The sequence below is a fragment of the Muscardinus avellanarius genome (genome assembly GCF_963383645.1).
Source record: "Muscardinus avellanarius genome assembly, chromosome: 1".
Classification (NCBI taxonomy): Eukaryota; Metazoa; Chordata; class Mammalia; order Rodentia; family Gliridae; genus Muscardinus; species Muscardinus avellanarius.
This window is the reverse complement of record NC_137786.1, coordinates 165,827,940-165,972,118: the sequence shown is the minus strand read 5'-3', so window position 1 is coordinate 165,972,118 and position 144,179 is coordinate 165,827,940. Positions and strand designations below refer to the sequence as shown.

The 144,179-nt window shown below is 39.8% G+C and overlaps 4 protein-coding genes across 4 annotated transcripts; 1 reads left to right on the top strand and 3 right to left on the bottom strand.

The window, feature by feature from the left end:
• Positions 1–6,042: 6,042 nt before the first annotated feature.
• On the top strand, positions 6,043–10,624 carry TMEM126A (transmembrane protein 126A; the record flags this gene model as incomplete). Its single annotated transcript, XM_080698616.1, has 4 exons — positions 6,043–6,128; positions 8,105–8,298; positions 9,694–9,808; positions 10,432–10,624. The coding sequence occupies 4 exons, from the start codon at positions 6,043–6,045 to the stop codon at positions 10,622–10,624; spliced, it is 588 nt and encodes a 195-aa protein (XP_080554742.1).
• Positions 10,625–17,568: 6,944 nt separating this feature from the next.
• CREBZF (CREB/ATF bZIP transcription factor) lies at positions 17,569–18,633 on the bottom strand (the record flags this gene model as incomplete). The annotated part of the gene is made up of 1 exon (XM_080696934.1): positions 17,569–18,633. One exon carries the CDS (start codon positions 18,631–18,633, stop codon positions 17,569–17,571), a length of 1,065 nt encoding a protein of 354 aa, XP_080553060.1.
• Positions 18,634–29,618: 10,985 nt separating this feature from the next.
• Positions 29,619–30,731, bottom strand: CCDC89 (coiled-coil domain containing 89; the record flags this gene model as incomplete). The annotated part of the gene is made up of 1 exon (XM_080703983.1): positions 29,619–30,731. The coding sequence occupies one exon, from the start codon at positions 30,729–30,731 to the stop codon at positions 29,619–29,621; it is 1,113 nt and encodes a 370-aa protein (XP_080560109.1).
• Positions 30,732–39,167: 8,436 nt separating this feature from the next.
• On the bottom strand, positions 39,168–106,326 carry SYTL2 (synaptotagmin like 2; the record flags this gene model as incomplete). The annotated part of the gene is made up of 19 exons (XM_080689221.1): positions 39,168–39,313; positions 39,989–40,194; positions 42,208–42,307; positions 45,928–46,006; positions 47,916–48,086; positions 50,815–50,917; positions 52,771–52,940; positions 54,469–54,588; positions 57,692–57,786; positions 61,287–61,334; positions 62,556–62,609; positions 64,972–65,073; positions 68,194–71,937; positions 76,344–77,150; positions 78,855–78,969; positions 80,380–80,461; positions 95,094–95,229; positions 96,933–97,084; positions 106,226–106,326. The coding sequence occupies 19 exons, from the start codon at positions 106,324–106,326 to the stop codon at positions 39,168–39,170; spliced, it is 6,531 nt and encodes a 2,176-aa protein (XP_080545347.1).
• Positions 106,327–144,179: the final 37,853 nt, after the last annotated feature.

The window sequence follows — 144,179 nt, the reverse complement described above, 5'->3', positions numbered from 1 at the left end:
AAGAAATCAAATAACAACATATGTTGGCGAGGATGTGGGGAAAGAGGAACTCTTTTACACTGTTGGTGGGAATGCAAACTATTTCAGCCACTATGGAGATCTGTGTGGAGATTCTTAAGAAATTTGGGAATAGATCCACCATATGATCCAGCTCCACCACTCCTGGGTATTTTTCCAAAGGGGTTGAATTCAGAGAACTACAGCTACATATGCATACCCATGTTCATAGCAATACAATTCGTAATAGCCAAAATATGGAACCAACCCAGATCTCCATCAACAGATGAATGGATTGCAAAACTCTGAGAAATACAGACAATGGAATTCTACTCAGCCATAAAGAAGAACAAAATCATATCATTTGCAAGAAGATGGAAAGTCCTGGAGAGCATTATGTTAAGTGATATCAGCCAAGCACAGAAGGAGAAGGTACATATGTTTCCTCTAATATGCCCAAACTAGGAAACACAGAGGATACCAGTGGGACTCCAGATAATGGAGAGGAAATATTAGCAAAGTTTGAATGGAAAGATAGGAGAGTAGGAAGGCTGAACTTGATTAATGAGGGCCTACATCCAAATATGTATAAAATTATGAATATGGCATGGTTACCCTCGACAATCATTGGTGGGAGGGGTGACGGGGGTGGGGGGGAGAGGGTGCCAAGTGTAGCTTAAATGTATACCATTTATATTCAATAAAAAATTTGTATTAAAAATAAATAAATAAAAAATAAATAAAATAAAAAGAAAACAAACCTCTGACCCAGAGGGAAACACTATCTGAAACATCCAAGGCCACTATGTAAGCATCTAGGTCACAAAAGATTTAGCAATGCCATTGCGAACTGCCTCCCAATAATTGGCTTTTTTTCTTGAAAGCCTTCTTAGATTACTTTAGGCAAAGGTAGACGTTCCACTGTATTCTCTACATATTTCAAAAATAGCACAGAATTCACTATTAGAAATTTTTTTCTGCTTATCTTTCTCTCCCACTGTTCTGTGAGCTCCTGAGAACCAGAGAAACACCAGTACTCAATAAATACTTGATAAATAAGTGCTTTTAAAGAAACAGGATAATGAAACTATTAGGAAGAATTTAATTTAGTCTGATGGCCAAGGAAAGTCAAGCTTTGATTAATCTAAGACCTGAAGAATAAGAAACCAGCTACATAAAATCTAGGGATGAAGAGTGGTTAAGGAGAAGCAGCCTGTCTAAAGGAGCTACAGCATCATAAAGCTTGGCGAGTTGAGAAACTAAAAGGCCAGAGCATTGAGACAACTACAGCAAGTGAGTATTCAAATGACTTACGGTGATTTCGAAGAGGTTAGTAATGAAGCCAATTAGCGGAGTCTTACATACCATGTTAAGACATAGGAAGCCCATGAATAATTTTAGTAGGATATATTGTAATTCAATTTTATTTTACTTATTTATTATGTTTGCAGCACTAAGAATTGAACCCAGAACCATCCTAACTCCAAACTCCACCCTCAGCTCTTTTTAAATTTTTGTCATAAAACAGGGTCTAAGTTGATGAAAGTCTTGCTGAGTATTGCCATGTTGCTAAGGCTGTCCTCAACACTGTCCCCGCCTCCAGGTACTGGGATTACAGATGTGCACCACCAAGAAGAGCTATAATGCAATTTTACAATGTAATCTCAGCTGCCTTGTACAATATGAATAGGAGTCACAAACTTCTTAGGAGTCTGAATGTGAATGGTGACCAAGGATGACTTCTTGTTTTGCTGATTCATCTTGGGACTTTTAAATCTCTCTTCTGCTAATGAATTTGGTTTTTGTGTCTTGAAACTAAACACTTTCCTTTAGCATCAAGAATTTCACTCCCCTTTGTTCTCCTATTTTAATATTAAACACTATCCAAACCAGCCGGGCGTGGTGGCGCACTCTTGTAATCCCAGCATCCGGGAGACTGAAACCTGGAGGATCACGGTTCGCGGACAGCCTCAGCTACTCAGTGAAGCCCTCTGCAACTCAGTGAGACCCAGTTTCAAAATAAAGAATAAAAACTAGGGCAGGGGGTGTAGCTCAGAGGTCGAATGTCCCTGGGTTCCATCCCCAGACCCGCAAAATAAATAAATAAATAAATAAATAAATAAATAAATAAATACACTATCCAAATCAATCTATTAACTATTTCCTTAAATATCTGATACTGACACTCACCACTCACCTGTAATGCCCTCCACCTACTTAAATTTTAGTATTATTTTCTGTCTAGTTTAGCCTTTTTTAAAAATCTCAATAAACTAAATTTCCTTTATTAATCCATAATGTCTTGCTACAGACACTGTACAGGATATTTATTAATATCAAAAAAGGCTTCAAACCTTTAAAATGAGGTTAGAATAAGAGTATAAAATAGTGTCAGGAAACATATAGTTAGCAGCTGAATATGCTGGTTTTCCCAAACTCTGCATTTTTCTCACAAACCTTCTTATTGGGGGAAGTTTTCCACCTAGGAATCTGAGGAACTATTTCTTTTCTGGCTTATTGACTACAGACAATGTGGTATCAATTAAATCCCTCACAGACAAGGAATTTGTGGGGTTCTTACAGTACTCACCTTGCCTATGAATGCCCTCTTTTTTGGTACTGGGCATTGAACACAGGGGCATTCTACCTCCAAGCCACGCTCCCCCACCTTATTCAATTAAAAAAAAAAAAATTTCTTGCTAACTTGCTGAGTCTGGCTAAGTTACTGAGTCTGGCCTTGAACCTGTGATCCTCCAGTATCAGCCTCCCAAGTACTGGGATTATAGAAACGTGCCACCTAACCCTGCAGTTCCCTTTTATGTTGAATACTACATTTTCCTTTTATTAAATTCAGTAATTTTGAGCCAGGTATAGTGGCTCATACTTGTAATCCCAGTACTTGGGAGGCTGAGACAGGAGTCTAACAGGTTCCAGGTCAGTCTTAGCTACTTGGTAAGGCCTAGGAAACTAAGTGAGACCCTATTTCAAAATAAAGAATAAAAAATAGGGCTGGGGGTATAGCTCAGAGTAGAATACCCCTAGAGTAGAATACCCCTAGAGGTATTCTACTCCCCAGTACTTGGGGGAGGTACAACCTTGGTAAACATTTTTATTGGATCCCCGCAACTTTATAAGACAATGTATTATTCCTCTCCTGTTTTAAGGATATAGAAATTGTAAAGATGAGAACTGAGAAAAAGTCCTGAGTATTGGTTAAAAATATTGGTTCTTAGTCTTCCTGACTGATGGAAGCTCTAAATTCCCTGGCTCAGTGAACAATTTTTCTTTTACCACACTCATTCACCTCTACTTTTTATAAAAACTGAATTCAGGAAGCATAAAAAAAATCCTCAGAAAACAAGCTCTTGCTCCTATATTGCTCAAATTATGTAGGGGCAATCACCCAGATTCATAACATGCCATAGCGAGCTGAAGAACCAAGGGAGTAGAAAACAAAGCAAAGAAATCTCAGTTCCTTTCCGACTTATTTTTATTCTAGTTAACTTATCTATTTACTTATTACTCTTTGGGTGGGGGTAATGAGGATTGAACCCAAGAGGATTCTACCTCCCACCTACACCCCCCATCCCAATTTTGGTTTGAAACAGCGTCCCCTAGGTCGCTGAGTCTCACTACTGTGATTGTCCGCGAATCTACAATCTTCCTGTTTCGTCCTCCAAAACCTGGACTTATTACAAGCCTGCGCCACCACACCTTTTTTTTTTAACCTGATTACCCTTCCTATGCTGAGAGCTGTGCCGTTTTCACTCACCCCCTGCCAACCTCCCGAGGACTCTACTGACCAGCAAGTGAAATACCCAGCCTAAAGTAAGTTTTCAACCGAGGACTCAGGTTTAAGTCACTTCATTTGTATGCCAAGTTTCCAGTTCCTGCAGTATTTGCCGCGGGCCCTCGCCGGCCGCCGCGCCTCCCCACCGGAAGCCCCGCGGCGGAAGCGGCCGCCGCGCGGTCACGTGTCAGCCCAAGATGGCTGCGCCCGGGCGGGAGGGGCCAAGGTTGTAGCGAACCCCGGCGTTCCAAAGGAAGAACGGGGGAAGCACCGGCTGCTCGGAGGAAAGCAGAAGGTACAGGTATTTCGGGATTAAGGGTAAAGGCTGTGGGGTCAGCAAAAACCCGATGTGATGACTTCGTCCACCGCAGCGCAGTAATGAAACCAGGAGAGGTAACCGGACGCGACTGACCATTTCTTCACTTTGCATCCTAGATCATCTTATAAATTGGGCTAATAGAAGTGGGGAGGAAATGCCTGCGACTGGATTCAATCTTGAGATTACTGCCAATTCACAGGGCGACCTTAACCAAATTTAATCATTGCCCATCTCTGGAAGCAGCCCTCAGATTGATGTGAAGTAGCTAATGCGAAAAACTTTATGGAATGTTAGGTCTGGGGTGGTGGCTCGCGCCTGTAATCACCAGTACTTCTGCTGAGACTCGAGGATTTCAGGTTCCAAACCAGCCTCACACAATTTATCGGTTTCCAGAAAAAAAAAAAAAAAAAAAAAGGCTGAGGTATATATGGGTTCCAGTCCCCACTACCCCTAAAAGAGAAAGATGTTTGTAGTCTTAAAGATGGCATTGTCATTGGCAGGGATTTATTAATAATGGGGAAACAATGCCCTACCCGGGCTGCCCCGTCAGAACTTCTACGAAATTTTGACTTGTGATCTTAGAAACACCATAGAAATGGCGATTTAACAGAGGAACCTCACAAGTATTAGAGCAAAGAATAGAAACATAGTGATAACATCGGGCTGGACAATTCAGGAAATAATTTATTTCTAACATATTTACCACACTTTATATATGCTGAAATTTGATTACATTTATATTCCACCCACCCCACATACAGAATTATCCAGTGTGCCTGTATGGCTCAGATTGTGTATATCTTGTTATTGAAAGCCACAGCTCTCAAAAATTTGAGTCCTGGGAACCTAGACCTAAAATTCAAAACCTGTATTTTACTTATTAGGTCTAGATATGCAAAATTGCAATGCACTCAACTTTTTTCAAATGACTTCTTTTAAAACTGGCACCAAATAAATTTTTTGTTAAATTAGGGCAATAATCTTGTAGATTAATAGTGACAGTGCACCAAAACAATCTGATTCATAAAATGGTGTTGCATTTGCTGTTATCCCTGAGCCATTGCTTGACTGTTATACTGGAATCTGTTCATGAACTAAATCCTTAGGCTAAAATGTATTCACCATTTCTGTACAGATATTCACCCTCTCCAGTGCAGAGATCAACTGTTTTGGCATAGTATTTCCTTTTTAGCCCTGTAGGGTTGTTTGTTGACCCTTGCTTTATACTAAATTCTCTGCCAAAGTTGTACTCACTTAAGGTAAAAATTTACACTTGAACCAATGGCACATGAGAGTTCTGCCTGCCCTAAATTCTTGCCAGTAATTGAACTAGACAGATTTTAGTAAACCTTTGAGTACAAATTGGTATCTCTTTGTGGTCTTATTTTCCTGATTCTAAGGAAGAGAAATATTTATTTACATTTAATGGCTGTTTAACTTTCTTTTGTGAAGGGCCTATTCAGATCTTTTGTCAACTTTTCTACAGCTTTGCTTGCCTTGCTCTTGAGTTGTAGTTCTGTATGTTCTGAAATTACTCCTTTGCCAGTAGCATTTTCTCCCATACTAATTATCTTCATGATTTCTGACGTACGCAAATTCTTAATTTTTATATTAGCTAACAGTTTTATAAGTCGTCTATGGTTGGTGCTATTTATGAATAGTTCTGGGTATTGGTCAATAATTGAGGGTATGTTAAGGATTATGAAGATAAACTGTATTTCCATGAAGCTTTGTGTTTTCATGTTGTGTTTTGTTCCACTATAGGTTATCTTTGTTTTTTTTTTAGCATGCTCTGTATGCACTGATTTTTAGGGGGGGTTATGAACTATAATCTACAGCTTTAAGAATTAAATGGTCTTCTGAAAGCTTTTAAGATGTTTTCCTATAGCTATATACATTGTAGAAAATGGTATTTATGTGCTTTTTAAGGCTCAAGATGGAAAAACGCAAACCCGATACTATGAAGGAAAGCTTACTTGATTTCATAAACAGAAAACTTAACCAACTTCCAGAAGCAGAAAGGTAAGATCCCTTAATTTAAAAATCTTTTGCCAGTTGGATTTTCATTATTGACTCGTTATCTCAAATTTTCCTACCGTAAGTATAAGCAACACAGAACATCAGAAAGAAATTGAGCTGTTTTCTTGCTTTGATGAGAAAACTGTGACCCAGAGGGTTAACGGTTTACTCAACTGTGGTCCAGAGAGGTCAATGTTTTAGCTAATTGTGGACATTGAGATTAGATCATTTGTATTATATTTTTTTCCCACTTGTATTTTTTCCACTTAGCTTGGAGTACAGTAAAATGTAAACATTTATGGGCCACTAAAGTAAAACTTTAGTAAAGTTTTAAACTTAAGTATCATTTCTTTCTATCATTATACTTATCTAAGAGTATACCATGGAACACACATGGCTAGACAGGGAATGTCAGAGGAATGAGATGGGTAAAAGTGTTTGGTGCTTTTTGTTTGCCTGTTTTCTTGGTGCCCTAGGGATCTTTAAATTATGACTAAAGGGAAAAAATAGAATATAGGAGATATTCTAATCTTTGAAGGCAATACAGATAACTACATTGCCCTTCCAGATTATTCTTAGATCCCCTTGACAATCAAAATCTCTTTGACTTGGTTACATCTAAAATAAAAATTAAAATCTGAGACCTTTAAAAGGATGGAAAAATAAAATAAAAATAAGCATGGTGTGGTGGCACACATATGTAATCCTAGTACTTGGGAGTACTAACCGGAGGATAGCAGTATAATCCTGGGATCAATCCCCAGTAACAACAACAAAAAAAGAGCCAACCTATGGAAGAAGAAAGAAGAACAGTATCGCAAGTAGAGAGAATAACATATACCTAGGGCAAAAAGTTGTCCTATTTGTGGAACCAGTGTTACTGAAATACAAGAGAAGTGGACAAGAAACAATTTGAAACAGGAAAATGTGGCCAGATTAACTATATTCTAATGAACATTCCAGTTGCTTTTTGGAAAACAAATTTAAGATAGGAAAGACAGGAAACATAAAGACGACTGACAGTTATCCTGATGAGTACACAGGGTAGATTGGTAGCAGTTAAGACATAAAGATTTGAAATTTATTTTAGAAGTATATTCTTTTACTGTCTTCAGGTGTGTTCCAGTGTTAGCACTTACCATCTCAACAAGGGAGAACCTAGAAACCAAGAGCAGTGAAAAGAATTTGGTGATATTTTTAAAACTCTGTATCCATCCTCACCAGCAACACACATACACACACACCCTTTGCTATTTGTGAAAAACTCTTAAAAGCAAAAGCAAAATCAGGCCTGTGGTCCATTTCCCTAACAGTAAGGGAGAGCGGGAAAGCCACAGACTGACACAAAGTATGGATTAGATGGTGGCGGCAGTTTTAAAGAGTAAGAAGTAGGTAGTCACTGGGACCTTTACCAAATTAGAAGAGAACCTTGAGAAGTGAGCTCTAACAGCTAAGCAAAGATTTAGTTTGGATATAATAAACTGCTTTCAAACATGGCACCTAACCAGGTGTTCTATTATCTTTACCTTGTTCCTATTCTAAGTTTGAATCCTACCCCTTCTTGCATTATCAAAAAATTTATTATACCTAAGTTACTTGGTATGTTCTGAAGTATGTGGGACATTTTATTGTCAAAAACTTCATTTCCCAATTCATAAAATGAAAAAATTCTAGACAGAATTGGAAAATTGCTACACAGTTGAGGGAAAATTTTCTGTATGTCTTGCAAAAATCATAAAATGCACTTAGCAAAAACTATGTGTTTCATTGAATCCTTATGTGTTGACCAAATTCAGAAGCTTTAAAAAAAAAATCTATATGTAAAACAGTGATTTAAGGCTGTGGTTTTATGGAGTTGTAAGGGACACATTTTTTATCCAGTTCTTCCTAGTTCTGTTTAAGTTCTATAACATATGCCAGAATTGGAGAACTTTCATGCACACAGTGCAACCAAAAAGTTATTTTTTCCTCACCCTCAGGAATCTACTTGAACATGGATCTATATATGTTGGACTTAATGCTGCTCTCTGTGGCCTAATAGCAAACAGCCTTTTTCGCCGTGTCTTGCATATAACACAGGCTCGAATAGCTGCTGGCTTACCAATGGCAGTGATTCCATTTGTGACAGCATATGCTTCTTACAAAGGTTTTGTAAGTTTACCTCTGAGTACAGGTAAATTTTCATTTACTATTTTCCTTGGTATTTTTACTTTCAACTTTGGTTAGTATTTAATTATTAATATCAAGTACCTACATGATATTATACAGTTTGGGTAAGATTGAATCTTGCTAAATACTTTCCTTGAGCCAGGCGTGGTGGCGCACGCTTGTAATCCCCGCGCTTGGGAGGCTGAGACATAAGGATCGCGCAGCTTCAAAGCCAGCCTCAGCTACTTAGTGAGGCTCTCAGCAACCTAGTGAGACCCTGTTTCCAAATAAAGTATAAAATAGGTCTGGGAGTGTAGCCTGGAGGTAGAAAGCCTCTGGGTTCCACCCCCAGTACCACCAAAAAAAAAAAAAAATTAAAAAATTAAATACTTTCCTTGAAAGTATCTTTTCCACAGTACAAGAATAAGGAATATTTGGAAACTGCATTTTTTTTACTAAAACGCTAGCTCTACCTTAGTTTTTATTTATTTATTTATTTATTTTTTTGCAGTACTGGGTATGAAACCCAGAGGCCTTCTACCTCCCAGCCCTATTCTTTACTTTGAAATAAGATCTGAGTCGCAAGGGCCTAAGTAGCTGAGGCTGTCTGCAAACAGCGATCCTGTCTCAGCCTGCAAGTGCTGGGATTATAAGCTTGTGCTACCACACCTGGCTTACCTTAAGATTTTTTTTTTTAATTTATAGAAAAACTCCTTAAAGGGATAAATCATTTGTATAGGAATACAACTCTTTATGTAATAAATTTCTTAATACACTATATGCATGTATAAAATTTCTCAATGAGAGATTTAACTGTTTTGAAATTTTACCATGTGATGAGTACCTTGAATACTAACCACAAAAAATATTTTAATAATTTAAATGAAAAGTATTACTACTCTTTGTAAATGCTGCTCCAAATTTGATTGAATTAGATAAATTTTTGTTTGAATTCCCATGGCCATTGTGGAAAGAATTTTTCCAATCAAGAGAAACCTACTGACCAATAAACTGAACAGAGTAAAAATATCAGCCCAGGTATAAACTGAACAGAGTAAAAATATCAGCCCAGGTCAGCTGATGGCAGAACAAGGTCAGAAATCTAGAAACAGCCCATACTTGAGATGATTATATCCAAGTCCAGAACCAGTTAAAGAACCTTTTTCCTTAGATGATCCTATCAATTTTCCTGGCTATTTTATGTTATCTTTGCATGTTATTCACCTTTCTCGTGTGCTAGGGATCAAACTCAGAGCCATGTACATACCAAGCACAAACTAATTATACCTTTCATTATGACTTGCAGAATTGCATTTGCCTGAAAAATATCTGTAAATAATATAAGTGGATCATGAATTATTTTAAACCATGTTAGCTCAACTATCATAATCATCACTTCCAAATCTAATTTATTTTCTAGGCTATTTGAATTGCGAAGCCTGTACCGTCACACGAGCCGGAATGGTTGGCTTTGTTTTGGGAGGTCTATACCCTGTTTTCTTGGCTATACCTGTGAATGGTGGCCTAGCAGCCAGGTAGGATTCTGTTTTCTCCTAATTAAACTTTTAAATTGTAAAGTTTTAAATAATATGTACTTAAAAATATGTACTTAAAACATCAAGTATATTTTCTCTAAGGTATTTAGATCAAAGGCAAAATTGTCTTTCATTTTAAACTAAGAGTTTTTAGGTAATCAAATTTTGCTTTCCAGAAATATGAAAACAGTACTAAAACTTCATCACATTTCCTCTTGGTGTGTACTTCATGTTAAGAACCCAACTTGTGTACTGAATGCTCACTACAAAACCGCAAACAGTACTATGTCCAGTGCAGAAGCTTAATACAGAAATTTTCTTAGATGAGTTTGAGTACTTGGACTAAAGGAAAATTCTGTGAGGAAATGTCTAGTTATAAACCTACTACTCCAGAATAATTCTGGTTATTCTCTATTGAGTTCTTATATGAGCTTTCTATTCTATGAGCCTCCAGAGGTAAACTGGAGAAAGAAGCAAAAGAAAACAGGACAATTTTTAGGACTAATAGACACTAAAAAAAGTAGCATTACCTTATCTTTGGCCATTTTATCTTAATACTTCTAGGATGTACATTGTTTTGCCATGTGACATTTCTAGTAAAATATCTCAATGTTTTCTTACAGGTATGAGTCAGCCCTGCTACCAGAGAAAGGAAACGCATTAACTTACTGGGTTAGAATTTCTAAGCCCATCTTTAGAAGGATGTTATTTCCCACTTTACTTCAAACTGTGTTTGCAGCATACCTTGGGTCTAGACAATATAAACTAGTTATAAAGGCCCTTCAGTTACCTGAACCTGGTCTAGAAATTCACTGATTTTTTTTTAAGCAGAAATGTATACAAAAATAAAATGGTGAAAACAATCTATGTCTCTAATGCTAAAATACAGACTTACATTTTATCACATGAGGTACAACTCTGGGACCTACAATGAAAAGCTATTAACTTATGTCTCTAATGTTAAAATGCAGACTTATAATTTATCACATGAGGAACAATTCTGGGACCTACAATGAAAGGCTATACAGAGCAACAAAAGGCTGAACTTATGTAAAGACTACTCACTTCAACAGTACATTAAGCACTGAGTTTGAACTGTAACACAAGGGGGGGGCAATTAACAATATACCAATTTTCAAATGCCAAATAGAATGGAAAATTAAAACAAAAAACTTAATACAGCTGTGGTTTTGACCTCATTTCTTAATTCAAAACATTTCAATAGATAACATTAATCTACAAATCTTAGACTTTAATAACCTTCCTCACAAGGCATCAATCCTAATGTATACCCTTAGAAAGTTCTACTTCTATAAAGATTTAGGCGAAGTCTATCCTTTAAAACTTCCATCTATTATGGGATATTCCTTTAGCATGACAAATTTCAACCTTTTTTGTTATATGGTGCTAAGCAAGTTAACTAACCTCTCCAACCCTCAGTGCCTTAATCCTCCTGTCTCCCCCTCCCAAGCGCAGGGCAAGGTGCACCACGCCAGGCATTATGTACATAATTTTAAAGACAAAATAAATACCTGTTTTACAAACTAAAATACTGAGTAAACATTCTCTGAATGAAAGCTGTCCATTCTACTTGCATTCCAACACAGCACTTTTATTTTTGTCTTATTTATTAGTTTAGGTACTTGAGATGAACCCAAAAGCATTCTACCCCTGAGCAACACCTCCAGCCCTTTTTATTTTGAAACAAGGTTTCGCTAAGTTGCTGAGGCTGTCCTCAAACCTGTGATCCTGTCTCCACTTCCTAAGTACTGGGATTACAGGTGTGTCTCACCACCCAGCTCTATCACTTTTATTTATAGCAGTTCTACTTATAAAAATAATAATGAATTTAAATAACTTACCTCAAAAATAAGGAATTCAAGTTATTAAGAGATTCCAGAATATTAAATGTTATTATCAAATTATATAACCCAATGAATAGAATAGCTAAATTGCTAGTTTATTACAAATTGTTTCCTTACTCCTGAAAGAGTTCAAGAATATTTACTCCCTACCATGCATCTCTAAAATAAGCATAAATACTAGGTTCTGTAATCAAAAAGGATTTCTAACATTTGTCCTCTGCTATATATTTCTTAAGTCATCTTTTTAATAGTGGAAATAAGCAACACACCCAATAAAGCAGATTTAGTCTATTGCTACAAATCTACCAAAATTTTTGGTCAGAAAGCAGATACACAAGACATGTGAACCTGTTTTGAGTCACATTACAACCTTAAAGAAACTTAGCCATTTATGGTTAAAACCTTAACACTGGCTCAATCAAGAAAACAGTTCTTAGTATTTCAAATATTTTAGTCTAATCATGGTAGACAAATTATTTAGAATCTACCTTTTACTATTCTTTTTATGTTCTATGACTTTAAAAGAATTCCTATTTTATGTAAGATATTAGTATATTTTAAAACTCCAAACTGTAAAACACTTAAGAGATAACCAGAGGAGTTTAAGAAATTGACCTCAGTGGAAATACATCAAAGATACATAATTTGGAAACATATTTTGAGAAAAGCTGGACTGCCAATAAAATTTAAACTGTTATATTAACAGAATTGCATGATGTTCCAAACTAATTAGTGACTGGATTTTTATATTAGTTCTTATGGAAACTAAGCAAAATGTTTTTAGTAAGTAATTTGAGGTCAACAAAAACTACCAGGTATTATAAGACCATAGGAAATGAAAGGTTGGGAATACTGACCTAAAATAAAAGCAGTCAAATTCCAATATATAGAAAATATTTGCTGGCCAAACCACTCTGAAAGTTTCTAATGGCAGACCTTCCTTTTTGATCCCTGTATTATAAGGTAACTAAGTAAGGGGGCAGCTCAGAAAAAAAAAAAAAAGAAAAAAAGAAAAAAAAATATATAGGAAGGTTTCAAAGATTTAGAATAGTCTAGAGGCAGAGTAAACATTTTAAGTATCTTGTAACCTCAACTTTGCAGTCATCAGATTGACTTGAAATATGACTAGAGATCTTAATCTACATCTTCAAAATACTATGTTACCTATGTTAACAATATTTAAAAGATAATATTCAGCTGGCACATGTCCGTAATAACAGTACTTGGTAGGATCACAGGTTCAAGAACAGCCTTGGCAAGTAGTGAGACTCTCTCAACCTAGTAAGATTCTGTTTTAAAATAAAAAAAATAAAATAGGGCTGAGGGATAGCTCAGAGGTAGAATGCCCCTGGGTTCAATCCCTATCACAGACACAGACACAATGATAATTACTTACTACTAGTGAGTTATTCACTCCATTTTCTATTGTAGTAGTAGGTATTTATGGTCACTAAAATACTGGCATTTATAAGCCAATATTTTAAGCCTTTAGTTGTGGAATCACCTACACTGTAGTAATACCAGCCACATAAGTCTGTAAGACAGAATATTTTTTGCTGCTTGTCTACAGGTGCTGAATACACTTCAAAGTACAAGAAAATGAGATGACTTAGTATATTGTGAATAATGTGCAAACACTAGACATTGAGTTATTGTGAAATATGAGTCTATTTCCTACCCCTTCCCTCTTCTATTATCTGCACACTTCCCAAATGAGTCAGTAAGATAAAATGACTCAGTCTAGACAAGGTAAGAGAATGTATTAACATATCCAACAAAAATGAAATAAAACAATCCAGAGTTTTGAGGGGTTTTTTTCCATTGTTGTAATAAACCAGAAAAATATTTCAATTAAGTAAAATAATATACCATGAAAAAAGCTACTCCCATTATTCAAAATTCTAAGGCCCTTATAACACTGGAGAAATTTTTTAATATAAAACAGTAGAAACTACCATGCTATTCATCAGAAACCTCAAAATATTTTTTTAAAAGTTTCAAGTACTCAGAAAAAGCTCAAGAATCCAAAACCTCAGAATCCACAAATCCTAGTATTACCCTAAGTTGCAGTCAACTACCCATACATTTTATCAGAATCAACTTTTTCAAAGATTTACAGGCAAATCAATGCATCTACTTAAAAAGACTACTCTTTTTAAGGACTTTACAGTAATTTTTATATTCTACTCAGCAAGGTGCCTGTCTTCCAAATTATATATTCACTTATGAATATATAATTATATATTCATGTTCAGGAAATAAATACAAACTCATATGTTTTGTGATCACTAATGGCCTGTTTACGTAATTCTAGTCTACTAAATGTAATCCCATAGTATGTGCTCTTGATTATGTAAAGAATCTGATCTTCTTGATGAAATACTATAAATCTCTTTTCCAATAGTTACAATTTTTAAAAGGTATGCAAACAACTGAGTATCATTCCCATGAAAGACAAAAAAAAAGGTAAAGAAAATTTGTTCCAAAATTAACTTAGTCTCATGTATTTCTATTAAGTCTTTCAAGTATTCCAGAGAATCTTTTCATATCTCCATTTCTGGAAAGTGAAATCAGTATAGAAGTAATTTGGGAACTTGAAAATGGCATTCATTTTTTTTTTTCAGCAGATGCCAAATTTTTGACCGACATGGCTCCCACAATTACTTTGTTACCATCAGTCCAGTCAGTTAACAGGTTGTAGGAAAAGATTCGTTTTTGCAGATACTGCTAAGCTGTTTAAAGAGAAGAGAAAGAGATTAATTTAGTGATTATAAAATGCACAAATATTTAAAATATTTTGAACACTTTGTTGGATACATGAGGTGTGACTACATTTAAACAAACGTGTACTTTTTTAGTCAAGTCTGGTCAAGGAGTGCAGAAACAGCAAGTCAATATGATAGAAATAGAAATAGGAAGGCAATATGTGTTAGTTCAATTAATGTATGAATTCCTGCCACCATAGGAAGACAAGTACTAAAAAGCTACATCTTTGGTCTAGTTCTGTATCATTTTATCCTAGAGGTACAATTAGAAGGGGGAAAAAAAGTCCCCCAAATACTAAATTGTTATCAACTATTATAGTAAATAGAAACAAATGTGAAAACTGCAAAACAATCTACTTCATATTCCAGAAATCTTTATCCAAATACTAATCATTCAGAACACAGTTTTCTAAAAATAGTAAGACAACAGTTTCATATTAATCATAACTTTTTAATTAACAAGTAGTGAGACACTTTAAGATACTGTTTACCACATACTGAAATAAACAACTATCATAAATTCAGAAACCCAAACATTTACAGTAAAATGTTCTTACACATAAATATGACCAAATTTATTTAAAGCCCCTGTTGGATAGGTCCTAAATACATGCAATTACCATGTAAAAACAAGACCATGAATTGATGTAAAAAATGACAAAAATCACTAAGTCACCAAAACTAGAAAAGAAATAATGAAATGGAAACTGAGAAAAGACAGTTAATAAAACATAAGAATCCCAACAAAGCAGCTTTAAAAATAGGCCATACTAATCTTTCCATTTTCAAAAGTTCTTAAGTAATACCCCAAACTGCCATTTATAAAATGACATTCTAAAAACCTATACTTGGAATTTCAAAACATCCCAATTCAGAAAGCTTTGACTACTTTTTATTCCCAACCCCAAACTTCAAATAATTCATGAAAATCACTGATGTTAGCAAGAAAATATTCCAAGGGAATGGTATAATTTTTAGAAAAACGAACTTACTGCTTCGAGAACCTTTTAAGACCCACAGTCAGCATTAATAACAATCATTTTTCCTATTTCATCCATTACTTTCCAATGTCATGTTAGAGATGAATAAATTCTTTGAGCCCATAACTGAAAGATCAACAAACCTGGTTTTATTATGACACTGTATTTTTGTCATTGGTACTGGACAAAATTATATACAAAGAAATATATACAAAAATGTTCAAGTATTAGTTAAATTTCAATTCAAGGCTTCTGTTTCAAAAAAGCTACATTTAACATATTTCATAAAGATAGCACAAATTAGTCATTTCAGATAATTTTTCTCCAACTACTTTTGGTTTATATATATATATATATGTATATAATTCAGTAGGCACTAAAAATCCATGCAGCTGCATTGAGAGGGGCTTGATCCTGCCCTTGGGTATAAGCAGGTTCATCGCTCCAGGTTGTGAGTTTGGCTACTACCCATCCATGCTGAAGTGCAGTAGATGATTTTACAAAATATGCTGTGGAAACCAGAGACCAATGTAGGTCTCAAATTATATTATCTAGCAACAAAACATTTACATTTGTGCAAGAACAAGTATTCCATTTCCATAACCAAACAACAATAAAATAAAACAAGTGTAAGATAACTTACATCTTTGGACTGCTGGAAAACTTTTTAATTACGAACATTTTAAAAATAAAAGACAGCAGAAGCCCTGACATTACCTCTTTTTCCTCATTTCTTATACTACCTTTTAAAATAAAGCAGGAAATGTGGCCAGCAGCTGGTCCCGTCTCTTCTGCCCCAACAGCTGTATCCACTTTAGCACAAAGAAAAACAAGGATGCTAAATACGTATATAACTTTATCAAACAGTGATGTTTCACAAAGAATTTCGCAATACCCTTTCACACTCAAAATCAATAGATAAAAGAATTTCAAGGGAAAAATATGTTCCATTTTTGGGAAAATAACATCAACCATATCATTAGGTGGCCCATGGGGTAAATACTTTTAAAAGAAATTTGGAGAGTACGATTCTTTGTGAAGCCTCACTTTACACTTTTTCATTCACATTTAACAGCCTTCAATATCTAATCATACATACATAATTTTAACCTAAGATTTTAATACAACAAAAACAAATGCGTTTGCAACAATTTATTCATACACAGTGATATGGTAATCACTGTGCTGGTCCTCAAAGAAACATTGCATTAACCATTCTTAATCTTCCTCCAATTAACTAAAACACAGGAATATGATATGTATGTTAATTTCCAACTTCTCTAATGGTGAGATATTAAAATCGGTTACTCTGAATGGATTTGTATTTCTTTCTGTATCTTACACTGAAAACTGGAAGGCATTCTTGAAGATTTAAGAGATTTCTGACATCTCCAGCAAAATAACTATCACATTTGTGCATGCCTCTAATACTTGTCAACCTCTGAAAAGTTGCTCTAAAACTGGAATTCCAATTTGCACCTTGTACAACTGGAACTTCCATTCAACTTCACCTGTTTCACTGTCTCCAAACTGTATCTCTATAAGCAGGTTTCAGTGTACAGTTGGAACCGATGTCATCCAAGGCCATGTCCACACTGGGGACAGAAGAGCTAGGTACACGCAAGTCTGAACAAGGGGACACATTAACAGCTATTTCAACCAGAATTAGCATCTTAAATACATTACTGACCAGCACAAGTCTGTTTCCAGGGTGGACAGGGCCCAAATTAGGTTCCCCTCCCACCTTCCAAACAAGAAAAAAAAAAAAAAAAAAAAAAAACCACACACACACAAATTGAGATGTTGCCCATTAAAGTAGACTAAGCAGCAGAGCATGAGCGTTACGTGAAGAGATGGATCCTTACCAGGTTGTGAGGCGGGAACGACTGTTCTGTAACCCCTACAACGGAGCCTGGCAGGAAGGAAATCACCTAAAAAAGAAACTGTCAGAGAGATTTAATAGTCACAGGTTATCATTAGGAGTTGGTTACAAGTGTCACATTCATGCTTTTAGCTAAACACTTAAAGATTCAATATTACTTTTTTTCCTCCTCTGAAATGTGTCCAGTGAAGATGTCCCACTAAGGTGTTTTACATGGTGTAAGGGAGTTGAAAGGGGTAAACGCGGATAAAGAGCAGATTACTTGACCCTACATTTTAAGAGAAGACGACGCCTTCCGAGCGCACGCCGAGCAGAACTCCACCGACACCTTATCCTTGTCCACATGAAGACACACTCCTCCCGCCGCGTCGTCCTCTTCAAGCAGGTCCTGCTGCTGCTTTCCCACCGGCAGAGCGTAGTCGTGGTCACCGGCGGGCGAGTCCCTGAAGAGCGAGGTGGTCAGCCGCAGTCCCACGCCGCTCAGCCGGCTCAGCAAGCGAGCCAGTCCAGTCTCGTTGGCTAAGACTGCGCGTAGGTAGCGACTCTCCTCCTGCAGTGCTTGCACGCGTTTGCCCAGCTCCCGATTCTCGGCCCGCAGCTCCTGGTTCTCGGCTGCCAGTCCCCGGACTCGACTCTCCAACCCCATCACGTACTCCTTCTTTTTCAGCCGATTGAGCCGGGCCGCAGCCGCCGCCGCCTTCCGCGGGCTCTTTGTCGCCGCCTGGTTGTTGTCGTTCCCGCTGCCGCCGCCGCCGCCGCCACCACCACCTCCGGGGGCCTTTCTCCGCCTCTTTTCCCCGCTGCCACTGTCACTGGCGCTGCCGCAGCCTCCGATGCCGTTCAGGAGCCTCTGCAGCAGGTCAGAGAAGCGCTGCATCTCGGCGGCCGCGGCCTCGTCGTCCTCGTCCCCCCTCCACAGCCCGCCGCTGTCCGAGCCTCCGCCGGACGAGGAGAGGGGCCCCGGCGAGCTGAGCCCGGGCTCCAGGTGCCAGTCCGGCTGCCGGGGGTCCAGCAGGTCCGCCAGTTCCAGCCCGGACAGAAAGTCCATGTCCTCGGGCTCCTCCCCGGGGGCGCTGGCGACCGCCTCCTCCTCCATCTCCTCGGGCGAGGGCGCGCGCACGGCCACGCCGCCGCGGCTCCCCCTCCCGGCCGCCCCCTCGCCCTCGTCGCCGCGCGGCGGCCTGCGGCCGGGGCCGGGCGATCGCGCCGCCGCCTCCTCCGCCCGGGCCGGGGCCGGGGCCAGCGCGCAGGGGGCGGCCGGCGCCGGGCTCTCGCTGCGGGCCGGGGAGTCGCCGCCCGTGGCCGCCAGCAGCTTGGTGAGGCTATGCCGCATGGGGCCCCGCGGCGGGCCGGCGCAGGCCCGGGCCCTCACACCCGGCCTGGCGGGCCCCACGGACCCCGGGCCCCGCGCGGGCAGCCGGGGCGCCAGCAGGAGGAAGCGAAATGGTGGGGCCGGTCCGCGGCGCCGCCCGCCCGGCTCGCTCGCTCGGCCCCCCGCGCCGGGGCGGGGGGAAAGACGCGAGAGCGAGACCGCGAGGCCCAGCGATGACTCGACCGCGCCGCCCAGACAACGGCCCGCCGGAAGTTGGTCGCTCTCCCCGCCCCCCCGCCGCGTTCCGCGCGCGCCCGCGGTAGTATCGCGAGAGTTCAGGGCGCGGTGGAGTGGCAGTAATTCCAGTTTTCTGGTGATGTCATAGGAATAGCGGCAAAAACAATAAAACCCCAGATCTATCCCCCCCCCCTTCCACTTCAATAATATTATCCAGTAGCTCAGTTCAACCGTTCGACGTCCTGCTAGGTTTATCTCTAAATATTTGTAATTGTTTTTTGCTGATTCATTCAGGACTGAACCCTCCCCTCAATATTTCAGTAGGCGTCGCTAAAAATAAAAACATTCCCTTTCATAATCATAATACTATTATCCAGTACGAAATTAGAAAATAGTGGCCGTTTACTATTATCTAATTCCGAGAGCCATATTCAGATGTCCTCACTGATCTCCGGATAATCTTTTATAGCAGATACCTTCCTTTGAACCAAGATCCAATCCCGCCACATAGTGCATTTGGTTGTTTGGGTGGTTGGGGTTTGTTGTTGCTCGGGGGGGGGGGTCCCCCTTTTCTTTTCTCAAACTAAAACAAGGCTCTCTGCTATTTTTTTTTAATATTGGCTTTTATGAAGGGACCATATCTGTTGTCTAGTAAAATACACCATCCACTTTGGATTTGTCTTTTTTTTTTTAATGCTGTTATCTTATTTCTCTAGCTCCCCAAGGGATTTGAGACTTGAAGCCCTTTAAAAGGACATTAACTGGCTAAGAGACCCTGTTTCAAAAAAGAAAAGAAAGTATAAAATAGGTCTGGGAATGTAGCCCAGAGATAGAAGGGTTTCCAGGAACCCCAGTACCACCAAAAAAAAAAAAAAAAGTACATCAAAATATAGTTGAAATAAAGCAATTCACATTTTAAAAAAGTAAGACCAATGAAAGAGGAAGATAAGGATTTAGGAAAAGTTAGTATCAAAATAGAATGGACAAGATATCTGACACAGTTATTCTTATTTGTGCCAAAAATAGACTAAGATTCTTGGCAATCCAAAAGAAAAAGGAGAAACAAACTTTCCTTTATTGTTCATGTGTAAAGTATATATGAATTCTTTAACTACTTTTCTAGTCCTTAGTGTTACGGTGCTCCCCCACTCCCCTCCCTTTTGGCGCCCAAAACTGTTAGGGTGGGATAGCAAAACTGTAATGTAGCTCCAGGTTCTTATTCTGAGCTATTTTTAGAAAAAGAATAGCTTGAGCTCTCTGTTGCTGTAAGTTTAAGCAATTTGGTTAACAAGGTCAGGGGTTACATGGTATGTGCCCACTTCAGAGGAGGCCCATACCATCCACTACTGTGAGAATTTAGTGTCTGCTTTAACATTCCATATTTAGCTGGGCTAACAGCTAACTTTTAGCTGACCAAAGTCAGTGTTGGCTGCAGCTCTTGGCTGACAGTTTAGAGGCAGAGAAAAGGATTTTATTGTTTTGCCTAAGTGTGAAAACTTATTAGCGATTAATACAGCTCTTATTAACAGTATAGGCTCATTATCGTTTAAAGATAATGTAGCAGGTAGTCTTAAAATAGAAGCTTTATAAAAGCAAGTTTCAGAAAAGCTGGGCACTGATATCCCAAATATCCAGAAATGTGCTGGCAAGAATAGGCTTCAACAAATATTTGTACTGGGGGCTGAACTCAGGGGCATTCTACCTCTGAGCTGTACCCCAAGCTCTTTCTATTTTTTCCCCCAAACAGGGTCTTGCTAGGTTGCTGTGAGTCTAAGTTTCTGAGGCTGATCTCAAACTGGTGGTCCTCCTGTTTCAGCTTCCCAAGTACTGGTATTACAGGTCTGCACCACAGCTGGGTGTGTGTGTGTGTGTGTGTGAGAGAGAGAGGGGGAGGGGTTAGAGTTATCAGGGATTGAACGCATGGGGCATTGTACCTCTGATGATCTTTTTTTTTTTTTTTTTGAAGCAGGGTCTCACTAGGTTGTTAAGAATCTCACTAAAATTGCTAAGGCGGATTTCAAACCTGAGATCCTCCTTTCTCGGCCATCCGAGTACTGAGATTATTGGCATGCACCACAATGCCTGGCTTGGTTGTTGTTGTTGTTGTTATTATTATTATTATTATTTTATTATTATTATTATTATTATTATTATTATTATTATTATTATTAGTGGTACTGGGGTTTCTGGAAGCCCTTCTACCGACCTATTTTATTTATTTGGAAACAGGGTCTCCTAAGCCAGCGCGCCCGGCTGGCTTCGAACCAGCTGCGATCCTCCTGTCTCCATCTCCCAAGCGCGGGGATTACAAGCGTGCGCCACCACGCCGGGGATTTATTTTGATGCTTAAATTACTCGTGTTTGGCCATTGAGAGTCCCTTCAATTTAGCTCTTAGGTCTTCTTGACAAAACTCTATTAGTCTTTGATAAGTTCTGTCTTGTAATTTTCCTACTCCAGACATAGGATCAGTCTCTCCTTCAAGGACCCCCTTATCAGTTTAGTGAAAATGGTTTTTGGAGGCCATGAACAGGCCCCAGTGAGGCTCATAGTTCTGTCTTGTTATTTTAGGCCTTTCAGTTGATAAAGCTAGGAAATAGGAATTTTTTTTTTTTAAAGAAGGCCATCATGGTTTTAGACTATTTTTAATTTGTCTAACATTAAGAGATTTTTACTTAACTTTTTTATGTTTTTTTTTTCTTTTTTTGGTGGTACCAGGATTCCTGGAAACCTTTCTACCTCCGGGCTACACTCCCAGACCTATTTTTATATTTTTATTTGGAAACAGGGTCTCTTAAGCCAGCTTGGTTGGCTTCAAACCTGTGGGATCCTCCTGTCTTCACCTCCCAAGCGCGGGGATTACAAGTGTGCGCCACCACCCCCAGCTTTACGTAACTTTTTAATGTCTGCATTTAAACACTGAAAATTTGATCCCAACATTACCATTATTATCTTTTGCTTTAGCCTTAATATACATAATAGTTGTTTTAGTACGCCAATATTAGAGACTAAGACTAGTGAGTGAAATTTACTAAAATTTCTTTTCAGTTCTATTTATCAACTTGGAATGCATCCTATTAAGGATATTCATAGAAAATCCTGTTTTGTAAAGTCATTCAGAGAGTTCTTTCCTTTGTGTGGTTACACCGATGTGCAATCCATGCCATGTCCTGCTGGTACCTCTGAGTCACTGAAGGTTATAGCTTTTGGGTGTCTGCTCTGCCCAGTTCTATTCTATTTAAGGTCACCTGGCAATTTGGTGCCAGTCCACCCTCTCACTGCACTAACATCGCAGCTAGTTCACTGATTGTAGATCTGGGTTTCCAAAGGGCCCAGAGAAAGTGTTGGAGCAGGATAGAAGCGGGAGGATTAAGTCAGATCAGGAAGGCTCAGACTTCGAACAGAGACTAATGTAAATATGGATATGAATGTAATGGGATTAATCTGGCAGGGAATCTATTATTTGAGTCTATTGTGACTGCCCATTCTGAAGCCTGGATGGCATAATTATGGGAAAGGCAGTTTTTGTTTTGTTTTGTTTTGTTTTGTTTTGTTTTGTTTTTTACCCAGTAATAGGAGGTGCTGCAGAGGCTTTAAAAAAAATTTTTTTAGTACTGGGGACTGAACCCATACTCATTCTACCTCCAAGTAACACCCCCAGTCCTTTTTATTTTGAAATAGGGTCTCACATTAGCCAGGCATGGTAGTGCACTCATGTAACCCCCGCGCTTGGGAGGCGGAGACAGGAGGATCGTACAGGTTCGAAGCCAGCCTCTCTGGATTAAGAGACCCTGTTTCCAAATAAAAATAGAAAAAATAGGTGTCTGGGAGTGTAGCCTGGAGGTAGAAGGGTTTCCAGGAACCCCAGTATCACCAGAAAAAAAAAAAAAGAAAAAAAAAAGAAAAAAAAAGAAATAGGGTCTCACTAAATTGCTGAAGGTCTTGCTCGGTTGCTGAGGCTGACCTCAAACCTGCAACCCTCTTGTATTAGCTTCCCAAGTACTGCGACCGCAGGTATATACCAACATGGCCAGCTGCTGCAAAGGCTTCTGAGCTACTGTACTCTCATGATTTCTTCGTCTCTTGGACAGTTATTACACATAATTCAGACTTTAACTTAAATCCACTTCTATGAAAAGCTTTTCCTAATCTTTCCTATATTAGGTTTAGGGATTCTGCTACATATTTTCAAGTACTGCTATTCTTGAACATTTTTGTCATGTACTGGGATGCAAATTCAGAGATTGAAAAGCTCTCTTCTCTTGCTCACACTGTATTCCAGCACTTAGTACAGTGCCAGGCCGATGGGATGGCCTACTTCCAAAAAATATGTTAAATTAACACAATTATTAAATAATTCAGATTGAATGATTAGAATGGCTAGGCTTGTCCTGTCTCTATTGTATTTTCACTCTTAGTGCAAAAGCAAAGCCAACACCAAAGCCAAAGAGCTTGAGTATATGGGAAAATAGGCTCAAAAATATAATATTTATACAGACATCTGAAAACCCATGAGATAAACTAATACATCCAGCTCTTTAAATGTAGAGGAGAAATACAGATCACTAAAAGGCAGTCTTTGGGGGAGAGTGAGAAATCGTCACTAGCCATATGTTGTTGATCATTTGTGAAAGCAGCAGCTTCCAGCTGAATGGCCTGACCCAGATCTGTCAGGCCATATTTGGCTTTATCCAAAATACATCTTGCCTACCTAGTTCTTGGAGAAAAAAATAATCTGCAGGCTTTTGAGTTATCCATGCCAAAACAGAGCTTACTGGGAAATGAAACAGATGCGTAGAAGATTCTTTTATTTTTGTTTTCACTTTTACTATTTTTTTGAATAGGTGATATATTCACATGGTTCAAAGTCAAATGATATAAAAGTGGTATAAATTGAGAAGCTTTCTTCCTACTCTAAACTCTGACCATTTCGTTTTCTATACCCTTTCACATCACTTAAACCACTTTCATTAGTATTTTTCCAATATTTATTTATGCATATGGAAGCAAATTATTTGCTTTCTTATCCACTTTTTTCTCTCTCCATTACACAAATGATAGTATATATTGTTCTACTGAGTGTGTGTGTATATATATAGAGAGAGTGAAGGGCTCAAAGTTTGGCTATCCTGTTCCTGTATAATGATATGTAAGCTATTTACAATCTTTTGCTACTATAGACAATGATGTACTGAAATAACCTTGTGTCAGCTTTCTGTCACTATAACAAATACCTGAGATAACCAACTTATAAATAGAAGAGGTTTATTTTTGCTCACAGTTTTAGAGGTTTCAGCCCATGATTGACTGGCCTTGTTGATTTGGGGCAAGATAGTGCATCGTGACAGGAGCCTGTGACAGAGTAAAACTGTTCACCTCATAGGCAGGAAGCAAAAGAGAGAAAGATTCAGAGTCCCACGACTCCTTTCAAGGGCATGACCTGAGTGACCTAAAGACCAACTCAACTACTAGATGCCACGTCTTAAACCTCTCTCAGTACTACTACCCTGGAGATTTTAGCCTTTAACACATGGGCCTTTGAGTGACTTTTTTGGTGGTGGTAGTGGTACTGGGGTTCCTGGAAACCCTTCTACCTCCGGGCTACACTCCCAGACCTATTTTTATATTTTTATTTGGAAACAGGGTCTCTTAAGCCAACGAAGCCGCCTTTGAACCTGCGCGATCCTCCTGTCTCCACCTCCCAAGTGTGGAGATTATGAGCGTGCGCGCCCCCACGCCCGGCTGAGTGACATTTAAGATCCATACTATAGCAAATCTTAAGATTTGCTATAGTATGAAAATTATTTTAGACTAGTACAAAAAAGAGTAGATTTGAGCATTAAAGGGAACCATCTGAGAACTAGCAGAGGTAGGAGTTTTTTGTGGTTCTGGGGAGTAAGTGGACTGTGGGACACTATAGTCCATTTAATGCATAACAAATGACCAGGCAGTTCTTCCCAAGGTAATATTTTTTCTTGAACTACTTTTTTCCAAATTGGATAAACAGATGATTTTGGAGAGAAGAGCATCAAATAAGGAAATTTATTTATACAGCCCTAGTCCCTTAAGTTTAATGTTTTTAGCATTTGAAAAGCGACATTAAGTTTGTCCTAGAAAGATAGACCATGATTAAAAAAATATCCTTGGCCACTCACCCAAATTCTGATCTTTTTTTTCCAAGACTTATGATTAAAGATAAAACACCCCCTGTCTGATTATCATCTGACAATCTAAAAGGAACAGAAGATATTATTGGTGGCCCACAAACATTCATTCCCCTGCATCCCTGCTGGTGTGATATAGCACAGACTGACCCAGAGTGTGGATTCTGGTTGATCTAAATTAGACATGGCAACATGTCCTATGAAGATGTTTGGCTGAGGTATTTCCAAATGACCCAGTTTTAGCTCATCAATATTGGAAGCCAAATCATCTGGTTGGGCAGGGAAGGCTTTTGGAAGAGCAGTGAGAGCCACGGTCCTCTTTCCTATATTCCTGAGCCCAGAGGCGGGATCTCAACTGTCTGCCCAGTTCTATAGGTGGAGCAGAGTGGGGCATAGAGCATCATCCCTGCCCTGACCCAGCCACAACTAAGCCACAGAAATCCAGGTCAAAGAGGGCTGAGGAGAGGAACGGGCACCTCTGCTGATATTCCTTCAAACAATGCTCTTTAAATAACTATTCAGCTGCAATATAATGGAGGTAGGGAGACAAATTAACTATTAATTCTTTCTTTACTAGGAACATGCTAACTTGAATTCATTTTCTCTAATGAAGAAGAGGGTGTTTCCCGAAAGCATCAGTCAGTTCACTTTTCCCATGGCTCTTGTTTTCAAATGCTCATATTTATTTATTTATTTATTTTTGAGTCAGACTAGTCCACCAGACACACACTGAAGAACTTACAATGTATTGATCCTACCAGAGATTGTGCTTAGCTATACACCTTTATGAATGTGTTATTTCATTTTAGACTCTGTTCTTTCATTTTAGGGCTACTGCTTGTTGGTGTTGCAGAGAGGAAAAAACCAACAGAAATATAGGTCTGCTTTAGAAAGGAGTTTTCTTTTTTAAATCCCCCCTGAAAGGTGGCAGTGGTTTGAAGGGGCCAGTTTACATGGTGTCCGTTTGTTCCAGCGACAGGCTTCACACTACAGAGCGACACACCATGCAGTGAAGTTGGTTGCCCACTCCCAAATGTGGTTCTGGGTCACAGATTAAACACAAGATGCCTGCTGAGAGGGTGGAATGCAAAGTAACGTGGAGCACCGAGGAAAAAACCAACAATTTGTGTGTGTGTGTGTGGGGGGTGGTTAAGAGGTAGTTTGTATAGTGAGAAAAAGCAAGGGGCTTTCGGGCCAGAAAGCAGGCCCAGCTTCTTAGTTGGTGACTTTTGGTGCCCAGCACAAAATGAAAAGTGCAGGGTCTCTCGTTACAATAATTAAGAATTTCATGACAGTGACAGCAGAGAATTAAAACAAGAGTGAAGCCCTGCTTGAGGGCCGTTGGTCCAAATCTCACTCCTGCTTCTCCAAAGCTTCTCAGCTTTAGACAAGACCCCCCCTCTCCGAGTCTCACTTTTTTCATCTGTAAAATAGTGATAATGGAAACTCCCTTGAAGATTTAATATAACAGTGAAATGAAAGCACTTGTGAGAGGTGCACATTCCTCTTCGTCTCCTTGGGAGCCCTTTTCCTTAGTTGTTCTCTAGGCCTTGGTTTTTATTGTTTTGTACTAGGGATTAAACTCAGGGGCATTCTACCTCCAAGCTACTCTCCAAACCCTTTTCATATTTTAATTTTGAAACAGTCTCTCACTAATTTGCGGAGGGCCTTGTTAAATTGCGAAGGCTGGTCTCAAACCTGCAGTCCTCAGTACCTCAGCCTCCCAAGTACTGGTATTACAGGCAGGTGCCACCACACCCAGCTTAGGCATTGGCCCTGTACCTTCTATTCTCATTTTCCACTTTCAAAGTCTTTCAAGACAGTATTAGAGAATTATAAGATGGCCTGTAACCTTATACAAACTCCTTAGTATGGTTCTGAGCAGAATTGTCCCTAGACTCAAGCAAGTGGCCTTTTCCCCTTGTGCCCACATTTTAGAGGACATGTACGTGCACCCTACCTACTCACCCCCATGATCCTGCAGGAGCACCCTTCCTACTTGTAAGAAGACAAGAGAGGACAGAGTGAAGGAGGAAAGGAAGATGGTTGAGGATGACATGTACCTGCAAGGGGTCCCTTGTTGAGTAGACTGACCTGGATGGGAAGAGAGCTGGAGCTGTGTTTACAATTGCAGGCCTGCCTACCTCCTTTCCTCCCTCCTCCTATATAAAAGGCCAGCCTGGCTTTTCAAGATTTCCTGTATTCTGTTCTCAGCCTACTCTTTTTTTTTTTTTTTTTTTCCAGGTCTAGGGATGGAACCCAGGGGCATTCGATCACCAAACTACACCCCCTGCCCTATTTTTTATTCTTTATTCTGAAATAGGGTCTCACTAAGTTGCAGAGGGCCTCACTAAGTAACTGAGGCTGTCTGTGAACCACGATCCTCCAGTCTCAGCCTCCCAAATGCTGGGATTACAAGTGTGCGTCACCATGCCTGGCTCAGCCTACTCTGTACCAGTAGCCACTCTTCTCTGTACCTCCTCTCAACTACATTTAATTTCCCCAAGTATCCTGGACATCTTTTTAAAAATTTTATGAAGCCAGGCATGGCAAACGCTTGTAATCCCAGCATTTAAGAGGCTGAGAAGGGAGGATCATGGCTCGTGGACAGCCTCATTTCTTAGGGCCCTTGCACCTCAGTGAGACCCTGTTTCAAAATAAAGAATAAAAATAGGGCTAGGGTTGCAGCTCAGAGGTAGAATACCCCTGGGTTCCATCCCCAGTACTGAAAAAAAAAATCTCTATGCTTTTCACACAGTGCTATATCAAACCTTTCTCGCATTTCTCCAAATGATGCCCTTCTACTAATTCAAGAATGAGCTTCCATATCAGTCATCCTGGTGGCCCTTGCCACCATCCTACCCCTTTCCCCAGGTGAAGTTAGATGCCCGATGTGTTTCTCCTCCAAGACCTCATAACACCGTGTCACTCTGTGTACAATGGATTGAAGATTTTTGCTCCCAGACTAGACTTGGGGGCTCTTCCAAAGCAGGGAATACTTCTTTATGCTTATTCTCAATGCCTACGCAGCACCTGGAACTCAAAAGTCAATAATTGTCATTCAATGTGAAAGATAATTTTCACACTGAATAATAATTTTAGCTGGAAATCCCAGCTCTCCAGTAACTAACTGGTCTGAAGCAAATTACTGAAATTCATTGTTCTCTTCTTTGAAACAGGAATGAACATAACTTATCTTCTTGAGAAACTCTAAGGATTAAACAAAACAATTATTCAATTGCTTCCATATAATAAGAAATCAGATAGGCTCCATAAAGGGTAACTATGACTAATTCCTATATTCTGAATAACTCTAAGCTTTAAAAGGAAGTAATCCTTTTAACCCAGAAATGTGGTTTCTATTTTCATGTAAAAATCTGTATTTAATAGCATAATCTTAATAGAAGTTTGAAAAACTAGGTTTAAAAATTGCATGAAGGTTGTTTGGAAATGATTCATTAAAAAGGCCTAAGTAATATTGTTCACTAAATTTAATTTGCTATGTACATCTTGGTATTCCTGGCAACAAATGGGTAGGAAAAATACTATATTACAATATAGTTTGAGATATATTAAAAATAATGTTTATGTGTCAGTAACTAGGGAAAAACAAAGTATATTTTAATACTTATTAAGGGTAACTAATACTTAAGAGTACATAAGAACTTTATATAAATATATATAATATCTGTTATATTTTCGTAACTATTCTTACAAAATGGAGGCATTCCTACAAAAATGCCATAAATGTACATATATACATACGGCTTAGGTTTTCTTTAAAAAGGAAAAAGTTATAGATTAAAATTAATATAAACATAAAATGAATTATATATCATACCCAGTTATGATGTTACCCGAAATTTAGGTCTTTTATCTATTAGCATACGGTGCAATATTAAATGAAACTACAGATATTCGCATTAGTGCACATCTAAAGCCAAACTTTATTAAGGATAAAACCAAGAAAATAGAATGTGATCTAAGCTTGCAGGAAAAATAAAACTTGGTTGTTTTAACTAAGTTGAATCTTATTGCTCATATAGAACGACTATAATAAAGTTGGCACACTTTGGTAAATAAATGATCTAAATTTTTGCACAGCTAATAATGCAAAATAAAATCATATCACTTTTTTTTTCCTGCAAAGTATTCATGCTATTATGCTCACAGCTGTTTGCTTGCAATCTCAGCTAGGGAGGACAATGAGTAATCTTACCTATCTACTAATTGTGCTACTTTTCCCCCACAATGGCATATCTCATCAATTTAGATTCACTTGTATCATAGAAGCTGCTAGTTTAAAAATCTCAGGTTATATTAAAACATCTGAGATTGAGAATGAGAAAATTATGGGATGGGGAACCAACTGATAGCAAATTTAGGAAGACTGCAAAGGCACGGGAGATAGTCTGGTAAACCTTGTGTATTCTAGGTGGTAAAACAAAATTAGTGTTAGCTTTATAATAGTAACAACAATATCATAGTCAAATGGCTTTGAATCTCCTTCTGGGCTGAAAAGTATAATCAATGGAATATCATCTTTGCTCTTGCCATAATGCTAAGGCACAAATATTTGAATTCTTAATGGCAGACAAGAAGCTTCCTTATGGAAAAAGATGGCGGAGTTTGGCATTAAGCTCTCTTTCCTTGCTTAAAAGATCTAGGCTGTGCTTTTTGAAGGCTTCTGACTGCAGCCTCAGTTCATCATAGGCCTTTTGGATCCCGTCCACCCTGCGCTGAAGCTCCCGGACTCTCAAGTTGCTGTCCACGGTCACGGCCTCTTGCTCAAAGCGCTCTAGCGCATGCCTCCTGGCCATATCTACTGTCTCCAGCTTCTCCTCGAGCTGGCGGATCTCTGCCTGTTTGTTCTGAAGCACCTTGCCCCTCTCCATGGACAGCTGCAGCAGCTCTTCTTTCTCTCGGCTGACGGTCCGCAGCCTGGCCTGCAGCTCCTGGCTCAGGCTGCTGTGTGTCTCCTGGGCCTTTGCCATCTGCTCCACAGCCTGTTGGTGCTGCTGCTTGAGGCTCTGCAGCTGCCTGCGCAGCTGCTCCGTCTCCTTGGCATGGGCACAGGCTTGCTGGCTCTGTAGCTCCAGCAGCTCCTTCTCTCGGGCCTGTGCCTGGCAGGCATTCTGAGCATACTTCTGTTTCAGAGCTTCCAGCTCCTTGGTGAGGGCCTCGCTCTGAGAGGTGAGCTGCAATACTTTGATCTTCTCGTCCTTCAGAGCCTGGCTGAAGAGACTGTTGTTCTCCAGTCTCAGCTTCTCATTCTCTTCCCTCAACTTGATGTTCTGACTCTTGTGTTCATCCTTGAAGCGAATCATCATCTCATGGTTGGCTGCCAGGGTCATAAAGCGTTCCTCCAGCTTCCGGACGTACTCGCTCTGGGCCTTCAGCTTCTCTGCCTCCCGCATCCTCTTCTCCTCCAGCTCCGTGTTGATCAGCTCCAGGACCTGGCAGCGTTCCAGGGCCTCATCAGACCTCCGCTTCAGGATGCAGATGAGCTGGGACTGCTCTTGGATACGGGAGCGAAGCATTGCCTTCTCGCCCTTCTCCTCCTCTGACAGCCCCCGGAGGTTTGCCAAGGCGTCTCTCAGACCATCCAGTTCCTTGAACTCCATTTCCTCTTCCTGGCTTTTCAGCTTTTCATTTTGCTTCTCTAAGGGTTCTTCAGGGGGTGGGGTGTCCATCCCGAGAGCCTGCTCTTCCTGAGGCATAGAAGTTCTCCTTCGCTAACAGCTGACCACACAGTTTCTCCCCCTCAGATATCCAAAGCCACAGTAAGTTGCTAAGGACTCTCAGCTCTCACCAGCAGTTGGCTTTTCCGGTAAGGAGCTCTGTCATTGGTGGACAGGCCTTCAGAATGCTGTGAAGTAACAACAGGAGCAGGGGGGAGAGTCCTGAGCCAATCTGGTTCAGTTATTCTGGCCTCCCCAACCAATCAGAGCCCTCAGTTTACAGCCAGCATCTAGCCCTAAAGCACAGATGCCAGCCTCATGCAACTGCCAGTCAGCAGCACCAGGGCAGGACACCTGACTCCATCCGATGTCTGATATGAGTAAACAAACCAGCCTTGTGCATGTCAATAAAACATTAGCATGCTAAAAGAAAAATGAACCTTTAAAAGAAAAGTGATCCAACAAGTGCAAGTTAAAATCAGATATTATTTCATCTGTCAAATTAATTAAAAAGTTTTTCCCTTATTTTATGACTATGCAAGTGGTAAGGATACAGTGAAATAACAGACACTCTTTTGTGTGTGTGTGTGTGTGGTGCTGGGAGTTGAACTCAGAGGCATTCTACCTCTGAGCTACACCCCCAGCCCTATATTTTTTATTCTTTATTTTGAAACAGGGTCTCACTAAAGTTGCAGACGGCCTCACTAAGTAGCTGAGGCTAACTGCAAACCCAGTTCCTTCAGTATCAGCCTCGCAAGTACTGGGATTACAAGCGTGTACCACCACACCCAGATATAGACACTTTTTTTTTATGGTACTGGGGATGGAACCCAGGGGCACTCTACCTCTGAGCTACACCCCAGCCCTATTTTTTATTCTTTATTTTGAAACAGGGTCTCATTGAGTTGCAAAGGGTCTCACAAAGTAGCCGAGGCTGTTCACGAACCACGTTCCTCTGGTCTCAGCCTCTCCAGTGCGGGGATTAAAATCATGTGCCACCATGCATAGACACACGCTTTAGACACTCTTTTTAGACACACTTTTCTTTGTAATACAGCATGGTGATTGATGTTCAGAGTGATTCACTCACACATGCACACAGCAACTGGTATGTTCCCCTCTGCCTCCTACCCAGCTCCTTCCATAGGCATTCTTTTATACTGTTGGTGAAAGTCAGTTGGCAGTATGTATTGAGAACTTAAAACATTTTAATGCCTTTTGAACTAGTAATTTCTATTGTGGGGATATTTTTGCTTGGGAAGTAATAAAAAAAGAACACAGGAAACCTAAATGTACAAAAAAGGAAATGTTAAAAAATATTATATATTCATATGACAGAATATTATACAGCTATTAAACATTATCATGTTTATAAGTAAGTCTTCATGGCACAGAAGAGATTTATGTTAGAAAGAAACCTTTAAAAAGCAAGATACAAACCGGGTATTGTGCTGCATGCTTGTAATCCTAGTATTTGGAAGGCTGAGCCAGGAGGATTGCAGGTTTGAGGTCTGCCCCAGCAAATTAATGAGACCCTCAGCAACTTAGTGAGACCCTGTTTCAAAATAAAAATAAAAAGGGCTGGGGGTGTAACTCGAAGTTAGAATGCCTCTGGGTCCAATTCCCCAATATCAAAACAAACAAATGAACAAATATAAAAATCTTAGTTTAATAATCACCTTTACCTCCTCTCTTCAATGTTATTTTTTGATGTTGTTAATCAACCTTTCTTCCCCCAGCTACCTTCAGTCCTAAAAATATTCAGTATATTCCCTTTTCAGAGGTCCCAGGCATAAAACTAGATCAATACTCTCCCTAGTGGACACGGAGTCCCTTATACTTGTGTTTGAGTGTTTTAATATCTTTTTTTAAAGCCTCTAGTTACAGAACTCTTCTAAATATATGGTAACCACTAGGCAAACTGATATCTTTCATTTAATCCTAGTATTCTGGACAGGCAGGCACTGGTACCCATTTGTATACTTTATAGGGAACAATGAAGCCAAGTCCCAAAGAGGTTAAGGAAATTGTCTCTGGGTTGCTGAGAGACTAAGTGACAGACTGAAGTCCAAATCCTTTTATAAAAAAAGCCCATAGTCTTAAGTCATGCTTCATTTGCTTATTTGCTCATTCAGTTATATCACGTGTACCAAGAAACTATTATGCCCAACTATCATGAAACTATTATGCCCAACTATCAATACAAGTTGGTGACTGAGACACAAATAATCACAGCACTGCAGTGTGAGTACAGCTAGCAAAACCACGAATAAAGTAAAGACATCAGGCCTCTCAAAGAACAGAGTGGTAAATACTGAATGTACTGAGGGCACAAAGAAAGAGGTACACACCAGTCATTAATAAAAAGGGAAGCACTGGCCAAGGTTAGTTCGATAGAAACCCAACTCAGTTTGGCTAAGCAAATGGGAATTTATTGCCTTGTAGAAAGACTATCAAGGGAGTTTGTGGAGTCAGAGTGAAGGAACTAGGTGGGACCTCAAAAGACAGCAAGCAGAATATGGCAGATGGGTGTAGCTGGGCATGGTGGCAAATACCTGTAATCCTGGTACTTGGGAGGCTGGCACTGGAGGATCACCAGTTCACTGCCAGCCTCAGGAACTTAGTGAGGACCTTCACAACTTAGTGAGACCCTGTTTCAAAGTAAAAAATAAAACAGGGCTGGGGGCAAAGTTCAGAGGTAGAATGTCCCTGGGTTCAATCTCTAGTACCACCATAAAAAATTGCAGATGTAAATCCATCAGTACTGTTTTTCTGTCAATTAACTTCTCATTTGTATTGCAGACAGGATGGATGTGTGACTTTCTGCAAGCAAGGCCATGAAAGCAGAGTGTTTCAGCTGGCCTTATGTAGGGCTGTCATCTGTGATAGTACTGGAAGGTAGGCATTCAGTGGAAAGCATGAAAGAGAAAGCTGTTGAGTCTATTGGTTAAAAAAAAAGTGGTTGACTGGATAGGGGAGTGATCTTTGGAGATGATTGGTGGGGATGTGGGCGACTGTATCCTTTAATGGATTTTAAGAATAGATGTTACAGAATAATGCTATGAAAGCAGAAAGCATAGAAGATTTTGGCCAGAGTGGGCTGTTTGACTTGAGTGGGATATTTCAGAGGTAGAATAGTTAGTTCACAGGTATAATGAGATTTATCAGTATGTATGACTTAAAAGGAAAGTTAAAGATATTTAAATTGAGGCCAAGAAACAGAGTAGCCAGGGCATTTGGCCCTATCCCTTAGATCCAGGTTCCAGGGTCTTCAATAAATGAGATTCGTGGGAAGGATAGTAGATGACCACAAGATGGAGTGAGTAGGAAAACTATAATAGCAAGTATTTACTGAATGCTATTTGACAAGCATGACTACTTTATATTATTTTTTTCCTAAAGTTTTCTTTTAACTAATGACACACAAAGAAATTAAGTAACTTTCCCAGAGAACCACTGCCACAAAGTAGTTTACCGGGATTCAAATCCAAGCCTTCTTGTCCTGGAGGCCACTTAGCCACTACACCCTGCTCCCTTCCTAATGTAACAAGAGAGCACCTGTCTTTAGAAACAGAGGTGATTACAAGAAGATCATGGTCTGAAATCTGATCTTACATCCTGATTGAGGTATTAGGTGTGGGTGAATGAGTCTCCTTTTCATAAAGCTAAGAAAAACTAGTTCTTTTGGAACAAGCCAGCCAAAGAAGTAGAAGGAACATTCTGTGATTTGATCGAGTATGTGGGGACATGACTTGAAGCTAGTGAAATTAGTGAATAATCCTGGGAGGGGATGGAAACGAGAGAGGTGATGGGCAAGCAATCCCAGAGAAGAATGGGAATGCGACTATGAAAAAAAGCCGAAATTCGGGGACTTTTTATTGGAAGGTGAGTGTGTATGACAGGGATATGCAAAAAGAAGTTCAAGCAAGTTCTCTGGAAAGCATAGGTTGGGGGAACAGAAAGGTGATTGGCCTCTTTGGAAGAAGTCTGTGTGGAAGAGGCTAACAGAAGCCATGCTTGTGGACTCCTCAGCCAGATGAGCAAGCCATGGCGTCCCCCGGATCAGCACAACCTCCTCAGAAGCTGCAGGTCGATGAGGGAATTTAGGTCTCTCCAGAAAGACTCACCCGTGATCCCTGGTGCTGGGGATTGAACCCCAAAGCATTCTACCTCTGAGTTATACCCCTGGACTCTAAATTTTTATTATTACTTTTTTAAAAGAAGGTTTCACTAATTTGTTGTGACCAGCCTTCTGCCCACAATCCTCCTGTCTTAGTCTTCCAAGTTCTGGGTTATAGGTATGCACTACCATGCCTGGCTACTTCATTTTTTAAATAGTGGAATTGTGAAATATTTTAAATATGAATCACATGAATGCCCAACTCTCCACTGTCCGTGTTTATACAACACCGCATTCTTCTGGCAATGGATTGTTTTCCCAGGACCACAGAGTAGTCATATTACCCAGTCTGGGTCAGTCACGAGATCTTTCCTCCCACCACTCCTAGCAGCCGTGATTGGTCTCATACGCAACGGGAAGGAGTTTGCGGCCTGTCCCCACCCCTTCCCCTCCCAGCTTTCTCAGACAGAACCTAGGGAGGAGAAGCCTCTGGCTGGGAGGCTGTGAACCTGAAGCTGGCTGAGGTGCTTTTTCCACTCGCTAAGGGAGAAAAGAGACAGCATCTAAATTTCTGGTTCCAGCCTGCAGGTCCCCAGAGTAACCTAGGTGTCTGCAGTTTTTGTTTAATTCTGTGAAGTAACCAACTGTCCAATAAGTCACCTTTTTTGGCTTATTTCCAATTGGGGAAGAAGGAAGAAGAGAAGGAGGAAGGAAAGGAAGAGAAGGAGGAAGAGGAAGAAGAGGAGGAGGAGGAGACAACAGAAGGACAAAAAGAGGAGGAGGAAGAAGAAAACCACTGAAAATAAAAGGCCTTAAAAGCTGTAGTACAAAGAAATGCCTCCAGTTCAAGAAAGTTTCCTTTGAAATGTCAGCAGAATTTTTGCCTAAAAGTCACACTGACTCAAAAGCCTGACAGCCTGAGTTCCCCCAAAGAATTCAGGTTGCTTAGATTTTAAAATTCATAAAGTAGACACTTAGCCTTCTTCCTGTGGCCAGATAAGATTAAATTTACAATTTGTATTTCCTTTTCCAGAAGGAAATGTGGTGTGAAACCCCCTTGGACTCCTGCTGTGCTTAGAAGTGCTGTGGATAACAGTTGGAGGACCAAGAATTGGCAAGCTCACCTAGACACAAGTCGCCTCTGGGCCCTGCATGAGGAATGGAGGCAGTACCAATAGTCTCAGAGGACCTGTGGAGCCCTGGGGAGACCCACACCCGCAGCACCTTCTGTGTCTCCTCCAACACGAGCTCTGGGGGCAGGCGTGGTAGGGCACACCTGTAACTCTAGTACTTGGGAGGCTGAGACGGGAGGATGGCAGGTTCCAGGACAGCCTCAGCAAGTAGTGAGAATCTCACCAATCTAGCGAGACCATTTCAAAATAAAAATGAAATAGGGCTAGGGGTATAGCTTGAAGGTAAAATGGCCCTGAGTTTAATCCCCAGTGCCACAAAAAGTAAGATAAAAGGAGCTCTGGGGACCACCTTCCCAGAATCCACTAGGCATCCCTGCTGAGAGATAGAGGGTGTGAACTTGATGAATACAGCTAAATGTGAAGAGTTTAACACAGGCATCCTAAGCATGCAGTGTTAGCTTTCTTAGTTATAACTTTCTGTAATAATATTAGCCAACTAATCTACCATTCTATGACTGTGTCTTCCACTGTGGAGATTCTTTCTCGCTCAACTATTAAACCTAAGAGGAAACCAAGCCCAATAATCTGGACAAGTTAACACACTTATGCCGGTTAATTCTACCTCCAGTACAACCAAGTCCTGATACCACACACAAGCAAAAACAAGTGAAGACAGAACAGAGACGCCCTAGGGGCTTCATGGAAAGTGTTTCCATTGTTGTGTGTGTGTTTGCAAAGAAGGAATATTATGGAAATTCCTAACCAAAGCTGTGAAAGAAATGGTCTCCTCAATCATAAGCACCATTTAGCTTTCCTTGGATTTTATCCTGCATTAGTCTGCCCTGACTGATAATGGTATTTGAAGAAATGTGAAATTATTTTGCTTTGGTTTTGGTTTAATTCATTCTTGTTAGAAGCATCAAACACTATCAGCACATTTGTAGACAAAGTCATTAAGAAAATCTGGACACAGGAATATTCATGCAGAATCCAAAGCTTCTTCCTGTAGTTGAAAGATTGCCGGGCACTGCTTCACTGCATGAGCACAGTCTGGCATCACCTGCCTTGCTCCAGATGGGGGCGTGGTGTGGATGGGCCCCGGGACACGTGGCACTATTCTGTCCTTCCTCAGCAGCACGGTTGGGGAGAGGCAAAGTAAGGGCGTGTCGGCCCTAATTCTTCAAGGTCAGATGGTTCAGCTAACTAGTGCTTCTCGCTATGCTGGGATGCCATCTTTAGGAACAAGTTCTTATTTGTTTTTCAAGAATTTCCAAGTTCTACAACTTCTAAAACTATTTTGCTCTCTCCAGACAACAAAATGCTGGTTATTTTTCTCGGTTTTGGCTAACACTGGCTACATTGTTACTACTTAAATAAATAACATATAAATATTTAAAAAAATGCTGTGGATAGGTGTGAGGTGTTTGGAAGGTGAGGGATCTGGGCATAGGGGGCAGGCAGCCCTGGTTCTAGGCAGAGGACATCAGCACCCCTTTTACCAGTGCTGCAGAGCTAGCTGGATGCAGGGGGTAACTGTGGAGGTGCCTTGCACAAGCCAGCAGGGGGCTTGCGCTGCTGCTACTGCGATTCAGGCTGCCAACCTCAGACCTCAGGGGTGTGGCTCTACTTGCCTCTTCTTTCCCTTCCCCAACGTCAGAAAAAAACAGCTAAGCACTCTCAGAAAAGACTGAGAGACAATGGAAAGGGTGCTGTCCTAGGTTAGTCGCTCTTTGTAGTAAAATGGATACCAGACTCTAGTATCTGAGGAAGAAGACAAGTATTCTGGTGGTTTTAATGATGTGTATTAGACACCTGCTTTAAGACCCCAGCCTCACTCATTCCTGAGTCTTCCCCAAACATATATTAAATCAGTGCTTGTTTTAAGAAAGACAAACACTTTGGGTCCTAAAGGAGAGTAAACATTTAAAATGTACTAAAATCATCCTCAACAGTGTGTGGGGCACATGCCTGTAATCCTGGTACTTGGGAGGTAGAGACAGGGTTCAAGGCCAGCTTTGGCAACTTACTGAGGTTCTCAGCAATGTAGAAAAATCCTGTTTTAAAATGAAAAATAAAATAGGGCTGTAGATCTGAGGTAGAATGCCCCCAGATTCAATCCTTAGTCACACACACACACACACACACACACACACACACACACACAAAGGCTGGAGAAATAGTAGCCCTAGTTTGTTAGACTTGTTAGGTAATTTAGATTTTTAGGATTACGAATATAAAGTGTTTTGTTTAAGATAAGGCATGTGAATTTTTCAATACAATTAAAATCATATGATAATTTATTCTAAGGGTTTTTACAAAATACTTTATGAAATTTATACATACATAGAGACAGTACAATTGAACAATTTATACTCTTATTAAAATGGTTGCAAAGCATGTTTGAGGCTACTTTTATTCTGCTTTTATATAGTAAAGTGATAAGAAAAGCAACCATATGCATGTATATATGCAAGGTTTCTTTTTAACATATTCCATTACAAAATACAGGCTTGAGACCCGTTTTGGGATACAATTAAGCCAAAATAAGCCAAGAACTGAAAATTCCACCCATAGCCAGGAGGTGGCACCAAAGTACGCTTGAGGCTTTGGGGAAAAGGGAAAGCATCTGCTCCTGGCAGAAACATGGGTAGTCAATTCAGCCTTTTCGTCCTAACATGGAATTCCATATTTTATTAGCTATTACAGAGAAAATAGCTGTTTTTTGTGTAATTCTTTTTCATCACTGATGTTCTTCCTCTTTTCAGCCTACAGCAGCAGGAGTATCTTTCATTACTTTTTCTACAACCTACGTATTTACAAGTACTGCAAGGGTTTTCGATAATCAAGTAGCAGGCCTAACTGTAACACACCAGTGTGGTGTGAATCACATAATGGCAAACTAGAAAGTTTTTTTGGCTAAAAGTACACCCAATTTAATAATTTTTGGCAGCATTTTCTCTGAAGCAGCAGCAACAGTTCAATTTTTGTAGCTTGCTCAAATATCTTCGCTAATGTTAGAGTCATAAATAAGTCACACATCTTGTCATTATTTAAGTCCATTGTGCTCTGAAGTAAAGCACATGCAGCTCGAGTTTGCCATGCTGTGTGTAGCATATTAGTGACAACAGATAGGAAGTATCTCTGTCCGTGTAGCCAGACTTCCGAGATCAGATTCCACCTGTATAGCTGTTTCCGACAGATGCACCAATGGACTCTGGAATTTTACTTGGAAATCTTGGCAATCAAAAGCATTCTGAGAGGTAGTGTCGCTTCAATCCAAGTATTGGGGGAATTTACCATCTTCTCCCAGAGAGCAACTTCCTCTGAAGTAGAATCCATCCAGTCCACTTCAGTTCCATAGCTTTTGCCTGAGATTAAAAGAGCAGTACACACACACACACACACACACACACACACACACACACCCCACATACGCAAACACACACACACACACCACATACGCAAACACACACACACACACCACATACGGAAACACACACAGAGAGAGAGAGAGAGAGAGAGAGGGAGAGGGAGAGAGAGAGAGAGAGAGATGTGAAGGATGGTCTGCATTTAGAAAAGAACATTATAGACGATCATTTCTTGGAATATCAGGTCTTTGGTGATAGTATTAGTGATAACCCCATAGAACTGTTATGGGAATTGAATAAAATAATGCACCTAAAACATTTAGTACATACAGTGACTAGTAAACAATAGATGTTATTGTTATTATTCAAAGTATGCCTTTAGCCTTGAAGGATCATACGTATTTCATAACGTTAGAGTAGTGATGAAGGCATTTCTGCCCCCATACCCCCACCAACAATAACTTCAGCACTATATGAACCGACAGGGCACCTCCTAAAGTCTTCATCTCTAGAGCCCTTGGCACACAACCCGACATTCCTTCACTCATTTGTTTCATGGCACTTAATGGAGAAAGGTTATCTGTTTTAACTAGGAAGATGCAAAGCAACAAACAAACCTCTAGTGTCTCCAGGAAAATTTAGTTCATGGAAAATTAAAAATGCAACAAGTGTTACCTGTTCCAAAGCCAATCCGAAGACCTCCCAAAAACTGGTTGGTTAGTTTGTAGTGGTCCCAGACTGTGAGCTCCACACAGGCTTCCATTAGGTCTTCAGGCCTGAACCCATCATACACCATGGTGTGATTGAAGATGGGGTTGGTGGTTTTCCCCACTGCTCTTGTCTTCTGGCGACTTTTCCTACTTGTGTCTGGAAGGATGGTACTACCAAAAAAAAAAAAAAAATCACAAAATCATTATAGTAAAGAGAGTACAAATTTATATTTTCAATATACCTCAGCCCACCTATTAAAGGTTGGCAATGCAGAAATAAATATGGAGAGATCGTTCTGGTGGTTTGGTGGAGAGCAGGGAAAGGTACATCGTTCTGGTAACAATCTAGATATAGAGTTGACCAGACTTGGTTTGAATCTTGACTCTACCATTTGTTGGCTGTGAATTCTTGGGAGAGTTTCTTGACCTCTCAGACACTCACGTCCTCATCTACAAAGTAGTAGTGGTGATGCGGACCTCAGAAGGTCAATATCAGAATTAAATAACATGTGCCAAACACTTAGTTCAGTGCCTGCATTTGGTAAGTGTTTAATGTTGTAGCAATTTCTTGAGGATTCCTTTAAAATTCAGAAGCACAGTTGACTCCTGCTGATCTGTAATAGCCTAAGGACTTATCAGTATATAGAACTTAAAAGAAAAGAAACCTCTCCAGTTTGCTAGATTGAACTTGAGAATTAAATAATATATTTCTGCAATCATTTATGCCTTGCTTGTGATTACAACTAAGTGAAATTTAAACCACCATGTAAAAGCAAGAATGTCTGAGAGTGGTCTTAGGATGGGAGACTGACCTGAGCTAAAAAACCTTACCAGCTAACATCTATGAAAGTATACACAAGTATAAGAGTGTCATAATATACAATTAAATTTTTGTCCATATATTTAAGCAGTTACAACTTGTCTTCTAGAATAGTATATGCAGATAAAATTAAAGGGAGGTAAGAGATCATACTAATACCTGTTCAGTTATTACTTAGCACCAAACACAACTTTCTCACTTAAACACACAAGCTATCCTTGCATGGTGGTGCATGCCTGTAATACCAGTACTTGGGAAGCAGAGACAAGAGAATCACAGGTTCAAGAACAGCCTAAGAAATTTAGGGAGATTCTCAGCAACCTAGCGAGACCCTGTTTCAAAGCAAAAAATGCTCCAGGCATGGTGGCACATGTTTGTAATCCCAGTACTTGGGAGGCTGAGACAGGAAGATCACAGGTTCTCAAACCAGACCTTAGCTACTTAGTGAGACTCTCCACCAATTAGTGAGACCCTGCTTCAAAATAAAGAATAAGATAAGACTAGGGGTGTAGCTTGGAGGTAGAATGCTCCTGTGTTCCATCCCAGTAGTGCAAAAAAAAAAAAAAAAAAAGGATGTGGGTGTAGCTCAGAGTTGGAATACCCCTGAGTTCAATCCCCAGTATAAACAAACAAACAAGACACCCAAACTACTATCTTAAACTCTTATGAGCTAATTCTTTTTTTTTTTTTTTTTTGCAGTAATAGGGATGGAACCCAGGGGCATTCTACCTCGAAGCTACACCCTCAGCCCTATTTTTTATTCTTTATTTGGAAACAGGGTCTCACTAAGTTGCAGAGGGCCTCACTAAGTAACTGAAGCTGGCCATGAACCTGTGATCCTCTTGTCTCAGCCTCCCAAGTACTGGGATTTTAAGTGTGCAAGTGTGCACCACTATGCCTGGCTCTGAGCTAACTCTTAGTAGGGGTTTGTATCACAAATTATTTTCCAAATATCTGCAGTCTGATGCAAAAGTCCTTTGCAAATGGGCCATAAAACATGTGGAACAAGGAAGAGAAATTCTCCCTGCTCCACAAGAAGCCAAGGAGTGTGACTTCTCACTATTAGAAATATTATCAGCTCTTTTATATTTATGGCCCTCACCAACAGATCTACCCCTAGAAGACATTGCATATAACTGAGATTGAGGTCTCTAGCTTCATTTGTACATATGACCTCTTAGTTTTATAGTTTTAAAACTAAATAAAGTCTTTGATATTCACGTTACAGATTCCTTCATGTATCCATTATACCAAGTAATTCACTTAAACTATGATGGACGAGCTTCAGCATCACAGATCTGAAACCAACCAGCAAAGGTTAGGCTTTGGTAAATGGAGGAAGGCTGAGTCTTTAATGCTATTACCATTTAACAAAAGAATTTAGATGACTTCCCCTTAGCAGTGGTAGTTCAAGGCATTCCTTTACCCAGATGTGTACTTCTCCAGTTGTAGGAAGCTTTTTACCTACAATAGAAAAAAGGAGAAAAAGTTTAATGCCATTTCTATTTTGGCAATATTGTACCCAAAGATGTCAGCTAAAAATGGTCTTGCACAAAGATACTAATGCTAGCTAGTACTTGATGGTATCAAATTAATTAATCCTATACACTCATAATTACATCTTTCATAATCTGGCTGTACTAAACTTAGCTCTATAAAATGTAATCCATCAGGCCAGGCATGGTGGTACACACTTGTAATCTCTGCATTTGGGAGGCTGAGACAGGAGGATGGCACAAGTTTGAAGCCAGCCTCAGCTACTGAGTGAGGCTCTCAGCAACTTACTGAGACCCTGTTTCCAAATAAAGTATAAAATAGGTCTGGGAGTATAGCCTGGAGGTAGAAAGCTCCTGGGTTGCACCCCCCAGTACCACCAAAAAAAAAAAAAGTAATCCATCAGAATGAAAAACATTATATTGACTCCAAGTACAGAGTATTCCATCATTCTTCTTTGGATTTTGCTTGGTTCAGCAAGTTCAGATATCAGGGATGTGAGTCAAATCATTTACAGTTATATTTAAATCATCGCAGTGAAATGCATATCCTTTCAAGCAGTAATACCATTATCAACTGGCACTGGCAGGGGGCATTTTAAACAGATATGAAAATAAAGAAACTAAAACAGGTATGGCTAAGGTATAGCCATTTTCTTCTTAAAAGTGTTTACATACTTTGAAGGGATAGTGCATATACACACATAGTTGTTAATATTATGTATTACTAACTAGTTGGCTTAGTCTGAAGTTGCTGTCTTGGCAGGGTGCAAATGGATAGAGAAACACTATCAGATTTTTCTGGATGGTTTAGCCAAGTCAACCAAATAGTATTTAATGAATACCTATAGTATTATCACTTCTATGATAGAAATGTCATTAAGATATATAAGGAATATAAAAAACGTGCCTTTGGAAGTGTTTACAGTTAAGCAGGAAAAATTAATTCAAATAAAAACTATTAAAATGTAGTATAGAATGAAATGCCAAACTATTGATACAATGTTCTAGAAAATGATGTGTTTGGTGAGGGCTAAAATAGTCTAGAAAAGCTTTATGGAGGATATGGGACTTCATTTAAGACTAGTTTAGGCTGAGGAAAGAGTAAGCCAGTCCAGGGAAGAAAACCTACTTTGACAAAGTGGAGCCTGTCACAACATAAGAGATAGTGGGGAGAATGGTAAATATGGTTGGCAGTTCTATGCATGTTGACCACAAGAGATAGGTGACCAATTATATGCAAAAGAATCGGCCTTTTAGAATGACCCCAAAGCCACAAGAAGATGGTCTGGCAGCATTTTGGCATCAGGATATGTTTTACTTGCCCTCTGAACTTATTTAAACTTAATTAGGATACCTTTTACTAGTTCAGCCACTGCCCTTGCCCTCTGTGATTTCTTTTACATAATTAGCTTCACTACTTGGTAACTGAAAGCATCTGAGTTTGCAAACCCTATTTTTTTTTTTTTTTTGTGTGTGTGTGTGTGTGTGTGTGTGTGTGTGTGTGTGTGTGGTACTGGGGGTGGAACCCAGAGGCTTTCTACCTCCGGGCTATACTCCCAGACCTTTTTTATATTTTATTTGGAAACAGAGTCTCACTAAGTTGCTGACAGCCTCACTAAGTAGCTGAGGCTGGCTTCCAACCTGTGCGATCCCCCTGTCTCAGCCTCCCAAGTGCAGGGATTACAAGCGGGCGCCACCACGCCCGGCTTAATTCATTATTTTGAAACAGGGTCTCACTGAGTTGCAAAGGGCCTCACTAAGTAGCTGAGGCTGTCTGTGAACCACAATCCTCCAGTCTCAGCCTCCCAAATGCTGGGATTACAAGTGTGCACCGTCACTCCCAGCTTAAAACCTTTCATCTTAGTTTCAAAACCCCTTTCTTGCTTCTTCTTTGTATTATATCCTACTTTATCGAGATTCCTTACTCATTTTTATGGCCTACTCTATCCCAAACTGGGAGTTCTTAAAATTCAGGGCCTCTCCTTTATCCAGTCTTTCACCCCCAGCAGTCAATATGGTGCTGGATACATAGTTAATAAATAATAAATATTTGTTCATCGCCAGGTGTGGTGTTATATGCTTGCAATCCCAGCATAAGCAGAGACCAGTGTGCAGCACCATGCCCAGCTTGAAAACCCTATTTTTTTTTTTTTTGGTAGTACTGGGGATGGAACCCAGGGCCATTCTACCTACGAGCTACACCCCCAACCCTATATTTTATTCTTTATTTTGAAACAGGGTCTCACTGAGTTGCAAAGGGCATAGGTAGCTGAGGCTGTCCACAGACCGGGGTCCTCCTGTCTCAGCCTCCCAAGTACTGGGATTACAAGTATGTACCACCACACCCAGCTAAAAACCCTAATTTTAACCATAACATTCATGTAGATTTTTTTGGGGGGGGGAGAACTGAACTTATTTATTTCCCCCATTTATTTACCTTTTTTTTTTGGTGGTGGTACTGGGGGGTGGAACCCAGGGGCTTTTTCTACCTCCAGGCTATACTCCCAGACCTATTTTATTTATACTTTTGGAAACAGGGTCTCACTAAGTTGCTGAGAGCCTCACTAAGTAGCTGAGGCTGGCTTTAAACCTGTGAGATTCTCCTGTCTCAGCCTCCCAAGCGCTGGGATTACAAGTATACACCACCACACCCGGCTTTTACTTCTGTTTTAAAACACAGTTTTGCTAGGTTGCTGAAGGTCTCCCTAGGTTACTGAGACTCTTGCTAAGTTACTGAGGCTGGCTGTCTCAGCCTCCCAAGTACTTGGATTATAGGCATGCACCATCAAGCCAGGTGGGTCAGAGTCTTAAGGATATCTTGGGGAACTTTCTTGGGAAACGGGTGTGGGGCAGGGTCTAGCGTTCATTTCCTGACAGCATTTTGCTATTTAACTGGGATAAAGACCTGAGACTCCAATGCCAAGGATACAATTAGCAATTTTGAGAAAAAGCTTTATCTCCTAGTGAGACAGAATAGGTCACACACAAGCTCTGTTTCTGTGAATTCTTCCAATTCCCACCCGTGAAAAAGAATACCCAAGTTCCATTCTTATCACGGCATGATCAAGAGACCCAAATTCTGAATACAGGAAAGGCCATTCACATTTGTGCAGATACAAAATATTTGGAGAATGAAGAGAAAGTTAAGGAGTATACACTAGATGGAAAAAAATGTATTTCCTCATAGAAACAAACAGTAGAATACTGGGTTCTAAAAGCCGGGGTGAGGAAAAATAGTTGCTGTTTAATAAATTACAGAGAATTTCAGATTTGCAAGATGAAAAAAATTCTGGAAGTCTGTTTTATAACAATGTAAGTATACTTGACATTATTGAGCTATAAACACTTACAAATGGTTAAGACAATAAATATGCTTTTTATCAAAACAGAACACTGTTTATCAAAACAACATTTTTTAGTTCACAGCTGTGAATTGACTTTGTGGGGGCTATACAATTATTAGTTTGGGCTATACAATTATTAATTTAATAAATTTGTTTAGGGTTTTAGCTTTGAAATATAATGAAATAAATCATTAGAAAAGGAGAGGGGAAAAGCACAGATGTGAAAAGAAAAATCAGTACACACCAGGGATCGGCTCTGGAACATACTGGAGAGCCAGCTTCATTTCACCTCTGTTTTCTACCTCAAGGGCAACTGGTGCTGTCTGAAAAATAAAGGCATGTCAGCAGGTGTGAGACTCAATTTTTTTTTATCAGGTTCTCAGGTACTCTTTCAGGGTCATATCTGTCCCATTTATGTGACTATGTATCACTCATAAGCGCCCTGGATTAAATTTTCTCTCTGCGTCAGAGCTAGACTGCTGTTTTATAACTTGGTAAATAATGTCGTGTGCCTTGGAAAACCTTGAAGAGCACCCAGAAAACATTACATACCCTTTAGTCTCAAAGATGGTGGAGAAATCAGAGTGGCTTACTTGGAGATACAAGAGGTATCCTGGGATGTTTTTGTTTTCAACAAAATGCATACATTTTGGTAGTTATTCAGGCAACACATAAAATAATTTGTATTCACTATCTTTGAAGGAGTGTGGATAATACTGCAGGAAGGCGAGGGAGAGAAAGTCAAATCTTACATTTTCAAAGCTGTATTAACTTCATTATTATTGACCAAGCACAAAGAAGTCTGTGCGACTCACAAAGACTAGATAATAATTTTAAAATGTGTATCTCTTACTGTTCAAGCATAAAAGAAATGGTTTTACTTTTAAATTCTGGTTATTTAGAGCCTTAGTTCTGAAACATGGGTGTGCACCAGAAACGTAATGGGAGCTAGTTAACAGTGGATACTGTTGACATCTTCTGAGGAAAAGTAAACATGGTCAAATCTGAATGAGCAGGTTATATAAAGTAATAATAATGTCTAATGGCATTTTATATGGATAATGAAACGTAACTAAAAATACCACAAAAGAAAGAAGAATGAACAAATGGAACTAAAATATTCTTGGTGCCTTTCCTTGTCCCGGAAGTGGTAAAAGTCCTAATTTGTATTAGACACTTTGTGTATGTAACTGAGGAGCAAACCCAGAGCCTTGTGCATGCCAGGCAAGCACTCTACCACTGAGCTACATCCCCAGCCGCTTCCAATGCAAGGATAAATACTGTAACGTCTAAGTAACAAGTAAGAAAAAAAATCATAATCAACATATTAAAGGAGGGAGAAATGGAATTATATGATAACTGATTAATTCCAAAGAAAAGAATTACAGAAATAATAAGAACAATGATGTGAATATTCATATTTGCATTATTTTATAGTATTAGACTTATACCCAAATATGTCAATAAGCATATTAAATGCAATAATATGATCCAATTAAATGATAAATATTTTCAGACTGAAACTATTGCTCATAAAAACATATTTTAACTACAAGATCTCAGAAAGGTTAAAAGTCATTGGGTAAAAACAAGCTTCAATCGAAATGGAAGCAGAGTTATACTAATACAGAGTTATACTAACAGAGGTATAGTAATACAGACAAGGTAGACTTTAAGGCAAGAAGTATTACTAGATATAAAAAGGGATGTTTTAAAATAATAAAATAATAAATCCATCGAAAAAATTCTAAATATATATAAACTTAAGACAAGCTATAAATAAATAAAAGCAAAAGTAAAGGATAAAAAGATAAATCCATAATCGTAATTCATAGTACACACAGGCATAAGATCAATAAAGATATAAAATACCTTAGCAATCATTATCAACTTAATAAAGAACATTATCTTCCACAATATACTTTCAAGTGACACATGGAACATTTATCAAAATCTCACCATATGCTAGGCTAAAAGTATGTCTCAAATTTCGAAGGACTGGATTATTTACGTGACTTTCCTGAAGTCTCTGAAATAGTTGTACTAAACGATTTAAACATTCTCCCTATACTCTTTTTCACTCTTTCTTCACTGAACGTACAAGCTACTCAAGTCCAACCTGCCTTTAAAATGATCCTAAGCTACAAATCAGCACTTATGAGTCAAAGGCTACTAAGGTTCTTCCTACACAGCGGATCCCAAGGCAACCAACCCAATGCCCCCCGAGCTCACCTTCCGCTTGAGAGGGTACCACCTCAGCTGTTTGCTCTGTTTGTTGTCCCAGTCCCATGCTTCCAAATCAAGTTCCACCTCCCCCAGGAAACTATTGCGCTTAAATGTATCCCGATGCCAAACAGACAGGTTCAGCTTCTGTGTCTTTAAGATTTCCTTTTCAACTTTATACTGCAGTTCAAAGAAGAAAATAAAAATAACGAATAACAGTCCTTTATGCTAAAGTTATGACAGAGATGAAAAGTAATCCCTGCACATCAGCGTTTCTCATCTATTAGGTTTCAAGACTCAAAAATAGTGCAGAGTCATCTTAAAGTGTCTTATTTCAAAGAGCAAAAATCCATCTTTCACAAAGCTGATATTCTGATGTCCTCCTCCACCCTGAAAAGCAAGCCCTGGCTCAAATATCACAGCTGGTAATAGCTTCCTGAAAACAAAAGCCAATTATTCAATTTTTGCTGGATGTTTTCAGAATAGAGAGAACATAAATCAAATTCAGTCTAAAACACAAATCAAATTTAATCCAGTTTTTGTTTTTCTGCCTGAGAACAAGGTAGTTTTCTAAATAGACTTTATAGGTGGGGGCTGGGGGAGGCGCATGTTTGTAATCCCAGCATTTGGGAGGTGGAGACGAAGGGTTGAGGTTCATAGACAGACTCAGCTACTTAGTGAGGCCCTTTGCAACTCAGTGAGACACTGTTTCAAAAAATAAAAAGACTTAAAAAATAGGGCGGAGGGTGTAGCTCGGAGGTAGAATGCCCTTGAGTCCCATCCCCAGTATCTCAAATAAATAAATAAATAAATAAATAGACTTTTTAAGAGCAATTTTAGGTTCACAGCAAAACTGAGCAGAAAGTGTCGAGTTCCTATGTACTGTCTACCTCCAAAATGTACACCTTCCTCACTACTAACATCCTGGAAGGGCAAGATGTTTAAAAAAACAGAAAGATACTCATTTTTTTTCCCAGCTTCATATGGTCAAGTAGAAAAGACTGGCATACTAAGTTTTTCATCTCAAATGCAGTCAGTCCTTAATTATATATAATCTTGGAGAGAATAATAGTACTTTTAATCTAAAAATAATCTCCATTTGGCTTTATGACATACTACTTGCATGTCCATTTTGGCTGCAGCAGAACTGCTTTTTCCTGAGTGTACCCTTTAAATTAGCTGGAATTTCTCAAGTAAAAGGATAAAGAGCTGACCCAGAAATAGACAGGGTACCGGGGTATATCACAGTCAAATGTAATTAAAAACTTTCTACAGAAAATCCACAGGTGGCTAATTCAACCATGGATGACTTGAGGGTTTAAATGTTTCTTCTTTTTCCAGAGAATAACCAAATACATGAGTTTTCATGAGGGAATGAACAATGCTTCTTATATTTTGAGTTTTAAATGATCTGCTAGTCACAACAAAGACAGCATGATGCAGTTTGGGGAAGATGGAGAATGTTGGTATGTGAGCCAGGTATACTCTCCACTCCTCTGTTCATCCATCTTTCCTTTTTTTGTGTGTGGTACTGAGGTTCCTGGAAGCCCTTCTACCTCTGGGCTACACTCCCAGGCCTATTTTATACTTTTTTTTATTTTTGGAAACAAAGTCTCTTAAGCCAGGGAGGCTGTCTTCGAACCTGCGTGATCCTCCTGTCTCCACCTCCCAAGCGCGGGGATGATAAGCGTGCGCCACCACGCCCGGCCCATCTTTCCTTTTGATAAACACTTTAGGGTGCCTCTCCTAGACACTGTACTACCTGTCAATATTTGGTACATGTTTAAGGTGTGCTCACTGCTTCACATATATTCACAAATATTTTGTCTACAGTTACTGAAGTAGGTAAATACTGTTATTTCCCTTCTACAGACACAAAAATAATCCCCATTTCTCAGATATGACATGCTGGCATATTATTTGTTCAAGGGTACAGAGTCCATGTACAACATAGTGTTAGCCTACTCTCATGGAACTTAAAATTTGGTATAAATGTAGACAATTAAACCACTAGTGAAAGTTCTGAATGTTAACATAGTCTACCATAAAGAAAGGGTATCCAGACAGCAGACATCAGGGAAATTTAGGGGTTCAGGACAGCCTTTCAAAGGAGGAAGCTTTAAGATTGTGTAGGAAGTAGTTAGGGAAAGAATGTGGGGGAGACTAGTCCCACCTGAAGGAAGAGAAAGAGCAATGCAAGAAAAAGTACTCTCTCTAAAGTATAGAAAGGAACAAAGACCTTGGACTACTCCATAGTACAGACTAGAACCAAAATGGTGAAAGAGAAAAGTTAAGGTTGGAGCTCTGGTTGTGCAGGGATGGTGTGCATGCTACAAAAGATAGATTTGCCCCCTAGGGTTATGAGAATCCTAAAATATTTAAATATGATCAGAATTGCCGGGCGTGGTGGTGCACACTTGTAATCCCTGCACTTGGGAGGCAAAGACAGGAGGATCACGCAGGTTCAAAGCCAGCCTCGCTGGCTTAAGAGACCCTGTTTCCAAATTTAAAAAAAAGTATAAAATAGGTCTGGGAGTGTAGCCCGGAGGTAGAAGGGCTTCTATGAACCCCAATACCACACACAAAAAAATATGATCAGAATTCTGCTCTAGATGAACTCCACCTGCAATGCTAAATTTAGTCCTCTATGTGTCCTTGAAAAAATTCATTTCTCTAAGTTTCCATTGCCTCTTCTGCGACATGTAAATGACACCTGCCTGGCAAGGTATGCACAACATTCATGTGTCTCATCTCCGACCATGCAGATTCCCAGAAAATGTTTGTTCCTTTCCTTCTGTTCCCTTGGTGAGCGACTTTATCTACACATGTAACTACCCAAGAAGACATGGCTATTAAAGTTGCATAGGTCAACGCGTAGGATTTTCCTGCATAGAAAGTTCAGAGTTACCCTCAATATCTCGTTATACACCGGATTCAAGGTTTTCTTCACTACGAGTGTTTTCTTCTTTCCCATTTTGCCTTTGTCTGGTAACAGATAGGTCTTTACATATCTAAAAAAAGAGACATAAATAGACAAGAAGGTCAGAGAAGATAAAAGTGATGTTTCCACTTGTACTTTTTTTTTTTTTTTTTTTTGGTGGTACTGAGGTTCCTGGAAGCCCTTCTACCTCTGGACTACACTCCCAGACCTATTTTTTTATATTTTTATTTGGAAACAGGGTCTCCTAAGCCAGTGCGCGCGGCTGTCTTCGAACCTGCACGATCCTCCTGTCTCTGCCTCCCAAGCGTGGGGATTACAAGCGTGCGCCACCACGCCCAGCTCTACTTGTACTTTTTTAAAAAAAGCATTGGAAGCTGACAGCAGAAATAATGATCTCATAACAATGAGAAAAACAGTAAATACATGTTCTCACCAACACCTTTATAATTGAACATTTAAAAGCATTTTAATGGAGTGAACATTTAACATTGTTTTGAAGATTTTTAAGGGAAAGTTCTTGAATTTAGTTTTTTCCTTTGGTCTTACATCATGTGTATGAGGGGGAGGGAAATAGAGAGGAAAATAGACCTCTAATGGACAGCCTAATTATCTTGGCTTGTTTCCCATTGAGAAAAGACATTGATGCTTGCAGTATTCTTCTTAAGTTTTGTTATTGTCTTTTGAATAAAATTAGTCTTAATATACATCTAATTGAGCCACATTTAATGAAAAAAAATGAAGGATCCTGAACCTCTCTGTTTTTACAACAAGAATAAAAGAAAAAGGACTTGGCTTGACCCAGAAAAAATAATTAAGAACCAGACTTTTGTAATGGGATAAATGGGGAACACTATTCAACTTTTGCAAACAAACTAAAATGCAATCAAACTTGATTTAAAAATGAATTAGGCCAGGAATGGTGGCACCTGCCTATAATCCCAGTACTTGAAAGGCTGACAGAAGGACTTCAAGTTTGAAGCCAGCCTCAGAAGTTTAGCAAGATACTCAGCAACTTAATGAGCCCTTGTTCCAAAATAAAAAATAAAATAGGACTGGGAGTATAGATGAGAAGTAGAATTCCCCTGGGTTTCATCCCCAGTACCAAAAAACAAAACAACAACAACAAAAATTCTATCAGACCTAGTTTAACCATGAAAACTACCTCATTATAAATTCTTAACTATTGTTCTAACAATAAGCATTAAAAAGTTTGAAAGTAAGGCCAGGGGATGTAACTCAGTGGAAATTTGTCTAACATGAGCAAGGCCCTGAGTGAAATTCTCAGTATCACAAAAAAGAAAAAAATTCAAAAGTTTTAAAGTCTGCTCGAAGCCCGATGTGGTGGCTCACTCTTGTAATCCTAGTACTTAGGAGGCTAAAACAGGAGGACCACAGGTTCTAGGCAGCCTAGCAACTTGTGAGGACCTCTCCAAAGTAGTGAGATCCTATTTCAAAATAAAAATAGAATAGGGCCGAGGGGTGTAGCTCAGAGACAGAATGACCCTGGGTTCTGTTCTCAGTGCCACAAAAAAGAAAAAAAAAAGTGAAGAAAATATCCTAGAAAGAGACTGGAGTTCAAGGTTTCCTTCTTCATTTTGCTGCTATCTGAATTCATGAATACGGACCACTTGTCTTCTCCAACGTTTGTTTCCTTATCTGTAAAATGAAGGAACTAGACAAGATAACCTAAAAGTGCCTTCCCAGTTGTACCACGGTGTGCTTCTCAGTGAGCTTTATAATGTTAGGCACAGCAATTTAAAAAATAATAAAATAGCATTTTTCTCCAATATCCCAAATATTCCTTTTAACATAGACACACAAGGACCTTCCCTTTGGTTGCTTTCATTTTTTTCCTTTTCAATTCCTTACAACGTTAACATTTTGAGAACTAAGAGAGAGTGGGTGACTATAAAATATACTTACGGGTCTGAACGTTGTTTTTTAGCATCCGCTGCTGCCAAGTCCTTACACTGGGCCACAAACACATGCAACTCCTTCAGTGAATCCACATATTCGATTGCAAACTGAATATTTCCTTTCACTTCCAGATTGCCAAAGTCTCCGCTATAAACACTCATCACACTGCCACTCACCTGGATGGTCAGAAACATAAAGCATTTGTCTCTGTCTCATTTGTGAACCCATAGCAAGGAACATAGACCTAATTCCTGCTTTGAATTATTTTTCTACATTCCATGTAAAAGCAGTTAACTTAATATAGCAAAGGACTTATCAACACAGACAACCTGACATGATATACATGGCTAGGATTATTTTAAGTTACTCCTAAAAGACAAGGATGGAAAGTTAAATGCAAAACTATTCACATGCTGGCTCATTTCAAAATAATTTTATGCTAGGTAGTATTCAAAGTTCCGTTTTAGGCATGCGTAATAAAGTGCTAAAGAAAGAGAATGTGAGAAATCCCAGCACACAAATCACAGTGATGCATTGCTTAAATTTCCAAGACACTAAAAAGGAATTTTACCATGTTGCCCATCCACTAAATCTAGGAAAAAGCTTACTGAGCCATGCACTTTTAGAGGTCAGGAAGCGTAGAAAATAGATGATTGATGAAGGGGTTCAAAGCCTTCCCAAGGGCATATATTATCAACAAAAATCAATTTAAATAGATTTTTTAAAAGGTTTTAGAAATGCAAGACTGGTAAGAATTTAGTGTGTGTGTGTGTGTGTGTGTGTGTGTGTGTGTGTGTGGTACTGGGGGTGGAACCCAGGGGCTTTTCTACCTCTGGGCTATACTCCCAGACCTTTTTTATACTTTATTTGGAAACAGGGTTCACTAAGTTGCTGAGAGCCTCACTAAACATCCAAGGCTGGTTTGGAACCTGTGTGATCTTCCTGTCTCAGCCTCCCAAGCTCTGGAATTACAAGCGTGCACCACCACGCCAGGCTTGGCTAGTAAGAATTTAAGCAAACATCATTATTTGTGTAGCATACCTGGTGGGATATATGTTTGTATATGTGTATGCTGTAAAAATGTTTAGATGAGTGTATCTCAGTACACTTACATATGCATATTTCTATACACATACTACATGCACACACAGAGCTACCTCACTGTTTACTATAAGTTCCATGTAAAGTTAAATTCTCTTAAATCTGTTCTGAGCAACCAGACTTAGGGAGCTTTTCTTTTTAAACTCTGTTCTGATCCTTCTATAAAACAAAGATTCACGTCTCCTGTATTTGTGTGAGTCAGTATATTTATTCAACCAGCTTATTAAAAGGAGAGGTACAATTATATTCCTGTAAACAGTATATAAACACATATCTGATATAAGCAGATTTTTATAATAGTTACCCTATTTTGTTGCACAGAAAAAAAAATGGTGGTGTATCTTTGGGGCAATTTAAGTTTATTTTTGAAGTACTTGCATCCAAAATATTTTTTCTAAGGGATCTGAATTCCCTTATTCTTAAAAAAAATAAAAAAAGAAAGCTGAACAAACCAGAAGTTAATTATGGATTAGAGAAAATGCCTGTGCCCTTGGCGTCTGAAAACTACAACAGGAAGCCACTTTACAATGAGCAGGAGGAGTGTTGCAAAGCAAGGTCTAGAGCAGCCAGAAGATATTAATACGAAGCCTCTTGTTTACATACAGAAGACAGGGACGTCATGCCAGAGGAACTGCTAAGATTGGTTAAAGAGCTGGCGCTCTTCTTGTGTCTGATGAGCTGGTAGCTGCTTTCTGATGCTGTATCTGTTTCTCTGTCATCGCTCTACAAAACATCATATAATATGCACAGTATTTAAATATTTAAATTAGGAATGAGTCAAGGTCAGAATCTGTTTAGGCAAAGATAATATCTTGGATCCACTGATCTATGACATTTCCCAAGGTCGAAGGATGCTAGGGCTAATTGCCAGGGAAAAGGATTCAGGGTGGAACAGGTGATCTATACTAGATCTCACCTAAAGAGGAAGGAAGTCCTTAGGACTGCTGTGAGCTTTCTAGTCTGTTTAAAAATATTATATATTTATGTTGTCTGGAGAATGTCATTCACATACATGGAAAATCATCCAGACAATAAGAATTTGTACATATATATATATATATATATATATCCAAAATAAAATTTTCTTAAACCACCCTTTACATATTTCTATGCTGTTATTATGCTTCTTTTTATTGCTATAGGAAAGTTATATTGAATTATACATTCTACCTACATTAGATTTTAACACATTTCAAAAAAATTAAATTGCAGTAAGATACGTATTTTAACCATGTCTCAAGAAATGTCTAACCTGGGACAAGAAAAGGACGTATCAGTGGCTTTTGCCACTGATAAATGAGTTTTATTATATTTATACCTAAATTTTATTGGATATCACTTACAAACTTGACCCAGAATTAGCTCCTTTTGTGGTTAGAAAGTGTGTGGAGCAGTTGAGTGGTGTCTGGGGTTATGAAGGAGTAGTTAGTTCATGCCAACATATTCCAGGACCATGCAATTATGCATCAATATAATGGATGCCAGTTCTAATGCAGGTTAATAAAGGAGTTAAAGAAAACAAAATGAATGATTTACATGAAGGAGAAGTGAGACTTCTCTCAAAAATTAAAAAAACTCCACCCTTCTAAAGGTCATCGTTGTCATACTCTTTTCCCACATGCCTAACAGTCCATCATTTTCCTTTATTCTAGCACATTTTATAGTCTACCTAGTTTACCATAATTAGTGAACTATTGGAAGGATGAGATCTTGTTTTATTCACCCAGAATAGTGATTTTCATATAACATATATTAATTAATGTCAAGTCTCAGAGGGACAGGGGACAAAGGAGCAAGGCCTGATTTCACCTTCGCTTCCTTCAATCTCCAGTTCAACCCTACATACGTGGAAAGGTAAAACAGTACAGTTCAATTTCGGCATCACTGATACACAATGCCAAGGGATTTGAATTTTCTTCTGTGTGGGATTATGAGACAGGTTAAAGCTTAAGGGAAGAGAAAAATTAAAAACCAGAAACGTATATGATTTACCTCTCAAATTATTAAATGGTTATTAAATGGTTCATTCCTATGACCATCCAAGACCAAAGCAGATCTATGAAGATAAAAAATCACAGGCCTTGCACAGGACGCCTACCATTAGCTTCCAGTTTCTGAGTTAGTTCCAAAAAATAAAAAGGTTCTTCCCAAAATAACTGTATTGCAGACTCCTAAGCATATGCAAGGGCTGAAAGTTGGCAGGTAACAGTTGATCTGAGGCCCAAAGAGAGACAGAAGGTACCAGGATGGGAGGGTATGTAATTTCTATGTTACCCAGAATATTCTTCACAGTCCTTCTACCAAGAGAATGCTTGAGGAGAAAACCTTTTATTTCACTACTAGAAATCAAATCAAAACCAAAAATAGCAGCAGCTAACATTTACCCGGTAGCCCCTATGTGCCAGGAACTGAACTATCTGTATTTCCTGTATTAGCTGCTGATTCCCTACAACTTCATGGTATAGGTACTGGGAAATCAGCTTCAGGGAGACTAAAGAATTTCCCCATGACCACACAGTATTCCTTTGATTACTTTTAATATTATTTTAAACATAAACTCTTAAGAGTCTTTTATATTGCTTTATTTAATTAACTTCTCGGGTTGCTAATAGCAAGTTAGTCTTAATAGCCAGAGAATGTCTGATTCTAGATCTCAAAAGCTTAGCTACTTAGAAAGAACGTGAGATAGGATCTTAATGAAATAAAAAAAAAAAACTGAGTTAAAGCCCTAGATTTAGTTTTTAGTAGTTCTTAAATGTTGGGGAAGTGATTTAACCTCTCTAAGGCTCTTTTATTTTTTTAAAAAATGGAGAAAATAGTACCTATAATGCATACTTAATAAGAATTGAATGATAGAATGAGTATAGAGTGCCTATAATACTAGGTACTCAACGAGTAGTGGATAACAGTCAGGTTCTTTCTTTCTTTCTTTCTTTCTTTCTTTCTTTCTTTCTTTCTTTCTTTCTTTCTTTCTTGTGGTATTGGGGATGGAACCCAGAGGCTTTCTACCTCCAGGCTATACTCCCAGACCTATTTTATACTTTATTTGGAAACAGGGTCTCACTAAGTTGCTGAGAGCCTCACTAAGTAGCTGAGGCTGGCTTCGAACCTGTGCAATCCTCCTGTCTCAGCCTCCGAAGCACTGGGATCACAGGCGTGTGCCACCACACCCAGCAGTTTCTTTCTTAAGGCAGGATGATTTAGTGGTCACCAACATAGGTATCTGACTGGGTGCTAGTCCTGGTTCAGCTCCCTTTGGCTAAGTGAGGTCATTTAACCTCTCTTAGTCTCAGTCTTCTTACTTGTAGTATCTGGGGATAATGGTGATCCATTTCTCCCAGGGTTGTTGGAGGATTAAATGAGATACAAAATGTAAAGTCCCTGTCACTCAGCTCATGCTTCTTAAAGTTTGCTGTGTCATTGTTACTTTATATTTATTATTTTAACAAATGCTTTCAAGGTAGTCATTACAATCTAGACTAAGATTTCACAGACTGACTCTAAACTACAGAAGGGTAGTTATTTCATGCCAATCATTTCTGCTTGAATTTCTTATTTTGTACCTACTTTGAAACAAAACTCACATTCCCAAATCTAAGCAATCTGACTTCACTGACCTAAAAGAGCTACTGTTTAAGTCAAGTGTGAGATGCCTTGTCTCCTTCCAGGATCAACAACACTGCCTCCTCCAGTAGCTTGGAAAGCAAGGGGCAGTCCTGTTGACCTCTTTGGTCTCTGCCACAGTGGAATATAAACACACCAACCCTGGCATAGCAAATCTACCTATCTGACTCCATTCTTCAGAAAATATAAAGGACAAACTTGCCTCATCTTGGAGAAATGCTGGAACAGACTTGCTCATCCTTTTGAGTTTGTCGGGGTGGGAAAACAGATTATCAGGTTGCGAAGGCTCTGTGGAAACTAAACAGCAGCATTTCGATTTCAAAATTATTCTTTCAATTTTCAGACATTAGTCATATATTGAAAACTCTTTTCTTTCATCTATGAACAGACATGTTTAGTAAAAGAAAAGTTCAAGGTATAGTAGTTCACATGCAAATGATGAGGTAAGCAACATGCAACTTTTATAAAATTTATATATGTAAGTGTGTGTGTGTGTGGAGAGAGAGAGAGAGAGAGAGAGAGAGAGAGAGAGAGAGAGAGAGAGAGAATGAATGAGCGAGCTAGCAAGGAGTTGAACCAAATACAAATATAATTGATATTTTAAAAATTATTTCTTTAATAAAACACACTTCCTTATTGAACTGGAGCTAGACTGAATTATTCTGTCAGTGTGAAATGGTTTTACTTATTTTTCTGCATCAGAGCTTTGAACCCCTTGTTCTATAATTTATTGGTTCACCTCCTTGAGATACATTACTAACATGCTGCAGGCTGAAAAACTATTTCATCTGAACAGTAAGGATCTTTATCACAACTCAATAACTAAAGAGTCCTTTTTTCTTTCCTTTTCTTTCTTGAAGAGTTCTTTTCTATTGAGGGTCTAAGAACAGTTTGTTTATGTAGTGATCATGAGGATTCCTTTTCTAATAGTGTTTCTCATTTAGAATTAGTATAATTTTAAAACTAATATTTGAAAAACATAAATTATTTAGAACTTTTAACTTAGAACAGTTTCAATATCCCAAGGCAAAGTCTAGATGGTTCAAACTAGGATACTGTAAGAATTTAATATGAAAATATAGCATCTCTTCTTTCTGATGTAATAAGTATGTGTATAGATATCACAATAAGAGTAAATTTAACCCTAATTTACATATCCCGAGTTAGACAGTTGTATTTTCTTTGCCTACAATCACAATGTTTAAGCCTTTCTTATGGTGAATTATAATTCTTATAATGAAGTAATTAATTTTTGTACCTCCAGGTACAAAAAAAAATGCTTTCTACCTCCAGGTTATACTCCCAGACCTATTCTTATATTTTTATATTTGGAAACAAGGTCTCACTAAGCTGCTGAGGGCCTCACTAAGTAGGTGAGGCTGGCTTTGAACCTGTACCATCCTCTTGTCTCAGCCTCCCAAGTACAAGGATTACAGAAATGTGCCACCATGCCCAGCTAATAATTAATATTTTTCAAGACACTTAAAACAGTGCCTGGTATAGAGTAAATTATGTATAAGTATTTTCAAAAGAAATAAATATTATCTGATAGAGAATCTTTAAATTATATTGTAAAATCATCTTGGCTTTATCATTAAAAGAGATATTAGGAAAAGAGATAAAAATCAAATCACATTTCTATATACAACTCAGACTCAAATTTAACCCTAAATATTAGCTAAATTCATCCTTAGCTAAAACAAATTTAAGTTTGAGAAAAACTGAAATTTGAGCTACACATACTCAATAGACGCTTATTCACAAATCAATTCTCACTTTATGTTTACAAAGATAAATGCACATGAAAATCCATTTATAGTCTCATTAAAATACTTACTTTAATCACTTCCCATTAAATAATTGTGTGTGTGTGTGTGTGTGTGTGTGTGTGTGTGTGTGTTGGAGTAAGTTTTATAGGTAGCAGTATAAGATCCCATAGAATGGCCCAATGAGAATGTAAAAACGTTTTGTTACGACAACACTGCTCCTGTTATTTTCAAAATGTATCATTTGATAATGGAATGTGGGTCAAATTCATATTCCCACTACTGAAAACAAGTCAATTTTACATGTATAGGCTTTAATTATTGTGATTTTAATCATATATTTGATCTTATCTTATGGTAGGAATATATTCTTCACTAGTGAAAAGGCACCAAAAGTGATCTCAGAAAATATTACTAAAAAGAGAGAGAGAGAAATTAATTTACCCAGAGTCAGCACACAATTGGTCGATTTGCCTTTGACCAATAGTTAAGCCATTTGAGAGTTCATGAATAAAGATACATAGGCAAATATCTCCAAGTTTCCTTGGGCCAAATGTTCAACGAAAAACAGTTAAGTAAAGTCAAATGCCCCAAATGAAGCGTATCTCAGTTCAAAAGCAACTGGAAAAGCCTCTTTATCCAGCACCTCTTCAGGGCAGAAGTCTTGTTTTGTCGGCAGCAGCCAGACACACTCACACATACTCACAAGGGCAGGCCTGGGTTGTCTTCTTTCCTAGGCAGTTCTTAAGAATTCGTCAAGTCATGTGCCAAACCACAGCGCCTGCACTGCTGGCAGGAAGATCTCATGAGCAAAGTTTCAGGTTTCATACTAGATGTCAGTGACTTCTAGCATCAGCACGTTTGTCTCTTCCTAACGGCTCCTACATCTAGCTACTTTCCTTATTAAAGCCTGTTAGCACATCCAAAAGCTGTTGGTAAATTATTATTAAAAGTACTGTAGGCCTGAGGACGGGTATGTGTATTATTTCTGTCCTACCTCTGGTGCCTGGGTTTATGAAACTGACTGAAACTGGGGAGCCAAGAAATCACACGCACGTAACTGCATGCTTTCCCGGGCCACACAAACATCTTTTAATGCATAGTCTGTCCTAAGACAGTAGTCACAGTTAAGCAGTATAACCTTAAGGCTGAACAGAAAGGAGGAAGAAAACATTATCTTCGCTTTGTGGCAGGCATTAATTTGTTGGTAGATACTTGTTGACATAAAAATAAATTTATTTCTTAGAATCAGATATTTACTTGTCTTTTACATTGAATTCTTATTGTTCACATTCAGTTTTTAACCTGAGTTTAAACACTGGACATAATAAAATTTGCTTTTATAGATATGTAGGGAGACATGCAACCATACTACCTATGAACTTAGTTCTTTCTTGAATCCAAATACAGGATAAAATTGCTTCACGAACAGTCTTGTGTAGAGGACACAAGAGATCCATTACTCAAGACCACACCACAACATAAACGACAACTGAAATCACAAGACGCCAGCTGGATTTTAAGCATAGACTCAAAGAGCAGACTCAAAGAGCAGAAAGACTGATAAAAGTTAAGAGCAAGAACAGTATCTATTTATATTTTAAAATATATGTCTCCCTCAGTGAAACCACAAGTTATTCTTTCCACATGGACAGTAGCAAAATGTTTTTGTTTTTTTTTTTTGGTCGTACTGGGGGTGGAACCCAGAGGCTTTCTACCTCTGGGCTATACTCCCAGACCTATTTTATATTTTTCATTTGGAAACAGGGTCTCACTAAGTAGCTGAGGCTGGCTTCAAACCTGTGCGATCCTCCTGTCTCAGCCTCCCAAGTGCGGGGATTACAAGCGTGCGCCACCATGCCCGGCACAAAATGTTTTTAATAAACCCTTATCAAAATGAAATAGTTTTGCAAGCTGCAGGAGTTCAGCGAGTATAAATGCTGTGTTATTAGTGGGTTAGTTCTTTCAGTATATTTAACACTATGTAGAACAGAACATTTAGACATTTGTGGAAAAGATCCTGTTACTCACTTCCTGATATGCATTCATTTGTATCTGGTTCCTGATCTGCTTTTTGATCTACTCAGAAGAGTAACATGGAGAATAAATACCATTTTAATCGAAGGATTAAACAGGCATAAAAGTCAAGCTCAAATAGTTTCACAAACTGAACTTGCAAAATACATGACAGGTTTTTAGCTTGCTTTCATCCATATCCCAGTAAACTCTTCTTTAGGCTCTCCAGGGTCTCCTGTTCAACGAAAAATCTACAATCCAGCATGGGTGATGTGTAGGCTCCTTCCTATAATTTGCTAACCTCAGAGCATGGGAATGGGAGGAACACTGAATTAGGAGCACCAAGCTACATTTCTATCCCCTGGCTTCCCACTGGCTGATTACTTCAGGATGGTAGAAGAGTCATCCAATTCCTCTGAGCTTTTCTTATTTACCAAATGAAGGTTAAAAATCTTTACCTCACCTTCTTCAATGAGATAGTTAAAAATATAGAATGAAAAAACAAAACTATCACATAAAAATAAGGAATGACCTTTGAGGAGCTCTATTGCTACATTTTGTAAGGGAAAGCTCAAGGAATATACATTTTTATGACTAAAGTGAGAAAAATTTATAAAACATTCAAATGTTATAAACGAAACATTTGCAAAAATTCTGAACTATAAAAAATTAGACTCGTTTTATTCCCAACCCCACCAAGTCTCTATTACCCATACGTTTAAGAATGAGCTAAGCAGTAAAGGACTCTCTGGCTCCCTCCTTAATATGCAGAATCAATTAATCTCTCTCAGCCTACATTTTTTACACAAGCAGAGGCAGGATCCCCCACCCTTGTTCTAGGACCCTTTCCTCAGAATTTAAAGCTGTACCAGTTGTGTCCAGAGAGAGAGAGATCTAAATGCTCAGAAATGAGAGTCAAACATAAGAATAACTTAACCCAGGAACACACTCTACTCTTTCTGCCTTCAAAAGGAGTTCAGCACGTCAGAGGAGTAAAACTCAGCTCATACCCATAGAAATACAATTTCCTATTTATAGAAACCCTTGCTTCCCAAGGGTCTCTGATGAAATCCTCACATCAGCATCACCAGCAGAAGCCTTAAAAATATAAATAGTACTAAATGCACCAACTCAGAACCTTTATTATAATAACTTGGGCACCATTCACCACACAGTGGCAAATGACGTCCTTCTATTTATCCAACTGCTGCACGCCAGAGACTGCCCACCATCACCCCAGAACTTAACACATAGACAGACATGCGAATACATAAAGATATTTACCATCTTCAGCACTACGCACTAATTCTTCTGGCGGATTATCTACTTTTGCTTGATCTGTTCAGGAGAAATTAACAAATGGTTAACATGGCTGACCCTTGGAGAGAAAAGAACAATGAGATTGTCCCTGGAAGCTCCCGGAGTTGGAAGCAATTAGTCAAGAGGCAGTGAGGGGTGCAACCAAGATGTCTTCCCCCAAATACTTTCTCTTTAGCTACTTGAGCCAGTGCCATAGCGGGAGCTCCCATTTCAGCCCGATGCAGCTCACATCAGCACGCTGCTGCACACGATTCCCAAGGGTTAGAGGGTTAGCGCGGAGCAAGCAGTCAGCCGGTCTCAGCGGCAGGAGAAAGCACAGGGCGGCAACAGCCTCTCTATTCTTCTAGCCAGGGTAAGATGCTGGCCATGACTAACACCTTCCCAAACCTATGGTCATTAACAAATACTTGTGTGTGTGCATCATCGTTTGCATGCGCCTCTGGGAGGCTTGCTTGGGAAGTCAACTGGAGAGATGTAACAGGGGACCAGCTGCTAAGTGGAATTTTGGCAGGCTAGTGTGAGAGTGGGTATCGGTATTTGGAAGGGAGCCTGTAGGAATACCCGTCAGCTGATGGTGATTTTTTTTTTTTAACCCTACACATTCCTGAGTATTTTAAAGCAGCACCATGGAAATAGCCCTGTGTTTCACAGGCAAGAGGTCTGCTAAACTGGACAATTGTTGTTGAGTTTTTTTTTTTTTTTTTTCCTCCTTCAGGGCCCATCATGGACACAAGGAAGAACAATCAGGGTGCCCAACAAAAGATTGGGCTCGCCTTCTCTGGAAGCATTCAGGCGGATGTGGGGGCTGGCCACCTGTTAAGGAGGCTTTGGAGGGAATTCCTGCTTTGGGGGAGGTAAAAATGGGTGACCTTCAAGTTCCTTCCAACCCTGAGATTCCAAGATCCTTGGGAGGGTTAAAACTGCATTCCAAATTGGGGAAATAGTCTTCAGAGCTCTGGGAATCATGAATTTTAGGACTTACATAAAAAGTTTTATTTTTTCTTTTAAAACTCTGATGTTTTAGTCTCAATTGCAGATGCCTGAAAACTGTTCTAAACCAGATAATGGTCAATAATCAATTATATGGGCTTTTTAGGGGTTAACTTTGACTCAACCATTTTTCTCATGACCATCTGCAATCCCAGGGGTATATTCTAGTTTCAAAACAGTAAGGGCTGGGGGTGTAGCTCAGTAGTAAAGCACTTGCCAAGCATATGTGAGCCTATGTGTTTGACCCCCAACACCAGAAAGAAAAAAAAAAGTAAGACAAAATTCCTAGCAGTCATGGTTTCTAAGTCCATTTTTTCTGGCACACAAGTCACTAGATGAATTATGCTTTCTGTTAGTACTAAAGAAATCCTTCACCAATTACAGCAGCAGAAAGTGGAAAATAGTGTGCCTAATGTATTTATTGCATGTTAGGCAGTCTTGGGGCATATACTCCCAGTATGCAAAAGTGTGTGAATACAAAAGAAGAATATATATATATATATATATATATATATATATATATATATATAGAGAGAGAGAGAGAGAGAGAGAGAGAGAGAGAGAGAGGAAAAGTCATTGATGGTAGGAACTAATTCTGTTCCATATCATGCAAAATTAAGACCCAATACTGTCATATATAACATGGTCACTTCATACGTACTGTTGATGGGAGCTTGTTATTTTGAGTCCAAGCTCTGCTGTGTGATACTAAGCAAGTTATTTTTACCTCTCTGAGCTTTCTGTTTCTTTTTTTTTTTTTTTTTTTTTTGGTGGTACTGGGGTTCCTGGAAGCCCTTCTACCTCCGGGCTACACTCCCAGACCTATTTTTACATTTTTATTTGGAAACAGGGTCTCCTAAACCAGCGCGCGCGGCTGGCTTCGAACCTGCGCGATCCTCCTGTCTCTGCCTCCCAAGCGCGGGGATTACAAGCGTGCGCCACCACGCCCGGCCTTGAGCTTTCTGTTTCTATCTATAAGGTAGAAATAATTCATTTTTCATAGGGTTGCTTGTGCTGGTTAAATGGGATAAACCGTGGAAAATTCTTAGGCAATTTTTGGTCCATAATATTCAGGAAATTTGTTCCACCAGTACTCCCAGGTACCACAATTCTTTAAAACCCACCGTCTTTGACTAAACACTCAAGCTGGGGTGCTTTGATTCAAGGAAACCAAGTAGTTTGAGAATCAAAACTCATGCATTATTTTACAAGCAAAGTTACAGACACATAAGGGTGAGCCTCTGACTCAGCACACTGGAGGAAGGTTATCCTCATGTGTTAATCTCTGCAGTAGGGGTTCAGTGCACGACCACATGCGGGAGGCCACAGAAGAGTACAGAAGCATTAAAGCTTTAATGGGCATGAGCAATGGGGAGAACTTCATTCTCACTTGATGAATCTGATGAAATGTCTTCTAGACTTTTGGAAGGCACTTTCCTAGCAGCGTTCATTTCCAAAGCTTTCAAAACAGGACTGGGTTCTTCTTCTGAACCTGTTACAAGACAAAACCCATGAACGCTGCACAATACAAAAGAAACAAGCTTTTTAATAACCAATGGACAGTGGTAATTAAAAGTGAAATGATAGGTCAAAAGGGGAAATTAGGCTCTATGACCTCCTACTTTTACTTGTTCTAAGAAGCATTACCTCATAGAAGAAAATAAAATTTCTCTACTATTAATATGTTCTTTAGAAAACAATTTTCCTGGCTAAGAATTTTTCATAAACATAAATCATATAGAAGCAAAATTCACACATGGGTCTCCTGGTTTACTATTTTGGAGCATGATTTATGTTGTGCCAGACTTTGAATCCTCCCACTTAACATTTTAGCTTTTGAGGATGTTAGGAGGGGGGAAAAAACTGAAAACCATGGAAGGCGGGATTCAGATGTTTAATATCTATGTATACTTGGGCACACAGATGGCTCTACAGATTAATAGGTGTAGACTTTCTAGATTTCATGATTTAGTAAAATTTCAAACAAAATATTGGTAAGTAAATGGAGTAGTTACTTTTTTTTTTACCTAATTGAGGCATTTTAAAGGGGAAGATAGGGATCCTACTATTTACTAATGCCTTTATTTTATAAAAATAAAGTCATTTTAGAGCAAAGAGGGAAAAATGATAAAAGGCATAATTTCAGAATAAGGAAATTCTTTAAATATAACTACAAAAATTCTCTAAGCTGTGAATTTTTTTTTATTTTAACACTTAAAAATCCATTCTGAGTGAGTATTAACATGCATCACTCCCTAGTCTCCCTACCTAAAAGAGTGGCTGGCAATAGGCACTTCAAACATATTTGCTGAAACTGGGTGTGGTGGCACACATGAGTGCGATCCCAGTACTTAGAAGCCAAGAAAGAATGATTTCAGGTTTGAGGATAGTCTCTGCAATGTAGCAAGACTCTCAGCAACCTAGCAAGACCCTCTTAACTCAGAAGTAGAATGCCTCTGAGTTAAATCACCACTACCACACAAAAAGAAAAGAAAAAATGTATGTATTTCTGAGTCAGGCATGGTGAAATATACCTGTTATCTCAGTCCTTGGGAGACTGAGACAGGAGGATCCCAGGTTCAAGGCCAATCTCGGCAACTTAGCGAGACCCTAGGCAACTTAATGAGACCTTGTTTCAAAATTAAAAAAAAAAGGGCTGGCTCAGAAGTAGAATGGTTATGAATTCAATCGCAATACCAAAAAGAAAAAAGTTGAATCAATGATTAATTAAATCAATGAATCAATTAATTCAGAACCCTTCTGTAGATAATAATTTCCTGAAATACATTCCAGTTCTGCCTAATGCTCATATGCATTCCACAGCAAGTGGATTCTAAGACAAATTAGATGTGGGATGTCCTTTGTTTAAATATAAGAGGTTTCTTATTGCAGATCTTCTCAGAGATTTTAATATGCTAATAATTATATATATATATATATATATATATATATATATATATATATAGTCTCCCAGCATTTCCAAAAGTATTTCACCACAAAAACTACCCCCAGCCTCCAACAAAGGAACATATTGAGGTACTGGTTAGTTAAGAGCTCAGCCACAAGTCCAATGTGTTATAATGCTCAACAAATTAGGATACCCTTGGCTGTTAGGGTCCTCTCTGGCTCTCACCCTACCCTTGCCAATTTGTTTTAAAATAATTTAGATTAGAGGATCTATAACCATGACTGCACCATTTTATGTCTCTTGTTTGGTTTTTAATCTTAAAATGTCTTCTCTCACCTCTGTCTATAGGTAACTATTTAATATCTCTTTTTTTCTGATAGGCTTTTTGATGTTCAATCAGTGACGCTGCTACTCTGTAAGCCTGGCTATACACGTAAGGTGATCATCTCTAAAGTGCAAATTTGCAAGCCTCCTCTGGGTCAGTTCACTTTAATAAGTCATCACAGGGCAGTTTACTAAGAGGACACTTCAACAAGGTTGACATGCTGGCTTGATTCTCATATTGTTTGGTTTCAGAGATTGGTATATCATTTTTGTTTTGATTGCTTGTTTTTAACCAGCAACTTGGTTAACAGAGCTCTATTTGACAAAGTAGAATTAAAGGTAGATTCTTTGGTCATTATTCAAGAAAAGAAGGCATAACTACTTGCAAAAGAACCCAAACCTCACTCGCTGGCCATTCAGTGAAGCTTATCTAGTTTCGCTGCAACTGTAGTCTGTGAAACCACAAGGAGGGTGATCAGGACTAGTCATTGTGCAACTTTGGTTAAAATGTCCCAACTGGGAGCATCCTCTAGCATTTTATCACTCACATCAGGTAACTTCTCATTACAGTGTGCGCTGGGGTTTCCTTGCTAAAATGCCCAAAGGTGATGAAAATGAAAAACTGAGACAAGTCTTATGTTTACAGCCTGGCTGAAACCAGCACCCTCAGATCCACGTAGATAAGATGTGATCTAGAAAGATCTTTAACAATTTAGTCAGGGCTGAAATCAAAGAAATGCAGCAGGCCAGGCAATGCCTACAGGTGGAATCAAGTGAAATCATCTGACCAGAATTCACAATCTAGATGGGGGAGATCCTGCAGCTCATTGAAAATGAGAGGGAGAGAATGGCTACAAAAATACTATAGCACAAAGTCTTCAAGGGAAGGAAAGTTCCAGCCTTGGACTTTGTCCCTGATTTTTAGCCACTTTTGTGGTAAGACATTGCTCTTAAATGGGAAATTTGTGCCCATCTCTCAAATTGTTTGCCTATAACTTTTACTGGAGACTTCTATGAAGATTGCCAATCAAGAAATTCTAATTATTTTTTAGGAGGAAAAATGATTTAAATGATTTAAAGGTGATATGTAAACCCCAACCATTATTTTAAAATATTTTTAAAACCTCAAGTCTCTATAGAAAAACAAAAAGTAAGGTTAGATCGAGGAGCAGAGCCTTGTGGTAAAACTGAATACAGAATATGAATATAAGTAAAATGTTTTACCCAAAAAGGCTCAGGCAACCTAAGATGAAAAAAAAAAAAAGGATTTAGCACCACTCATAAGAGTATAAAATGAATCAATTATTTAAAAAAGTCATCCTTTATATCAGTATTCCATAAAACAGACTCATTATGGGTTAAAAATTTCAAAATGCTCACTAGAAATATTTCTCCAGCTTTCTGTAATAGAGCCCATGTTTCCATCTGAAAAATCAGAGTCAGAAAAAGCTTCTTTTTCATGTTCTTTGTCTTGTCTTTTGTATGTTGACGCTAGCATCAACTCAACTTTACTTATTTTTGGAGGGTTATCTCTGTTCATCAGGAGGGGGATGGGCTGATCATTTCTGGAAACACTAGTTGCTTTAGGAGCCTCTTCAAAGCCAGGTTCCCGAAAAGCCTCCAGTTCCCCTGCAATATCACTGTCACGGCCCCTGTCCTCTGGAGATCTTACAATGTTTATGGTATCTATTTCATGGTCCATATTAAGTTGTGGAGTTCCAGGAATCTCAACCCCACTTGCAGAATCACAAAGAGTTATTGATAAATCAGTCACAGCTTCATCTCCTCCCAACACTTTAGTATACTGGTTGACTTGAGATTGCCAACCATTATTTTTATCCTTCATTTCAGAGGCCACATAAATATGGGGCATTGTCCCCAAGAACCTGGCCTGCTTTGATTTTGAGGGCTCCTTCTCTGGAGTGCCTTTCTTCGTGGACACCTGGAGCTGACGAGGAGGAGCTTCAGACATTTCTTTAAGAAGCTTCTCAAAGCCAGCATCGAAAGCGCTCTCAGTTACTGATGGAGCTTCCACCTTTTCAACCGTTTCTTCTATTTCCTCGGGATGGAATTCTGAAGCAGCTTGCCTGGGCGCTGCAGTACTACCTATAAAATCTGATGGAGAAAGAGTCCCTGTATCCTTTTCATTTTGTGAGGGGGAAACAGATGAGCCAAGGAGCTCTTCTAATGGAAACATCTGGACAGCTAAGTAAGATCCAACCTCAGAAGCCTTATCAGGAACTACTGTGAAGGAATAAGCACCCTTCCTGTCTGGAACAAGGGTGTCCGTTGTTGCTTCTGGTACAGGTACTCCCAGAGGATCTAGCAGGCTACCTGCTGCCTGTACTTCTTCAAGAAATTCTGCTTTTACTTCTCTGGGACCTACTTCCTTCCCATAAGGGCAAGTCAGCCAAGCTTCTCTAAGTAGCCTCTTTAATACCGCATTTACACCCTCCAATGCAGGTTTGGGTGGGAGAGTGACTTTCTCTACAATCTCTGAAATTTCCTTTTGAGAAGGCAATGCCCTATCTGGTGGCTCAAGCTGAACATTCCAGGAAAGAGGCATATCTTGTGGATAGTTGGCCACATCCTCAAAAGAACCCTTTCTGTGAAGATGGAAAGGCCGATCTGGTGAAGAAGAACCTTCTGCGGCCTTCTGAAACAAACTCTCTTTGTCGAGATGGCATTCACCACTTGCAGCTTTCAGGGTGAAAGCTGTATTTCCCCAAGTTTCACCCTCTTCTGGTAAGGGAGCTACCATCTCTTTCTTATGAGCTGAAATGTTATGATTCTGTTTTATTCTCATTTCAGGCTGGGAGTTGTGTCTACTGGTCCTGGTTTCTAGCGTAGTTTGTGAGGTAAAGGATAGAGTTCCAGTTGCTTCCTTTAGAGGTTTATCTAGACTGGTTGCCAAAGCATTCTCTCTGATCTTTGGAGGCCCTCCTGCTTTGTGTACATGCCCATCAGTGATCTCCTTAGGTCCTCTGGCTTCTTCTTCATTATCCACTAAATATGCCTTTTGAGACCATTTCCTACTTTCAGGACCACCTGTTTCAATCACTTGCTCTTCATGAGCTTTTCTTCCACCAGAAGGTTGGATTGTTTGTGAGGATGCCTCTGAAAGCAACTTTTGTAAGCAACTGTTAAAAGTGTCTTGGTAGTCTTTAGACAAAACACATGTTTTCATTACAGACTCTTGAATCTCTAGATCTGAGCAAGCCTTTTCTTCCTTAAACACTGGAGTAACAAACCATTCTGTATTTTTTCCCACATTTTCCTTTGGTAACTCACTTCCTGCTAACTGATGAATGGACTCTCTGGGTGGTCTCGATGGAAATGTGGTTTCATCTGGTAGCACCTGGAATACGTGCTTTGGATTTGATTTCTCCATTTCCTCTCTTGACATAATGTTTTTTTGGCCCAAAGGCACCTCTGTTTCATGGGTATTTTTTCCTGATGGTTTAATGTCAATGGATTCCTTGTTTTTCTGGCTATTAAAAGGCACAGAATTTAGGGGGTGTGTTGTATTCTTCTCATAATTATCTTTGCTGTTTAGATTAGCTGCTAAGTCCCAAAACTTTCTCAAATTCTCAAACTGAGAGTGATTATACACTTGCTTGGCATTGGGTTCATCCATTCGTTCTTTTAAGGACGTAACCTTAAAGTTAGCATTTGATTTATCAATTAGAAATCTGTCCTTCTTTGAAGGAGTGTATAATTCATTCGCATTATTTGAGGGCTGCTGCTGTGCAGGTAAAGTAATGTCTCTTATAGAATGCAAATTTTCTTCCACTGGAAATCTTTTAACTTGGTCATTTGTCTTATTCTGAAACAGAGAAGCTTTATCTGACTGGTCAGCTGAAGAATAGTTTTTGGATGGACCTGATATTTGGGGCCTGCTCTCTTTAGGTTTATTTGAAGAATAAACACTGGAGAGATGGGATTCTTGATCACTGTCATCAAGGATCACTCTTTTGGCTGTGACTGTGTCATAGTTACTCTGGCCAGAAGATAAACTGTCCATGGACATGCCCTGGGACCTCACAGGCTGGTATGCTTTAGCAGAAGATTGTCCCTGACTACGTGGAGATGTGGGTTCTTTACAAGTTACCTTCGCAGAAGCTTTCTCTCCTTCCCAAAAGGATATCCTGTCGCTCACTCGTTTGTATTTCTCTCTTTGTACTTGGTTATTGGAAACCCCAGCAGCTTCTTGCTGTAGTTGGACCTCAGGCTTCTTCTGGGGAGAATCACTGTTGGCAGCCCCGGGCAGAAACTCACTATTCTCTGTCTCTAAAGAGGCTTTCAGGATGGAAGTATTTCCTTCTTTGCTCTTTCTCTCTGCTTTCACATTGTCTTTCAAATATGATTCTTGGACAGTTGTTGAAGAGTTGAAACTCCCTTTTGAGTTTCTGCTATATTTTTTAAGAACATGAAGCGTGGGTTCTTCTCTACCCAAGCTGCCAATATTCTTAGTGTTGCATGAAACTTGGACTTCTGCATCAGATTCTGTGGGAACACTGGCCAGGAGAGGCACCCCATTTCCTTCTGTGCTTTTGGAGCCTTGGACATGCTCCATATTTTTGCTCTCTTGACTTGAGGTACCATAGCTTGAAAATGGTTGCAATATACCTGGACCGTCCTCTGGGGAGCCTTGTTGGGACCCAGTCATAGGTTTCAGTTTGAGATTCACATGACTATCTGGGAAATTTTCAGAAATCAGTGTATCTTCCTCTACCTGGAATACTGAATCAGATCTCACAGGCTTCGATTTAACTTTGGTGGGTGATAGGATCTTTGAGCCATTTTCTTTCAGACTGGTGTCATCTGTCATCAAGGCAATCGCAGCCTGTGCTTTTGAGTCTGTTTTCCCTTTGGGTTCTATTTCTTGAGGGTGTTGAAGGGATGACTTACTGTCATCTGAATGAGAGCTCCGGTTAAACCAGTCTAGAACTTTAGATATGGACTCATCAGTTGTCTTGCTTATCTCAGTGGCATATGGACCAGAGCATGAAGACTTCTTAGCTTTTAGAGCCGCAAGGAGAGAGGGCTTACCTTGCTGATGGTCTCTAGAACTGCCATCTGGCACCTGAGATGGCTCAGGCTCAACACAGTGAGAGAGTTCATCTGCAACACAGAAATGCTTTTCTAAATAAGAAATAAAAGAATGTTTATAAAGAACTATTATTCAATTACTCATATTATCTTGTAACAAATGATTAATTGAATAATAATTGAATTACTATACGATTCAAAAACTTGTTTATTAAAAAGGTACTTTTGATTTGTCCTTTCTATGCCACTCCTGTTTATATCAACATCTGTCAGGGATTGTAAGTTATCCTAATTAAGGTGTTCTACCAAAGGTGGTCTATGACGGTTAAAGGGGGCAATGTAGATAGACCCCTGGCAGTATGAAGTATGGACCTAATTGGAGAATTTCTTTGAAGTCCTTGGCTTGTTTTAAAAATTCATGTAAATGTCACATTCTTCTCCTTGTTACCATTTAAATATTAACTTTCTTTTACTCTCAAATCACCCTGGCACTCCAGGAAGATCCAACATGCTGAGTCTGTGGCCTCCCTCAGTCCCTGGCACACTGTCAAAAACCCTAGAGGGGTCTCTTAGCCAAGCTTGTGAAGCACAGACGGCAGTGATTTCAAGAGCCAGAAAAACAACTTTCAGGTAAAACTAAACAAGTAATTAAATGATAAGAGGAGAGTATGAGGAGAGTATTTGCACTCCTGGGCCTTGCTCCTAGCATACTGAAGCGGAAAGTCTGAAGTCAGGGCCCACTTTCCTAGTGATTATTTGTACCCTGGAGTTTAGAGAAACTCCCCCTCCACAGGCCCCTCCGCTCTCCCCCACTTACTTTCGAGCACTTGTAAGTTATTAGTTACTTCCATGAGCCAAATAATCCAGAACAAGGACTGATGGAGGATGTGGTCTGTACCTGCTCCCTCATGTCAGCTGACTAATGACTGGAAGGCTTGAGGAGACTTTCTAAACTATCTGAAAAGCAGAGTCCTTTCTGAACCTTAGGTATAAGGTGCATAGAGCACATTTGAATGAGAGAACCCAGGAATTTTGTTAAGACTCATTAGATTTAGTTAAGACTGTAGTTAAGCTATGCAATACATGTACAGTGATGTTCCTAAAAAATTGTGTGAGCTGAATTTTTATGAAGTCAGTCACATTTCAAATGCACTAAAATAAAATCTCAGATAAGAGAATTCATTTTTTCAATTCTGGGAATGGAACCCAAAGACATTCTACCTCCAAGCGACACCCCCATACCTATTTTTTATTCTTTTTTTTTTTTTTTTTTTTTGGTGGTACTGAGATTCCTGGAAGCCCTTCTAACTCCGGGCTACACTCCCAGACCTATTTTTACATTTTTTTAAAATTTGGAAACAGGGTCTCCTAAGCCAGCGCACACGGCTGGCTTCGAACCTGCGCAATCCTCCTGTCTCTGCCTCTGCACGCTTGTGGGGATTACAAGCGTGCGCCACCACGCCTGGCCTCTATTTTTTATTCTTTCTTTCTTTCTTTCTTTCTTTCTTTCTTTCTTTCTTTCTTTCTTTCTTTCTTCTTTCTTTCTTTATTTATTTTGGTGGTACTGGGAGTGGAACCCAGGGGCTTTCTACCTCTGGGCTATACTCCTAGACCTATCTTATATTTTATTTGGAAACAAGGTCTCACTAAGTTGCTGAGAGCCTCACTAAGTAGCTGAGGCTGGCTTCGAACCTGTGCGATCCTCCTCTCTCAGCCTCCCAAGCGCGGGGATTACAAGCATGCACCACCACGCCCGGCATTTTATTCTTTATTTTGAAACAGGGTTTCACTGAGTTGTAAAGGGCCTCATTAAGTAGAAGCTAAGGCTGTCCTCAATCCTCCTGTCTCAGACTCCCAAATTCTGGGATTATAAGCATGAGCCACCATGCCCGGCTTCTATTCTTCATTTTACCATCAGCCCTGGCTAAATGTAAAAACAATAAAGAGGTTGTATAATAATCGACATAGAGTAGATATTGTTTTCCTTTCTTAAGTCTACACTGTACTATTCAATGTATAAATAATTGTGAGGTTCTTTGAAAAATGTTTAAGAATTCCATGTTTGTTTACTGACTATATAATATTATTTTTTTAAATGTCCATAATACACCATTAAGGAAAAAGAAGTCTTGTCCATATAAACACAATTAACAAATTATACGCACACCTAAACTGTTTTGGTAGGCTCCACAAATAAATTCTATTAATAGTGACAGATGATGATATCACAGACTGGATGCTTTTAAAATTCTGTGTGCTTCTTCTTCATAAATATTTTATAGAAAACATTCTTATCAAAAATAAGAATAGGTCATTTAAAATTCACTGCCAGGTAATGTTTTGCTTCCTCAGTGGAATTATTTTGGGTTTTCTAGTATGAAAATGAGTGAGAAACTAACTCTCTTAAAGTTCAGAGCTTAAGTCAAACCCCAATGACCCAGTGATTCACACACTTATGAATTTGCCTTTTTTGTGTGTGGATTGAACCCATGGGCATTCTACCTCTGAGCTAGCAGAGCCCATAGCATCCCCAGCCCTATTTTATTTTTTATTTGGAAATAGGGTCTCACTAAGTTGCAGAGGGCCTCGTTAAGTTACTGAGTGTTGGCCTCAAACCTGTGATCCTCTTGTCTCAGTCTACCAAGTATTGGGATTACAGATGTTGGCTGCCACACCTGGCACCTATTTCTTTTTTGGTCCTAATTCCCTTTTTATGTTCCAGTACACACACACACACACACACACACACACACACACACACAATCTTTGTAGAAAGCCAAAGGAGAAAATCAAAGTATTAATGAATAAACTAATTTTGTTTATAAGCTTTCTTTGAGACCAGAAGAGTAGTCATCCAATCAAAATGGGTTTAGCTGATGACATTTTTCCTCTACCCATTGTTTTTTTTTTTTTTTGGTTTTTTTGTTTGTTTGTTTGTTTTTTGGTGGTATCAGGGATTGAACCCAGGGGGTCTTCTACCTCTGAGATATACTACCAGCTCTTTTTAGCTGAGGGTCTCTTTAAGTATCTGAGGCTGGCCTCAAACCTTTGATCCTCCTATCTCAGCCTTCCAAATACTATGATTGTAGGCATGCACCACCATGCCTGGCTTTCCTCCCAAATTTAGTGGTCAGTGGTATTTAAAAATCAAAAAGTATAAATAAGTAATTACAAAATTAGAGATAGTCTGTGAGTTTGTCTTGTCCGTAGTGGGTTGACCTAAACAAGTACGTAGGATTGAATGTAAATGACTAAGGACTACCCTGACACTGACCACTGACAGAGAAGAGCAACTGAGTTAGAAACTTGTTTCTGTCTGTAAAAAAAAAAAAAATTATCATAGAGTTTGATGCAGACATCTTGGACATGGGAGAGAGTTTATAGCATTATTTTTCTGTCTGCTTGTTTTTTTAATATAAGAATCATAGCCAGGGGTTGTGGTACACACCTGTAAATCCAGTACTTGGGAAGCTAAGACAGAGCATCCCAGGCTTGAGACTAGCCTCAGCAATTAGCAAGACTCAGCAATCTAGTGAGACCCTGTTTCAAAACAAACGCATAAAAAAAGCTGGGAGTATAGCTCAGATATTGAATGTTCCTGGATTTAATCATCTACCACAAAAACAATAAAATAGGGCCAAGGGAGTAGCTTAGAAGTAGAACTCCCCCCCTTAGTTTAATCCTGAGTAGCACAAAAATACATATATACATATGTCCGTATACTCATATATATTCACACATATGAATTTCACGTATGTGAATTATGAAGCAATCCTATAGGTATGAGAACGTATTTGGGAGCTTCCCCTGAGAGTGGCGAGGTAGTTGAGGGTAGGCTAGCTAGCAGCAGGCAGTACCTTCCTGGCCTCCCACTTCACTACACCTGAAGAGAAAGGTCCTTCAGAGCTTCAGAGCACAAGTGGCTGGAGACCACTCAAGGCCAAAGTCAAGCTTTTTTTTTGTTTTTGTTTTTGTTTTTACAGTAAGTACTCAAACTCTACTTTCCCATCGTTTGGGGTTAGAAAAATAAAGCTTCTTTTGCAATTACAGGAGAAACCAAAGTTTGGTAATATTATAATTAATAAGTTTACAGGAAGGGACTAATAATATATTTACTCTGTGCAAAGGTAGGTTTTTTGGTTCTCTCTCATATTCATATATATATATGTATATATAGGTATATAAATATATGTCTTGATATAACTCAAAACATTATCATTTACTTAAATAATTGATAGGGTTGCATTTTATGGTTAGACATAATGGACTAGGCACTGTTACCCTGGTTCTTTTAGTAATACTGGTGATTGAGGAAAGCCCCCAAACCATTAGAAACTCCTTGCATTCCCCAGTGGCATCTGTCTGCACTCTAGCTGGAATGCTCAGGAGGCACAATTGGTCTCTTATGGGGTTGGCTGGCCTGGCCATTCCAAGCCCACTGGGTCTAATTTTTATAAACTGGCAGTGAAAACTCTTACCAGCAGGGGTTTGGGGAAATTCCGATTCAAGCTTTGTTAATTCTGATGATTCAGCTTGGTGTTCATCAATGGTGGGTGAGTTCTCAATGGACTGTGGTCTTGTAGTTAGAACATCTGAGTGGGGATTAAGCCCATTATTTGGAACAGAACTGGAAGTCCTTAGCTGATGTGTTTCATTTTTTGATGCACTTGGGCTTGAGGCTGACAGAGGAAAAGGCAAAGTCTTTCCGTACTGGGAAGGTTTAGGGTCATCCCGAAACTCACTGATGTTCTCCGCACTTTCTGTTTTGTTCTTCAACCTGTCTGATTCTAAAACAGTAAATTCTCCAACCTCCCGGCCACGGATGAGCCCAGGGCTCTGTGGAAGTTCTTCCTTCACTGTGGAGAATCTCACATGCTTTAATGGCTCCAGAGAGTTTGGGGGAGAGTCGTCTTCTAAAGAAGGCTCCTTCTCGGAAATTCTCTCCTGGATAGTCAGGCCAGGCGACATAATTTTGCCTTTTGGTTCCAAGTTGTAGTTTGAACGAAGAGTCTCTGAGTCTGTGCTACTAGAGCTGGAGTTGCGCTTGAGGATTCCCCTTGGAACCACCCCCGTATTCAAGGAGTCTGACCTTTGTCTCAGGAGAGACTGGTTGCCATCTTGCTTTAAATCATTTGACTTATAGAGCAATTTTCTGGCTTTGGGGATTGGAGCCTTGACTTGAGACCCATCTGTAGGCCCAACTGCCACAGTCTGCTTTGATTTCTCTGACTTTTGGCTTGAAATATCTGGGATAGATGACTTTTCTTTTGACTCTGACTGTTCACCTGAAAATTAAAATATATTAGGTGATTTATCAAATGGAAAGCAACTTGACAATTCAAAATACTTGTAACAGTCTATATTTATTTTTAAAACTAAGATATTAAAGACAGTAAAATAGCACAAGGGTAGACCTAATGTGAGAAACCTTTAAAAATTCACACTTCGGAACACAGAGGGTTTTTAGGGCAAAGAAACTACTCTGTATGATATCACACTGGTGGATAAATATCACTTTGTTTGTCAAAACCCACAGAGTACACAATACCAAGAGTGCTTTCTGATGTAAACTACCAGTTTTGGGTGATGATGATGTAGCAAAGTAGCTCATCAGTGATAACAAACACACCACTCGGGGGGAAAAGAGGGAGGCTATGCATGTGTAAGGATGGAGTGTACATGAGTGTTGTATGTGCCTTCTGCTCAGTATTGTTGTGAAAGGACTACTCTGAAATTAAAGCCAATTAAAAATCTGATGCAGCCAGGCATGGTGGTGCACATTTATAATCCTAGAACTTGGTAGATTGAGACAGGAAGATCGCAGGTTCATGGCCAGCTTCAGCTACTTAGTGAGGCCCTCTGCAATTTAATGAGACCCTGTTTCAAAATAAAGGATAAAAAATAGGGCTGGGTGTGTAGCTCAGAGGTAAAATGCCTCTGGGTTCGATCCCCAGTACCACGAACAAACAAACGAAAAGAATGATGCATTGACTTAATGGCATTGTAGACAGATTGCATATTTAAGGTTATTGTACCTTACATACTTTGTGATATTTTACACTTGCTTTAAAAGTTTTTAAAAAGATTAAAAAGAAAAATTTTCAAAGGAGACTTAAAGAAAAACACAGAAATTACCGTAAAAATCCACGTACTGAAATAAAAAAAGGGAACTCAAATTTTTGAAAAGATAATTCCAGTACCAAAACCAAAAAATGTTTTGGCCAAAAGTTTAAAAATGCAAACAGCAAGCAATATGTTCCAGAAATGTTTTCTCCTAAACATATTTGATATACTTTGAGAAAAGTATTTGAGTGATCCAATGCCATCATTTGAGCGATCCCAGTGAGAAATATACTAATATTAAAATAGGCTACTTGAAACCCCTTGCTCCATGATTCATTTGTTAACTCTCTACTACTTGACCACTTCACCTCTAATGAAGTCTTCTTTACAGTTGCTTTTGAAGAAATCAATTTGTCGAGTATTTCCTCTTAATGGTCTATAAGAATCGTAAGATCCCATAAAAGGCAGGTTTAAGTCAATGAAGCCACACACTTGATCAAATGTTCCTGGGCAACTGGACTGGTAGTTATAGAATAGAAGACTGTAACATTGTCAAGTGGCCTTTTCTTCTTTAATTTAAAACAGACAACTGTGTTAGCACGTGGTAAGCATCCAACAAATACCGCTAAGTGAAAGATTACACGCCTTTGGTCAAAAAGTGTCCTAATTCATTGGTGGGGAAACTCTGTGCATGAAGGTCACACAATAAGTGGCAGCTCTGAGATTGGGATGCATGAACTTCAGTGTCTAAAATGTTTTCTTCCTCTCCCTCTGGGAGGAAACCGATAGGCATAGTAGAATAAGAAGACTATCAGGGCTTTTTACTTTCCCTGGGAAGTTATTTTAGTGAAAGGAACTCTGAGAATGTCCCCCTCACCCACAGATAACAAAGATAAAAATATCTAGCTTATAAAAATAATATTTACCCTCTTTTGAAATCTGAAATAAACCAGCTCTTCCATTTTTTGACTGCTCATTTTTGGTTTGTTGCGATAAGTGATCTTCTGGCAACCTGGAGCTATTAAACGGATTCTTCCTTTGCTGGAGAAAAAAAAATATTGTTTATTAAACTCAGTACAAATGTCATAACAGCAATCAGTGCTAGCAAATGCTTATTGTCTCCAATATTTGATAGTTTATCCAGTCAATCCTATTATTTGGCAAGTATGGAAAAGAGAGAACCAGAATAATCTGGCTAGCACAGAATTTTCATATATGCCATACCAAAAATAACAAATAAAATTGTATAGAATATATTCAGTGCCAGAGTCCTACAAAGTTAGGTTAAAAATGGGTATTCAAATAAAAATTCTATATGTTATAGGTGAGAAAGTGTGGCACTAGATATACTGAAAGACTTGGTCAGGATTAAGGCAAATCTGGGTCCCTAATAAAGTCAGTTTCCAACAGCACCCTTTCTACCTCACTGTAGAAACAAAGCAAATAATGTTATGTTTGTATGTGAACATATCACTGCCAACCCCAGTGGGATGTACAGGGAGGGAGGAAGAAGGAGGGAAAAACCGCCAACAGATGTTGTATGCATATATTTTCATTTTCAATCTCACTCTGCTTATAACAACAATGACTATCTTGGAATACAATTAGAGAACTTAGTATTTTAATGTACTAAGGCCTATTTTAGGTTTAATATTTTATCTTGGCAAAACCCTTAATTAAAAATGTTATTTAAAAACATAAAAACTATTTTTTTTTTTTTTTTGGTGGTACTGGGGTTCCTGGAAGCCCTTCCACCTCCGGGCTACACTCCCAGACCTATTTTTACATTTTTATATTTGGAAACAGGGTCTCCTAAGCCAATGCACGCGGCTGGCTTCGAACCTGCGCGATCCTCCTGTCTCTGCCTCCCAAGCGCGGGGATTACAAGCTTGCGCCACCACACCCAGCTTAAAAACTATTTTTAAAAAAGAAAAATACAGTTGTGATTGGACATTCTTATGGATTTAGAAGACACTCAGTTATCTTGAAGTGCTTCATAATTATTGTTCTGGTCAACCCTAGTGTCAGAAAGGCTATCAGTAAATAATTTTTAAATTAATATAAGACTGAATATCAGTCTTATAACTGTCTACAGTTTCATAAATTGGTAATTAATTCCCTTCCAGGAGCAGACTTCTAACAGAAATTTGGGAGGCTATGATTAAAATTCAGGACTAAAAGGCCATATTCCACTGCCTAAAAGCAGCAGCACCAAAGAGCGTCAAACATTCATACTCTCTAGGGCAAGAAATTTAGGTCTTTATTAAAGGAACATAGAATTCATCAACTTATCCACCACAAGAGTGATTTCTTTAAAAAAAATACAATTATCCTTATCTTATATTTAAAAATAGTACTACAAAATTGTCATCATTTCATGATGCTTTTATAAAATGAAAAAACTGGCATTACCATCAAAAATGACATTTTTAAAGTCTGGGTTGAATCTACCTTAGCTGAAGACATAGTTGATTTTCTTGAGTCCTCCTGGGACATATCAATCCCTGCAGAAGCTGGATTCACCACACTGGGACTGCAAAAGAAACAATAACTCAGAGAATAAAACCACGCCCTTTGAGGAAGGGTAGATCATGCCTCTTGAACCAAGGGCTGTGGGGGGATAGGAGAGGAAGTGTGGCAGGAAGGGAGAGGGAGGTGGGACCTAGAGGTGACTCCTGAGGAAAGCAAAGGTGACAGCGGGCAAAACAGAAAGGGAAGACCAACACCCAGGAGCCTGAAGCGTTCACCACAGGTCCAGCCACAGAGGTGGCTCAGGATTTAAATCTGCAGAAATGAACTCATCTCAAAATCAGATGCTAAGATTACATGACTATGTCTCTGAAATAAAACCCCCAAGACTTTTAGGGCCAGACTCCATAGCACTTGGCCAGAATAGCAGCTTTCTCTAACTTGGGTGGGAAATAGCTTAAGAGAGGCTCAGATAAGACAAGTGACTCAGAAAGAAAAGAAAGGATGGCTGATCAGAGATGCTGTGCAGGAGGCTGGTGGGTTTGGGTAATTTACTTGGACCTTTCAACTCAACTATTCAAGTTGGCCAGGTGAATTATTATTCAAATACAGAGAGATAAAGACAAGCATAGCATCCAGAAAGAGGTGTGAGGTTTGGAGGTAGCTTAAAGAGTGAAGAGCATTCTCTAGACTATAATTCTCTGCCCCAGATACAGGGTTGCCCCAGGGTGTGGGGAAGGCAAGAATGAATGCAGAAAAGTGAGTTGAGCAGGCCTGTTCTTGAACAACCACTCCCTTAACTGTGAGTAAAAAGGGCAAAGAGGGTCACCTAGGCCCTGCAGCTAGGAACAACAACCAGCTCAGACGCCTGCCCCAGTGGCCTTGCCTCCGGCACTAGAGCTGTAACCACAATTGGCTGAAACCACCATTCCCTGTTGAACACCACATCTCAGAGTGTCTCCAAGTCCAGAGCTAGGAAAATGCTTTTTAAGAGGAAGGCACTGACTTCCTCAACGGGCAGAGGGCCTGCAGGCCTGGGGAGGAAAGCAATCAGCTGGCAGGCCCTGCAAGCATGCCCAAGAGTACTGTCACTAACTTGCAGCCTAGATGGTCCTGCAGCTTCATTTCCCTTCTCTACTTCTGTGCTTCGGTTGCTGCTTCTATATAGTTAGTCCCAAGAAAAGGCTGAACGTGTGTGTGTGTGTGTGTGTGTGTGTGTGTGTGTGTGTGTGTGTGTTTTCTAGGGACTGAACTCAGGAACGTTCTACCTCCAAGCTATACTCCCATCCCTATTTCATTTTATTTTTTATTTTGGGAGGATGCAAGAGATTGAACTCAGGAGCTCTATACCTTTGAGCTGTATCCCCCAGTCCTATTCTATTTTTAATTTTGAAACAGAGTCTCACTAAATTGCAGAGTGTCTCACTAAGTTGCTGAGGCTGGCCACAAACCTGCAATCCTCCTGTCTCAGCATCCCAAGTACTGGGATTACAAGTGTGTGCCACCATGCCCCACCCTATTTTATTTTATTTTTAATGTTGAAACAAAGTCTCTCTAGGTTGTAGACAGGCTAAGGCTGGTCGTTAACCTGTGATCCTCCCATTTCTGCCTTCCAAGTACTAGGATTATAGGTGTATGCCTCTGTACCTAGCTCAAGGATAAACTCTAATGAAAGCTATTCTTTCTGTATAGCCCTCCTAATGAGTCCAGAAAAGAATTATAGAAGATGAGGTAGATGTGTATAAAATACAGCCTGATCACATGGATAGAGGCAAGAAAGGTGGAAAAGGAGGGGGAGGGGAGGGGACAGAGAAGGAAGGTATTATGGAGCCAGAATCTGGACAGAAAAACACATTCCAGGAGTCTTCTATCCATGTAGTAGATGGACACAAACTTGAATTAAGTCATCTAGCAGCAAAACGAAAAGAAAAAAAAAAAAAAAGAAGCCAGAAATTCACTGACAGAATGTATCCACACAACACAAACAGCCATCAGCTCAGAAGGAGAAAGTAGTTTCTCTTGAGTAACATTTTAAGAAGCTGGTGAGTGATGTGAGGAACAGCATCCTATGGCAGATGCTACACTCTGATTGTCATGTGGTTTTGTATGATCTCCATTACTTTGTAAAGGAGCCACATAAAGAGAGAACCTGAGCCCAGTGCTGGTGGCTGGGGTCTCCATGGAGCACACATGTTCTTCTGCCATCTTCCTCCTTTCCTCTCCCTACCCCCCAAGCCCAAAAGATAGAGTCTCTGCATTCTTCTCCCTCTGCTTCCTGGAAATCCAGTTCTTGTGCCTCCAGGTCCCACCCTAACTTCCCATACAGCACATCATGTTGATCCTTTTTCTTAGAAAAGAAGCTGGTCTCTCCCTTACTGGATGCTATCCGGCTGTGTCTACTATGCAGCCTCATCGTGTGTGCATGCATCTTATCGCTCTGTAAATGGCAAGAGCCCCCAGGAGAGTCTGGACCATCTTTATGCACCCAGCACTACCTTGTTCAGTGTCTGGCACAGGACTGGTGAGTAACTGAATAAACCAAGGCTTACTGAGCCAGTACCATAGGAGACAGAAGCCAACAGGTGGCTCAGTTTATTCTCTTTTTATGTTTAATTGATGTTTGCCAAACAACAATGAGGCAGATTACTTAGGAATTAAATGAAATGGTTTTGTTTGTGCTATCCCCAAAGCAAAACAGAGGAAGAAACAAGGCTGCCAGAACAAAGGGGCAAAAACTAATACACTAGAAACACATAGCATTTAATGAGTTACCTTGTGACTGGGAGAGGGGTAAAAATGGACTGAGGGTGGGAAACTTGGCTCACTACAGCTTACAGTCAGCATAGCTGGAAAAAATTAAACCAAGAGCCTCATGTCTCAAACTCTGTCCAAAATACAGATACTTCCAGCTTTGCTTCCCTCAAGGCATATAACAGTATTTTGCTTGCCTGTCCTTTACTGGGCAACCATCATTGCAGCAAACAGCTCATTCTCAATTGATTCTTACAACATCTGTGAGGTATGTATCATTCTCCCCATTTTATTTGTGAGAAAACTCTGTCTTAAAGAGGGTAAGCAACCTGTTTGACATCACAAAATCAGTTCATGGAGAGCTGGGGATGTGAATGCAGGTATGTTTGATTCCAAAGACAACCAGAGTGATGGCTAGGCTGTCCTGCCCCTGGTTTTTGCAATACTGAAGCCATAGTTCGTGGAAAGAAGACTGGAGTAGCATCCGAGTGATCCTTCCTAGTGATTCACACATCCGCTTCTTCTTTCTCTACTAACACCTCTATTTTTGCCAACTTCTTTCACCCCATATCTGGCTTTCTGAAAGCTTTAGTCCCCCAATCCATTCAGTCTGTCACCACTAAGCTGGAGCGGTCCTACACACAATTTTGCACCAGGTGCTCTTCTGCTCATTGCCCTGTCTTCATCCCCAAGGCCTGTGGAGTGAAGTCTGAACTCCTCAGCAAGGAACCAGAGACCATTCACTATATGCCCCAATATAACTTTCTCCTCCTCCTCCTCCTCTGTTGACCATTCATGCCAAACAAAGTGGCCTCTCTACTTCCAGGCCTAGAACCTCTACCCACTATCCCTCACTTCCCTCCTCTGCCTAAATCATCTCTGTCATCTTTGAGCCCATCCACATCTCACCTCTTAGATCACCTCAGCTAGGAGTGAGTCTCCCCTGTCTCTGTTATTATAGCATATTTTATTGGTACTTTGGCTTTTTTTGAGGGGGTGGAACCCAGAGACTTTCTACCTCCGGGCTATATTCCCAGACCTATTTTTATATTTTATTCAGAAACAGGGTCTCACTAAGTTGCTGAGAGCCCAAGTAGCTGAGGCTGGCTTCGAACCTGTGTGATCCTCCTGTCTCAGCCCACCAAGCGCAGGGATTATAAGTGTGTGCCACCAGGAATTTGTTTCCTGCCTGGTACTATTTGCATCATGTGGTCACATCTTTATACATAAATGCACTGCATTATTTTCCTAAGAAAATAAGAGAATATAGTCTCTTTATAATCAGATACTATGTCTTTTGTTTCTTAGAATTTCTCCCAGCGGGTAGTATACTGCATCCAGAATATAAAAGATACTTAATACATTTCAAATGATGAGATTTTTAAACTCTGAAGCAAATCAAATTCCACAACCCATGCTCTGTAACTTTCTCCCTTCTGGCATCTTTCAAAAGAAACTTGCAATATTATAATACCACTTGGAATTATTTTATTTCATTAAGAGATTATTAAAATATTAATTGATAACATTATCTATCAAACCAGAAAGAAATTCTGTGTGTGGGTTTTTTCTTTCTTTCTTTTTTCCATGTATTTTCTGTTGTTTTGGTCTCTCCCTTGGGACTGAGTTCCTTTGGGACCAAATGCTGTGTTTCATCCCCAGGGCTCAGCACTGGGCAAGCACTCAATGAAGCTTGAGAGAGTTAACAAATAAATGAAGAAACGGCTGAGGAATGAGTGGGGAAAGCAAGCCAATATTATTTTTTAAGTAAAATTTACTTGTGGAAGCCAGGAGTGGTGGCACATGCTTGTAATCCCAGCATTTGATAGGCCGAGACAGAAAGATTGCAGTTTGCGGATAGCCTCAGCTACTTAGTGAGGCCCTCTGCAACTCAGCGAGGACTTGTTTCAAAATAAAGAATAAAAAATAGGGCAGGGAGGTGTAGCTCAGAGGTCGAATGCCCCTGGGTTCCATTTCCACACTCACACACACAAAAAAAAAATTTACTTGTGGGCAAACACAGTCTTCCTGTGCTGCCAAAACTCATGCTACAGACTTGTCAGGCACAAATATTCCCATCCAAGTTTAATGCATATTGATATCACAGGGAAACTACTTCTAGGACAACTGATTGGAGTAAATCTGAGATCTGACAGGATTAAATATTCTCTTCATTGCTGATTCTGCGGGCGAGGCCTCCTAGAAATGCAGTCATCATGTTATTGGATTTGATATCAATCCAAAGAAAAATATCAAATGCAGTGTTTCACAGACTGGCTCATCTCTGCCCTGCCTTGGGAGCAAGCTAGGTACTTTACACTGCTCTTACTCTTGGAGTTAAGGCAAGTAGTTAATCCTTCTAGTTGAGGAAGATAGATTTATACAAACAAAAATATTCAGGAAAAACAGTACCACTGGGGGGAAGATACTATTTCAGAGCTAACGATTTAGTTTTAATTGATTGGTTCCCATTCAGTAAAGGGTAAGAGAATGGTGGCAGAAATAGGTGTTGCTAAAACACAGGGAGTAGAGCTCAGACTCGCACTTTGGTTCACTACAATGACTTACAAAACAGAGTTATGTGGTTATATGGAGATGTACAGTTTTGCTTGCAATAGAACTATTTGTTTTTCCATCATTTTCATAGGTAAATCCCCAGGGGAAACCCTGCCAACACTGGAATGAAACAACATAGTTAAGTATGTTAGTTAGGTATGGTAGTGCATGCCTATAATCCAAGCACTCAGGAGGCTGGGACAGGGGAATCATAGGTTTGAGGACAGCCTCAGCCGCATAGTATGACTCTCAGCAACCTAGCAAGATTCTTTTCAAAACAGAAAATTTAAAAAGGGCTAGGGGTATGGCTCAGACGTAAAATGCCTCTGGGTTCAACCCTCAGTACAGAAAGAAAGAACAGAGAAAAGAAGAAAGGAGGGCGGGGAAGAGGGAGGGAGCATAAGGGAAAATAAATGCCATAGTAAAGCATTCACGCTTACTCTCCCTGCACTCATCATGGAAACATTCTCTGAAAACAGCTTGTCTACTGGGCATTACAAACTTCTATAGCAACCAAACTTCCTCCTACCTCTGTGCCTTTTTGAATGCTCTTTTCTAACAGTTTTACCAATTTTAGAAGATTCTCAAATTCTCCTCCTCCATCTTTTTATAATCACCAGTACGCATGGTGATACTTCTGAAGTGAGATGGTTTTTTTTTTTTTTTTTTTTTTTTTTTTTTTGGTGGTACTGGGGTTCCTGGAAACCCTTCTACCTCCAGGCTACACTCCCAGACCTATTTTATATTTTTATTTGGAAACAGGGTCTCTTAAGCCAGCAAGGCTGGCTTTGAGCCAACGCGATACTCCTGTCTCTACCTCCCAAGCGCAGGGATTACAAGCGTGTGCCACCACGCCCGGCGAGATGACTCTTTTTTCCCTTTGTGGTACGGGGGATATTGAATCCAGGGGACTTCTACCTCTGAGCTATACCCCCAGACCCCAGCCCTATTTTATTTTTTATTTGGAAACAGGGTCTCACTAAGTTGCTGAGGGGCTTGTTAAGTTGCTGAGGCTGGCTTTGAACCTGCGGTCCTCCTGTTTTACCTCCCAACTACTGATATTACAGGTGTGCTCTACCAGGCTCAGGTTCAAGTGAGAGATTCTTAGTAAAGCAAATCAGTGAAATCTGGATGTTATGGATTCTGTCCTTACATTGTAGTTTTTAGTTTTTTTCTCCCTTCTCTTTCTCTACTTAGTCTCTGGGTTCAAACTACATCGTTTGATCATAGATTTATTCACTCATTTGTTTCTTCATGAATCCTCTCACTTACCATTATTTATTTAGTACTCTATTATCTCATCCATCAAATATTTTTATTCATTCATTATTTGCTCAGTTTCTCACTCTCTATCTAGTCTTCATCTATTCATCCCAAAGAATTTTTTGGGGGGGTACTGAGGGTAGAACCCAGGGGCTTTTCTACCCCCAGGCTATATACCCAGACCTACTTTTTATATTTTATTTGGAAACAGGGTCTCACTAAGTTGCTGAGAGCCTCACTAAGTAGCTGAGGCTGGCTTCGAACCTGTGTGATCCTCCTGTCTCAGCCTCCCAAGTAGTAGAATTACAAGTGTGCGTCATCACACTCGGCTTCCTTCCAAAGTATTTTCACCAGACACTATTCTAAGTGCTAGGAACAGGGCAGTGAGGAAAAAAAAAAAAAATATATATATATATATATATATATATATATATATATATATATATATATATGTAGCAGTGAAAAAGATGTCCTTTTAAAGATGGACCTAGGGAGGGGAGCAATCAATACACACACACACACACACACACACACACACACACACACACACACACTAAAATTTCAGAAAGTGGTAAGTACGATGAAGGATGATAAGAGAGAATGAGTTTATTCATTCTTACTGTGTACCTATGTGCTAGACACACTGGTAGATGACTAGGACGCCAGAGTGATGAGCAGGATCCAGGCCCTCAACACCCAGAGAACAGAGCAGTGATACTCAGCCCAGGGAAGTTGTATTTCCCCGATGTTCCTCAGGGAATTCTGACATACAGACCACAGTTGAGGACCTCTCATCAAATAACCCATAGAGCCTACATCAATGATTAGTTATTTCTGTGTACCCTATACACACCTCAGATTGTTTTCTAACTGTACCTTCCACAACTCTTATTTGGAGAGGTGGGACTAGGGAATGGACACAGGAGTACTCTACCACTAAGTTACACCCTGAACCTTTTCATCTTTTTTATTAATTTTGAGACAAAGTGTTCCTTATGTGGCCCAGGCTGGCCTTGAACCTTCGATCCTCTTGCCTCCGTTGCTGAGATGACAGGTCTATGCCACCATGTCCAGCCATATCTCTACAGCTCTGCCATCTGTCCTTCCTTCCTCCACCCCCTCAGATAAGTTCTCCCATCTCTTGCTAAGCTGCTTCCTTAAAGTCTTGGTTTAACTGTCTGACCCCATCCTGTACATAGTTGTAAGAATGATGCCTCTAAAAGGCTAACTGGATCAAAACATCATTTGGTAGCTCCTCTTAAGAGAAAGGTCTAGCCTGGCCAACGCTCGAGACTCCTCATGGGCTGAAACCAGCTTCATTCCACACACCTGCCTACCATGCACATAGCATCTCCACCACAGCAGAACACTGCCAGGTCTCTAGCATGCCCGCTCTGCCAGACCCCCATGCCATCCTCTCCCCATGTCTCACATATTCCTTTTATTCTTCAGGAATCTTCTGAAACATGCCCAGAAGCTCTCAGAGAACCCTCCCCCCCATGCCAGGCACAGTATTACTGTCTGTTGTCCTGAGACTTCTAAGATATTGTTATCATACCAATTACAATTTCTGATTACACATGCCAGCCCCTTCTCCAAACAATGGGTTCCTTGAAGACAGGGACCAGCCTTAGACATCTTTGAGTTCCTCACTACCATCATGTATATGATAAATACTCAATAATGTTGACCAATCAAATAAATGACTGAAGCCGGGTGTGGTGGCGCACTCTTGTAATTTCCGCACTTGGGAGGCCAGAAGGAGGATCACACAGGTTCGAAGCCAGCCTCAGCTACTTAGTGAGGCTCTCAGCAACTTACTGAGACCCTGTTTTCAAATAAAATATAAAAAAATAGGTCTGGGAGTATAGCTCAGAGAGAGAAAGCCTCTGGGTTCCACCCCCAGTACCTCCCCAAAATTAAAATAATAAATAAATAAATAAATAAAATAAAAATAATAAATGACTGAATGAAGAATGAGCTAGTCTCCCTACAGAATGATTTATTCTGTTGGATGACAGCAAGGCATAAATCAGTACTTTCAATCAATTGCAAATAAGGACATTTAAATACTTTTCTTTTTTTGTGGTACTGGGGATTGAAAAGAGGGGCATTCTACCTCCAACTACATCCCCTAGTCCTATTTTTTATTCTTTATTTTGAAACAGGGTCTCACTAAGTTGCATAGGGCCTCACTAAGTAGCTGAATCTGGCCAAGAACTGCCATCCTCCTGTCTCAGCCTCCCAAGTATTAGGATTACAAGTGTGCACCACCATACCCAGCTAATGCTTTCTTTATAATAAATATCCTAAAAAGGAAATCTAGTCCATCTATGGATTAATGGCTTCATCCTTACTATTCATACATATTTATCTTCTCTGTGTCCTGTTTTTCTCCATATCTCATTCTTATACTGCCTTTTTCTGTCCTTCCTAACTCTATTACCTGTAGCTTAACTTAGCCACAGCATCTCCTTGGCTACTTTTACTACAACAAAAGTAGTGATTGACCTCTGATTAACGAGTTATGTTACAAGGGCTGCTTTCTTAGTATGGTGTCAGGGCACTGAGATGCCCACAATCGCTAACATAACCCTCTTCCTATCTGTGAACCAGTCTCCTTTGTTTGAAGACTCTGACCTTCTTGGGAATGCTTGAAACAAGATAATTCTTAAATATTTTAGAAACCATCAGAACTGGAAGTCTTCTGATGGAAAAGTGTACACAATATGGAAGCCAAGCACCTGAAAGATAGACAATTACTGTTCAACTGTAATATCCTCATATGTGCTACATAATTGATGGTGAGAACTACTTGGACTGTATGTGAGGATGACACAAACATGTTTGAACTCATGTTTTAGTAAGATGACCGTTAAGAAAAGCAATAAAAATTAAAATTCCATATATGCATGACTAAATTATTTCTAAAAGTTGAATACTCTTTGGGGTAGAATTCATTTTAGATCCCTTCAAGAGAAAGGAGGATGCTACTAGGTAACTAAGGGGTGTGGGATAGGAAAAGGGGGAAGGAGAAAGAATCAGAAGGGAGAAACAATTAGAAAGCTTGGAACATATTTGAGTAATTCTCATTTTTTTTCAGCGGCCTGGGATGGCCAATCTGTAGACATGGAGCCAACATAATATAAGCTAGAGGAAGGGTTAGTCCTCAAGGATATGGTCTTTAAAAGAGAGAAGAGAAACATAGACCAATGGAGCAGAATAGAAGACTCAAACAAATCCACATACTTACAGCCAATTGATTTTTGACAAAGAGGCCAAAAACATACACTGGAAAATAGATAGCCTATTCAACAAATGGTGTTGGCACAACTGGTTAACCATATGCAGAAAAATGGAAATAAACTCCCCTTTCTCACCCTGCAAAAGAGTCAACTCAAGATGGATCAAAGACTTGGAAATTAGACCAGAGACCTTGAGGCTCCCTGAAGAGGTCATAGGCCCAACACTGCAACACATAGAAACAGGTAAAAACTTTCTCAACAAGACCCCAAAGGCAAGAGAAACTAAAAGGCAGATCAATACATAGGATTACATAAAACTGAAGAGCTTCTGTACAGCAAAGGAAACTATCAAGAACCTCAATCAAGAGCCAAAAGAATGGGAAAAGATTTTTGCCACCTATTCCTCTAATAGAGGATTAATATCTAGAATATACAGAGAACTCAAGAAACTCAGCACTAAGAAAACAAATAACCCAATTAAAAATGGGCAAATGAACTAGACAGACACTTCATGAAAGAAATTCAAATGTCAAATAAATCCATGAAAAAATGTTCAACATCATTAGCAATCAGAGAGATGCAAATTAAACTACCCTGAGATTTCACCTAACTCCAACTAGAATGACAATCATTCAAAACACAAACAACAAATGCCAGTGAGAATGTGGAGAAGTGGGAACTCTAATACATTCTTGGTGGAATTGAAAATTAGTACAACCACTTTGGAAAACAGTATGGAGGATCCTTAACAAAATAAAATGAACTTACCATATGATCCAGCAATACCACTTCTAGGTATCTACCCAAAAGAATGAAACCAAATTACCAAATTAATGCATGCATATCTGTGTTCATAGCTGCACAATTCACTATTGCCAAACTATGGAACCAGCCAAGATGCACATCAACAGATAAATGGATTACAAAACTATGGGATATATACACAATGGAATTCTACTCAGCCATAAAGAAAAACACAATTATGTCATTTACAGGGAAATGGATAGAACTGGAGAACATAATTATGCTAAGAGAGATTAGTCAGTCACAAAAATACAATAAATTGGCTACTCTCCCTAATATGCAAAAGCTAGGAAGAAAATGGGTCATAGGAAGAACTCTCAACGAAGAAGAGGATACGAAGATGAGCAAATAAGGTGACCTGAGGGGATGGGAGGAGGGAAGAGGGAAATTCTCTAATGTTCATGATGTACTTTAACAAACATATCAAAGTCAATCAGTAAGCCAAACATGAGAATGAGGGAGGGGGAGGGAATTGGTCAGAGCTAATAGGGTGATGTGTGTATGTATGCTTCCACCATCTTGTACTCCATTAAGATGTATGACTACAATGCACCAATAAAAAATTTAAAAAAATTGATGAATAAACTAAAAATACCTAAAGAGAGAGAGAAAAAAAAGAGAGATGAAAGGAGAGAAGAGAGAAAAATGAAAAGGTCAGTCTATTTCCAGGCTCCTTTAGTCCAAAGACATTCTAACAAGAGATATTTAAGGCCCTGATCAATAGAGAGGCTAAGAGGGTACTAGGATCTCAGGAGTACTTAGAGTATACAAACTGATTTCTAGAATATGTCATCTCAAGTAACAAAGAAGCAGCTCTCATCCCAGAACAGGTCTACTTCTATAGTCAGACACCACTACACATCATAGGCAGGTCTAGATGTGTAGTAAGAGCTTCTCATATCTTTGTTCTGTTCTCCCCATATTGACTTAGCCATGACCTGTGGCTTATACACATTCATTCTCTCTCTCTCTCTCTCTCTCTCTCTCTCTCTCTCTCTCTCTCTATCTCTCTCTCTCTCTCTCTCTCTCTCTATATATATATATATATATATATATATATGTGTGTGTGTGTGTGTGTGTTATATAAAATTTTATATATATATATATATATATATATATAAAATTTGGGGAAGGGACACAATGTGCTATCAATGGACCATGCCAGTCCATGAGCTGTTTATCACTGGTTCATAGAAAGTACAGAAATTGAGAGTATTGAAAACCATTTATTGTAATTTGCTGAGATATCCAAGTACAAAGATCAGTGGTCTATTGCATACCATTGTGTTTTTTCCTGTATTTTTGTTTTAATTTTTCACAAGGTGTCAACCTGTGATGATTAGAAATAAAAACTTAAAAACAAATGAAAGAAGTCTTGCAATAGTTAATGAGGTGCTGGTCCAGCCAACCTTGCCCAGCTGAAAGTCAGTTATTCAAATTGTATTTGGAATTTCCCCTTTGTTGCTCTAAAGGGAAACTTATTCTCTGTTCATAAACCTCTCTGCTTCCTTGTGCTACAGGTGCAAACAAAGGTGAGTTCAGAAAGAATGTAGTCACTGGTGATGCTTGACTACCAGCTGGGTACTCAGATCATGTTTTCATTCTTCATGGGTCGGATCTTCCTGAATTATGCCCATGACACAAAGAAGGACCTTGACACAGCCTGCTAGGAAAACTTCAGAAACTACAATATCTAGCCACTGTGGCTTCACACTCCCCAACCTCTAACTCCTAGCTAAGAAAATATTGACAGGTATTAGGTCATTCTATTGAAATTCACTTACTTTTAAAGTACAGGCCCCAAAATACACTGAACACACCCAGTTCACAAAGGCTAAAGTATAAGCAAGAAATACTGCAGGAACTTGATACCAAGTGAAGTAGTAGTTTCTGACATGGATTAAGGAGGAAGCAAAATTAAATAAATAATAGCCCCTTCTACGGACTTAAGTGATTACCACCCATGCCACATAGTATAGAATTGGCCTTTAATGGGCAGAGTATGCTGGATACATCTGACATCTTTATGCTTTATTCATGTAATAACATAATTATAATGCCACCTGAAAATTACCAATTTTCCTCCTTTCTTAGAAATGCTAAGTGATTCCCACACTTTATTTCATTTAGTATTGCAACATCCTCATCAGGCAAGCAACTCTGTTCTAATTTACAAATAAGACTCAAGAGATTTGTCCAAGGTCTCAGACGGAATGCAGATGCAATCGTGGAAGTTATATATCAGCCTCAAATTGAGAAAGACTAACAGAATGCCCACCAGCCGCATGGGGACATGAGGAAGATGAGTGGGGCACCTCCATCTCCCACGCCCATCTCCATTTCTCAAAATGGAACAAGTTTCTGGAAGAAATATGGGAAGTCTAACCCAGAAAAAAACTATACAATGAGCAATGAGGCCTCTGATTGTCCTCTTCTCTTCTGCAGCTCTCAGTCCTTCTGCTCTTGGCTGGTTACTGTTCTGGTGCTTCTCAGTCCATCATGCCTGACTCTGAGGAGCTTCCCTCAGCCCCCTTGGTAATGAGTCTAAATAACTATGTTCTTTTCCCAAGGTTTCTAGGATTTTAAGTCTCACCTTTCTTTAAGAAAGCAAGGTTCATCCATGAGGGGTATTTGAAAGCAGCTACACCAACGGGGAAAAAAATAGAGTGCTCTTCATGCCCTTTTCTGGGGTCTCTGAAATAGTTATGTGTATTTGAGAGTCCATGGTTTCGTCTTTAAAACTCCTGTTATGTGTTGCAGATTGTGTTCATTATATATTCAATAAGTAATTAAATTCCCAATAATTCTACCAGCAAACCTATTGTCAGTCCCACGTGTACAGCTGTGTAAATAAAGGTCCAAGAAGTTAAATCCGTAATATTGCAAAATCATAGTCTCAATTAACAGCTACAATTGGGGTGTTTATCCTCTAGCTAACTTGACCTTTACATATAAAATGGAACATTACACATAGTTCTACTGGAAAATTATGGATCCCACCACTTCTGGGAAACAACTAGGAAATGGGTAAATAATGGATACCTTAATCAATTCAGTATTCCCTTATCCATGTTCATAATTACTCATATTTGACTTTGAAATATCTATTGGTACCAATATTATTCACCCTCCTCTTCACCTGTGAACTATTTGGTAATATTTTATTTCCCAGGCGCTTTAGCCTTGCACTATGACTCAGTGACTATCCCACCAGCAAATTCATCAGCTTCATCCTAGTTAGAGGCTCTGAGATGAACTGTTTTCACTGAAAATATAGAGACACTATGCAACTGTCTCCTGCCAAAGGATAACAACTGTATTCTAAAAGGATAAGACACCAATGGGAAGATTCTTAAATACCTAAAAGCAAATTGTCATGGCTCCAAAGGCTTATGATAATGCATCCCCATAACTGGCTACCTTTTAGGAATCATGTACATTTTTTAAGCAGATAGATGGAAATATGTATGAAAAATAAGGAAAAAATAAAAACTAAAATATTGAGAAAGATCTACATCTTTAAGATTTACTCCAAATATATTACCATTAATTCTCACCAGAACTTCTTGAGTATATAATTCCTATCTTTAGATAAGAAAATAAACTCAAAAATGTTACTGATCCTGACTTGCTCATGATCAAGTGATTGATAAATGGCAGATTTAAGATTTGAATTTATGTTTCCTGGGCTTGAGCTTCTTCCACTGCAACAAGCTGTTATAATCTGATCATAATTTATCTCTCCCCTGAAATGATTTATTCCCCTACATTCATTTTGAAGTACCTCTTTGTCCTAGTCTAAAAGAAAAAATTCCTTGGTGCAGATGTTAAAGAAAAGTTACTGATGGTACAAAAAAAGAAATAATCATTTAACAATTTAATTCTAAGATTCAGATTTGTTAGAAGTTATGGAAGATGGACAAGAGTAATGTTCAGGCTTTATCCTCATGAGGGTCTAGAATTCTCGAACACACCATTCCCTTCCCCATACCTATAACACCAGTACATTTGTATTCATAGCCCACCATTTTGCTTGGACAGCACACCAAGCCATGAAACCCACCAGTAGCAGCTTACCTTGTGCTCTCTGGTGCTGCATCTTCTTCTGACTCTTCTACAACACCTGCTAGTTCTGGGGGAAGGAAAGCATCTTTGTTGACATTATTCACCCAGCTTTCCTTTGCCCCGATTGCTCTGTCCTTACTCTGCTCAGCTGAAACAGGAAATGATAGACAAGAAGGTTATCTCTCACCTCTACAATCTGTAACTCTTTTATTGGCTCCTATCACTGAGGGCTCAAATCTGAACCCTGTGCCTTCCAAGTGTTAAGGTAATCAAAGTCTCAGGATCGGAATTATGTCTTTGAGAGAACTCAGTAGATTCTGCTGGCAGTAGGTCCTCCTCAAACACAATCTCCTGAGAACATGTGCGGGTAACTCCAGAGACCACTAATGCAACATTCTGAGTGCTTCTAGATTGATCTGATCTGAATTGGGGTTGAGATTGAATTGCATAGTCACAGGATGATGAAGGCAGGAAGTACTTATTGAGATAAAGCACCATCTTTACCAAGCATTTACTGAGGACCTACCATATGTCCAATATAATGCTTGGCTCTGAGAAACAAAGTGAAACAAATGATTCTAGTCTGGAATCTCCTTCTTGACCACCTTATGCACCTCCCACCTCCCCAGTCTCTATACATCCAAATTCTACATACTTCTCAACACCCAGCTCACGTGTCAGAAAAACCTTTGTGCCCTTCTTCAGGCAAAAGCCTCTGTTTCCTCTTAATACCTAGAATTCTTTCTTTACCTGAACAACTGAGTGATGACTAATGAGGCATGATGTTAAGTTCTTTGTCTGTGTTATCTTGTGAAATGGGAGCTATTTTCCAAGTTGTAAATTTGGATATTGAGGCTCAAAGAGTTCAAGGCTGCATAACCAGTAAGTACCAAAAATACTTCATCAGTGTTAAGAAGATGAAGCCATACTGTGGCTTTCAATTTCCATAAATAAGTTCCAGGGTGGTATTCCCTACAGGTCCTGTCACCTGTAAGTCTAGTTTCTTCAAAAGTACTAACCAATACCCTTCAAAGTTTCTTGAGTTCTGAGTAAGAGGGCTGCACACAATGCTTCATGTATACTATGCAGTCTACTCTTCCTGGCAAAGAGTTGGCACTGAGTCTGAGAGATTTGAAATCCAGCTCTACCATTTGGCAACAATATCATCATCAGAAAGTTATTTAACTTCTCTGAGCTTTGCCTTATATATAGACCAGGGGAAATAGCACCAACCTTAGAAGTCCACTGCTATAGTTAGAAATAATAGAGAATGCCTGTCAAACATTAGATGTTCAAAAGGTGTTAGCTATTTTCCTTATTTCATGCAGGCTAGACCTAGAGAAGGGTTTATGCTGACTAACCTAGAGTTAGAAAGATGGTACCCTGTAGGTACTTAGTGAGCTTAAAAGTATTCTAAACAAGCTCTCAAAATATTACTTTTAAAGTCTCTTTATACTGTACGTGGGTACAGAAGTACTAAATGTGAAGATCATTGGGGGAAGGCTGATCTCTTTTTGTTCAAACCCTTCACTTATGCAGAAGATTCTGAATTTCCAGAGTTAAAAGTCAAAGAAGAGAAGATAGATCTCTTATAAAACCCAAGTATCTATGCTGCTGCAATACAACATGGTATCTAAGGTTTTCGTGTTCCTCTATACCACACTTGGTCACTTGGCCCTGCCCTTGTCCATTTGCATCCAGAGCAAAGGATGCTGAGTGAGAAGGGCACATACTATGCAAAGCATACCTCCAGGTGATTTTTCAAGGCAGATTTCAGTGATTCTGAAACTCTATCCACGCTTCCTTCCCAGACAAAAGCTGGCTGTAAGCATACCAACCAAATCAGCTCACCTGCCACTTGGAGCCTCTTCTTTCTCATGGATGCTCTGATGATATCTGCACCATGGATTTTGTCTCTGTGCCTTTTTGCCTTGGCTTCATAAAACCACTGGCCACTCATATTCTTGAGCTGCTGGTCATCTTTAATCTTTTCAGGCAAATGTCTACAAAAGGAAAAGAGTTTTACTTTGCTGAGAGCCTACAGTAAATAAATGAGTTCACTATGACGACACATAAAGAAATCTGTAAACATACAGGCAACATGAAACTTTCAATATTCTAGATGCTGCAAGCTTCCCAGATGACTAAACAATTCCCCCCGTGGACTGAAAAGTCAGAAGTGCCAATACAAACATTTTTAATGCAAAGGTTCAATCCATGATCTTCAGGTGATGCCAAAAAATTCTCAAGAGCAGATTCGCCTCTCAACTGCAATCTTCTGTGCCTACTGTTCAAATGCAAATACCCCAAGGAGGGATGATATATTAAGCTTCCCTAAGCTTTGATTTCCTTCTCTGTAAAATGAGGTTACTTTGAGGATTGAGCTAATGCATGTAAACAATCCTTTGTACATGTCTAGCACCTAATAAACATCCAATGAATAACTGATAGAGTAGTTATCTGTTCATCAGTCTTCTCATTTTGGTGAAATGAGTTTATCAGAGACCCTCCTGGAAGTCTGTGCAGGAAGAGGGCATGATGTCCCTGGTGCTTAATGTTAAGGAAATGAATACAGAAAGGGCAGGCTAAAATCAAGGAAGACCAAATTTGAGAAGGAAGGTGTATAGGTAAATTACATTTGTACAGATACTGCTTTTGAGGGTTCTACTATCATTCGTACTCACTGAAAAGCTAAAGCTAAAAAACAGCCGGGTGTGGTGGTGCACACTTGTAATCCTAGTACTTGAGAGGCTGAGACAGGTGTATCACAGGTTCGCAGCCAGCCTCAGAAACTTAGTGAGGCCTTCCACACCTTAGTGAGACCCTGTTTCAAAATAAAAGAAGAATAAAATCGGGCTGAGAGTGTGACTTAGATGTAGAATGCCCCTGGGTTCAATTCCCAGTACCAAAACAAATAAAATAAAAATAAAAATTAAACCTAAAAGACAAGCCAAATGCTGACCACATAAATCTTTTCTAATTTATACTGGTTAGAAAAACATTGTTCTAGCTGACAAGTCTTTTAACCTACCTATTTTGTTTCTACCTCAGCAAAATAGAAATCACAAGTCTGAATCCAACTCAATAAAGCAAGAAACACAAATCTTTTTACTCATAAAAATTTACTTAAAGTTTTTTTCTTAAAATTCCCTTAAGGAAGGTAAATTCTTGGAAGATAATATGCTACACAAGCCCAAGAGAGTTTTATGATCATAATTCAACTCAAATGTACCCTTAGTAAAGTGGCAAATCTAATTGTTTTTTGTTTTTGTTTTTGTTTTTGTGGTACTGGGGTTTCTGGAAACCCTTCTACCTCTGGGCTATACTCTCAGATCTATTTTATACTTTTTTTAAAATTTGGAAACAGGGTCTCTTAAGCCAGTGTGGCTGGCTTTGAACCTGCACGATCCTCCTGTCTCCGCCTCCCAAGCACGGGGATTACAAGCGTGTGCCACCACACCCGGCTGGCAAATCTAATTGTTTTAGCCAGAGAATGTGTATGGTAGAAGGGCTGGTGTGAGGGTTGCACTCAGGGAGTGGGAAAAACAGGATGGGGAAAAGGAATTACCTGGAGAGTTTCCATCCCCTCAGAATAAACTGGTATAATTTCCTCTCCTCTCCAAGTTACCTAGAAAAAAGTGACTCTACCCCAAACATATCCAATTACAATTCTTGGCCATGCACTGTCATGACAGTGTATATCTAGATCCTAACTGGACAGCACCATCACTTTATGGCTCTGAGTCACCAAAGAGATCACAGTTCTTACTAAATGTTCTAGTGGTTTCTCCTTGCCCAAGGCTTTAGCAGAGCAGACAATCCCTGCTGGGTTTCTGGCAAAGCATTTGATTTCTCCTCCTAAAAGGTCCATGTCTGCATTCTGTTCCAGAGAAAATAAGTGCTTCAGCCTCTCCTGAGTCAGACTAAACTCTTGGGGGCAGAAGCTGACTTCAATAAATCTTTGCTTAGTGCCCAGGAAATGATAAATAGTTATTCTGTGCTTGCATAGTACAGGGATGTCATGGGAGGCCCTGGCCACATGGCTTCCATGGCTTCAGGTTATCTTTTCAGACTCACTCACCAGCACTTACTTCTATACCCCTCTTGCCAGCATACCTGATCTCTTACTACCCTCAAACTTTTCTTTGTAACCTCAGTAGATGCTAAAGTTAGAAAGACCATTGGCTTTGAAGGCTCCTCAAATTAGATCCAAAGTCCAGTTCTGATTCTTATTAGATGTGACTTGGGGAGGTTATGGAACCTTTCTAAGCTTCAGTCTCCTTGCTTGTAATGATAGGGAAAAAACATACCTGGCAGGACTTCTGGAATAACTAATCACAGTGTTTGCCTAAAAGCACTTAACAGTATCTGGATCTTGGAAAGAGGCCAATGAGTCTGAAGGCTCTTAGGGGCTTTTCCTTGCGTCTCTGCCCAGCATGCTGCTCCTCGGCCTTCACATCAAGCACCCCAAGGGCATGCTTTGTCCTTTTCCTAGCTCCCACAGTACCCACCCCCCTCAGCACTCACCACACTCTGTCCCAATGATCTATTTGCACATCTGTTTCACCCAATGATCTGTGGACTCTGCAAACTCCTTGTAGACATGGATTACATCTTAATCACCTTTGTAAGTCAGGCACATAGCACAGGGCCTGGCAGAGAGCTGATACCCAGGAACTATTTGTTGAATGAATAACTCAGTGAACAAATAAATGCTCAGCAGCCACCCTAGCCTGAGTCAGGCAAGATATAATGAAGATCCTATCAGTGAACCACGCCTCATCCATGGTAGGGTCAGCTGAAGGAGGACATGCTTATCTCTCCTCAGAAAAGGAAAAAGACCTAAATTATGGCACCCACTAGCATTCTTGATGAAGGGAACCACAACCCTTGGTAGCATAACAACTGCCAATTTCTCTTCATGAGATCGTTTATTGTTGTTCAACTGAAAGGCACTCTGTAGGGATCCCTATGCGAGTCTTGATCTGATCTCATCTAAATGCCAACCGGCCTCCAACCAATACACAATGCACATGGGCTGCAAGAGTCAGACTCACAAAAACATACGGCCCTGAAAAGGCTGGGAATCATTATAATACAGAAATGGTTCTGGCTCCTTTTTGGTTTTTTTTTTTTTGTCTTTTTTTTTTTTTTTTTTGCTTGTTTGTTTGTTAATGGTAATGGGGGTTATTGAAACTTGGAGCATTCTACCTCAAGCTATACTCCTAATCTTTTTTTTTTTTTTAAATCAGGTTCTCGCTGAATTCCTCAGGCTGTCCTTGAACCTACATCTCAGCCTCCTAAGTATTGAGATTTCGGGCATGTGCTACCATACCTGGCTTCCTTTATTTTAAAGAGACAAAAGAATGAGAATTGTGTTAATAAGTGCCACATATGTATTTCCTAACAGATTATCACTGCTATGTTTAATAATCACTTCCTTTTTCTCTTAGTCACTTAACATGTTTTATAGATAACTCCATATGTGTGACATCAAAGACTAAGTTTTGTAAAAATGTAGATCACTGAAAAATTCTGTAATACCATTAAATCTCTTTACTTGCCCATATCAATTTTTCATCTTTCCTGAACTATAATGTCACCAACCAAATTACCATTGGATTTCCTATTTTTTGTATTATGTAGTTGGTGTGGGCAAAGAGTAAATTTCTTGGGACTGACACTTTTCATCTTCCACCGTCTTCTCCATATTCGCATTGTGTTTAGTAGAGTGCTGAGCATAGGGAAAATATTCAACCAATGCTGGTGGGGAAGAGCAGAAGCAGAAAAGTACTCAGCCCCGAGAAAACACTGTCCTGCCAGATTTCCAGGGTAAAAGTCTCGTCAATCTTCTGCTCATCCCTTCTTCTGAAGTGTATACCATATCTGCTTGGTACTGAACCACACACTTGGCACTTACCATGCATCATAGCACTTGGTCTTCACAGTTGCAATATAATATACAATTAATTTAGATGATTGCAAAAGTTGCCCATTTTGCCTCTTATGTAGGCTGAAGGTCATATCTAAACCATGCCCGGTTATTTGTTTGCCCACTTATTCATTAATTAATGTCCTCTCACATTCTAGGCATATTCTTGTAATTGTGCGTAAAAGTTCAATCCATAGCCCTAACTGCCAACCTCAACTCTTTCTGGTGCACAGGTGTGATGACTTGCAGAGGAAAGCCAGAATAGTGGTGGTCCCGCTTGTCAGCCTTCAACACCTTCCCCCAGCCCAACCCCTTTCTCTCCGTGTTCTGTATGCACTTGATAGCTTCTGGCTCCTTGATATGATCAAGTAAAGGCCTGACATCATAGGCTAGACCTGGCTGATATTATCTAGTCAGATTTAAATGGGAAAAATCAGCAGGCTGGCCAGAGAGATGACTGACCCATCCTCCAACTTTTTTGTTAAACTCCTCGGTATATTCCGGACAAGATGGTTAGATTGTGTCATTTGAAAGTATTCATAGATGTTTGTTTAGAATGTGAAAGCTGGAAGAAACCTTAGTCGCAAATTTCTAGATGAAATGATTCAGGCCAGAGAAGCTAAGACTTGTCAAGGTCACACAGAGCTGGGACCGGAAGCCAGCCTAACTCACAGCTAATACTCTTTCCACTACCCCATCCTGCCTCAGAGAGCCAACCATGACTTTGGTTTCCAAGATAGCTATCATACTTCACCCTTTCTACCACAAGACTTGACCTTTGTTGGAGGATCTAGAAGCCAACACAAGTGAAAACAAACTGCAAATGTTTCTTACAGTGAAGAGGTATAGAGGTTGTGGACACATAGGAGATCCTCACAGCTTTCTGAGAGGTGTTGTCATATATAAAAGCACACAGGCTTTGAGATGGCTCAGGGCAAGGCTCTAACCCTGCAGGACACCTTCCCTATCTTACCCGATTTCCTCCCTTGTTCCTGGGGAAAGTTACACTGTTCTGAGGATGAGAGGAGAAAATGTATGTAAAGCTCCATGTACAACGCAGGCCCCTGATAAATATTGCTTCTGTTTCCCTTCGCTTTGATAGAAAGAAAATACTGCCAGAGGTCCTGGAAGTCAATTCTTCAATGATAACTGCCTTCACTTAAAAAAAAAAAAAAAAAAAAAAAAAAAAAAACAGAGGCAGCTGAGAGTCATAAGATGTGGTGGCGGTTAAGATGATATCTACTGTAAAAACTCCCCTCGCCTAATGTGGTGGTGCGTACACGGGGTGGGGGCAGGGAGCTAGTGGGGTGTGCAGACACGCGTGTGGCAGTTTCCTGCTGGCAGTGTGATACAAAGCACAGGAAACATCACTTCTAGAGTGTGTCATTTTAAAACCATAAAAGACTAAAATTACACATGTGCATGTATGGTAATGTTTCCTTAAAAGGTGGGAGACAGGGCGGAAGAGGGAGAGAGACAGATGGAGACAGAGGGCAGGGGTAGGATGGAGAAAAAAATATCCATCTCAATGTCTGCTTTCCTGCTGGCCTGTGAAATGTCTCCACCCAGCAGCTAGGGGCCCAGATGGATAAAAATGGGTAAATATAGATAATGACGCAGCCGTTGTAGCTGCAGGTCTGCAGGTACAGAAGCACATGGAGAACAGTTGTGGTGGCAACAGGGACCTGTGACTGTCATCTTCTCACCTGCACACCAGGGATATGCCAGAGGATATTCCCCTGTGTCCAAGTCGATATTCTACCACTAGCTGGTTGAATGATTTAGGAACTAGACATCTTCCCTGTATGACACTTATTTTTCTCTTCCATGAAACCAGGACGGGAGGCAGCCCACATCTTCTCAGTGCCTTGTGTGTGCTTCTACCTCCAGAGTACTAGACACATCGGGGATGGCAAACAGGTTTCAGTTTGAATGTTAAACCTCTAACGCGCCCTAGTGAACAGGGTTCTAAAGCAGTGTGTGGGATTGTGAGCAACAGTGCTGGACCTCATGGCTCTAAGAGGATCATACTCTTAACTTTCATCAACAATTTGCATTTGAAAGAACAGTTGCGTTTTAGTGGAAGGTTTGCCTTTCTAACGATGTTTTGCTTAGGGTAATATTATAATTATATAATTAGTGTTTCTAAACCACAAACCAACAAGAAGGGTACCTGGGGCACTGTAAATGTATGTTGGGAAGACAAAATTTAGATGATAAGTTTGCAATTGATAACCTATTAAATAGATGAGGCCACTAGATGGTAAACCCCTTGAGGGCTGAGATTATGTTTTCAATTATCCTGGAATTCCCTTCACATCAGTGACTAAAGTAGTTCCTTATTTCACTGCATTAAACAATTGAACTTTAAGAATCATTCCCTGCTAAGGAGTTAGACTATTAACCAAAGTTTTCTATCTTTTTTAGAATAATAGTGAAGGAGCAAGTAAGATATTAAAATTTATCCATCACCTGTCACATGCCAAAAAGATTAGTAATTATTTTTACTTAATCCTGACTTTAATCTTTTTAGTTTGGTTTTATGGCAATTCTCATTCTCTGAGTTGAGGCTCAGAGAGGTAAAGTAACATGCCCAATGAACAACTGTTGGTTACTGGTGGAGATGAGATTTGACTCCAATGTCCATGCAGGTGAGTTATTTCCCTGTGCCATGATTTAACTCTTACTGTTTCTTTCTGAAAGAAAAATATCAATGAGCAGCATGGAGGCAGAGGGAAAAGCACTAAACAGAGAGCATTTTCTATCATGGCTCTGGAGCTGACTAGCTGTGTGGCCCTGGGCTCTCTCTGGACTTTATCTTCTTGTCTATAAAATGATTGATATGGGCCAAAAAAAAAAAAAACCTCCTTTTCAGAGCTATCAAGCTATAACTCTGATGTAAGAGGCAAAGACAGGCAGCTGAGTTATACAGAAAGAACTGATAAGCAAAAGCCTAGAGTAGCATTTCCAGAGACTAAATTCTGGCCCAGGAACAGAACAGCCTCAGAACCATTCCCACAAGATCCTTCAGTCCAAAACCAAAGAGCAGGTAGAACAAGATTCTCCTGTGTGGAGCAGGTCACAGGCTGGGCTCTTGCAGTATCCACAGGCCAAGGTCTCGTGCCCATCTGCTCTTTTGGGTGCACACTGTCATCCCCACAGCCCTAGGATCTTGGACCTGCCCATGGCCAAGTCCACAAGAGGTGCTTGCTGCCTAAGTAGAAAATCCTCCAGAAAAGTGGTGGTAGATAGGGCATGACTTAGACCAGGGGTGTGTGTGTGTGTGTGTGTGTGTGTGTGTGTGTGTGTGTGTGTATACACATATATTTGTACACACACATATGTAAAACTACCCCAAGTCTTCCTCTTATTGTTTATTTACAGATGCAAGCAAAACAAAAAAACAGCAAAGCACCCTTGGTAGCTGCTGGGGCACCCTCAGAAACAGCAGGCTAAAGGAGAGTCTGCAAAAGAACAGTCAAGAAACAGCACTTTGCTGTGACCACAGACTGGCTGGTGCTTTACTCCTAAGTGTGTAGAAGAGTCCTACCGTGGCCATCTCAGGGCTGCTGTGAGAAACTTAAGAGGATAGTGTTCATGGAAGGGCATGTAGTTGTGAATTAGTCAGGCAATAATGCTGCCAAAAGGCTGCAATAGTGCTTTGTGTCAATCCTCAGTCCCTCCACACCACTTACTAAAAATGGCGGGCAGTGCCCATCCAGGCACATGAAGTACTGCCAGGGACTGGTGGGAAAGAGCATGATCCCACCACAACAGCTACCTCCTTCTCCACTGCCAGGTCTCATGATGGCCCATCTGAAGAGGTGGAGTAATGGATGAAGACTGAGACATGACTGACTTCTGACACCCACTGGTTATATGATCTGGGGCATGTCATCTGATCTGTCTCGAAGTTAACTTCCTCACACTTCAAATGGGTAATCATGTCCCACTCCACCTCTCAACTGCTCAAGAGTACATGAGCTCATTAGAAATAATGGGGATGCTAAGCCCTTTGTAACTTGTTAAGCACTGTCTGTTTACCAGTTACTATCAGTAGCTATAACCACACATTCTGCAATGCTTAAAGTTAATTTTAGCATGCTCTCTTACAAAGCATCCATGTTCAATTATGGTCAAATTATGGGAAATGGGGGCTGGGATGTATCTCAGTGGTAAAGAACTTGCCTTGTCAATACAATGCCCTGGGTTTGACCCTCAATGCCAAATAGGAGGGAGGTAATGCAAAGAGATTTATAAATTCACATTCTTTGTGTTCCAGAAAGTAAGAACTTGGCTTATGCTCCTTTTGGTTAACTCCTGGGATGGGGACCATACCACTAATACTTCTAACTTACACTCAGGAAACTTTTCATTGCCCTAGTATACAGAGAGTAAATGGCAGGGCTTGGACTAAGCCCAGTTATTCAACAGCCTGGTCAAGGGCTCTTTCTATCACAAATGTGAGTGAAAGTGGTGGGAATGTGGACATGGAACATTTGGGTTCCACCCAACGAGGATAGTATGTCAGAGTTGCCACTCCTCTTTATGGGACTTAAATCAAATGAAAAATCGACGCAGTCAGAGATTACTTTCAATATTGCTGTTAAAACCAACTCCAACATTTCTGAAAGTATGCAGAAATTTGAGCTACGTCTGAATGTATTTTCTTTTAGAAATAGAAAAACTACCTTAGTTTATGATTCAGTTTTAAAAAGTAGAAATAAAAATGCACATACAAGGATCTAGATATATACATATAGATATTGGTATGTATTTCATTTTTAACTTAGTGTTTTAAAAGTTAAAAGAGTATAGATTTTGTTTATTTTGTTCTGTTTTGCATTTTTGAGATGGGGTCGCCCAAGTTGGTCTCAATCCATGGATTCAAGCAATACTTCTGAGTCGCCCAAGTTGGTCTCAATCTATGGATTCAAGCAATACTTCTTTACCCTGCCTCTCAAGTAGCTAGGACTATAGGCACGTGCCCTGAGCCTGGCTTGAGTTTTTAATCAAGACCCTACTTCTAGCAGGAATCTAATGGGATAAATTAAGAGACACTGGGAGGAAAAGTTCTGCCCAGGAAGTAAACCTAAAATTGGAACCCATAAGTTTAGGCTCCAAGTTAGAACTACCACTTCCGGTTAAAAACAAAACAAAACAAAGAACTCCTCTTCCTCCCTCAGGCCTGAGGACTCCTCTGGCCTCTTACCTGACTCTCTCTTCCTCCGCCCTCTTCAGGGCAGCATCTCGCTGCAGAACCTTCATAATGGCCTCTTGTTCCTCATCTGTCAGGAAGCTTAAGTCAATCATTTTGAAAAGTGAGCCCCAAAATAATCGCAACAAATGTGCCTTAAATTTCTCAAGGCTTACCAGCCAAGACTACAACCACAAAGATTAAACAAAGCAAAATATGAAGGGAAATAATATCTTGTTCAGTTCTGTGGCAAAAGTCTGATAGCAAAATCCTAAGTGTCCTTTCCCATGAGAAGGCAGCGGTCTGTGGGATGACTTGGAGAAGAGGCTCTCAGGAGGATGCTGCATCCCTTGCCTGTGTCTTCAGCAGCATCTCTAGCATACTCTGGCTCTGGACCAATTTCAGGCGCGGTGTATTCCCTCTCCACCCTGGTGGCCAACTCAATGAGAAGCAGCAACACTGGAGCACTTGCGACCTGAGGAGTCATGAAACAGCACCCAGGGGTGAGAGGCAGTTCTTATAAACACTGTTCTGTACTATAAGATTTTAAAATGACCATATAAGATGGTCTCTGAGATGAGGGAAACCAGTTCGGCCAGCTTCCTGAGCATGTGGTAAATAGATCAGGAAACATACTTCAACCCAATTCCAGATTGCCAGCATGGAGAGCACACAAAAATGTCTGTCAATATTTAACAACCCACCTGAGGGAAAAAAATGGTTGCAAAAAGGAACTGGTCCTATCTCTCTCTCTCTCTCTCTCTCTCTCTCTCTCTCTCTCTCTCAACTCCTGGATGAAAGGTCAGTATGAGCAGATAGGTGTGATGCCAATTGGCAAGTAATTCTGAGTAAGAAATTAGAAATAAAAATTTTAAATACTCACCTGTTAAAAAGTAGAACTACTCCACTGGAGTATATATGGGCTCTGTAACAAAAGGAGAGCTAGTCTTAGAGGTACTCCGCAGAAGAATAGGATTGCTATCATTCACCCCGTTGTACCTTTAACCTTCCCTAGGCCTGGGGGAACCTACCAAGCGTGTTTTCCTTCATTTCTGAACACTTGCTGGTGGTATGTATCTATAAACTGGGAGAAAGGAAGAGACGTTTCAAAACAACCCCCCATCCAAAGCAAGCATTTTTGAGTACCAACACAGGTAGGAATCTTACTTTCTTTGAGACATCTTAAACACATGTGAAATGAGAAAGTGAGACCTAAAGAATGCCATGGCCAAACAGGACCGTAGACACTATCTACTCTACAGTCTGTGTCCTTTTAACAGGTGTAGTGCTTCAGATGTAGTCAATACTCAAAATCATGTGTTTAGTAAATTCTAAAGCAGCCGCACTTAAGAAAAAATAGAGCATGTATATTATTGACTAAAGTTTGTAAAAAAAAATCTTTGCAAAACAGAACTTCTAGAAAGTATTCCTCTACCAGTGGCAAGTCATGAGCCATGAGCCAAATTACTTACCACTCTGGGCCTCACCTTGCTCATCTATACCTACCATTTGGATGTCTTTACAGATTGTAAGGATTAAATAAAGTAATTAATGTAAAACAGAACATGTCTTGCATCCTATACCAAAACTAGCTACTAACAGTACATTTCAGCTTCCTTTTTGAGGCCACACTTCTTTTATTGTGCTAAATAAAGCTACACTTGATTATATAGTTTTTTTTATCTCATTTGTATTATATCTATTTCTAACCTCCATGAATTTTGAACTGTGTGAACAGAAACTCACTTTTTTTTAATTTACCTATAGTTCTTATAGTTCTTATTTATCACCCACACTGGCCACTTAAATAAATATTAACATATTATTTTAATCTTTAAAAATTGTGTACACATATATGTTATTGCCTGTTTGTTTGTCTTGAAAATTTCTCACTTTTTAGGACAGATAAAAGTTACCACCTCCTGAAAGCCTTCCTTAATTTTTATAGTCAGAATTAAATGTCATGCTAAATTGTTATTTTTCCTGATTCTTCACTCCTTTCCTGTAACAGAATTAAAACTGTCCCTGAAGCAGCCACCCTGCCTGACCTATATGAAATCAAATAATAAATGTGGGCACTCAATGCTACATAAATATATGAAAAAAAATGTTCAACATAATTAGCAATCAGGGAAATGTAAATCAAAACTATACTGAGCCAGATATGGTGGGACATGCTTATAATCCCAGTAGTTGGGAGGCTGAGACAGGAGGATGCAGGTTCAAAGCCAGCCTCAATAACTTAGCAAGGTCCTCCGCAATTTAGTGAGACCCTGTTTCCAAATAAGAAATAAAACTGGGCTGGGTGTTTAAATTAGGGCTAGAATGCCTCTGGGTTCAATTCCCAGTCAGACATTCATTCATATTCTCTCATTCATATTCATTCTCTCTCTCTCTCTCTCTCTCTCTCTCTCTCTCTCACACACACACACACACACACACACACACACACACACACTACACTGAGATTCCATTTAACTTTTTAGAATATAAATAATCAAGACTACAAACAGGTTCAACAAATGAAAACAATCTATAGCCAGGCATGGTGGCACATGCTTATAATCCCAGCATTTGGGAGGTAGAGATCAGAGGATCACGGTTGACAGCCAGCCTCAGCTGCTTAGTGAGGCCCTTTGTAACTCAGTGAGATGCTGTTTAAAAAAAAAGACTAAAAAATAGCTAGGGGTGTATCTTGAAGGTACAATGCCTCTGGGTTCCATCCCCAATTCCGCAAAAAAAAAAAATCCATATAATTCATCACATAAATAGAACATGATCATTTCAATAGATGCTGAAAAAACATTCAATAAAATCCAACATCCACCTATGCCAAAACCACCACAGAGAATTGATATAGAAGGAAAATACCTCAACATTAAAAAGGCAATATAAAATAGGCTCACAGCCTACATCATATTAAATGGAGAAGAACTGCAAGTACTCCCCCCAAAACAGGAAAAAGACAAGGATGTCCATTATCACTGCTTCTTTTCAGTATAGCACTTGAGACTCTAGCCAGAGCAATAAGGCAAGAAAGTGAAATAAAAGTAGTACAAATAGAAAAAGAAAAACTAAAAATATCCCTATTTGCAGATGACATATTATACTTAGAAGCCCCAAACAAACTCCACCAGAAAGCTTATAGAACTCATAAACAAATTCAGCAGTGTCTGGATACAAAATCAATCTTCAAATATCAGAAGCTTCCTGTATGCCAACCATAAGTCCACTGAAAAAGAAATCCAGAAAACATTTCCACTCAGTATATTCCACAAAAAAGTAAAATACTTAGGAATAACCCTAACCAGGGAGATAAAATACCTCTATAAAGAAAATTATAAAATATTTAAAAAAATCAAAGAAGACCTGTTCTTGGATAGACAGAATAAATATCATCAAAATGGCCATACTTTCAAAAGTGATCTACAGTTTCAACACAATATCCATTAAATTAAAAAGGTTATTCCTCACAGATATAGAAAAATCAGTCCTTAAATTCATTTGGAACAACAACACACACAAAAAGTAGCCAAAGTAGTTCTCAGCAACAAGAACCATGCAGGAGGTATCACAATACCTGACTTCAAAGTATACTACAAAACCATAGTCATTAAAACAGCATGGAATTGGCACAAAAACAGAAATATAGACCAATAGAATAGAAGACTCAGAAACAAATCCACACACACAGCCAAACTGATTTTCTACAAAGCAGCCAAAAACATACACTGGAAGAAAGACAGCCTTTTCAACAAATGATGCTGGTAAAAACTGATTAACCATATGAAGAAAAATGGAAATAAACCCAACTTTCTCACCCTGAACTTTCTCACCCTGGGTCAATTCAAGATGGATCAAAGACTTGGAAATCAGACCAGAGACCTTACAGCTCCTTGAAAAGGGCATAGGTTCAAAACTGCAACATATAGGCACAGGTAAAAACTTTCTTAACAAGACCCCAAAGGCACAAGAAATTAAAAGGAAGATCAATTTATGGGATTGCATTACACTGAAGAATTTCTGTACAGCAAAGGAAACTCAAGAACCTTAACAGAGAGCCAACAGAATGAGAGAAACTTTTTGCCAACTACTCCTCCAATAGAGGGCTAGAATATACAGAAAACTCAAGAAACTCATTGCTAAGAAAACAAATAACCCAATCAAAAAAAAAAATGGGGCAAGTGAACTAAATAGACACTTCACAAAATAAATTCAAATGGCCAATAAATGTATGAAAAAATGCTCAACATCATTAGCAATCAGAGATATGCAAATCAAAACTACCTTGAGATTTCACCTAATTCCAACTATAATGGGAATCATTAAAAACACAAACAACAACAAATGTTGGAGAGGGTGTGGAGAAATGGGACTACATTATTGGTAGGATTGCAAATTAGTATGGAAAACAGTATGGAGGATCTTCAGAAGAATGGAAAAGAACCTTCCATATGATCCAGCAATATCATTTCTGAGTATCTACCCCAAATAACAGAAGACAAACTACCCAACTAATGCATGTGTATTTATGTTCATAGCCACACAATTTGCAGTTGCCAACTATGGAACCAACCAAGATGACCATCAACAGATGAATGGATTACAAAACTATGGGATATGTACGCAATGGAATTTTACTTAGCCATAAAGAACAAAATTGCTTCATTTAAGGGGAAATGGATGGAACTTGAAAACATTATGCTAAGTGAGATTAGTCACAAAAAAATTAAAAAACTTGATTCTCTCCATAATCTGTGAAAGTTAGGGAGAAAAAGTGTCACAAGAGAAACTCTAGAAAAAGAAGGACTAACCATAGATAAGCAAATAAGATGACCTGAGGGGGAGGAGAGGGGAAAGAGGAAAATTTCCTAATGTACATGATGTACATTCACAAATATATCAATCACTAAGCCAAACATGAGAAGGAGGGATGAAGGAGGGAATGGGGTGGGAACTGGAGAAGGGCTAAATGAATGATGTGTACATATATACCTCTAACATCTTGTACCCCTTTAAGATGTATGACAATAGTGCACCAATTTAAAGAAAGACTTAAAAAGACTACAAACAATAATAAATGATGCTGAAGATGTAGGGAAATAGGAACTCATATTCATTATTGGTAGTACTGCAAATTAGTGCAACCACTATGGAGATCAGTATGGCGATTCCTCAAAAGATTAGAATGGAACCATCATATAAACCAGTTATACCACTCAATATCTTCCCAAAAGAATTAATCAGAATGCTATAGTGATCCATGCATGCCCATGCTTATAGTAGCACAATTCAGAATAGCCAAATTATGGGATCAAACTAGATGTTCATCAACAGATAAATGGATAATAAAAATGTGGTATATATATATATTTATATATTATATATAATATATATATACACAATACAATTTTACTTGGCCATAAAGAAGAACAAAATTGTGTCATTTGCAGGAAAATGAAGAGAACTAGGGAATATTATGCTAAGTGAGATCAGCCAGTTGCAGAAAGTCAAGGGTCAAATGTTTTCTCTCATATGTGAAAGCCAGAGAGAAAATAGGAAACAAAAGGAACTTCAGATAAATGAGGAGAGACACCAGTGGAAGAGTGGAAGGGGGTTGGGAGAGGAAGATGGAGAGGAGAGAAAGGAGAGCTGATAAAGAAAACAGTTCAAATAATGCTCTGTCTACATATGAAAGTATCACTACCAATTTCACTAGTATGTATGGGTAGGGGTGGGTAGTGGTATAGAATCAGGAGGGAAAACACCAAGTGCTGTGTGCATGTATGCCTATATCACTTTGAATATCACTATAGTGTATATAATTATAATGCACCAATGAAAGTATTTCTAAAAAGAAGTAAATATTTGCTGTTGGAAGCCACTAAGGTTTCGGAGTTGTTATACAACACATTTGTAGCTGGAACTTGACTGATAGAAAAGCCTTCTCCTTCATATACATTATTTCCACTACTGAAGTTGTCTTCTCTCAGTCCTTCCTACTTCACTGTGAGTCTCTAAATATGAGTAAATGAATGATTAAATGAATGAATGAACCTAAGTCAAATGTGCACCACTATTAAGACATTTCAACTCTTTCCTGCACGGTAACTTCCTCAGAGTTGGAGGGCTAGCAAGGAAATGGATTTAGACTGCACATTCTGTTTCCCCCCTGAGCCCTTATGCTGCCATCTGGTTCAATAGGAGACTGTTTTTAAGTTCAAGGAATAGGGACAGGAAGAAAGCAAAGGAGAAAAACAACTTCAGTGGCCTGGCAGTGGTGACTGAAAGCGTTGCTGAAGGGGAAATGCTGGTTTCTACACCTTCAAGTAGAACCACACACTAACCAGCACTTCAGTGTCAAAACTTCTAAAGGTTAAAAGCCCTCCATTAAGATGGGCTGTTCACAAGGCAAAGGACACAGGAATGAAGGGCTGGATACCATGCAGGGGGCAACCAGGACTCTTCCAAAAACCAGGGCTCACCCAGCCTCCACAGTTCTGGATGTCAGCTAGATGGGAGCCAAGTGAATATAGCATTTATCCACTTGAGAAAATTGAGCCTTGCTTTAGTCTTTGCACTGGAAATACATGAATCATACAGAAAAAAAATAGTGAACTCACATATTACTAGGAAGAGTACACAATGAAACTAAATAATAAGCCGGGTGTGGTGGCGAACGCTTGTAATCCTAGCATTTGGGAGGCTGAGACCGAAAGATCGCAGTTTGCAGACAGCCTCAGCTACTTAGTGAGGCCCTCTGCAACTCAGTGAGGCCCTGTTTCAAAATAAAGATTAAAAATTGGGCTGGGGGTGTCGCTTGGAGATACAATGCCCCTGGGTTCCATCCTCAGTACTAAAAAAAAAAAAATCTAAATAATAAAATATTTTTTTGCAGTACTGGAGATGGAACTCAGGCATTGCACCTCCAAGCAACACCCCAGCCCTATTTTTTAGTCTTTTTATTTTTTCTGTGAACCGCGATCCTCTGGTCTCCACCTTCAGAATGCTGGGATTACAAGCGTGCGCCACCATACCTGGTGATAAATTTATTTTTTTAATTTGGAAAAATTGAAATGATTAAATCATGTGCCATGCTGGAGGGTGATAAGAACTATGGAGAAAAAGGAAGCTGGGAAGGGAGGAGAGGAAACACACGGAGAGTGGGCAGAGCTGGAGAGTGGTCCGTGGAGGTCTCAGTGAGGAAAGTGACATTTGAACAGAAACTTGAGGGAGGTGAGACATAGGATGAAACTGGATGGAGCGTGTCTGGCTACTCAAGAAACTGCGCAGAGGCTGGTGCCGGTGCAGCCACATGCACCAGGACAGGAAGAGAGGTGTGCAGGGAGGAAGTGGGTCAGACTGCATTGGGTGTTGTAAGGACTGTAAGCTTTCTGGCTTTTTCTATGACGAGTAGCAGTGTTAACAAAGGGCAGAAAAAGAGAAGGGAATGAACATTTACTGGGTAGCTTCTACATGCCTGGCATTTTACACGTATCACCTCATAGAATTCTCTCAAAGATGCTCTAGGGGGGCTTTATTTGTATTTTTTTTCAAACATGGTAAGGTAAAATGAAGTGTTTGCTACCAAGTGAGACTGGCATTTGCCAGTGGTTTTGCCAAAATAAACCACCCCAATACTGACATCTAATGCTTCCGTCCACACAGCTTCCCTCAAGCCAAGGAGGAAGAAGAAACCCTTCTGTCCATCTGCAGAAACTCTTTTACTCCTCAAGTATAAAAGAGTCCCTCACATAAAGCCATCAATCAGCACAGGGGCAGCCTTGGTGAGGATGCATTTTGTCCTATTTGGAGTCTGGCACTCCACAAGAGCCTCAAGATCATCTCCATAAGTGAGGGACTGGTGAACATACCCAGATCCACATGGATGCGTTCCTTGAAGGAATAGCTCTTGGGTCCAGGAAAAGGTTCAGTTTCATTCAGCCCTCCCACCCATCCTCTGCACTCTGCTGAGTGGTTTTTCTAAAACTCAGATCCAACCAAACCACATTCCTTGTCTTAAAACCCTTCACCAACTTCCCACTGCCCATTAGCTAAAGCTAAAAACCCTTCACATGACCTGTGAGCTAGTATCTTTTTCCTCTCCAAGCTCTGGTCCTGAGACTCCAGCCACTCAGAACATTTTAAATTCTTTTTGTCTTCAGGCATTTGTATGTGTTGTTTTTTTCCTCTCCAAATAAATACCCTTCCTCTTGACCTTTATACCACTCACTGCACAGAAGCTTTTCCTAATCTCTCAAGGCCAGGCTGGTGGCCCTCTAGTGTTCTCCACCTGTATCTGAGTTCCTCAATCACAGTACTCAGCACCTAGACTCAATCCCTGTCTACTCGTGTGTGTCCCCGGCCAGGGTATTAGAAAGATCTGGATCTCTTAGTGCCATGTATCTCCAGTACCTTTCAACAAACAAGCACGAAAATATTTGTGGACCAGGTGTCATGAGATTGAACTTCCATTCCCCCCCTTACTAGGAACCTGACTTAAGGGCCCCATTGGGTAAAAAATCAAATCCATATTATTCACTGGGTTCCAGGTCTCACACGTGACACTGTGTCTTGAATATGTTACGTGACTCCCCTAAGTCTCAGTTATCTCGTGTGTATAACGAGTACATTCCCTTCCTGGGGGAGATTCCTGGGAGGCTCAGGTGAGAATGTGGGACACGAAGTGGACAGGTAGGAATAACAAGCCGCAGTGCTACCAATGTGGGCTGTGCTTCCTCCAGGTTTCCCCCGTGCCATCCTTGCCATGCCTCAGCCGTCAAAGCCAGTGCTACTCTTCTTGTCAGCTCTCCAAATACTCAGCCCAAAAGAGAAACCAAGACCCTCGACAACTGGCACTTGCCTTTGATGGCAGCAAAGAGAAGACCTGGGCTTAAAGCCCTGATCTCAATTATCTCATCTGATCAAACTCAGGTCCATGCCTAGTTCACAAAAACATTTCTTTCCAAATGTGCTGTGCTGGAAGGAGTAGCTCAGAAAGCTTCTCAGACAGCTATGCTGTACCAAAGCCTACAGATTCCAAGGAGGGAGAGGAAAACTCATGTAAGTTGTGAGTCTCACATGATGAGTTTTCAGAAGAGAAGCATATTGTACTGACAGTCCCATGACATCAAGAAAAAAAAAAAACCTGAAAGAAAAATCTAGGCAATAGGAGAACAGATACATATATGTTTGAGCTGGGAAGAAAGATACTAGACCAAAAAAAAAAAAAAAAGTCACTAATCAATGGGCTCATCTCCAGCAATAACACAAAGCCCATTGTGCACAAAAAGAAATACTTTGCAAACTTCTTAGATTACAGTGCCATTGAAGAATGAACAGTTCAGGAGAAGTTGGGGACGGAGTGAGTTGAGCGTAACAAGCAGATTCTTTCATGTCTCCTTCCAGTGTACCAGGCAGGCAGCCTTCAGGCCACCAGACCCACGTCACCAGGGCATGAGCACTGTGATCTCAGCTGATCACTTTGACCACCTAGACAGGAAGGTGTTTTCCACATCATGTAGATGAGAACACTGGAGCTTAAAGAAGTAAATAACATATCTAAGGTTGCTCACTCAGAATGTAATCTGAACCCAGGGTTTAAGATTCAGAAGCTTTATTCTTAATCTTTTGCTGAATCACACACTCCTTTTCTCAGACACCACACAGCTGGCTAGTGGCAAAGATGATACTAGAACCCAGGTTTCCTGACTCTCAGTCCTCTTCTCCTTTCTTTCTAGCCCCTCCTTTGTACATTATAATTTCTTCTTGGTCATTTCCAATGGGGGACATGAATTGTCTCTCAAAGCATGGCACACTCTTCTGTGGACACCTTGCTGGGAACAGAAAAAATGACCTGGTCCTTTGGATGTGTTTTATAGCTAGACATAGAAGAAGACAAGCACCAAGCAGAGGAGAAAAAGACATGTGTGCCTACATGCAGGTATCTATACATTCCCATCTGCTTCTTAGAATGGTATAGATTCCCGGAACCAGAAACTTACTAAAAGAACCCACTTCGTATGCTTGAACTTAGAGTGATTTGTTACATGATTACAGAGAAGTGTATTTATATGAAAAACAAATTTGGCCCATGAGGTGTTGGAAAGCAATACTACAAGAATATTTTCTTGTTTCTTCAAAATCCAAGGCTCTCAACATCTTATTTTAAACACACACACACACACACACACACACACACACACACACACACACACAAAAGCTGGGCATGGTGGCGCATGCTTGTAATCCCAGCACTTGGGAGGCTGAGACTGGAGGATTGCAGTTCACGGACAGCCTTAACTACTTAGCAAGGCCTTTCGCAATTCAGTGAGATCCTGTTTCAAAAATTAAAAAAGACTAAAAATAAGGACTGGTGGGTGTAGGTCGAAGATATAATGCCCCTGGGTTCCATCCCCAGTACTGCAAATACACACACACACACAGAGCCAGGTGTGATGGCACATGCTTGGTAATCCCACTTGGGAAACTGAGACAGGAGGATCACTGGTTCAAAGCTAGCCTCGGCAATTTAGCAAGACCCTCAGCAATCTAGCAAGACCCTGTTTCCAAATAAGAAATTAAATCAGGATAGGAATGTAGCTTGGAGGCAGAATGCCTCTGGGTTCAGTCCCCAGTACCAAAAAACCAACAACAAAAAAAAGCCGCATAAATCACCTGACCTCATGTATTGCCTAAATTAGGCTTCTTGAGAAGAAAAATATAATGAGTTGTCTTGTTGCTAATCCAAGGTGGCCTTTCAAAAAATATTAGTTGAATAAACAATAAAGTGAACAAGTGAAGCGAACCAGTGAAGAAGTGAGCAAATAAAAACATAGCTGGAATGAAAAGAATAGGGTTCACCCGGCACTGCATGGAGCAGCTGTAAAGGCCAGCACACCCATGGATCCTATTCACTCCCCTCCTTGGGAAGCTCCAGGAGTCCTCCCTACATTCAAAATGCCAGACAGAAACTTCCTCTCCCCTTGGAATAGCAGTACCCCTGACAGGCCCCTATTCCAGTTGGGGAACAGCACAAGATCTGCGTCCCAAAAGTCCTGATAGTGCGCATAGTCCTTGCCCTCAGAGAGTTTACATTTTGGAAAGGAAGGACGCTGAACAAGTCCAAAGGAAGCCTACAGAGCTTGAGCTATAGAACTTGTAACTCAGAGAGGGCTTAACATGGTTTGTGGGGCACCAGCGAAAGCTTCTTTGAAAAAAAAATTATCTGTCAATTGCAAACTCCATGGTGACCTCTAAACTGAAAGTGCTATTTCTTTAATTATATTCATGATTGCTTCAGTAAAGCAGAGGTATTCAAATCCAGTTGATGAGCAGATTTCTAGATCTGGCTCAAGAGCTACTGGACCAAAATCTTCAGGGCTGATGCCCAGGAATCTGCATGTTCTAAAATATTCCTATACGGTTCAAATGTTTGGTCTGGTCTCAGAAGCACAGTTATGAAGGATTCCCAGTAGGTCAGAAAGGCCTGAAAACTAGCTAAAGAGCACAGCAATTAGTGGAAGCTCAACACATTCATTTATATATCAATTGTTTCTCCGTCGTGACAAGAGCAAACACAAACATCTGAATCTCAGTCATAACGTTGTGCAGATAGGAATACTGAGACTAATGGCTTAAGGCCACACAGCTGCCTGGTGTTAGAGCTAGGACACCCAGAGGGGACTCTTTTATCTCCCAAGACATTTACAATTTCAACATAAATGAGGATTTGCAAATTGGTTTATTTAATAAATGAGTTGAGCTGCATTGTATAGCATTCCTAATAACTAACTGATAACAAGCAGGAATTATAGAAGAATTCTGGATTTATTTTCTTGAGTTCACATTCAGAGGAATGGAGTGAAGGAAACAGCTGATTTATTAACTAGACTGGAATTAAACTCCAAACCATAAAGTTAACTGAACTGTAGCCATTGCCCCTCAAACTTTAAAACGACTGCAAAAAGTCTGACTTTGGACACAATCATGTACATTCCTACCCAGCCTGGGAGTGAGAACCTCTCCAAATGTACTAACTCTTGGCTTCCAAAACTGGTTACAGTAGTATCACCTAAAAAAAAAAAAAAAATATATATATATATATATATATATATATATATATATATACTTAAAAAATACCAATACCCAGGTCTTTTCTCCCTCTCTTTCCCTTCAGTGATTCTCTAACTGGTCTCACTAACCCTCACACACACCTGAGATAGTTTTCTTTTTAAATGTCCAGATTATTATAATGCGCACCAGAGTTGAGACCACTGAACTCACTGGTCTTTTCCCCCTTTGTGCCCTGCTGAAATCTAAGGCCTTGGGCTGAAGCAAGCAAGGAATACTGGGCACAAACCCTAAGGAGGAAAGATCACTCAGCTCAACATCCTGCACTTGCAAGCACCCTGAGAATGAGCGCCTCCTTCAGTGGGGTGTGCAGGCACACAAGTCAAGGAGATACTCTAAGGGCACTGCCAGTAGTGTCCACACTTACAAGGTCTTGTCTCCAAAGATCGGTACCCTTGGCACCAAACCCACCCCCACCCTAGTCCAAAAACCTGCTCAGATCTCTCCGGTCAGGATGCATCAGGTTTGCAAAATGTGCAAGGCCTTCCCAGATCCTCTCCATTCTCTAAAGAGAAGCTCATTTTAAAACTGATAAAGGTGAATAGTGTCCACCACATCTGTTTTCTATGCCTCTGACATCAAAGGCTGCTGCACTGTCTTTTGAGTCAAAAGGATTCATCTTTTGTTAGTTCTTGGGCAGCTCCCCTAAGGACTCTGGGCCTGTTTCTTGGTCTGTTCCCATCAAGCAGCAAAACATAGCTTGCAGGGCTACTGTGAGTAAAATGATGGGGCACAATGAGCACTCTGTAGTAACTTTTGGCAAGAAATCACCAGTATTTCACTCACCAAACCCCCTTTCATGCCCTATCTGTAATCCTAGTACTTGGAGTCTGAGACAGGAAAATCAAAGGTTCCAGGCCAGCCTCAGCCAATTAACAAGGCTCTCAGCAACCTAGCAAGACCCTATCTCAAAAACACAAAACAGCCGGGTATGGTAGTACACGCTTGTAATCCCAGCATTTGGGAGGCTGAGACCAGAGGATTCCAGTTTGCGGACAGCCTCAGCTACTTAGTGAGGCCCTCCACAACTTAGTGAGACCCTGTTTCAAAATAAAGAATAAAAAACAGGGCAGGAGGTGTAGCTCAGAGGTCAAATGCCCCTGGGTTCCATCCCCAGATACATACACACACACACAAAAAAAAAAAAACCACAAAGAAAAACAAAAAATAGGACTAGGGTAAAGCTCAGCGGTAGAACGCCCACTGGGTTCAATCCCCAGTACCACAAAACAAAATTTAAAAAAGGTTCAGATTATAACTCAAAGGTAGAATACCCCTGGGTTCAATCTCCAGTGTGTGTATGTATAAAATCTTGTAATGGGAAGATTATCTATCCTAGATTTTCTAGGTACAACCATTGTAACTACAGGATCTAGGACAGTAGAACTGAGGAGAGAAATGAAAATGAAAACAGGTTGGAATAATGTGTTTGGAATACAGAGCAAGGAGTCATGGACCAAGGAATGCAGGCAGCCTCTAACAGCTGGGGGAAAAAAACAAGGAAACAGATTCTGTCTGGAACCTCCAGAAGGAACTCAGCTCTGCTGACCCCCTGATTTTATCCTGGAAGACTCATTTCAGAATTTTGACTTCTGGAACTGTGAGATAATAAATTTGTGTTGTTTTAAGCCACTAAATTTGTTATAGTAGGCAGGAAACTAATACTCAGTTTCACAATAGATAACATTTATTTATCCCTGAATCTCAGCTTGCACCAAGCTTGTCCCCAACTTGCTGCCTTAGTCTCTTAACTAAATACATCCTCATAAGTAGCCCTGAGGTGGTGTCTTAGACACTTTCCTGTCCATGTCTTACAGACATGTTGAAGAGTATCATATTGGAGAGTATCACTTTGATCATTCCAGACTTCCACTTAAAAGCCTTTCCTGGTTGGTTGATGGCAAAGTCCAGGTTCCTGATCCTCATGTTGACATCCTTCTCCTGCCAAGCTTCTTCTCCAGCCTTCCCCATGGGCCTCTTCCTACCCCCTGGCCTCCAGCCAAACACTCATCACTCATGCATTCATCATCCATCCCTCTACGCCATCATCACCAGACTTGTTCATGTTGTTATCTTCATCTAGAATGGTTTTTTCTTACATCTTAACACATTCAAGCCTTACCTGTCTCTCAAGTCCCAGCTTAAATGACACTTCCCACTTCCTCCATGAAACTCCTCCTGCAACCCATTTACTCTCTCAAATGCCCCTTCCACAAGCTGAAAAGTGTGTGTGTGTGTGTGTGTGTGTGTGTGTGTGTGTGTGTGTGTTTTATACTGGGGATGGAAACCAAGGGTATTCTACCTCTGAGACATGCCTCTAGCCCTTATTTTTTGTTTGAAATAGGGTCTCACTAAGTTTCTGAGAGTCTTGCTAAGTTGCTGAAGCTGTCCTCAAAACTGCAATCCTCCTGTCTTAACCTCCCAACTATAGGAATCACAGGTGTGTGCCACCACACCCAGCAATATTGCCTCTTTCACTCAGCCTTTATGAAACTTATCTGTGTTGCCTCTCATCTGAAGTAGGAAAGAAAACACACTTCTGAATCAGATTATACTAGATTATCTAGGTAGAACCATTGTATTTTTGTTCAAGTTACTTAGCTTCTCTGAGATTCAGGAGGCTTCTCATCCATAAATGGGTTGTTAAGAAGATAGTCCAATATAATAACCATTCAATTATTAATACATTAGCATCATTATAATTTATAAATACATTAAATATCCACTTGTATATGATGGAAGTATATCCATCATATACAAGGAAGGATTTATGCCTGCTTTATTTTTTAGCCAGAGTACCTTGCACATAATAGGGAAAAACCTTTTTTATTCTTTTTTTAATATATTTTCATTGGTGTATTGTAGTCAAACATCTCAATGGCATACAAGACTTGTGAGGATATACAAACACACATCATCCAATTAGTCTTTAACAAATCCCCATCTCATTCCCTCCCCCTCCCTCGATCCCATGCTTGATTTAGTAATTGACTTTGATATATTTGTTTAAGTACATCATGTGCTTTAAAGAGATTCCATCTTCCCCCATTCCATCCCCTCTGATAGGTCACCTTAATTGCTCCTCCATAGGGCCCTTTATTCAACTAGATTTCCTCCTATTACCCATTTCTTCCTAGTTTTTGCATATTAGGGAAAGCATCTGATTTTTTATTTTCTGTGATATTTCTCTGTGGGTGCCTCATTACAGGCTCTGATCCCACTCTCAAAGGCCCCGGGACTGGCCTCACTGCTCAAAGGGCTCCAATCCCAGCCTCACTGGCTCCAGCACCAGCTTTGCCTCATGGCAAGCTCCTATCCCAGCCTTGATAGGTTCAGCAGTGGCCTCACTGCATGACAGGCTCTGATCCTGGCCTCACTGACCCAAGCACCACCCTCACCGCATGGCAGGCTCCGATCCTGGCCACAGAGGTCCCAGCACCAGCCTTGCCTCATGCCAGGCTCCAATCCCAGCCTCACTGGCCCCAGCGCCAGCCTCACCCCTCGGCAGGCTCCGAACCCAGTCTCTGTGGCCCCAGCACTGGCCTTGCCTTATGGCAGGCTCTGATCCCAGCCTCGCTGGCCCCAGCACCAGCCTCGCCACCCGGCAGACTCTGATCTTGGCCTCACTGGCTCCAGCACTGCCCTTGCCCCATGGCAGGCTCCAATCCCAGCCTCGGAGGCCTCAGCACCGGTCTTGCCTTAAAGCAAGCTCCTATCCTGGCCTCACTAGCTCTAGCAATGGCCTCACCGCATGGCAGACTCCAATCCCGGCCTTGCTGGCCCTGGCACTGGCCAAACCCCTCGGCAGGCTCCAATGGGAAAAAACTTTTTAATACTAAACAAGTCACTGAAATGTTGAACATACCCAGGCTTTCTTCCCTATGTAGACTAAGATGGCCTCATCTTTAGACATCCTGGAGAGCAGATGAAAAGCACACTGGATCTTTTTCTGATCATCAGTGTTAGAATTCTTAAAATGGAAAATTTAAAAAATTCATACTCTTTGGTTAATGCCAAGTATACCACTATTTTCCCCAACCAATATCAATAAATAAGCATTGTTTTCATTAGCATAGGCTATACATTCTTATCTTAATGTCACAGAGTTCTGACTTATATAACAACTACTGTTCCAGAGCTAGTGAGACGAAGTTACTTTTACTTATCATGTTTAAAAAGCCCATGCTCCTATCTCAGCTTTCCAGTGCCACAAAAAAAAACAACAACAACAAAAACAAACACATGCTATGGATTTTCCTTCATTCCTAAATTGTGTATGGAACAAAAATTACCTTTCATTAGAGGCACTGTGTGTGTGTGTGTGTGTGTGTGTGTGTGTGTGTGTGTGTGTGTTTACTGAGTGTTAAACCCAGGGACATCCTGTCTCTGATCTAATTTCCTAGCCCTATTCTATTTTTAAACAGGGTCTTGCTAAATTGTTGAGGGCTTTGCTAAGTTGCTGAGGCTAAACTCCAACTTAAGATCCTCCTGTCTCAACCTTATAAGTACTGGGATTACAGGCATGCACCACCATGCTTGGCTTTAAAGGCATTTGTTTGTTTGTTTGTTTGTTTGTTTGTTTGTTTGTTTGTTGTGGTACTGGGGATTGAACCCAGGGACATTCTACCTCTGAGATACACCCCCAGCCCTATTTTTATTCTTTATTTATTATTATTATTATTTTTGATGGTACTGGGGTTCCTGGAAGCCCTTCTACCTCCGGGCTTCGCTCCCAGACCAATTTTATACTTTTTTATTTGGAAATAGGGTCTCTTAAGCCAGCACAGCTGGCTTCGAACCTGTGCGATCCTCCTGTCTCTGCCTCCCAAGTGTGGGGATTACAAGCGTGTGCCACTATGCCCGGCTTTATTCTTTATTTTGAAACAGGGTCTCACTAAATTTAAAAGGGTCTGAGTAGCTGAGGCTGTCCGTGAACTGCGATCCTCCTGTCTCAGCCTCCCAAATGCTGGGATTAATTACAAGCATGAGTTACTAGGCCCAGGTAAAGGCATTTCTTAAAACAACTCTTATGCTAAAAGAAAAGCTTAGTCCTTTTTAAAAACTCTCAATCTAGTTACTAGTGTCATGGAAGAAAAGAATATAAAAGTTAAAGGGACACTGGCTTGGAATCTGATCACTCACTTCCTAGCATGGTGACCACAAGCATAGCACTTACCTGAGCCTCAGTTTGTGCTTCTCTAACACTGGGACTACCTGCCTCCCTCCCTCTCCTGTTGAGTCACCACAGGAGTCAATGTGACTCTGGGTGAAAAGACACTTTATAAACTCCAAGCAGACACTCATAGGTTCCATAAAATAGAACCTATTTCTTTTCTTCATTTTCAGAAAAAAAATAATAATAAAGATGGCTCTCACTTCACTTGCCTTCATTGGTCCCTGAAACACAACAGAGGTATGTTCTGTTTGTAGATGCCACAGAAGCACAGGCACTCCCATTTGAAGGAGACCCAAGGAATATCTAGCTTGATGGCTGGGAGGTGCTACTGTGCTCTGGGGTGATATTCTTGAGTAAAAGGTGTAATTAACTAGAACCACCTCTGACCAGGCATCATGCTAGACTCTTCATGATATCCCAAATCTCCCAATCATCCTTTAATCTCCCAATTATCCTGGTTATATTCCAGGAGGACATTACTATCTATGAGAAGGTGGGAGAAATAACCAACAATATCTAAAATTGTATTTAATATTAGAATTAAATATCAAAATGGAAAGCAGCAACTATCTCAGCCCCAGTTTGATTTTTCTTAACCTAGCCCCCTTATTTATTTCCCAGGCCAGTCTGATGAGGACCCAGCGCAAGGCCTCACAGGAGGATAAAAGCCCTAATGAACAAACCTCATGAAATATTCAGTTGGTCTTTTGGAGAAAAACAGCTGGAGCTGACCTTAGAAATTCCACTAATTCCCCCTACCACAGCCTAAAAATAGCCAAAGAGCATTTCCAGCTAGTGATGGATGGCCTTTCCTTTAAAGGAAATAATATGCAAAAAGGCATGCTGGGGTCATTAGCCCAAACCATGCAGTCTCCATGATAAATCCTTGGCCAAATGTTCCTATGAGAATCTGCCTTCCCGAGGCTAACACTGGAATTCCATTGTGAAAGCCCCCCCTCCATTGTGAAAGCTCCCCCTCCACTGTATGAACACTTGCGTTCCCTGGGAGGCCACGAGAAACTCATGTCCCTCTCCTTGGCCTCAGTTTTCACATCTATAAAATAAAGTGCTGGGCTCTGACCTCTAAAGTCTCCTCAAGGTTAAGATTCCCTGAGAAGTGCATTCAAAGGCTCCTCACTGCCTTCAGGATAAAATTCAAACCCCTCCATATTACACTGGGCCCTCCAGATCTGTCCTGTGAGCCTTCCTCTCCATTGCCTCCTATAAAATACTTGAAAGTTCCTTAAACTTACTTCCCACACCTTCATGCCTTTGGAACATGTAGCATCCTCTGCTTACAAAGCCCTCCCTGAGTGTCTTAAGCACCTAGCCATCTTTGAAGGCATCATCCAGGTCCACCTCCTTTGGGAAGATGAAACTACTGCTTCCTCACAAGTGGGGCTTCCTCTGTGGTCTCACAGGACTCTGCATTATGGAGCAATTTTCTGTTTCCTATCTATCTTCCGACACACCTGGATTCTCCTTGAGGTAGAGATAACATGTCTATCTTCTCTGTTTTCAGCATCTGACCTATGCTTGCCACTCAGTGTTTAGTTATATTGTATCAAATTCCAACAACATATCACATTAATTTTATAACATTATTCAAAAAAACCCAAAAATTTATTGTTTTTTAAAAAATGTTTTCTTTGTTCAAAAAGTGAGAAAGCTTTTGCCTTACATATATATAGATAGATAGATAGATATTCAGAATTATGATGTAATCTTTGCAGATTTGAAAAATATACATTACACTGTCCTTAAGAAACCTCTCTTTAAACCAATAGAACCACAGTTCTTAACAGACAATTCACATTTATAAATGATGTCCAACTTGATACTTTTCTCTTTTACCAAGAGAAAGAAAACTCTCAAAAAAAAAATGTTATACAGTAAGCATTCTGAGAATTTTCAACAAAGCCCTCAGAAATCAAATACAAAGAAAGAATTTCCTCTTATATAAGAAATAAAAATGCTTCATTTACTAATACTAACATTAAAAAGTATGTGCCTGCATAATAAAATATAATAAACTATTATATAGTCAGGGTCAGAGATCTGGATTCTGTTCCTTGCTTTGCCACTAATGATCAAAACCCTTGACTTCATTAACCTTTCTGGGTGCAAAAATGTTTGAATTCTTATTTCTCAGGTACCTTCAAATTCTACTTCATGAACACAAAAACAAATGATAAAACAAATGTCAACACTACTAGCAAGTAGCTAAGGGAGAAAGATGCTGAATTCAACGCAGAAGACAGGACAGGAGTACTTTGGAGAAGGTGGAGTATAGGAAAACAAAAGGATGTCTATATTTATACACACATAAAAGTACACTGTCTTCTAGTTAAGAAATAGACATCATTCTTGAGCCACATCTGAAATCAGCATGTGTGAGTACTTTTCCCAAAAGTAGAAACAGGTGGCCATGAGCTTTGTTTTTCTCTTGTTACTCACAGGCAGGGGCTCACATGGGGATAAAGGTACATGATCTGTACCACTGAGCTGAGATGAGAACACTTAACTTTGGCACTCTTGACTATCACGGGCACTAACTGGGCTATAACTGGCCTTCACGGTCAAGGTATGCCTCTCTGTGGGTATGACTAATCACGTGCTTGCATAGCAAACCTTTCACAAACTTCACTCACTGCTACCAAGGCTCAAGAATGCCATTAATGAGAAACCTGGATCTGCCTCTCAGGCATGAAAGGAAGGGAAGGACTGAGAAAGATCGTGAGGTGATGATAGAGCCTCAAAATTACAAAAAGGCTTAATAAAACAGGCTTGGTCTCTGTATACTAGAAGAATGGAATTGGCTGGTTGGTTGATTGGTTGGTTTTTGTGGTACAGAGGATTAAACCTAAAAACTCTTACATGATAGACAAGCACTCTACCACACATAGCCCCAGCCCCAGAATGGGGTTTAAACAAACAAACAAACAAACAAACAAACAAAAAGATACCTTAGAATCAAGTGGAGATCCTCAAATGAGAAGATCTCAAAGAAGAGATCTAATTTAAATTGCAGATCTGATTTTGGTGGAAAACTTGGGTGATAGGAATCCTGAAGTTTAACACTTAGCAGAATTATAGGTCTTCTTACTAGTGAGACTTTAGTCAAACTTCTGATTTTAATCAGAATTGGAATTCTGATTCCAATTTTATCAGAGAACACTTTAAATAATACCCGTTTCAGCTGGGCATGGTGGTGCACGCTTGTAATCCCAGCATTTGGGAGGCTGAGATAAGAGAATCACAGTTGTGGACAGCCTCAGCTACTTAGTGAGGCCCTTTGCAACTCAGTGAAACCCTGTTTCCAAATAAAAGAATGAAAAATAGGGCCTGGGGTGTCACTCGGAAGGAGAATGCTTTGGGTTCCATCCCTAGTACTACAAAATAAATAAATACCTGTTTTATCAAGGTTTCTGAGATGAAATTTTCAAGAGTAATTCACTAACAGGTTATTTTGAGATTAAATGATCGTGTCTCACCCCCACTCCCCAAGGAACTTGCAAACCATATGGCTAGGGTGGAGGCAGGGGCTATTTGATGGTGTTATCCAGGAAGTAACTTTGGAGTTTAAACTTAAAGTAACTCTTTGTACCAAAAGTAATATCAATTCTCTTCCACCTCATCAATGCTCATTAGTAAGAATGGAGCAAATGCAAGGACTGAAGTGAATCAGAGCTTCTGAGCTAGTGGGCAGAACCACTTCCAGCATTTTTTTCAGCCTTCTGACATCTTGAGGAGCTCACTCAAAGGCAGCAAAGCTTCCAGCAGATACCTACCAGTGCATACTTAAAGACTTGTCTTTGAGCAAGAGCCTAATAATGTCAGCTGAGTGAGAAGGAAGGAACAGGATTGACACACCCATGCTATCTATACATGCATACACAGACACAGACACACAGCTATATTTATTTCTTGGTCATTTGCAAACAACTTATGAAGTCCTGAGGCTTCCTCATCCTATTATTATACAGAGAAATATGGGCTGGGTGCTTGCTAAGGGACTCTAACACCAGCCCTCTGGCAACGAATAAAATCAGGCCCCTCTTGCCCATGGAAGAATGTTCTAGCAAGGCTTATTTCAGTTCCAATGTAGTTGTTTGTTGGGAGGGAGGAAGCCAGGTTATATGTGAAGTAAGTTGTTTGCTATTATATCTATGATCTACCATGCTGAAACACTTTCAAAGCTGTCTCATGAGTTCCCAGGCAACTCTGTACAGAAAGTGAGATTATCATTTTCATTTTACAGCAAAGGAACTGGCCTCAGAGACATGGGATAACATCACACTTCTGTATGTTTTTTTAAACATTATGTCATATACAGATATGTGTGCATATGTATGTTTATATATTATAGATATAAGTTGCTATCTATAGACTGACATAATGAAATTTCAAGTTTCCACTTCAAAATTTATAAACATATGAGTCAAATAGTATGGCATTTCTTCTACATCCCCACCCATTATACCCCAGGACAAGCAGATCTTAAAAAGCCAAACAATAAAAAAAAAATTTAGGTAAAACCATCTTATCTATAACTTTGATTGTAGAAGAAGGAAGAAGGTAAGGACTCATTTTATACGTTTTAAATCAATTGTGTCTCATAATGAAGACTCCATAAAAATTCCTTAAAAACTGGGTTTTCCAGATTGCTAACCAAGTCGGGTTCCTGGAGGTGGTGTACCCAGAGAGGGAACGGAAGCTCTGCACTGCATCACCCATACATCCCAGTATGCATCTCTTCCATCTGGCTAGTCATTTGTGTCCTTAGGAATATCCTTTATATAACAAACCAGTAAATTTAAGAAACATGTTCCCCAGAGTTATCTGAGATGCTCTAGCAAATTAGTTTAAACCAAGATGGGTTAGTGGGAGCCCCAATCCACTGTCATTAGGTCAGAGTACAGATGACAAAGTATTACTTGAAATTGTCATCTGAAGTGAGGGCAGCCTTATGGGACCGGGCCCTCTTCATGTAGGATCTGACACTATCTGCAGGTAGAGCATGTCCGTATTGAATTAGAGGACATTCACCTGGTGTCCACTGAAAAACTGGTCACTTTGTTGGGAAAACTTCCACACATCTGGGATCACAGGATGTTTTGTGTTGTGGAGAATAAAGGGGAAACATACTTTAGTTCTTCCTATATCTTTACACTCTGTTCTTCATGGGAAATAGTAAACAAGGCAGAATTAGTTAATAATAATTGACAGTAAGACTGTCAAAGGCTTACTGTAGCACTCAGATCATTCGAATATTATTCTACTCACTGTATGTACATTAACTCATTAACTTCTCACAACATGATGAGGTAAACATTTTATAAATAAGGAAACAGGCGCCGGGCGTGGTGGCGCACGCTTGTAATCCCGGCGCTTGGGAGGCGGAGACAGGAGGATCGCGCAGGTTCGAAGCCAGCCGCGCGCGCTGGCTTAGGAGACCCTGTTTCTAAATAAAAATATAAAAATAGGTCTGGGAGTGTAGCCCAGAGGTAGAAGGGCTTTCAGGAACCCCAGTACCAACAAAAATAAATAAATAAATAAATAAATAAATAAATAAGGAAACAGGCTTAGAGAGTGAGTAGCAGCTGAGGCAGTGTGGCTCCAGCGCCACCCCCTTCACCTCCACCCCACACTGCCTTCTTGGACAGAAGTGTCACAATGCACAGATGGCCACATATGGGTTGTGGCTTTTTGTAAGTCTTCTTGCCTCTTTCTCCCTGACCCCTGTGTACTCTCTGACTTGGCTCATTTTCTGATCTCCAGCTCAGATCCTGCCCACAGATTTCCTCAGACTGGACTTCTCCAAGCAGCCCACGGAGTGGTAGCCCCAAGAGGCTTCCAGAGGCCCAATGGGTACCAGTCAGTCACAACAGCTGCATGCCATGTGTCCCATGGCAGACCTATAAGTTCTACATGGTAACTGAAAACTCCTCTTTCTTAAACCCCCGGATAACTCTCACCTTTGCCAAGAGACCCAGTCAGAGGGGAAAAGAAATGTTTCCCCAGGAAAAGCATTTGATGTAGTCTCAGAAAAACTGAGACTATGCTTTGCAGAAGGTTAGTGGTGAGGATGGTGCAATGTGATGGTTTGAAAATAGAGCTGGAGCTTTTGGGGCTTCAGAACCACTAAACGTCTCAAATTCCTTCTGCCTTATTCTCCCATGAGGAAGCCAAAGCCACCAAAAGGAAAAGAGAGTGTGGTGAACCTCATAAATGTCTTGCAAAAGAGAATAAGTAAATTAACAGAGATGTGAGGAAAAAAATATCAAAAGATGCAATGTTTTTTGCTTCATTGATTTTTTTTTCCACCTTAGATATGAAAGAAGGAAAAAAGAAAAAGAAGATCAAGGAGAACCAGCCAGGCTACAGTGCTTTTTCATTTCAGATTCAGGGTCTATAATTATATTATCCCCTGGAACAATGGCTTTCAAATGTCACTACTATTTAGGCTGAGATACAAGGGAAATAAATGATGTCATCGCAGGATTTAACTTCATTTTACTGAATTTATGTACATTAGGAGCATAGAACATTGTTAGCCTTTAAAAGTCACAGGAACACAGAAAAATAATACAAAAAGCACATCATCTTGAATCTTGGTTTTCAGGTTTTCTCCACAATTCCACAGATCCACTGAGCTGGTAAGAAAAACATTTCTATCATCCCAATTTATAAACCAGTTTCAATCAGTCCTAGGACTCACTGGTTAGTCATGCACCGCCTGTGGCTGCCTGCTGCAACACATCAGTATTTGCATACACTTCATGTAGTATCTTCTTATTTGGGCATTACTTCTCATTTGAACCAATCAGAAGAGGCTTCGAGGTAGGGAGGGAAGAAGTAGGAGGTGAGGAAAGAAATCTGAGCCAAGAGAAAGCCCACACTCATTCCACTTTGAGATCACAACTATGTATGGATGCTGAAGTGGGAAGGACTGGAGTCCCGCTAAGAGCTGGGTGGCAAGCTCGAATGAAGTCTACTCTGTGGAATCCAGTCTCACCTGAAGATGAAGGATTTGGCATCCAAAAAACACAATGACATTTACTAAATGCCAGAATGGATAGAAAAGAGTTTCAGGATGGGCTCAAGCAAACAACACAGCTTGTTCAGGAACCGCTGGAAACAAACCCCAGTCAGGAACAAGTGGGGAAAACAGAAGGAAAAGTAGATTTTCACCTTTTCCCTCAACTGTTACCTGACAAATGTCTAACATCTTCCTAGATGTAAAATTCCTTGTCTGATGATTTTACAAAAAGAAAATTTCTGCAAAAACATTTGCTTCCATAATTCAAAAGACTAATTTTTAAGATTTTCAATGAGAATTTTAATTGCCATGAAAATTTACTGAAGTCTGAATTGGTCCAGAATTTTAGAGGGTAAAACCCCCAAAATTTAACACTTGAAGTCAGAATCCACAGGGCTTAAGTGAAGCCCACAGCTTGAATTATTAGTTTGTTTCTTCTCCAAAGAAGTGATACACTGAGAGCTATAGGCTACTGACGCCCAAGAATCAACAAAGGTAATTTCTCTCATCTATTTCTTAGTAGAATGTAAGTAACACAATGCCTAACTTAAAATGAGTTGAATGAATGCTAAATGAAAGAATAAAATATTCCCAAGGAAGGTATAAAAGTGATTTCTACTCCACATTCTATGTAAGGAGAGACCTTAAATACAATTTTAAATAATAAAATACGAATTTTTTTTTGCAGTACTGAGGGTTGAACCCAAAGGCATTCTACTTCTGAATTACACCTCTAGCCCTATTTTTTATTCTTTATTTTGAAACAGAGTCTCACTAAGTCGCAATGGGCCTCACTAAAGTAGCTAAGAATGGCCGCTTGTCTCAGCTTCCAAGTACTAGGATTACAAACATGTGCTACCATGCCCAGCTTAAAATACTACCTTAAAAATCCTGTTCATACTAGTTTTATTTTAATAGCCAAAAAATTAGAAATAACTCCAATGCTGTTCAACAGATGAATGATAAAACAAACTCTACTTTATCTATACCATGGGTACTACTAAGCAGTAATTTTTAAAAAGGAACTATTGATACACATACTTTAGATGAATCTCAAGGGGAATACAATGAATGTAAAAATGTCAATCCTAAAATAGGTTGCATACTGTCTGGTTCTATATATATCTGACATTCTAGTGCTTTGTTTTGTTTTTCTGGTGGTACTGGGGAATGAACCCAGGAGCATTTTACCTCTGAGCTAAATCCCCATCACTATTTTATTTTGGAATTGTATCTTTCTAAGTTACCACATATTGACTTTAAACTTGCAGTTATCATGTCTCAGCCTCCCAAGTACTAGGGGCTGTATAACATTCTTGATACAGCAAAATTATAGAAAAGTATAATAGATTAGTGGTTGCCAAGGGTTAGGGTAGGGAAGGGAGGTAGAAGGAACACAGATGTGGCTAGGAGAGAATCTTATAGTGATGGAATTGGTTGATATCTTCCCAAAGATGGTAGCTACGTGTGATAAAACTGAATAGAACTCAGGACAAACATGCATGTCCTCACAGACACATAAATAGAAATATAACTAGAGAAATTTGTGTTGTATCCATGTCAATAGCCTGGCTATATTATACTATAGTTATAAAACATATTACCATTGGAGGGGAACTGGACAAAGGGTATATTAATTCTGCATTATTTTGTATAACCTCGTAAGGATCTACTATTATCTCAAAATAAAATGTTAACTAAAAAATCCTAAAGTGATCTCTCTCTCTGCCACCACTAACCTCCTCCCCCTCCTCCCCCTCCTCCCCCTCTTCCCCTCCCCCCCCCTCCTCCTTCTTTTTGGCACTGGAGCTTGAACTTAGGAACATTCTATCTCTAAGATATACCCCTGGCCCTACTTTATCTTTTATTTTGAAACAGGGCCTAAGTTGCTGAGGGTCAGGCTAAATTTCTGAGGCTGGCCTTGTACCTGCAAACCTCCTGTCTTACCTCCCAAGTGCATGGGATTACAGGTGCATACCACCATGCCTGATTAGCGCCACTAATCTGAAAGAGGGTAAAATGGGGAGGGGGAGTGGTGGTTAATATTTAAAACATTTCTTAAACACCTCCATAGATCTCTCCCACCTCTAAACTCCTAGTGCACCAATTGTCTTTTCATCATGCAAGGTTTTTCCTTTGTTAAGAACAAATATTTCTCTTATGTCCTTATCTAGAAAAAAGTTCAAGGACCAGGTCCATGTCCTGTATTTGTTTTATTCCCTCTCAATGCCTAGCACAATATTGGACCTAGAGTCTGAATAAATGGTATTTTGTGTGTGTGTGTGGTACTGGGGTTCCTGGAAACCCTTCTACCTTCTCCCAAACCTATTTTTTTAATATTTTTATTTGTAAACAGGGTCACTTAAGCCAGCGAGGCTGGCTTCGAACCTGCAATATCCTCCGGTCTCTGCCTCCCAATCTTGGGGATTACAAGCACGCACCACCACGCCCGGCTGAATAAATGTGTTTTTAATAAATAATAAACGAATAAGTGAATGAAAGAGTTTATGAGTTATAATTTCCTACTCATAAAACTGGGTAAAAATAGTATTTGAAACACTTTTCCTAATTTTTCCAGCTTGGAAATATTTCCAGCTGGCAATAGCTCTGCTCATCTGCCTCACAGGGATGCAGAGAAGTTAAAGACCATCTCCACCTGAGCCTGCCATAGTAGTGAGTGTATACCTGGCTTGAGTCAGAGAGCCACACAAATTATTTGTTGTGTGATCTTGTGCCAGTCAGTTTCTCGTAGTTTCCATTAGTAAATTAGAGGATAATGACTACTTCTGTAATACTGCTATGTGAAGGGGACATGGTGTTTACAAGACGCCCTGCTCAATGCCAACCTCACTAGATGTTTAATAAATGTTTTAACCCTTCCAGAGATACTTTCAGGCACTAGTACATCATTGTTCAAAATGGTGGCCAGTTCTCAATAAGTTTGTCTTTTCAGTAAGTAACCCATGTTTTATTCATGCAGTACCCTCCTCTAAAGATCAAATTTTGCTTATATTTGCAATGGTAAAAGCTATGTGGACGAAGTAAATGTAGATAACATATGGAATAGATAGGAGGAGACAACTTCAAATGGAAGATAATAAGATATTGATGGGTAGCTGTTAGGACAGTACACTGCAAGTCTTTCACCCCAAATCTCTGCACTCAGAGGCTTGTCGTGGGCTTGCTCTCCTCCTCCTTGGTTCCATGCAGTAGTTCTCTCCATAGGCAGCATAGATACTACAAGAATTTTAAAAAACCTACTGAACCCCAAGAATATAGGATGGAAGTACTGAAAGGAAGAAGCAAGGACCTGTTTATTTTCCCAGATTGGGGGAGCTATTTGTTTTCAGAGTAAGTCCATTGCTTCCTTCTCAGGACTGGGAGTGCCTTAGTCCACTCTTACCCAAGGGAGGTAACTCTTCTCCCAAGTGTGCAGCTGTCTGAAAATGTATTTGCTCTCAGTGTGTCATTGGATCATAAGGAGCTCGCTGACAAATACTTTACACACAGGTATCTCTAAGCCTGAACAGTGGAGATATCTGCTGATCCACAAGGCAGAGATGGAAAAACATAGGCTGTGATCTCAGGGTCCAGTTTTTAGGTAATATACCAACCTAGTTGGTCAGGGAATGCCATTTTGAGCCATAATTATATTCCTGGTCTCTGTTCAAAACTGAGAAGGAATCATCATGACAGTGACGCAGAAGATCTCTTTCCTTTATGGAGTCCATGATCTAGTTCTGCATGTTCACATTTGTTTGCTTTACTTCTACCTAATAATCTTTTATGGCACACAGACATGCATCAAAAAAAGGTCTCAAAACCAGAATAGCATTCCAAGCACATTCTCTGTAACTGGCAGAAGCACCAGAAATAGAACAAAAAGATATGTTCATGTTACACAGTAAAGACGTGGCATATCCTGCAACTCTCGGAAAAGATGACTATACTTTTCAGAAGAAGTATAAGTTAAATCCCAATGCACTTTTACTCTCTTCCTTATTAATATGATTAATAATGAGATATACTTACTAAGTACTTACTTAGGTGCCAGGTACTTGACTAAGCTTTTCAATGCTTATTTCATTTAATCTTTAAAATATTCCTTTAAGAATGATGCCCATAATATTATTCCTATATTACACATGAGGAAATTTCAGCTTAGAAAGGTCAAGGGTATAAACCATGATCAACTGACTCAGAACCAGTGCTCTTAACCTCAACACTAAATTTATCTACTATGTTTGCTTGGCTTAGAGAAAAAGCCAAAGTTGTTGCTGTAATTGAAATAAGAATTTATATAGTATAGATCTTTCAAAATATATTAGGTTAAACCATAATAATTGCCAATATAAAACTGATCTGACCCACAGAAATGGCAGTTTTACTTGATTCAATCTGATGTAATATCAAGAGACAGAATGGCACAATCCTAGCCCCTGCAAAGCCCCTGACTAGCTGTGTCTTCTATTAAGTCCCTAAACATTTGCAGACCTCACTTTCTATACCCCATAAAACAAAGTGTTTGAGTGAAATTTGTCTTTAGGTTCCTTCCAGCATTATAATAAAATTGGAAGAATGAAGAAAAGAACCATAATTCATTTTTCAACAACGGCATAAGTACCTACCACCTGCCAAGTGCTATGACTTCTCTTCTATTCTAAATTCAGCTGCATGTCAGGGATAGCTCCCAGCAGCTTTCTGTGATCCTTGGGCTCCTACACTGATGGAGCTAGTGAACAAGACTAAAGGTTTTTGCTCATCTATTAGGAAAAACGAGATGCACCCTATGGTGTTGTCAGCTTCTGTCAGTTGACAATTCTACAGTAGAAGCAAGAACAAAAGGGCCTGGAAGTCACTTTAGTGTGAAGAGATGACAGGCAAGAGAAATATTCATGTAAATAAATACATATATTCCCCCAAAAAAGAACTCTTGGTAATTATTCTTGCTCACTGCTTCTGGAAAAAAAAAAAAAAAAACAACTCCCACTTTACTTGCACTTCTCCAGGAAGACAATTATCTAGACTTTTAACTAGAACAAAAATCCAGAAAGGATGAGCATTCAAGCTTTGCTGGGCAGGACACTTGAGCATCTAGTAATCACCTTGTAGTGATTACCAATTGGGAGCAGAGGGTTACAAAACTCCAAGCCCAAAGTCACCAATACAATGCTTGGACATGCCATTAGGTTTGTAAGCCTGGACTTTATATTCAACCTGCCTCTGCCTCTGCCTCTCCTTTCTCATCCACAAAATGAGGACTGGGGTAGATGACCTCTAAGCACCTTACCTGCTGTACTTGTAGATTAGTCCTTTTGCATCTAAGTTTTTACAATTTAATCTGCCACTTATTGTTCCCTCTTGCATTGTTCATTGTGTTTACCAACACACTTGTAATAGTTCTTCAAATACACACTGAGGACTCATGCACATGATCACTTTTGCTCCCTGTCTTCTAGCTTAAGTAGGTCCCAAATGGGGCTGTATGGTTAACAAGACGCTGGGAAGAACTCACGAGAGGCCATATCTCTATGTTTTGAGCTCATATAGAAGGAAATGTAGCCAGGCAAGGTGGTGCACGCTTGTAATCCCAGTACTTGCGAGGCTGAGACAGGATGATTGCAGAGTCAAAGACAGCCTAAGCCACTTAGTGAGACTTCCATCAACCTAGCAAGACTCTGTTTCAAAATAAAAATAAAATAGGACTAGAGGTGTAGCTTAGAGGTAGAATGTCCCTGGATTCAATCCCCAGTAACACACACACACACACACACACACACACACACACACACACACACACACGGAATGTATGCAGCAAATAGCTGTTCCTGTAACATTTTTATGTGTGTGTAGTGTTGGGGATAGAACTCAAGGCCTCACACATGCTAGGTAAGTGCTCCACATCTGAGCTGTCTCTACAGCCCCTCAACTTCTTGTGAGAAAGACCCATAATGCTGTTATTCCCCAGGAATTCTATCAACTACTATAGGGATATAAAAGCTGCATAGAGAAAAAGATTATTTACTGATATGCTGACTACATAGTTGAGAAATGGAGTCTATACACAGATTATTACTCTGTAAATTTGGGGTTGTACCCAGTAAGAGTCCCAGGAAATCAGATGAAAATGTTAGATGAAATGTAAGCTGATATATCTCATAACTAATGTTTTATAAACCTATCCTTAGAAATCAAGGGCATGATCTCAATACTTCCTGTCGTGGAAATTGTTTTAAAAGGCAAAGAAATGGGCATTTCCATGGTTAAGGTTTCACAGCTGTCATATTATTTATTTCTGCACAAACAAAATTCCTATTACCAAAAAAAGAGATTGGAGAATCTGCGACTGGAATTTGGCAAGCATGCATTTTTTTCCACATTGTTTTAGTCAGTACTCTTCCTTCATGCAAATATGAACCCTGAAAAATATTTAATTAAAAATAACTATGTAGTCTGAAAACTAAGTTCAACAAAACTGAAAATATCAAAATAAGTTAATTTTTGTCATCGCTAATTAATGATGTTATGTAACTGATTAGAGAAAAGAATTCACCGTTCCTTAATCTCCATCTTTTAATGACTCAAAAGAGCAAATGTGAATTCTAAAGAACAACAGAACAAGTAATAAAAACTCCCACTTCCTCAAGGACACAGAATAGATGTTCACATCACAAAAATGAAAAGTGTCCAATTACCTAACTAGGGATGACGTCTATCCATGAACTGGTACCCCTGTAAGGAAACTTATATTTACAGTCTTTTCTGCTTGTTTGATCTTGATTTCTACTATGTACTTAGTATTTGAGGAAGAAAAAAATAGATGAGGTTATGGGGATGGTAGATAAGAAACAGTACTCAAAATTAATTCTCAGTTCAGAAAAAAAGTATAGATAATAATTTAAGGTTTGCAACAAAAATAAAAGGAAAGTAGAATTTATAGGAATTACCCTCCAAGAATTCATAGAAAGTAGAGCTATTTATTTACACTTTTCTTCTAATAATACTTTTACAGAAAGGAATTAGATAGCCTTTAAAGTTGCCTAGGTTCCCAACTGCAAGACACCAATTTTTCTTTTAAAAAGAAGCCTCCTTTGGCACCTTCTCAGGCAAGCTACTTAGCTTCCTCACTTGTAAAATATCTACTTATAATCATGATGTGAGGATTAGGTGAGTTTGTATGTCTACAGAACTTAGCCTGGGATGGGTTCATAGTGAATACTAGGTATTTATCAGCTACTATCATATCACCACTACTAAATCTATTCTCAGCATCCCAAATAAAATTACATCCCAACCCCCAATGGTTTGCATTTCATTCTCTAAAATGATAACGATCCAGCCCCAAGTTTACCATCTGATCTGAAAAACAAAATAAAACCCTGAACCCTCCTGTCCTCAGGTCCTTAGCCAAGTGTGGTAGGGGAGCTGGGCCCTGAGCTGCTCTGCTCTTTGGGCAGATGTGTATGCCCAGAAGTCTCGGTTGCATTCATTTAACAAATGTTCATTGTGTCCCTAGTCTGTGCCAGGCACTGCACCGGGTCAGGATCCACTTGCCATGGTCAACACGTTCCACCACGCTCCCTGGAGTCCAAGGCCTTATTTCTTTGCCACAATGTGTTGATTATGGAAAAGAAATGTTATATAAAAAAAACCATTCATCAGGATTACACTAAAAAGAATAACAGGAGGTGCCCACGCTGCCTGCTATTATTTTCTTTCTTATGACTTTACAATATAAAAATCTTTCCCTACTTTTTAAATTTAATAAGGCAGATTATTCCCAGATGATGAATTTTTAACCAAAGATTTGCCAGAAAACATGACTTCAGTTAAGCTGGCTCTGAAATCAATGAATTTACAGAGTAGATCACCACCATCTCTCACGCCTACCACCCTGTGAAGAAAGCCAGGAAGGCTGCCAGCCTGGAGTCCTGTGGGACCCAGGAAAAGGGACACACACTTCACAGAGCACACACTTCAATATCAACCACCAAGTCCCCTTCCTCTGAACTTGCAGCTAAGCCCCAGAAGCTTAACCTTCTCAAAGGAAGATCCTGAACATTTACGGAGGCCCAAGGAAGACTGAGCCACCTGTAAATGAGCTGATAGAATGATGATCTCATGAAGTCACACCATAGTATTATTCAGGCAGTAGAGAGAAGAAAAAGAGCACTCATTTGGGAGTCAGGTCTGCACTTTGAGTTCTGGGGCCACCACTTAACAGCTATTTGATCCTGTGTAAATATGTGTGTGTGTGTGTGTGTGTGTGTGTGTGTGTTTGTGTTTTGCTACTGGGGATGAAACCCAGGGACATTCTACCTCCAAGCTACACTCTCAGCCCTATTTTTTATTCTTCATTTTGAAACAGGGTCTTACTGAGTTGCAAAGGGCCTCACTAAGTAGCTGAGGCTGTCCTCGAACCATGATCCTCCTGTCTTAGCCTCCCAAATGCCAGGATTACAAGCGTGTACCACCATGCCCAGCTATGCGCAAATATTTAACTTCTCTGAATCTCATTTTGTATCTCTACATTATATGGCTTTGATTTCTTCCCTATGAGGATTGTTTTGAGGATTAAAGAGATGCTTCATGTTAAACACCCAGTTATGTTGGCATGCAGTAGAAACTCAGTGTGACAGATGATGAATTATGTGCCTTATTTTTGGGCAGAAAAACTTTCCACGAGAAACTCATCCCCCATTCAGAGGAACAAAGAAAGTGAATCAAATGCAAATAATGGCTCTAATATTTCTTTCTTTCTTCCTTTCCTTCTTTCTTCTTTTTTGGGTGTGTGTGTGTGTGTGTGTGTGTGTGTGTGTGTGTGTGTGTTACCAGTGATTGGACGCAGGGGCATTCTACCTCCAAGCTACACCTTTAGCCTTTTTTTTTAATTGGTGCATTGTAATTATACATCATAGTGAGGTTCCGAATGATAAATACATATATGCACACAGCATTCATTGTGTTTCCCTTCAGTTTTCATCTAGCTCCTCTCCCCATAGATAGTCTTTACATCAATACAAATAACTTCATGTATGAGCAAAGGATTATTTAAATAGTACCATCATTAGACCTCCCCTTTCTCCTACCCTCAGCCCTTTTTATTTTTAATTTGGAAACAGGGTCTCACTAGGCTGCTATTTGATGTTGAAGTTGGTCTTGAATCTGCAATTCTCCTGTCTCAGCCTCCCAAGTACTGAGATTACAGACATATACCACCACACCTGACCTGGTCCTAATTTTTCTAAGAAACTAGTTCTGATAACTGACATTGTTAAAACTCTGACAGTAACAGAGAAGTTGCAAACCATGCCAGCAAACCTTATCTAGGAGCTCTTTCTCACTGAAATTTTATAGTGGGCAATTGAAAAGACTTCAAAACTGTCCTGCAGAGTGCCATGAGCTGTGGAACAGGAAACCATATCCTCTCAACTCTTCTGTCCCTTCTGATTTTATCCAAAATGCCAAATACACCTACTAATTGGTTTCCCTCTTAATATCACTTGGCCTTTTGTTTTTGTTGCCTTTAAGATTCTCTCCTAATATGCAAAAGCTAGGGAGAAATGGGTAACAGGAGGAACTCTCGATGAAGAAGGAGATCCTTTAGAGGAGCAAATAAGGCAACATAACTGAGGGGATGGGAAGGGAGAAGAGGGAAACTCTTTAAAACACATGATGTCCTTAAACATATCAATCACTAAGCCAAGCATGGGAAGGAGGGATGGGGAGGGGATGGGGTGAGAATTGGGTATGGGCTAATTGTGTGATGTGTGCATGTATGTCTCCACAAGTCTTTTATCCCATTAAGATGTATGACTGCAATGTACCAATAAAAAATTAAAAAAAAAACAAATATACCTACTAAAAAGAAAGGTTATCTCTCTCTCTCCCCCATAAGTAATCCTTACACAAAATAGAACAGAGCGAGAGTAAGCAATTTTGCCTTCACTTCTTTCATTCATCCAATAACATCTATTATTTCTGCAGCTTGACTAATAAATGCTTTAAAACAAACTTAAAACCCAAATACACCAGGAGGCTAGGAAACCTCAGCACTTAAGTTTCACTGGATCTAGATTTAAAATGAGAAATGATGAATTTGAGCTCTGGTTCTACCTCAAAGTGACAGTATGACTCTGGGCAAGCTGTTTAGTTATTATGAGTCATAGTTTCCTCATCTGTGAACTGATACTATCACCAATATAACAGAGTTATTTTGGTATTAAATAGTATCATATGTGAAAGCATTTCAAAACTGTAAAACTGTATACACACTTTATGTTAAAAATGTTAGTCTTTTTAGATTTTTTATTATTGCCTCCTTTGTTGGCTATAGCCTACATGATTCAATTAAGTAAAGTCTGTGTTTATGCAGAGTTGGCCATACCCTACCTGTCCACCCATCTATCTCACACCACACCACAATCTGCACCCATTGATCTCAAGCTCAGTTTGTGTGTGTATGTGGAATTTTTATTCCACCTCATTCTCAAACAAAAAGATCATCGTAGATCCTTACATTCTCAAAGTTTGGGATTTAAAACTTGATATTTATTCTCAAAAGGTAAAATCTAATTTGACTTATGGGATGACAAAAAACAAAAACCCCACAAAGCTTCTTAAGCCTCTCGTTCACATTCCCATATGCATGGGGTCTTGAGCAATGGACCCCTCTCTCCTGGAAAGACTCGTAACCTGTTACATCTGCAAAGTCAGAGCTTAACCAAAAAGGTTTGCTCTACATTTGTGGCATTGTGTGGTATGTCAAAGGGACCCCCATTCCCAGCCTCAGATTTTGACACAGCATGCAGTCATACTCACAGCTATGACTTACTACATTAAAAGGACTCAACGCAAAGTCTGCAAAAAGAGATGTGCATAGGGTAAAGTCAGAGAGAAAGCAGGTGTGAGCTTCCAAGGTCCTCACCCAGTGGAGCCACAAGATGCACAAAAAGCCGTGACAACGTGTATAAAATGTCACCAGCCAGAAAGTTCATTAGGGACTCAGGTTCAGGGTTCTAACCAGAGGCTGGTCACACAGGCACCCCTTACCTGAAACCTACCCAAATGTCCAGACTCCCAGAAGGAAAGCAGATACTCAGCATAAACTGCAACGTTGGCAAAAAACAGTTGCGGTGTAGTGAGCTGCTGTTATCATTACGAGTAGTAGGAACCCACCTGAAATCCAAGTTCCCAGACACCAGCCAAGGGCTAAAAAGCAGGCCTTTCCAAAGATAAGAAGTTCCAGGCCTTCTATGTTAATTCTTTTCTGCCCAAATGGAAACAATAAAAACTCAAATTTCTAATTAACAACTGCCCAGTAACCACCAAATTCTTACAGTAAACATACACTCAGCACTTAAAAATATTTTCATTCAACACACTTGTACTGTGTCCGCCTTCAGAGCCCTGGGCATTAAGGAAATAATAAGTTCCCTGAGTCCCTGCCATCCAAGAACTTTCAGACCAATAGGGAAGATAAGATGGGTACATAAAGATAATGCACTGTGGTATGTGGTGACGGCCACAAGGGAGTTATAAGCCAAACACTAAACCAGTTAGAGGAGGAAAAAGGAAACCTGCAGAGATGAAGCAGGAAGATTTGGGGAAGAATTACCATACAGCTGCAGTTGTAAAGACAGGCAGTATTTTGAATTGACAGGATCAGGGAGAGCTCAATAAAGAAGAGTAAAAGTATGGTCTCCTTAACAAAATCCACAGAGCTCCCCAGGATCAAGCAGCTGGTTCCTACCTCTCTGGGCTCAGCTCCTGCCAGTCTCGCCTAATCTCGTGCCTACCACATTATTTCCTACCCTTTTTGGCTTTCTCATTTCTATTCATCCAAGTCCCCTTCTCAAGTGGCATTTCTTTAGGAAGCCCTACAGTGACATATGTTCTCCTTTCCCTTTCTCTACCCCACCTCTGTGCTCATGTCTGACTATTAACATCATGCTCATGGTAATGACAAGCATCTTTTTTCCTCCACCAGACTCTGAGCCTAAAACAATTTCTGACACGTCATAAACCTAATAAACACTCGGTATTTGTTAAATGACTTAACTCATCTTCAAATCTAATATTCATTCCACTAGGGCATGGTCCCCCTTTTATCAGCAAATGTTCATTATTTAATAATGGTTTAGAAATGATAGCAACAAATTTTCACTAAAGACCAACTAATCATACCATACGTGTCTTGATGTTTAGTCTCAAAAGATAATGGCCACATAAGAATCTATCAAATGATTAGTCTCAGGCTTGATTAACATATAGGCCTTGGCACAGGATTGATTAACATATAGGCCTTGGTCAGGTTCTAAGCTTTTGTATTCTAAAAGCCCACATGAGATGCCTCCCAGAAGTTAAAATGCCCACCTTGTTCCCTAGGTACATATGCCAGCCCAAAATTTGCTTTAGGTTACTGGCTATTCAGAGAGTGATCTTGGGGAAAGTGAGCCAGAAAAAAAGAAAAAAACAAACATTTCCACCCACTCCTTGCTTCCTCACACACCAAGCAAACACCTGTAGTCAGTTTCTTGTGAGGGCCACATCTGTCCCCAGCAGAATCTGACAGGTGGAGCCACGTTTCCTCCACACCCTTGGCTCCCTGCCACATGCTCATGGAGAAGCAAGGGACTCTCTTTACATCGAAACACTTCTAGTAACCATGGCTAATCTCCCCAATGGCTCTCCCCAAGGAACTCCAGGTATAGGTCAGGTTCTCCCTCTGGTTTGAAGAAAGAAAACAACACTCAGGAAAATATAAACACAGACCTAGAAACACACACACACACACACACACACACACACACACACACACCCCTACCTGTGTGTACTTGTACCTGATCCTGACTGCTTGGGGAGAAGAGACACCCAGCTTCTTGCAGCTTCTCATACATGAGAGTTTTATGGCCTGAGTCTCCCTGCTCCTCTCCCCAGGAAACTCAGAAACTGCTAATTACAATAGCATATACCATGCATAAGAAATTTACAGAACACTGACCAAATTCAGCACACATTGGGCGTCAACTATTTCTAGAATATAAAATTAGTTCTGGAGGCCTATATGAAAAGGGGCCTTGAGTACTCTTTATGATTTCTAGCCTCAATAATTTTGCCAAAAGTACACCTAGGTCCTTCATTTGAAAGGTAAATATTTTAGCTCTAAAGCATGCTTATCTTTTAGAAATAATTTGGCTCCAATGTGATCCATTCCATGAGTTAGTTTATGGGGTCACAATTTTCCAAGACATTCTGTACCTTTCTGTAGACGGTACATTGAATTACATAGTACCATCTCTACAAGTACCATTAACTTCTACAAAAAAAAAAAGCTTTAAAACATCATATCTCATCTGTACCCACAAGTCCAAACAAGCATCGCAATCAACCTCAAATCCATCTGCCACACTTTGGGCAGTATTACTGTCCTAAAGAGAAATTAGTTATTTCTCTAGAAGATAAAGGACAAGTTTAGACCTCATTTCTCTTTGGTCATCAGCTCACCACAGTAGCAGCACTCTCACCCATCACTTACCTGCCCTATGTGCCAACTCAGGTCTCTCGCCATTCCATTAGAGCCCCATGCCCTTCCTGTCTCCAACCTGTCCTCTTCAATC